Source organism: Gallinula chloropus (assembly GCF_964237585.1).
Source record: "Gallinula chloropus genome assembly, chromosome: 3".
NCBI classification, from domain to species: domain Eukaryota; kingdom Metazoa; phylum Chordata; class Aves; order Gruiformes; family Rallidae; genus Gallinula; species Gallinula chloropus.
The window spans coordinates 4,863,434-5,000,517 of NC_140087.1; the positions used below are offsets into that span (position 1 = coordinate 4,863,434).

The 137,084-nt window shown below is 42.3% G+C and overlaps 1 protein-coding gene across 1 annotated transcript; it reads right to left on the reverse strand.

The window, feature by feature from the left end:
- Nucleotides 1–25,483: 25,483 nt before the first annotated feature.
- Nucleotides 25,484–75,687, reverse strand: CLVS2 (clavesin 2; the record flags this gene model as incomplete). Its single annotated transcript, XM_084261944.1, has 5 exons — nt 25,484–25,571; nt 28,447–28,667; nt 30,702–30,812; nt 64,341–64,515; nt 75,299–75,687. 5 exons carry the CDS (start codon nt 75,685–75,687, stop codon nt 25,484–25,486), a joined length of 984 nt encoding a protein of 327 aa, XP_084118070.1.
- Between the last annotated feature and the right edge of the window lie 61,397 nt (nt 75,688–137,084).

The following is a 137,084-nucleotide window of genomic DNA, read 5'->3' on the forward strand; positions in this document are numbered from 1 at the left end:
TTCATCCACCCTGCAAGTGTGTGATCTTGCATATGCAAGGTAATATGTTTTCCCTTCTCCTTGGGCTCCTTTGCCCATCTTGAGCATACTATACTAGTTTATGTTCATTTTATAGTCATAGGTACAGATGCTTAGTATCTATAGCATACACTATATAGTATAGAAACTTTTGGTGGGCTGACAAGCTATTCCCAATTTTACTCCTAAAAATCTACCATAGTGACTTAGTGGCTGCCTTGTTGTATTTAGATCCTTGTTGCTTATATTTAGCTAGGATCTTCTCACCTCTCACTGCTGATCCAGGCTGGCAGCCATCCTTCCTAGAACAGCACAGGACCATTTTAGGATAGTCTAGCTTGGCAAAATAATTCCCCACTTTTGTGAGGAGAACTCCATTTTGACAGTGGACCTCTGAACTTCATTTCTTGTTGAAAAGACCAAAGCTCAGGCTCTTGATGGTAGTCAAAATTTGAGTTTCAGTTACAAAGAAAGCAATTACAAATGCAAATATGTCAATTACTTATGGAAATTATAGGTTACATGACTACCTGTTCATTTGCATGCACAATTACCCAAACTGAATAAGAAACCGTGACAAATTTAATGTGCCAATTGGCTGTGCAATCAGGCATTCAGCTAACTCACACCTCCTTGGGCAAACCTCATTTTGAATATTATTTTCCCAGTTTTCTGCTTGCCTTCAAGATTTTGGGTGAAGGCTCTGGAATAATTCTTTCACGGTTATGAAATTAAAGAAAGGGAAATTGCATTTGCCACTAAGAACATACACAGCAGCACTACCTCTATGCTTTATTTTTTCTGGTTCAACCTTGTCTGAAAACTATGGTAGTTGAAAACTGTAATGTCTATAATAACTTGTCTGAAAACTACAATGACAGCACCAACCTGTTGGTTAATGGCATTAATCAGTTTACAGACTCCATTCCACGGCAATTCATTCAACTTTTGAGCTGGTTTTGGCTGTGATAGACTTAGTTTTCTTCATAGTAGCTAACATGGGGCTATGTTTCAGATTCATGCTGAAAACAGTGTTGCTAACACAGAGACATATCAGTTATGGCTGAACAGTGCTTACACAGAGCCAAGGCTCTTGCTGCTTCTCACACCGCCCCACCAGTGAGTAGGCTGGGAGTGAAAAGGAAAACAGGATATAACACAGCCAGGACAGCTGACCACAGCAGACCAAAGAGATATTCTATACCATACAACATCATGCTCAGCATATAAAGCTGGGGGAATAAGAAGGGGGAAACATTCAGAGTGATGGTGTTAGTCTTTGCAAGTGACTATCGTGTGCTGGAGCCCTGCTTCCCTGGAGATGGCTGAACACGTGCCTGCCTGAGAGGAGTGGTGAATAAATTCTTTGGTTTGCTTTGCTTGCATGTGCAGCTTTTACTTTACCTGCTAAACTCTCTTTATCTCAAGCCACATCTTTGTCAGACATGGACAGTGTCAACTCAGCAAGGTGCCGCCAACACACTGGAGGGAAGGGGTGACATCCAGAGGGATCAGCAGGCTTGAGAGATGGACCTGTGTGAACCCCCATGAAGCTCAACAAGACCAAGTGCAAGGTCCTGCACATGGGTCAGTGCCATCTCCCACATATCTACAGGCTGGGCAGAGAACGGATTGAGACCAGATGTGAGGAGAAGGACTTGGGTGTGTTGATTGATGTAAAGCTCAATAGGACCTAGCAATGTGTACTTTCAGCCCAGAAAGCCAACTGTATGCTGGCTGCATTAAAAGAAGCATGACAAAGAGGTAGAGAGAGGTGATTCTACCCTTCTGCTCTGGTGTGACCCCACCTGGACTACTCTGTCCAGTTCTGAGGTCCCCAGCACAATAAAGATATTGAGCTACTGGAGCAAGTCCAGAGTGCCATAAAGATGACCAGAGAGCTGAAACACCTACAGGGACAGACTGAGAGGGTTGGGGCTGTTCAGCCTGAAGAAGAGAGGGTTCCAGGGAGACCTTGCATTAGCCTTCCAGTACCAGAAAGGGGCCTGCAGGGGAGCAGGAGAGGGACTCTTTATCAGGGAGTGTAGTGATAGAACAAGACATAATGGCTTTAAAGTAAAAGAGGGTAGATTTAGATTAGGAAGAAATTCTTCCCTGTGAGGGTGATGAGACCCTGGCACAGGCTGCCCAGAGAAGCTGTGGCTGACCCTCCTTGGCAGTGTTCAAGGCCAAGTTGGATGAGGCTTTGGGCAACCTGGTCTAGTGGATGGTGTCCTTGCCCTTGGCAGGGTGGTTGGACTTAGCTGATCTTTGAGGGGCCTTCCAACCCAAACCATTCCGTGATTCAATGATTCTCATTTTTACCCTTTCAATTCTCTCTCCCATCCTGCCAGGGTGAAGTGAGCAAGTGGCTGCATGGGGCTTAGTTGCTGGCCAGGGTTAAACCACGACAGACACCAAAAGCATCAACATGCAGAATTTATGACTGACTTTTCCTTCAGTCCTGGGACTTGTAGGTTGTACTATATACACACAGTGCTTGTGCAGCATGAAGCTATGTTTTTAACTAGGATGGCATTTAATTCACTGAAGAGCAGAGTTTTGGTGACAGGCAAATACAGATATTTGTGTATGCCTGATCTAGGTGCATAAATGTCAGCTGGGTAATCACAAATTAGGTATCTGCACACATACATACTTATAGTCTGAGTGGCTGTGCACAATAAAACATGTAAGTATACTAATCCACTTCTAAGTCAGTGATGGGCTAACACTTGGGGTGCAGTACTGACTCCCATACTCCAGTTAGTCACAGCTAAACTGGCTGAAAATAGCTGGGAAAGGATATCAGAGTAAAGCCTGAAAAGAACTCAGGAGAAATTTAGACCAAATTAATGCAAAATAAATCCCATAAGGAGAAGTAACTGTAGTTCTCTAGGTAAGGCAGCAGGCTTTCAGTAAGATTTTATGACTCAGAAATAAGACTTTGGCTACAAAGTTCTCTGAAAATATTAGCCCAATACTCAACTTCAGTCACAGAAGTGATTAAACCATTAGCAAAGGGAAAGGGAAGAAAACTGCATAAGGTCACTGAATAATACCTTTGTGCATTTGTGTCTGAAATGCTGTGTGCAATTCCAGCCACTAGATATCAGAAATCATACAGCAGGTTCAAGAAACTGGTAAAGTAGAATCAGAAGAGGCACAGAGCAATGTGACAAGTATTATTGAGGGTTGTCAGAAGTATGTGGTGGCTTCTGAGGACAAATTATATAGAGCAGACTCTTAAAATTTAGAGAGACATAATCAACTTTTATAAAATTATTTTTATAATTTAAAAAAAATGAAGTCATGGAAAACCTCAATCAGGCACAATGATAAATTATTTTTCCTAATATATAACATAAAGGGGATAAAATGAAATTATAGTCAGTGGGTTTAACACAAAGGGAAGCAAAGCTTCATGCAGCACACAAATTGTGGAACATTTTTCCACAGGATGAATTGAATAGCATGACTATGAATAGGTCCAGAGGTGTTCAATAAATCATGGAAGATCTACTAAGGTATTCTAAAATAAGACTTTGGAGATGTGACTCTGATCCAGTAAACTCCTAAATCGGAGTGCCAGAAGGCCAAAGACTACACCAGGAGAGGTGGCACTCAGCCCTTCCTGTTTATTGTAGTCTTTTTCTAATCATGAAATGTTGTTCACAGTCAGAAATAGACATTAGTCTAGATGGATCTTTGACCTTACCCCACAATGCTATATTTATATTTATATCTGTAGTATAAACCCTTTCCTTTCCTTGGGAACTTCTACCTAGTCGGTTTTTTCCTGTCTTGTCTGCTGGTCTCATTTTCATCTTATTCTTTGTTCTCACTCTTACTGAGTTTTTTCAGACCATTTCTCCAGTTTGTCAAGATCATTATATTTAAATCCATTTCCTCCCATCTCCTCTAGTAACAATGATTACCTGAAGGAATGGCTGATGACAGTAACTCTAAATCTTTCAACACCTGCACCGTTAAATTACCCGAAAGCTCATAAAACAGACTGATGCCACATAGAAAGGAATTATGGTATTTTAAAATTGTGATATAGATGTCTGGATAGATTTGGAAAGACAGAACATTACGGTTCCCAAAAGTCTACATGATTTTCCTTGCATGCTGTTTTTTGCATGTCACTGTTACTATGGAACGTCCTCAGAGCTGTTTCTGACCCATTAATATTTCTAAGATTGGTGCAGCTACTGTTCTCAGTTTATAGGCACCTTTTGAAGCAAGACAAATTAAAAAAGAAAAAAAAATATTTAATGTGATATTAGTTGGAACAATCTCATATTACACTTCCAAGGTAGATTTTCCTTCTATTACCAAGTGCTAATACTTAGAGCCACAAAAGCACTGATGTGCTGAAAGCCTGGCCTTCCTCTGAAGACCCCAGAGTTTATTATTTTCGCTTCTGGCAGTAGGGCTGGGAAGGGAAAGGGCCAGTAAGTGTAATATACTGTTGCTCCCTCTTAAGAGGAAATGTGTATCATCTCTAGCAGAGTGCCATGCTAAAATGGCACTGAAGATGCTACACCTGATACTGATTCACTTTTCATGAACTTACCTGAAAGTTGGCTGCACCTGGGTAACGTCTCAAGCTCCCAGTTCTAAATTCCCTCAGTGAAATTAGCCCTGAAGAAATATTAAAGTACTTTTCTCTTTAGAATATGTTTTGATTTGGATTCTGTAACTGAGCCCCAAAGATGGTCATATCTATGGCTTTCCTTGATGAGATTTCTAACTTGTTTGACTAAAGTAATTGATAACTTTTGCATTTTATGAGGTGCTTGATCTAGTACAACATGTGAGTCTTATTATAAAATTAGTCTCTTAGAAACCAGAGAACACATTAAATGGATTAAGAACCCACTTTGGCAGATGCCCAAACGCAGCTGTCAATGGAGTCATATTGAAGTGAGGAATATTCTAACTGGAGGCTCCCTTTGCAGGGATTAATTCAGTAATGTTTTTTTAATGCTCTCGAATAATACTCAATATCAATGCTGGTAAAATGTGTGGATGGCACCTAGATTGCCAGAATAGCAGATAATAATGATGAAGGTAACCAACTTGTCAGTCTGGTCCCACTCAAACAAATTATCTTTTTAAATGGTAAGTATCTCTAGAGCAAAACATCTGGACCATGCCTGTGAAATTAAATACTGCATATGGAGCAGGGACTCAGTGAGTCTGAGTTTCTTTTTTTGAAAGTAAGTGTGCAGATCATTCCTCTTGGGAGACAGAATATGGTGCTCAGTTTCCTAACCACTTCATGGCTGTACAGTGAGGCCAAAAAGACACTGCATTTATTCAACAGGACTTGACATGCTAATTATATGACAGGTGGAAATGCATTCTTTATTCTTATCAAAATCATACAACCATTTGCCTCACCAAGAACTAATGTAGAGCTGTGTGTTTCTGGAATTTTGGACAGACTTAAACCATTTAAATATAGTTCTTTTCAGTAAGATAAATCTTTTCAAAACCATCCCATTATTGACATCCTTAAAAGAAATTTTTATGTTTATGTAGTAAAAGAGCAGGTTAAAAAATGATTATATATCTTCAATTGAGCTTTCTAACAATTAGAACATTAGGCCCTCAAGGTTTCTTTTTGCTTACTGCTAACAGAATAAATGACACATTACAGATTTTTGCAATAAAAGTTCCTCATCCTCAACATGTTATTTTCCTTAGATTACAGGTAAAATAAGCATATATAACCTATTCTTGTTGACTAAGAATATAACATGTTATTAAATGTACATCTACTGTTAAATGTCCTTGGAGTCACATCTCTGCTGAAGATTAACCTTGCAGGCTTCTTGGAAAACACAGAAATGTCTTATAAGGTTTTTGATGTTAGAACTCTCCAATTAACTAGTTTAGACTGCTCAGACTAACATTTCAGACTCATGCATAAATACATCACAAGATAAATTAATCTTTTTACTCTATCAACAGCAATCCGTTCTCCTACTAAATTAAAACATATTTATGTTTAAGGTCTAAAATACTGTCTTGAAAACTTAGGTACTCCCCCAAAAGTATAGCTGCTTTCTGCTTGCATACACAATGTGTAAAGCAGTCTTAGTAAATATCATCATAAATATTAACATATCAAATTTTTACAAATATATTAACATGGTTGATGCTAATATACTCTCTTATGCACTTGGATCTGTTAGGAAGATTACTTCAGGTCATCTCCACATCAGAAAAAATACTGTCTCCTGACCAGCCTGAGTGTGAAAGCAGACAGAGCCATGCCTTTGCACTACACACACACTCTGTACCTCCTCCTAAAGCAGGCAGGAGAAGAGAAGGACCTGCATCAACATCCGAGGAGAAAAAGGAGTGCCTACAAGCTGTGAGCCCAGTAAAAACCCAGTTATGTCAAGACATGAAATATTTATTGTTCTTTAAACCAAATATTTAGAGTTGTCCTCTATAGTCTCCCAGTTCTTCAAGGACCCCCATGCCATCCCAACTGGAGATTCAAGCTATAACCTGCTCTTCTCACAAATCCTTTTTGGAGAGACAATACAAGTAACCAAGGGCTGAAGAGAATTCCTTCAATTTCATGGGGGAAGATAATACAGACTCTCTCAAAGGAAGGTCTGAAGCCACAAAATAACCTGAAGCTGCACTGTTATTATAAATTCTTTCTCCCCTTGTATTCACAGTTGAATTTTTACTGATGAATGATGTGCTCAGTCCTCTAGCATTAAAGCCAAGCTAGCTCCTAAACATACCAAGTTTGTTCCCTGTGTTCCCAGAGGAAAACTATGATTAATCTACAATGTCCTTATGCAAGTATTTAAGCACAGTAGGAGAATAGCTAATTAATGTCTTTTAGAGATGCCAGCCATCCTAAATCATTGGTAAATACAAATCCAGGAGATCAGATTGCTGCAACACTTATCGTGAAATGCAATAGATTGCCATGATTAACAGTTTCTCATGGATTCCCATGGAACAAATGATTGATTACTGATAAAAATGCCTTGGATTCACAATAGGGAAGCTACCACCTCCTTCTGTGTGAGAAGGTGGTCTGAAATTTATAAATTAGTTTGTGTACAGCATTTCCTTTTCCTGCTGTGAATTCTTTAAATTACCTTTTAACCACTACTGACACCATTTATTTTTTATTCATTAGCCTTAGGTGGCCCTACCACAGTGTTCCCATAACAAAACAGGAAAATATTGTTCAAACCTGTATAGTAATCATCATTGTTTCCATCCACCCCTCCACAGAAATGAGACAGGAGGTTATGGTATAAATATGTACTCTGAAGTATAGACAATTGCATGGCTGGAGCCAGGAGGCAGTGTACCAGTGTATGTGAGGCTAAGAGCTATTTCAAGTGGTCAGAGCTCAGGCAGTTCATAAAAAGACAGAGGAGGGGGTTTTAAATTGCTAAGAGGAGCAAGCTGCCATTCTCAAATAAACTGAAGCCTCAGAAAGTTCTGATTCCTAATGCAATAGGTACTTTCTGGCCTGGATCCCAAATCTTCTGATGCTACTCTCAGTCATTCTGAAAAATAGCCAAATTCAGATAGATCAGCAGTATGGAGGCTTTGGATGTGCAGCCTGTCTCTTTTGAAAGAGACTCATACGTATCGTGGTCCATCCCCAGACTCCTGTGTCTGAGGACACAACTAGCAATGGCTCTGGTTGCTTTCAACACCCCATGGCAAAGGGTGGGTATGTGCTTACAGAGGTGTTAAGTGAGAGCAGCTTCCAGCATTAGAAAGAGCTCCAACTCACACACTGAGATAAGTATCCTAATTCTTCAAATGCTTTGCTGTCATCTCTTCTCTCACTTCTCTTTTGCTTTTTTGCCTCCTTTAAAGCCCACAGGGATAGTTGCCCTTTTAAATTAGAGAACAAACAAGCATCAAAATAATTTTCTGCTGACCAGTGCAAGCAGCAAATAATAATCCTTCCTGTGCAGACTGGTGAGCCAAGAATCTCTGTTCCCTACCCATGGGTAGGATGGGTATATATATACATATACTTTCAAACTCACAAAGTCAATGCTCAGAGCAAGGGTCTAAGTTACTGACAGCATCCAACCAAATCACAATACTGCCCATTTTGAAGATTTCCTTCACTGGCTGAAAAGTAAAGGGTAATCCCTATGGGGTTTGGATATTTTTTTTTATTTATAAGGAAGAAGAAAATCTTCAAACTGTGGTGTGCACCCATCCCAAAAACTAGTTTAATATTCAGTGTATGCTGAATACAACGAGGCACTTTTTGTTAACATCCACTGCAGTGTCTTTTATTGATTGGTCACCATGCAGATCAGTTGTTCCAGAAACCTGAGCTCACATTCCTCACACTTCTGAGGACTTGAATATTCTCCATAATAAAGATCAACTTTGAAAGGCTTTATGCTGTTACACAGTACGTTCCTTTTATTTTGGCTCTGGAAAGAGTAACCTGAGCGCATTTCAATACTTAAAACATGAGTCAACATGTCTTCTGTGGAGAGGATCAGGTATGTGTGCAACAGTGCCTCTTTGAAGATTAAAGCCACAATTGAGTATATCTTATTAAACAATCATCTTCCTTTGGAGACCTTTCTTTTCATTACAAATAAAAGTTGTCAAAGGGCCTTCTCCTGCTGTTTAATAGTTTGCAATGGAAATGTTGTCTTCTCCTCTGATTTGCCTCTGTGCAGCGTGGCAGTTTCCCATTATACCTCCCATGCCAGTCATACCAACAGTTTCCCACAGCTAAGACGTCTGTTTTAGGATGTGATGAGGATAACTTGCCTTAGAAGGGACTCTTTCTCTTTAATCACTAGGGTGTATAGAGCTAGGTCACATATGGCTGAAGTTTGGTCAAATTGAAAAGAGAGCTAAATCTAATGGGGACTTACAGTCTAGGCCTTTTTAGATACTAGTAACATATTTTGCAGCAAGGGTATTGTGGTATGTGTGTACCAGCACATTGTAAGCTTTTTAGTGGGACTATCTCCAAGAAAAGAAAACTCAGGGCTACAAGGGACCCCAAGACCAGTCATGTGGCTCTGGTAAACAAGAAGAGGAAGATAAGGGCTACAGTTCATGGCAAAAACACTGTGATGAAGGCGAGTGGATGAAGTAAAAACCCACCAGACTCCTTGAGGATTACCTGAAGACTGTAGTACTCATGTAGGGAAGGGTGGAAAGCTATGATAATGAACTCTCAGAAAAGTAAAGACTATGTTAATTTCTTGGAAAGGCCATGAATACGTGTGTATAACCTGCATACAAGCTGTGCAGGTAACTCGTTTGGCACACACTTTGGGAGGAGCAATCCCCTGTGCACCCAATGCTGTGATAAAGAATGCCTGCTTAACAGTCCCCAAGGTTGTTGAGTTTTGATTCCAGTTCTTCATGTCATCAAAACGAAGCCATTTGGATGAAAATAGTAATCATCAGCTGGTTTTATTGTATGTTCTGCTTCACCTAAGTATCCAGTAGCTGTACCTTTGCATCAAAAGATCACCCTATGACAGCAAGCAGTTCCCTCCAGATTAACAATTCAAAACATAACATTTGGAGCAAGGTGGATGGGTTATCTTCAAAGCACTCTGCTACATTTCATTTCATGCTGAAGGAGGCGTGGTGAGCAATTTAAGTGTCATCATGAAAAAAAAAATTACCTGCTACAGATGTAGACAAAGAGGCAGCATAGTGAGCGATTTTCAGTTTGGAAAGAAATGATATGGATAGTTGAAGATATAGGTATAATTTTAAGTATAGATACAGACAAACTTTAGGAAACTGTTCTTCACCAGTGATAAGAATAAACATTCAGGTTACAACCAAGCTTCCCTGTGACAGAAGGCCAAATGATTTTATCTTGGAAACAGAAACAATATTGAAAATTAGCATAGAATCACAGACTGGTTTGGGTTGGATCTTTTAGTTCCAATCCCCCTGCCATGTGCAGGGACACCCTTCACCAGACCAGGTTGCTCAAAGCCCCATCCAACCTGGCCTTGAACACTTCCAAAAACTGAACATCCATAACTTCTCTAGGCAACCTGTTCCAGTACCTCATGGCCCTTACGTATGTCATTATAAATGTCACCATTATATCACAGAATCACAGAATGGTAAGAGCTGGAAGGGACTTCTGGAAATCATCTAATCACCAGATCCTCTCAGTCTTCTCCAGGCAAAACAGACCCATCTCTCTCAGCCTTTCCTCATACAGGAGAAGCTCCAACCCCCTCATCATCCTCGTAGCCCTCCACTGGATTCCACACTCACCCTTCCTGCCTCATCATGAACATTCAGGGATGCTCTCGGATGCTGGGCTATAGTAAGGAATCAAAGCAGGGTAACAGTAATCATCTGCACTCTGGAATTATTGACCTCGCTAGATGTGCCTGTCATGGAGGTAATAAAGCTGAGGGATGAGTTGCTTAAATTTATATAGCAGGTGCAAGCATTAACTAAATTTTTCAGAAGACTAGTTTTATATTTTAAGATGGGAGTTAATGATCTGATTATTTCTCTAGTTCAGTAAATCCACAAGTAAGTGACTTACAGTGTCCTCTTTTTCCCTTTAATCTTATTTGAGGGAATCAGTGAAAGGAGCCAAGGATATATTTTCTGTCTATGACTTATTTTGACAGAAGTCAAGCAACAGAGCAGCTTCAATCAAAGAGTTTCTCTTCCATGAAGAATTGTGGTAGTTTGGCATTTCAGTTTGTTCTGACACAGAACTGAACATTATCTGGGAACCAAGCATGGTCTGACACTTCCTTCAAAACATATTAATAATTCAGTCTCATAATATCACTTTTGCATTAATAATCATAGAATGCATTAGGTTGGAAGGGACCTGTAAAGGTCATCTAGTCCAACCCCCCTGCAGTAAGCAGGGACATCAGTAGATGAGGTTGCTCAGAGCTTCGTCAAGACTGGCCTTGAATATCTCCAGGGATGGAGCCAACAGCATCTCTCTGGGCAACCTGTTCCATGGTCCCACCATACACACAGTGAAGAATGTCCTCCTAATGTCTAATCTGTAAGGTCACTATAAGATGTCCCCAGAACCTTCTCTTCTCCAGGCTGAACAAGCTGAACTCTCTCAGCCTGTCTTTGCAGGAGAGGTCCTCTAGCCTTCAGATCATCCTGATGGCCCCTCCTCCTCTGGACATGCACCAAGAGGTCAATAATGAAAAGAGTGGTTTTGATTTTTTTTTAAAAAAAAAAAGAAAGAAATTGTTTTAACCATTTTAGTTCTGTGTTATAAACTCTCATAAAATCTGTTTTAAATCAAAGCCATTTTGAGAAGGAAAATCAGACAAGTCATTTTAATCAGAATGTTCTTGCAAATAAAGACTGTGAACTGTAACATTAAAATCAATACCAGCAATTGGTATTGCAAGCCTCTGGTAGTTTTCCTCACAAAATAAGAAGTTCCTTTGGGAAACTCTTTCGGCTTGGAAAAGCTGACAGCTTCATTCTCTGCCTTCCCAAAATTAGTTCTCCAGCAGCACCAATACTTTTCTCCCTAGGGTGTAGTAGTTTTGCTCAGTGAGGCTGTGTGACAAAAATCCCACTGGAACTAAAACCCGTATAAAGTACCATGTACAAAGGGGTTTGTTCATCTCAAATCCAAGCCAGCAAGCAGTGCTGTACCTGGCTTTTACAGACCTTCATTGTTTACTGACTTCAACCCGTGACACAAACTCACTTCACAAAAACCAGAATCTCAGAATCACAAGGTTGCAAAAGACCTTTAAGATAGTTGAGTCCAACCATCTCCATCCTATGCTAAACCATATCCCTAAGTACCTCATCTACCCTTTTTTTAAACACACCCAGGGAAGGTGACTCAACCCCCTCCCTGGGCAGCCTGTTCCAGCCCTGACAACTCTTTCAGTGAAGAACTTTATCCTAACACCTAATCTCAACCTGCCCTCGTGCAGCTTTGTGCCATTTCATAGAATCATAGAATCATAGAATGGTCTGGGTTGGAAGGGACCCCAAGGATCAGAGAGTTCCAACCCCCCTGCCACAGGCAGGGACACCAACCTCCAGGCCTGGAGCTACACAAGGTTGCCCAGGGCCCCATCCAACCTGGCCTTGAACACCTCCAGGGATGGGGCATCCACTACTTCTCTGGGCAGCCTGTTCCAGCACCTGACCACTCTCTCTGTAAAAAACTTCCCCCTAATATCTAATCTAAACCTTCCTTCCTTTAGCTTTAGTCCATTCCCCCTTGTCCTGCCATTATCTGCTCTTTTAAAAAGTTGAATCCCCTCCTGCCTATAAGCTCCCTTCAGGGACTGGAAGGCTGCAATGAGGTCCCCCTGCAGCCTTCTCTTCTCCAGGCTGAACAAGCCCAGCTCCCTCAGCCTCTCTTTGTAGGGCAGGTGCTCCAGCCCTCTAATCATCCTTGTGGCTCCTCTGAACCGTCTCCAACAGTTCCACATCCTTCCTGTATTGGGGGCCCCAGATCTGGACACAGGACTCCAGCTGGGACCTCATGAGGGCAGAGCAAAGAGGGACAATCACCTCCCTGTCCCTGCTGCCACCCCTCTGCTGATGGAGCCCAGGATACCATTGGCCCTACGAGCTGCAAGAGCCACTGCTGGCTCATGTCAAGCTTCTCATCCACCACAATCCCCAAGTCCTTCTCAGCAGGGCTACTCTCAAGAAGCTCTTCTCCCAGTCTGTATCTGTGTCCCCTTGTCCCATCTTCTGTCACCTGGCTGAAGAGACTTCTGCAATCTGGAGCCCACCAATGTTTCTTTGCAAACAGGCAGTGATGAAAGGCAGCAGGTAGGTGCATCTTCGTAATGTGGCATCCAACAGATACACAACTTTCCCTGATAAGCATTTGTAACAGATAAATTCATATCTGGGTTATAAAAAAAAGAAATAAATAAACAAAACCATGCCAAAACAGCAGTCATCTTATTAGTGCACATTTTTTTGCACATGGGAAAAATAATGAGATGGTAAAACTAATTATTTCCAGGGGAAAATATTCAAGCTAAACCATGCTATTTGCATTTTATTGTCTCTGCAGAGGTGTAAATTGCTGTCATCTTGGGCTTTATATTGCACTGATAAGGTGCTTCTAGGAAAGGGAAACTAGGCAGAAAATTGCCATCATTATGCATTTCTGAGATGCTTCTATTTAATCATTACAAACAGCAGATCTTTGAGTAAGAAACTGGGTGGGGGGATTAAACAGTCAAAAATAAATGTCTGCAGCTGCTGGGTTATGAAAACATCATTTGATGAATTACCTTGAAATAGAAAAAAAGCACTCATCTTCCCACCTTCCCCCCAAAAACTCCTAACACAGAAACCACCTCAGCCTCAATAAAATTAGAAGACAGAGAACTGGCAATAAACGAAGACTAAATAAATTCTTATATAGCAGATCCACCTGCTTCCTTTCATAAAGCAGGGACATTAGCAGAGAATTTTGAAGGCAATGAGCTCTAGAGAGCATAAAGACAGGAAGAAGTAAGGGTAGCAGGTCACATTCCCACTTTCCCTCAAAACCTCCATCAGATCCTCCACAAAAACAAGTGGCAGAGGGTTTTACTCAGAGGAATTATGACTTGAGGTCAATCTCAGTTGATACCTGAATTTTAACTAATCCATAAGGCACTGCAGTTGCCTCTGCATTTTACTAAAACCTTGTAACAAGGCAGTTTTCTCATAGTGAGAAATTAACAGTAGGCTAAATCCACTTTTCCACAGCACGGTCTCGTGTTAATTCAGCTGATTTACATGTATTACAAGTAGATATAGTCACTTTCTCCATTCCTTAATTCTGAAGTTTGAAGACCATCATTCCCTACAGTGGCTGCAAACTGTACCTCTTGAGGAGAACATGTACCTGACAGGTGTCTTTGTAAGGGTTTTTCTGAACACTCCCTTCAGTGCTGCAATTTCATGACCTAGAGATTACTCTGTAATTTTTTTTCAAACTACACTATATTTCAATTTGTTTTGTTTTTTTTTAATGACACTGTAATGACGTGAGAAGCTATTATGGTTTAGCACACTTGTACAGAGGTGCATCACCTGATGCACCACATGAGTTGAGACCCATGGCTACAGGGCTTTTAAACAACAAAAGAAAGTCAGGTGTATGAGGAATTAAATCAAAAAAGATGAGTTTAAAATGTGTTATGCCAGTTTCCATGTTTCTTTTCTAGTTTTAACTTCTACAAATAAGATTCTTTATTTCTCCTTAGGGTCTTTGCTGTATGAGCATTAAAAGGGTCTAATAATTATAATGTAGAGCCCTAATAGCAAGAAAAAATTCCAGCTGACAGTATCATGCACAGTTATACCTCAAACTTTATTCTGAGCACTTAAAGATTACAAGGTATTCTCTTGTTGGCTTTTGGTAGCTTGATCTGAACTGTAAAATTTTATATGCATTTTTTAAAAGATAAAGAATTTTAAAGCTTTGGAATATGTTGCCATTTTCCACCATTGTGTTGATTTAGAAACTCATTAAAGGCTTCATCTTTCATCTGCATATTAAAATTTTATAAATTTTTGGTACAGACATTGAACTAAAAGAAAAATGGGAGGTTGGGGGTGTCCCCCATTAAGACCAGCATTTTCACAGCTGCTTCATCAGGGTTAGCCTTTCTGCAGTGTTGCTAGGAACTGAAGACAGGCTGATTCTCACACTGTTGCTTCATGAGGAAGACATTGCATGGGTGTTAAAAAATGCATTCATTTCCAGAATTTGAAATGAAAAATGCTGCTATCCAGTAACAGGATTAGCTGTTTCCTCTAGCATTGCCACTGCTGCAAATACAATTTAAACAGTGATGCTTCATTAATTTATTTTTTTTTTAATAATAATTTTTTGTCTGTGAATTTGGGAAAAGGTGAGGTGTTACATTTTACACAGAAGAAAATCATTTTAACATTTTCAGCTCTGAATAGAAGAGGCTGGTGGTGTAAAAGAGCCAATTATCTCCATTTTGAACAGCAGGACATATTTGTGCTAGACATGCACTTTTCTCAGCTGCTAATCTCCAGAGATTTCAGCAGTTATGTTGATGGATGAAGGGTAGAAAGATTGCATGACAGCCTGGTAATCTATCCAGAGGGGAAGGGACACTGTCAGTCAGGGTTCAGGTTCCAGAAGGACTTTTGACCAGCCGACCATCTGTACACGTCTAGAAGGCCAAGTGCTCTTTTCCCCCACTCCTCAGCTCGTAAGAATGAAGCCAGCACTGTCAAGATGCATGCAGGCAATGAGGCAAAATACTGTATTTTCTACTGCCACAGAGAACTTTCAGCTTGTGAACATTTACTGGGTTTATAGATACTTACAGAGTTGTGTGAACTCCACCAATACTATTGAAACGAATGGCACCACTCCCAATGCCACTATCCACGCCTGTCTCCTACACCATTACACTACTACTGTAGGCTGCACCAAAGTTGTGGTGGCATGATAGGTAATTAATTCCACAGATGAATCTCCCATACTCCTGCACATCCTCCTGCCCACGCTTCCACGCTCGTGGGAGTTACACTGATGCTGTCCTTTTGGTTGAAAGTCATGTAAGACCTCCTGCCCGTACAGAAACACCCATGCCTGGCAGCAAGGGCTTGCTCTGCTTACCATCAGGGAGGGAAAAGCATATCTCTCCTCTGCCCATGTAAATATTTTTTATAGTACTACACATCTAAACTGTCTGTGTAACCCTACTGTAGGTCCCCATTTCACCCTGGTTCCCACAGACCAAGAGCAAGTCTGGTACTCCTTCCCCCACCCTCCAGCTTACAGCCTGATCTCCTCTAGTAGGAACTGAAGTTGCTAGAGTCACACACAAATTTCAGGATGCTCCAATCAGATCCCATGTCAAGGCTGGGCAACCTGAGCACGTCACACCATGCTGTGCACTCTGAGGCCTCTGTATTTTTCCCAAAGATAATTGGTGTTGCCAGAAGGGCTCCAAAGTGGGAAGCGGGGGGAGACAAGCAGACACATACACACGTATGTGCACATTGTTTTCCAGGGAAAGCAGCCTAGCAATATAAAAAGGGCTAGTGGTTTAACTCAAAGCACTGCAGTGAGGTATTGCAGTAAACCACAGCAGCTTACAGGGGCTTTAATTGTACCCAGTAAGAGGGACATGACTGAGGGATTTCAAAGGGAGCAGGGAGCTGTATTGACATCTATCTTGTTACAGCTGTAATGACAAAATGCACCCTTCTGCATTAACAGCTTATATACTGTGTACAACAGTGCAGCACCTGGGAGGTGAAGGACATTCCCACGTAGAGGAAAAAACATCAATTTATTGTTTTTTTTCAAGCAGCTAATTGGAAAATCTGTAATTCTTCTGGGGAAGTTGTATCTTACAGCATTCACATAAGGAATGCATCTGAATATCCCACTGAGATTATGTGTGAAACAGAAAAATACTGCAGGGGCTTTTGGTGGGTTTGGTTTGGTTTTTTTTTTTTTCCTGTGTAAACTAAAGATATGGAAGATGCACAGAAAATGTGAGTAAGTGTTCTTGTGCCTAAAGTAAGGAATACTACAGAAAGGACACTCAAGAAGAAAGATACGACTATCATTTACCAGGTCTCTCCCTCCCAAGAAAAATAAAACCTGGAATGAAATATGCTCGTTCTGCAGGCAGTGCTTCAACACCACATAGGCTGCTCTGTCCTACCTTGTTTACTCCCTCCCCAGAACAGCAACTTTCCCCTCTATGAGGAGCTAATACCACTTCTCCCTGACGTGGCATCAAAAGAAAAGTTAATGAACCTGAGATGATGCCAGGGAACACAGTAGAGTTGGGAAGAGGCAGGAGAGCAGGAAGTATCTTTGAGGGGAAAATGAGCTTTCCTTGTGCTGCATCTCTGTGTGATGTTCATCTGTGAGGACATTCACCACCTGCAGACTTCCAAGAAGTGACAGCTCACAATAGTACTGTAAATGTGGAATATGTGAACCCTCTAAAACTTACTGTTGTGCAGGAAGGGATGTTCAGTGTTACCAGGAAAAAAAAAATTACATGCTGATGTAACACTCAGTTATATCTCATTTCTCCTTCAAAGCCTTGACAAGAACCAAGTACATCTGATCCCATTAAAATATGTCTTCTGGATGTATTTTAGCACAAGGAAGCCAGACAAATACTCCCATGTACAAACACAAAAATATATATGTATTTTAATTTCCATTTGGTCATATTTTATTTAACAGAATGCCATTCTTCCTCAGTAACTAACAATGATTTTAAGTAGTAGTACTCTCCAAAGCAGCCCATTGATCACAGAGAATTGATGATATTTAAATATACAATATAAAGAGTGACATGTTTCACAAAGTTGCTTATCTTCAGATTTTAGGTTGAAACACGACAGACCAAAAGTAACCATCTTACTAGGTCCAAGAGAATAAAATTCAAACTGACGACAAGTTGTGAAAAGAGAATAGTTATTGAAACTATACACAGAGAGAACATGATTGATAGACTTGTCCTGGCTTTACAAATCTCAGACCCCCTGAGTCCAAACAGTACTAAACTGAGAAACAAACAAACAAATTTTATCCTGAGGATACAAGCACTGTTTGCAAGTTACTCCTGTAATTTCATTTTTGAATTTCGATATGGTGCTATAACATGTTCCATAAGGCTCCCAAGTAGCTTGTTGCATGCCAAAAAAATGTATTCAGTGGTTACTGCTGTGAAATCAATACAGATCACCAGAGCCTTAAGGCACAGATAGCCAATCTAGCAATTTTGGATGTCACCATGACTAGCTGTTAATCATTATTCTCTTAACAGAGTTGTATTAATAGATCATGGGAGTGCTTTTACATTTGCATGAGTGTAGAACCAGCAGAGTTACTATGAGTTGTACACAACTGTCCCTAGGACAGGAGTACTTTCATAATCTGTTGTTTCTTCAATGTTGGGGCAGTGGTCCCTATCTGTAGAGTGATAATTACCAGTCAGGGGAAGATAACATCCTGAATCACAAGAGGTGTCTCAGGTGAGTGTTGATCTACACCCCTGCAGACTCCTAGCCAGAGACTTTTTTGTTTTCCTCTACAAGGAGGTCAGCTGTTGCTCATATTTTCCATTTCACCCTCTTACCAGAAATTTCTATAGGGGAAATATTTAAAAATTGTGGTCCTGAAGCTCTAGTCTGCAGGGTGTTGGGTATTTTAATAAGTTTTCTCCAATTTATTCACAGAATAAGTTATGTACACATGGCAGGATGTTATTGAATGCAAGGGGGTAGGAGAAGAAGAGATGCAGAGCTGGGAAAGTTTTGTGACATATATCGCACACAACAGTCCACAGGGTGAAAGAGATAGAGAACCAAATGATTTAAAAGAGACATTATTGTCAAGTGTGACACTAGTTAACTGCAAAACAATTTTATTTCTTTTGAATAGTGTCAGGTATTCTGTATATGCCATTGCTTTAGGATCACATGTTCTACGATTTCATTCCTTCTGCCACGGATGCATGAAAGATGCACATGAACCTCAGGGAAAAACATTATTCACAGGAAAGTGAATACACACCAAGTCCCATCAAGGATACCAAGTGACCAACTGCTGAAACTCTTTAAGTTACCATAATCTTTGGCATTTCTTGCAACAATCACCAATTTACTACTTTCAGACGTTAAGCGCGATGCTTAAAGTTGTTGGTTTCCTTTAAATCATCTCTGCTCAAGTGATTAATGGTTACAATTAACACGACCAGCAGAAACATTTAAAGACATAGGATGCAGATCAACAGCTACAGCTGGAAGGCTGGATGATTAGCTCAAGACACCGAGGGGCGCAGGGGAGATTCCCACACCACCTTCTATCAGAGGAGCTGCTGATACTGATGTCCGGGCAAGACAGGCTTTAATCCAAGCAAGTGATGAATTCTCTCTGGCAATCCTTTCTGCGGCAGGGACTTGCAGAATACATCCATCCCTTCTCTTCCTGTGGACAGGCTGGCGACCATGAGCTTTCCAGCTCCTGCATGCTACATGAGACACCCCAAAAGCCCCTGCGGAAGCGGCGGCAGCAGAGGCAGTTCAGGCCTGGCATAAACATCAGGTTTAAATATATTGAAACCAAGTTTGTGTTGGAAAGAAAGATGTTCTTTCTCCTTTCTGATGACAAATGCGTGGTGGGGTTTGTTATATTAGAGAGAAAGTGAAAGCCTCCCTCACCATTACATTAAAATGATTGATCAGTTCACTCCAGTTCCCTGTTGTTTCTCTGTAGGCCTCCCACCTTTCTTTATGGGCATGCAGCTCCCTGCATGACTTCTTCAGCCAGGCAGGATGTGACATATCACATATTCCTCCATGTACCAGGTCTGAGCCAGCCCAAGGCCCATCTCCAGGTGAGGATCTGATGACAGGAGCTGATCTATTAGTCCACGTCCACAAGCTCAGCTACTGCACCTACAAGTTCACACAGTAACTCGAATGTTTTCTAAAGATTTAGGAAACTCCACCATTGTCATACAAAGTAGGCCGTGTGAAAAGTTAAAACTGTGCCCATAACGTAGATCAGGGACACAAGACAGGCTACTGATTCACTTTTTGGAAGTCTTTCTGTAAGTTCACTCTCACCATATTTGCCATTCATATGGCCTTCCACTGCAGGCTTGCTTCTGCTTTTTAATTATTGTGGTTAATCATCTTCCATTATCTTTTCCCTTGCTTTTTTTCTCCCTTTAAATTTTTATTAACCAAGAGACCTGATTTAAGATGCCTGCCTTTAGGCACTGCTGTGTGTTGCTGATGATGCGACAGCCTCTTCAAGGAACCACAGCAGCATTTCCATATCAAATACAAGTCCTAATTAACCCCCGCCACTTGGCTGCCTCAAATTGACAGATATGCCAATTCTCTGGAACTGAATTCTCTGCTAACAGCAAAAGGAAGCTTTGTCACACCTTTATTAGAGAGGACTTGTTGTGACTGATTCAGAAACAGAGCTGACTGACCACGGTCCCCAGAGGCAAAATACTTTGGCTGTGTTTTAACAAAACTGTGAACCATAAGGATGCATCAGCATCCTCCCTTGGAGGTCTCTGTTGGTGCTTCCCCTGCATTTGGATTCCACAGCCATCCCAGATTTTTACCTCACTGCAGAAGCTTCTTTTTTTTTCCTCCTCTCTTTTTAAACTCACATAAAGTGACTCTGGCATGTCTTTATCAATCAAAGCAGTTTACACATGCAAAACGCCAGAGGGAATGAGTGACAAAGAAGTGGGAGCTTGTGACCTGTGGTTCAACTTCACCCTTGCCCCAGCAAGTTATTTTTTTTACTAATAAAATTACTTTGCAAGGTGTGCAATCTAACAGGGGTCAATGCCATTTTGTGGCAACAGACCCATATGAAAGGAACAAATAAAGATAACAAAAGCTGATAGGAAAAAATTCCCACAGGACTGACAGCTGAAATGCAGACTGAAGGGTGTGTCCAAGTTAATGTGTTAAATGCAGACCCCTGATACAGGGTCATTCAAGGTTACGAGGCAATACAGGTTCTGAGGTCCTATCTACCCAGCTTTCATCTGTGGTCACTTAAGCATGCCTCTAAATAAAATGCCTTGTATAGTTAATAGGAAACAGGTATCTTTCAAAGCCCTCAAAAGGACATCCTACCTAACCAAGTTAAAATCTCTTAACTGGGCAGCCAATATTTCCTTTCAGGTATCTCCAGGGTATACTACTTTTTTTTTTCCATCATTTATATAGGGAAGAAAGGCATTTTGTTTGGGGGGGGGGACATAGTCCTCAGCAGAACTGGTGAGATGTACATTCAGATTTAACTCCACAGGAAAGCCGATGGCTCCTGGCCTGTACAGGTGTCAGGATAAAAACTCTAGGCAGGTTTCCAGGCTTCTAAAGAAACCAGGCATAACTAAATCATCAACCAGACATTCCTTCTCACATAGAACAGGGAAGCATTTTCTTTCCTGCAGTTCAAACCCCTCTGAGTGATATATATAAACACAATGTGAATGTCTTCCATGCCGCTCACGGGATGTGTTTCTGGTTTGCTACCTGAGAAATGAGATAACTTGACTTCATAGCATGCTTTGAACTTCATGGACAAAAGTGTTATTCTCAGCACCAAAAAATACTTGCAAAACACCTTTCTTTAGAAGGACATGATACAGATAGCCACCTACTTTAGTGATTTTTCAGTACAATTCTTTGAGACCATTGCTTTTGCCTTTCACACTGTTATTTACCTTCCAAATTTGTCCTGGTATTGAATGCTGTCAGCAGGTCAGTAGGACATTCCCCATAGGCAAATAAATATATAAATAAATAAATAAATAAATAAATCCAAGTGACCCTCACAAAGTCCTGTTTCAATAGCCTAAAGAAAATCCTGAAGCCTGATTTTGAATTTTTCTCTCTTCCAAACATGACTTTTTCAAAAATCTTGACATACCCTGATAATAACAGAAACAACATAATAACAGGAACATGACTGCAGCTTACTGCAGAGTGTTTCCTGGGTAATTCTAAATGGTACTTACAAGGCTTGGCAAATTTTTTAATTTCCCAAACAGGCAAATAATAAAAGACATGAACAAAATACTGTCAGGTTACAATTTTGGCAGGTAATGTGCTTAGGCTTTGCTGTGAGTGAATACAAAGAGCATTCCGTGCAATGTACTGAGCTAGAACAATTCTTTAAGGGAGAGATTAAAGCAAATCTGCTCCTTCACATGCCAGTGACCTCTTGAGGTCTCTTCTACTATTCCCTTTAGTTCTGTGTTTAGTTTATGTATGTCTCTACAAATCTTTTGTGACTAGGCATAGCATGTTGGTAGAGTAATAAACATCTTTTTAAATATGCTATACAGTAAATTTACATTTTTGTAAAGACATCTTAAAGCTATTTTACATCTAATAACTATTGGGAGCCTGTGTATTTGTTGGAGCTTAGTGGGACTGATTACCTGTCTTCATAAAACCAAGAAACTGCTGACATCTTAGATTAAAGGAGGAAGGCTTTGGGCATGGAAGTTCCCATATTTTTTCAACATTTCTTTCACTTAAGAGGCCATTTTTGAATCTTGCCAAAGGTCAGAAAGTTTAATTTTTTACATTTTTTTCCTCCCCCTTTTTTTCACCTAGTTGCTTGGACAGGTGGATCCAGTTTTCCCACTAAGTTCCTCATATTGCAGGATTTTTTTTAATATGCATATCAGCATGCATAATTACAAGAAGGTTTGTTCTACCCAATATACAACAAAAGGTAAGAAATTAAGAGGAATTCCTCCTAAGCATCTGAATTCTGTTTAGCACTTCAGTTCTGCTATAAAAATTAGACATCAATTCCTACTATAGTAAAGATTGGAAAAAGTTTTCAGTCCAAAATTAATCCATTAAAAACTGACCTATCTAGAAAGATTTTCTACAAGTAGCAAGGGAAAGGTGGAAACCCTCTATGTACCCTGATGTGTAAAGGAAATGCCTTCAAAGAACACCAAGAGCATGTAAAGGATTATTATTTCTTTTACCCATTTTCATATTCTTATCCAATGTCACAACTGCAGTTACCACTGCAAGAATTTGCTTGAGCACAATAAAAGCTGCAGCCAAGAAGACCCGTAGCCCAACTCTTCAACCGTGAAGATCTTATTGAAAAAGTAGGTTTTTTCTTGGTGAAAGATGAGGTCCCAGTTACACAAAATGATAATATATCCTACTTTCACTTTCTGGAAAGAATATATTAGTACTCATTAACTTGAAGCTGAAATCAGGCATCAGAAAACATCACATAAATTACAGCTAAGTGCATAAATAAAGGATTTGCAAACAAAACAAATTTATAAGCTTCAAAACAAATGTTAAGCTCATACAGTTAAGCAGATACACTTTCCTCTGTGGGGATGTGAGAGGCATTTGCATTTTCCAACCAGACAGCTGGTGTGCTCTAACATCAGCATTGCACTGGTTTACACCAAGGTTTGGCCCATGTACCCAGATGCATCCACAAAGAGTTTGATCACCGCTGTGGCACAGTTTGCATACATATGGAATACTGACTAAATCCTGAAGCCCTTATAAGGAGAAAATTTCTACTGATCTTTGAGTTTCATCTAGTAAGGATTTAAAAATCAGATCGATGGTAATATACCATTTCACTAACTGGGTGGGCATATATAACATACATTCAAATATGGCACTTACACGGGCCCTAGAGACACATCTCACCTACCCAGCATGATGTTACAAGGTAAGTGAAAAATAGGACAGAATGAAATAGTACATAGAATTTGTCAATCTTTCAAACCTCTCAAACAATAGAAGTAGCATCACAACAGTTTCTACTACTGGAAACTTGTAGGACAGACAGAAAAGATGTTCAGGCACCGTGTCTTGTCTCTTTGCATTTCATAACGTGTATCATGGAAATACGACTCGGAGAGCAGAAAGGCGATGGATTGTTCAGACAAGTTCCTGCAACACAATGGCATGTTGGGGCATACACTATATATCAGTGCTGCTAATGAAGTGAGAAGTAAGCAAGCCTTATCTGTGTGCTGCCTGGGCTCATCAAGGGTGATGCTGGAAGAGACAGGGTGGTCTCAGCCCTGAGAAACGCCAAAGCTGCCACCACAGGAGTCTCTGAGCAGCTAAACTCTGAGATGACATGCTTCCAGGATTGCACTCTGCTCCCTCTTAATTCGTCTCAGCCTACTAAATCATCCTGGGTGAAGTGTAGTGACCTATAACCAGTGACTTTGAAACTTCAGTGACCTCCTCCTTTTATCACTGAAGGAATTCTTTAAACTCTAGTGGTTGGGAAGGCAGGGATGCTATGAGCTATCTCCTCCTCTGTGGTCAGTGTATTCTTAACTAATCCCTGCACTGCCCAGACATGCTTTTGTGACACCTCTAACTATTCAGATGTCTTGGTGGGAACCCTGTGTCTTCTCTGATTGCAGAGTCAAGTCCTAATCAGGTATGACATTCTTGCCTCAGCATACACCAGGCTGCACACACATCAGCCAGCACACAACAAAAAAGTTATTGCCCCTGCATTTCAGCTGATCTACCCAATCCCTAGCAAAACCTGTTGCCTTTTGAGGTAAAATGTATTCATCTGTTATGGCACATGTTCAATATATACTGCTGCACTACAACCAAAACCAAGTGTCCTAAACACATAGGCTGAGATGTCTGACTACAACTTACTCATATTAATCCTTGCGTGGAGTGGGATGCTGTTGTTCTATGGAAAGTTTTACTATATTAATAATGACATTGTCTCAATATACAATCTCTAATATATCTAAGTACACTGAATAGGTATGATTTCTTGTATAAACCTTCAATTAAATATACTTGTCTAACAATGTCACCTTGTATGCTTGTCAGAAATTGGTAAAAATATATATGTGTATCCAGTCTCCCAGTGCACAGGGTTCAGTGATTAACTTTTAACCACTGCTGCCAGCCTTCACTTTCAAACACCAGTCGTTACGCTGTACTCAGAGGACTATTATCTCATCCCAAGGGAGAACCAAGTCCTGGAGAAATTCTTGACGTGCACCTAAAATGCAAGAGAAGCAACCCCAATGGTGTCCTGCATTACAGCACCCAGGTTAGGGTAACAAGTCAGGTTACTTGTTCACTGTCAAATCAAAAGTTAAGGAAGAAACCTCACAGATCCATACAGCCAAATAACAAAGCTGTCAAAGAGTTGGTTCCAGCTCATCTGTTATCTTTTTCACAATGCTACATGGTTTATGCTAAAACCCAATCCTAAACCACAACGTTATTTGGGAAATCAATTCCTGCAGTTAGGAAATATTTGACTGATTGCAGCATCTCCAAGTTCTTACCATCCCTCTTTATCTTTGCACTCTACATGTGCATTGCAGAGAGGAAACAAAACAGCAGTCAGGACGTGAGCTGCCATATGGCTTCCTATGAGAAGGACAACGTTTAATCTGCTTTGATATTTTTCCTTGTCCAGTATGTGTTTCTCTGTGTATATATGTGTGTGTGTGCACATGGGAGCACGCACAGGTTTTCTTCTCTTTTTTATGGTGCACTTCACTGACATATTTAATAGTCACTCATTTCCACAGCATTTCTTTACCGTAACTTACAAAGTCAAACTGGAGGATTATATTGTATTTACAAACAAGTTGGCACTTACAGAATAAATTATTGATTCCTCTTTTTTTTTTTTTTAATTTTTTTTATTTCATTTTATTTTCCTTTTTCCTCCTCTTCTTTTTCACCCCAGGGCATCCAGAGTTCAGGCAGAAGAGTAAAACCTGCTGCCTGCTGCCATTATGCTACATTAACATGAGTAAATAGGCTTCCAGCTGGTACACTCTTTCCCAATGGTTTGCTTGCTGCTGAGAGGCAGTGCCTTCCACCTCAGTTCATGTCCAATTCTTAGGAACTGTTAGTCAAGTGAAAGCAAAGGCTGCATGTTTTCTTCCTCATTCTTATCCATGCGTTTCAGCACCCCAGGATCCACAACCGACTGAGACCTGCAGAGGGATAATATGTTGATTTGACATTTCTAGATCAAGACAAATGAGGGTAAACCTCAGCTTTTTTTTGGTTTGTTTGTTGATTTTCATCTTTGCCAGGGCTTAAAAATAATGGTACAGCATCACCCAAGCATATGAACATTGCAAATGGTCAGAAAATACCCTCACAGAGGGATGAAACAGCTTCAAAGGGCTGGTCTGTGTACACAGGAGCAAAACACTGATAAAGCAGATCCTCTTTTCTTCAGAGAGTCAGTGAAGCAAGGTGCATCCTCAGCACACAGCAGAGGATAAACTAAGCTGTACAGACTGAAGCTCTGACCCTTTCTATCAGAAGGTTACGTGGCACCAGGCTGGTGAAGAAGGAACAGTTCAGCCACCCAGCTGGCGAATGGCATGCTGCAATTACTGGCATGCCTTAGCTACAAGCAAAAGTTGCTCCTGTTCTAAACAGCACTGAAATGCAATAGTGCAAGCTCCTAAGCCAACCCTAGGGCATCCTACCATGGCCAGTAGGACTTCTGGAGCAGTGGACACATCTATCAAACTCACTTATCAGCTAACTAAACCAAGAAAAGAAGGATGGTAAAGGTAAATTCAGTGATGATTGTAAGATTTCTCCAGGTTCTCTGATCCAGCAGAAGAGCCTAACTCTTGTACTGCTACCCTGCAACAGCCAGGTGTGAGGCAAAAAAAGAAAAAAAGAGAGGAACCCCAACTTCCAACAACAAAATGCTCCATCAGAAACAAAGTTCCAAGTGTTAAGATTGGGTCTTACATCACCTATGTCTCAGCTTGTCAAGCCTTGGGACAGGCTGATCTGGGAAGTGGTGGAGTCACTATCCCTGGAGGTGTTTAAAAAACATGTAGCCATTTCACTTCAGGACATGATTTACAGGTTGATGGTTGGACTTGATGATCCTAAAATCATCATGAAATTTTTGTCAATATCCAGTCTAACCCTCCCCTGGCACAACTTGAGACCATTTCCTCTCATTCTATCGCTACATACTTGGGAGAAAAGACCAACTCCCACCTCACTACAACCTTACTTCAGGTAGTTGTAGAGAGCAATAAGGTCTCTCCTCGGCCTCCTCTGCTCAAAAATGGAATGAAAAATTACATTAAATGTTAATTTAAAGCTGAATGAAAATGAAAGGTCTTTTCCACCCTTAATGATTTATGTTTCAGTAGCAATTCATCAATGAAGCTACACGAAAGGAAAAATACCTGTGTAAGTCTATAGGACCTTCTATCTACATCTCCCAAATAACTTTATAATCATTCCTGAACAAAATCTCAAAAACCACAGCAGGACAGAGTCGTGCTACAAAGTCCCACTGCAGAGGTGAGGAACCAAAGTCACACACATACTCTGCAAAGCTGATGAACACAGACACCTGCCCTGGGGGGTTAGCTGAATAACTAGGATGCACACCCCTGCAGCCCCAGCTGTGTGCCTCAGCCCTGAGAGATGGACACACCAGAAGTTCAAGGACAGCTGGACAAATATCACTGGTTCATATAGTGGCAAAAAGGAGTAGCAAAGAAGCGAATTCTCAGCAGGATTTTGGTTTAGGAAGAATATTCTGTCAGGGCAATAAACTAATTTTACAATGGGGTGCCAAATTAAACAAGATAATTGTTGGGGTTCTGCTAGATGCTTGTGCAATTTGTTCTGTGAAGTTAAGCTCTTTTCAGTGACCTGTGATCATAGGGTTTTGTATGTTAAAAACCTTCTGGATTAACGTACCACACTGAGTATCATTTTATTCAGAGAAACAACCCATTAGGTGCCGAATTCAAGTTAAATTTAATGTTTATGTTTATCTGTTTTACCTTAACTTTTCTATTTCTGTTTTAACACAGTCTACACACTTAATACATCAAAGTCCTGGGACTTTCCATCTTACTACCACTCCGTTCTACTTGGTCCTAGCACAGGAAGTCCACTTAGTACTTTTTATATCCAACAGCAGGAAAAGAAGATTCCAGCAGGTGCTGCAGACTTCCTAACTGAAAAAAGAATGCTCAATATGATGTAGCTACAAATCTCAACACATTTATTTTCTGCAGTATGTCTCCTACTGTGTCAGCTAACCCAGACTGAATGAATGTCAATTTGGAGTTTAAACTCAAGTTTCATTCTGCATGAAGGATGTTTCAAGCACAAGTTAAATGAGAATCAAACAGGTAAGCATGAGAAAGAATTCTTCAAGACAGAATGAAGAATCTGGTCAATCCACTGCTTTTCCACTTAACAATGTGCTTGCTCACAATAGTCAAGAGAAGTCTGCTCCAGAGGGCCTATCATTTGGTCTTCTCATGGTTTTTTGTTACATCCTTGGAGGAAGCCATTCACTCTCAAGACTTCATTTTGCAACAGGAAGTCTTCTGCATTTCAGCTCCTGAAGCCCACCCTTCTCTTCAAGACAGCTTCTCTGTTGTGTCATAATTCTTCTATTACATGCAAATCACACATAAATGTATTGCTCACTTTTCTCCTTCCCCTGGCTCTTTGCTGTCCCATTTTCTCCTTAACTTGTGCTAATCAGATCTTTGTCAGATGGCTTCAGGACCAAGGCTCGCTCCAGCTAGCACTGCCTCTTTAATACATGCTGTAGGCGGGGGTGAGATATCAGTTTATGCCAAACACAGTACTGCATACACTGCCTATATGGCACCATGGAAATAACTAGCAACACTGAGCTTGCAACTCACATGGGTTATCAACAGTTATCTTAAGAAAGGGAGAAAAAAATGGTCCTTGTATATGATGAGCTGAGGGAACTGCTTGCAGTTTCATAAAAGAGGAGAAATGCAAATGTTAACCTTAAGGCAATACTAAAGGACCACAGTTCCTTTAACCCACCTCTTCATGGATTTGGGAGAGAGGTCCTTTTCTATGTCTTTTGCAGGGGCGTTGTAGGAGTCTGCATTGCATTCACTGTCATCATCATATTCATGGTCAAGCAGTGTTCTTGCCCACGTCCCCATGTCGTAGGGTGGCAACATTCCTCCAAACTCCGAAGGCAGGATCTCAGGGTGTATTAGCTGATGCAGGCTGTTGAGATTGTTACCATGCAGGAATATCTGTATGTACACATGCAGGTAGAAACAAAGCAGCATCACAAAAATCATCAAAGCTCAAACTACATCACTGTTATTACAGAATATTGCACAGTTTCGATATTCTGGCCACGTTGGGCTAACAGAGATGGCCACCAAGGCTCACATCATCTCTGCCTTAAGCATGGTCATACTATGTTTGCAAACCTACAAAGTAATTAAAGTATAAATGGCTTAAAATGTTTGCAGGATGAGAGGCCTAAGTAGAGCAAGATCCAATGTCTGGTGAGTTAAGATTAGACAGACTGCCTATCTCTTGTTATTTGCTCTCCCTAATCCTGTGAATTAAAGTGAAAAAATTAGGAACATAAATAATAAATAAAAACATTCAGGAATACATATTGACTTTCATCAGTGCAGCATAATAAAAATTCAACTTCAAATATTTTCTGCCTTAATATGGTGGTGCTAGAAACCACCATCCATGCTTGACAGTGTATCACAGAATCACAGAGCTGCAGGGGTTAGAAGGGACCTTTAGAAACCATCTAGTCCAACCCCCCTGCTAAAAGCAGGATGCCTAGGAGCAAGTACCATGGCACAGTTCATATTCATATGGTTAAACTCCTTTGTCCAGAACAACCCCACCTCATCTGTACTGCTCGCTGGTCCATGCCATCCCCAAATTGTTCTAGGGCAATGTCTAAGAAAGCACCAGCTGGCACCAGCCAGTGGCCCTGACAGAAACTGCCCATATGGTTAAACAGTAGGGATGGCAGTGCCCAAACCCTTTTCAATTGACTAGCACAGAGACAAATAAAAAGGGTGGGACACTGCCATCCCTACCATTTAATTGCACTTGTTGGCAGGGCACTAAGTTACGGACTCTACATTGGTATTTAACCACCTGACTACTTCATACAGGTATTCAGTATTGACAAAAAACAGTTGTAAAAAGTCAGTGTTTCTGCAAATATATGACACTGACTCATGGGTGTCTAAATAAAAATGTAGATGCTAACTGATAAGCATCGATGTTCAGCTGCCTTGTCACTTCTTTTTAACGTTGCAGCACATCATGGGCGATACTTTACTCCCCAATTATGCATACACAGCACTTGACTTAAAAAGGCCTCAAACATATCTGGCACTATAATATTCTCTGTTGAAGCTGCAGTCAGTGGAGTGCAACTGAATCCTGTAAAATGGGTTTTCATTTGCATATTTATAACAGATATTACATAAAAGGCTTTATGATCTATAGTTCAAAATCTGTGAATACCAGAGACCTCTCAAGCATAATCTGTCAGTAAAAAACCAAATAAACACTGAGGATCATTGTGGCCTTGTAGACTTTGTTTGAGGAGAGAAAATACAGAGTTGCTTAGAGACCCGATCCCACTTAGGGAAAGAATAAAAAAAAAGGGAAGATCATCACATCCTTTGTAGTGGCTTTGTACGTGATGCTGATTGTGTTTTCCTGGGTGACAAATCTCCCGTTACATAAATAATACCATTCTTGGTGCTATCAGCACCACGCTCTAATTTAATTGCACTGATGCAAATGCTGCAAATTCAGCAACATCTCAGAGGCTGCTCGTGCTTATGCACAGATGCATGCACACAAATTGCCTTTCACTGGCTTTCACTCCAATCAGTATTTGCAAACTGCTGTATACCAGCTATGTATTCTAGTTCATGGTAATGTCAAGGAAGCCACACTAGCAAAGGACCATGCACCCACTTGTTCTTAAAAGCAAGACACAAGTAACTGTTACCAGAAATCGAACAGAATTGGATAGAATCTTAATAGAAACTCTAATATTGGCAATATTTTAAATATAACCAAGAAAGCACATGCTTACATTTTAAAATACACTTAAGTGCACTGCTTGACTGTGCCCTTAAAGGATAAAACTGTCAAAGTTTCTAAACCAGTTCAAGATATTCTTTACAATGCAGATTTCTCTACATACTTTCCATGAATAGAAAGCTGTATATGGTTTTTATTAGAGTATGATACAAGTGCCAGGTAACGGACAATTAACAGAAGAATACCCTTTTTCGTGTCTTCTCCTTTAAAAAGGGCCGTATGACCGTGTAGAGGGCATGGATATACCACGGCTGATTGACGAAATGTATTCCTCCAAACCGAGCTGGGAAACTGTCCTGTGTGTCACAAAGCAAACACACACAGTGTGAGTTGAGGCTTAACAGAAGTTGCACATGCATCAAACCACATTTATTTTTTTTTTTATCCTGAACGCTTTCATTTTAATAATAAACCTCAAACAAGAAGAAGCATTCTTCCAAACCATGTCCTCTCCGCTGAGCTCCAACCTTCCCCATCCAGCAGCAGCACACCCTGGACTGAGCAATGTGGAAGAGTGCTGCGACAGCTACACTATCCCAACAAAGGCACAGCATTCCAAACCTCCAGCAACGCTTAAAACATTAACGATTTGCCCACCATGCACCTGTGAAATACGTTTTTCTTTCTCTTTTCCACATTTACAGATTTTATTCATTTTTAATAGCAACCATCTCGACTCTTCCAGCGCCGCTGAAGAGCACTAGAAGCGTCCCTCTTCCTTCCACCTTAAAAAGAAAGTGTAAATCTCAACTACTACTCAAAATGTCTCCAGTATTATTCACATTTCATAAAACTGAGAATGCATGAAACATTACACATAACTGTTATGCAATATCCATGGCAGTGATTCTTGTCACATAGTCAGCAGCCTTCTGGGAGTTTAAATGTAAGGAAATGTAGCATATCTCCATTGAAGCAATTACTTTTCTTGCAGACAAACACAAGGAGCTGACAACTCACTAGGAAGGTTTCTGATCTGCATTTTCAATTCCTAAGTCAAGAGAATATGCCAGGGGATTTGGGGATTTGGCAGTTTGATGAGGGCAGTCACTCTGTCCAGAACACTACAGCCAAATTCATCACCTGCCCTCATTTGTCTTTGCCTGGTTGATCACGTGCTCAAACAGTGCAATAGGCTGATGTCACCTCTATGTTGCTGAGAGTCACAGTACTTCACAAGGAAGCAAGAGGTCTAAACAGCCTCGAAGGTGACACATGACCCCTTCTGTTTTCACAGTCAGAACTTTCTCATTGGCCAGGTATACAGGCTTCCTGAATGAATGGCTTTCATTACAACCTAATTCAGCAGCTGGTCCGCTCTAGGTAGCCATGATAGTCACTTAGATCAAAAGCAGATTCCTCACAGCAGCAGCAATGCCAATATCTGGCTTGGTGATACAGGCACAAATGAGGACATGCTGCACCTCCTCCTGCATGGATGCAGTAAAGGCAGCTTCAGCTGTGTGTCGGTGGGATAAGAGGCTCAAAAGGAGGTAATCAAATGCTTCGACGGGGCATTCTGTGCAAATGGACACATTTTGTTCCTTCTGGAGACAAGGCAGCAGTCCATACAGAAGCATCCAAGAGCCTAGATGTAATCCATAAAGCACCATTTGAAGCATACTGATTTAAGGCCATGCAGCGCAAAGTAAAAAATGACCAAGAAAAATATCATCAGCTGTATCAACCATTCAAGAACTGTCAGACAAGGCAGGCAGGAACCAAAGAAGGAAATGTTTCCAGATAGGCATATACATTGACAAAGTGCATGTGCCAAGCAGCCTCCTTAGTTCTGTGGATGGATACAAAGCTGTGAAAATAATGAAGCTCAAAGTCATCACTTGCTCTCCTCAAAAATATCATTCAAATACTGACAGGCACTCCTAACCCAAGGGATCCTTACATCAGGGTGCCACCTGCCTCCAAAATGCAACAACTTGGTGGATTGCCAGATGAAATATTGCTCATCAAGGAAGTAATGCACTAGCAGGAATCTACAGGGAGCATGGCAGCTACAACACACAGCACTAACATCTGGCTGGCCACAGCACAACAGTGCAATTAACAGTCTACTTTACAGATTTTCTCCAGAAACATTTGATTAACAGGCTTGAAATAAAACAATCCTATTGAAAGACCGTGCTACAGAAGCCTCCTCTTGCTAAACACCTAGTTGCTGTCAGCACTGACTAAATGTCGGGCAGGAGAGTTGATAATTTGACATGTAATTCACCCTGTTCAATATCGTAAATCCCCAAACACCATTTTGTGAACACAACCTCTGATGTACAAAAGGTAGTAAATTATGTCCCTATCACAGCAATCCAATGAATCCATTAGGAAGGATAAATCACTGGATGACATCTTACCCTTTGGTTGCAGGAGAAACCATTCATCTAGAGAAGGTTGTGTTTATTTGGTTTCTCATGGCTGTTGCTCCAACAAAGAAGTTCAGTGCAGCCCACACTGTACCATGCACAAAGGAGCACACACTAGAGCTGCAGAAGACATCTCTTGCTAGCTTCACCTAGATGTCTTTGAAGATATCTTCTGGAATCATAACTTTGTGTGGGTCAAACATACTGAGATCTCAACAGACAAACAGCCATGCACACACCCAGATTCAGAGAAGAGAGCCAAAGGTATTAGTATTCTACTCTAGGCTCAGAATGGCTGACTTGTCAATACTTGGTTATTTATAAAGATACTAAATTTCTAGTAGATAAAAGGACTTTCTGTAGAAAGTACCACTTTGACACTTCCCGTATCTTCTTCTGCATCTTGGAATCCATTCACATGGAGGGTCGTGAATATATGTGGAATGATCTTCAAGTAAGAGACACCACTTGATATTAAAAGCCAATTTGTTACAGTGTTTTTCGGGAAGTCTGAAGGCATTTCCCAGAACTGACTAAAGAAGTTGGGTATTCAACAATTTCTGTGAATGAACTGAGGTGCCCACATTCAGGAACACTTCCTATAGTGTAACTGGGAACCCCCAAAATTCAGGCCCAGAAAGAGAAAGTGTGATCTCAGCATGGTCCTGCACTGTACACAGTGCTGGGACTAAAATCCAAAAGCTGATGAACACAGACCCAAAACCTAATCTCAACAGCACCTGGTGAAAAAATAAAATAGCAGAGTAAGAAACTGCAGCTGCTGGAGAAACAGGTGTCAGAAGGTTGTCTGGCTCTTCTCAGATGTATCTGACTTCCACATGGGGATTTGCCAGACAGATGGCCATCCTACACAAACAGCAGGTAGGAATTTCTTCCAAATGACTGACTCTTGGGGGTTTTTTTACATAGATTAAGTCACAAGCGTGGTGGCAGTCACAACTGCCTCTCTAGACATATTGTGCTTCAACAGAAAAGCCTGTAACCCATGAATCACATGAATTCTAAGTAAAAGAAATCCTATGCCAGGAAACAGTGAGAAATGAAGATCAGCCATGAAGTGAGCTGTGCATTTGCCAGGGAAAGTAAGAAATCCATTGGGGTATTAGCAGACCACTACAAAGAACTAATTCTATATACACGGTGTGGGGTGTTCTTTAGCATCCACAATGGCCTCTCGTTACACAGCAGAACACAACCTAAGCATGCCTCTGATGAACACAGTTTGGTACACTGTGTGACACCACAGGCGTGAGCAAGCAGGTAGTTACTACTAGAGATCAAGCTACTTGCAAGTGACAATTAATAGTGGGCTGCCAAGGAAGAGGCAGACCCCTACACTGCTGCTGGCAGGACAGGACGTATACCAGTAACCAACCCCTCTTCTAACATCTATAAGCTGGTGTTGAAGAATGATCCCAAGCAAACTGGTTCACTGGGTTTCTCCCTCTGATTACATGGTTCTGCTCACACACAGCACTGAGGTTTTACCTCTGTGCCACACGTAACCTGTCTCCACAAGCTTTCTCGCCAAGGACCCAGCTGCTGTTGCCTGTTACCACACCCAGAACATGCTAAGAAGCCAGGTTTCTACTTGCTGGGCACCACATACCACCCTGTTGTGGGGCTTGGTCATCACCTGAGCCAGCTCTCAGGGTCCTGCTCTCCAATTGTGGCCAGAAGAAACTCTTACACCACATCTAACAACAGCAAAAGCAGTGTATGATATTTTTTACAGCACCTAAGAGAAGAAAGTGCCAGAGGAAATTCAGTAGGAGTTTTCTTAGTGGTGACAGAACTTTTATTATAGAGATGATATGAATGTCCCACCTTTTCCACTGTTACCAAATGTGCAAAATTAAAGATCTCCTTAAAGCCCACAGCATTCTCCACTCCTTGGGTATCATGTCTACGTTTAAACCTCTAAAGTCTACTTTTCAAGAACTAGTCCCCCAGCTGAAACCAGTACCGGAATCAAATGTGTTTGCACAGCCTTAGAAACCACAAGGACCACTGGATGTCCCTAGATGCAGGGTCAGCCCAGGCACATCTGGGCCTCACAAGTGTGCTGCACATCGTCTGCCAGTAGCCTGTCTGGCCACACCTTGCCACACACTGTCACTGTGAGAGTGCTCGGACACACATGCTCTGGGGTCATGTTTGAGGGTTTGCTGTCCTTGCAGGCAGTGAAACTCTTTTTGTGGACAGTTCAAAGGACTGTCTAGGCAAATATCATGAAGACACTCACACACGTTACTTCAGGCTGTGATTTAGTGCTGTGGTGGTGAATTCAGGCCACGGCATCTGCAGGCAACAAGAGGCTACAGAGTCTAAACCGTGAAAACTGTATCTTCATGGCAAAACTATCAAGTTCAAAGATAGCATATTAAAATATTAATATCTTAAATGTCACTTAAGAGTTATTCCTAGATGTTATAAATTCAGGTCTCCTCCAGCTATTCCAAAAAGTCAAGCACATCAGGGAGAAAAAAATTCATTCTGATGAACCAAAATAGTATCTTCATAATGGAAAGCTCCATTAGAAACACTGCAACATTCTGTCTGATGCAAGATGCAGCATGACAAAAGTTAATATTTAGCATATTAAAGAGGAAACTGTGGAAAATTACAGAAAGAAAAGGCTCTAATTAGGGGGGATACTTCACTTAGTACTTCCAGAGTTGAGTTACCAAAGGAACCCGGAGACACTGCCATCCACATCAGGAAACATAACCCAAGTCTTGCTCCCAAACTCTAACTTTCACTGAATGTATGAAGGAGTAAGGCATTCCTAATACCAAACTTTCTGCAGGCATCCATCATGAGAAGGGTGATTCCAACATCTCAAAGCAAAGTAGTTTTTGTCTCAAGACCTGTACTGGAGGCATGATCTCAGACTGGGACCCTAACCAGTGGTACAGTAGGATGATAGAGACTGAGAAGTGAAATCTGTGAGATCCAAAAGATTTTGGAATGCTTTGTTTAGGCAAAAAAATGCCGGATGGCAGATGCCATCAGCATCTGTAAACACACCATCATCTATAAACACACCAAGGAGAATAAACAACAACTGAGGAAAGGCCCTTTCAAAACAAAGGGCAATGCTGACACCCAAACAAATGAGAAAAAGCTTACCATGAACACATGGTAGAGTGGCAAGTGGTAGACAGCTTTGACTAATCAAACATCCAACAAGTCTGGAGGTAATAAGCAAACTAACTCCATTTGAGACAGATTACTAAACTAAGAAGAAGCTAAGCTTCAGGTTGTCTGTAGCAGCAGGAGACTTCAGCTCTGTCACTCTGCAAGAGAGTTCTTTAAGGTTCAGGTGTAAAAAAAAATTCAGGTTTTGGTGGTGGTGAAATTTTGCTTGTTCCCTGGAATAGGCGTGCTAGTGATTTCCCTCTGTAAGATGATGTTGACCTCTACTAGTTTGAGCTTTTCATAAAATCATAAAATGCTTTGGGTTGGAAAAGACCTCAAAAATCCTCTAATTCCAACCCCCCTGCCACAGGCAGGGACACCCTCCACCAGACCAGGGTGCCCAAAGCCCCATCTGACCTGGCCTTGAGCACTGCCAGGGAGAGGGCAGCCACAGCTGCTCTGAGCCACCTGTTCCAGAAGAAGGTCTTCATTTTCATTAAACAATGCTGAACCATTTCTAATACAAACACAAAGTGCCCAAATAAATTTTTGTTACTGTGTTCAACCAAAAGAGCACTACCTAAGGGCAAATTAACATCACTCAGTGACATTCCTACAAAATAAGATTTAATTATCTAGAACTGGATGTTGTCATTTTGCTAAGAAGCTTCCAGTAAAGCAATTTGACTTTTGGCAGTCCTCCTCTTCATTTCTATTAGTCATTTTATCTTACAGCTCATATAGAAATATGTTAAATTGGATGAGATCAGAAGAGAGAGAAAGAGATGGTATCCATCCAGTGAGAATATTGCTCTTTTTATTGAAGTATCTGTTATAATTTCAAATAATCTTCCATCTTTCATTTCAATATGCTACTCATAAAAATTATATATTTGTTAAATTAATTAGGTGGATAGGGATTTAAAAGTCAACTAACCACATGTGTCTGCATGTTTACATATAAATGTAATAAAATAAAAAGCTACACCGTTTTTGTACTTCCACTATTTGGATAAAGGGCTCTGATCTTTTTTTTTTCCTTTTTTTAAATTAATAGGCTTGATAAAGAAAATATTTTGTATAAAAACTCTCATGTTCGTTTCAAATTACTTTATATTTGCAAATTAACTTCAAGGGGTTTTGGCGTTCGGGCTTTTTTAAGTTTTAATTAGAAATTGTGTTAAATTCTTTTAGCAATTTTTGGTTGTTTTGACACTGGATTTTTTTTTCCTTGGCTCATTCATCTAGTTTCAACCTGGAAAAAATGAAAGCTCTAATTTCAAAGAGGAAATGAAAAATGCTGCTTTCCAAGGACAATTATGTCTTGAACTCCCAACACTGTCTCTTTTTTTAATTCTAACACTTCACATGGAATGTGAGAGATTAAAAAGGGAGGAAAAAACCCAAAACTTTTTGAGAGCATGAAGCTGTTTTCCAAATTGGCAAAACCAGAAAAGCAGTGAGAGAGATGGTAGAAATATGGTTCTTCTAAAGGATTTTCTTTCCCTGTGATGAAAATCATTCTTTACAATAGGCAATTATCAGATGGTGATTTCTTCCATGGAAATTCCCATAGGGAAAAAAAAATCCATTTTCCAGGCAGCTTGTGAATGTCTTATTAGATTAAGATTAGAGACAAATGGAAAAAAACACCACATTGCAAGCTGTTGTGCATAAATATAGTAACAATACTTTAACAGTGCTGATGGAATGAAAGTAATGTGGGAAATTACTGTTCATAAAAATGCCATACTCAAGTTCCTGAAGGCAGAAGGCTTCGGCCAGGGACTGTATAGGAGGAGATGAAATGCCACACCAGCATCTCACCTATGACACCCTCATCCTGAAGTCACCTTCATCCTGAAGTCACCCTCTTTTACTCAGTGAGGCTATCCTGATGCCCATACAGCCCTGATGAGACCACTGATCACAGGATTACCATCATGATGCTTTTCATCGTGCAGAAAGCCTCCCACTGCCTTGAGGCCATTTCAAAGAAAAGCATCAGTAGTTTCCAGGTTTCCTCCTCCTGCCCATCCACACACACACCACCCACACTCCCCCCTCCCTTCCCTCTCCCCCCCAATGACCACTTCCATATGTGAGTAGACTCAACAGCACCTTATCCAGGGGTAGCCTTAGGGGAGCTAAAAATCTTTGTTCTGTTTTATTCAACCAAAATGTGATCTCTTGTGCTATCCTTCATAGCCAAAGGAAAGGAAACCTTAGGATAATGTTAAGACAAGAACTGAAAGAAACAATGCAGGAAGCATTGAAGTAAAATGAAAGCGAAGGGCAAAGAAAGAAGAGAGATTAAATTAAAGTTATTTCAGAGATGAATATAGAGAAATTGCTATGATGCATAAGAGAGAAACATATTGATCATCTTCCTTTTCTAGCCCCTTTTCAAAACTCTAACAAAAAGGCAGGGAACAAGAAATGTAAAATATTGCTACATGGAGGACCCAAGATTTACAGTTACATGTGATGACTGATTTTCCAGACCTAAACTAAAACAGGGTAAGTAAATACCTAATCTTATGCCTTACATATAATTTCTACAGATAGTCCCAACTGACAATTTCCCAGAAGAAGTTAGAAGATATCACTTCTCCAAGCAAGAATATTTACTTTTTTTTCCCCTGGAAATTGAGAATTTCTAAACTGCTGCCTACAATTTTATTACCCAAAGCTCCTCCAGAAATGCAACTTTCTGTCTCAGACAGGATGCATTAAAACTGGATTACTAGTTATCAGTTTCAATTTATAATAATACAATAGACGGAAAATTGTAGTGATTCAAGGCATATTTCATGAGCCAGATGTTTCCTCATACTGTGAAGGATCAATCTCCATCACCACAGCAGGCACTAAGAGCAGTAATCGTTTTAGCCATCCAATTTTAATCCGTCACTCTATGCAAATGAGAGTCCTGAGAACTGAACTGAACTATAAAACTGGAGGAATAGTGATTGAAGAAAAATCAGCTGAGGACAGGCCCCGAGATCTAGCAAGCAGCATAATTAAGCTTTAAATTAGTGCGGAAATTGAATAACTGACTTGAGATCCATTAATAAGTATTATATTTTATTAAAAGTAGAGGTATCATGAACTATGAGGCATACAAATTTCCAAGAGGTCAGGTCCCGGTAGTGCAAAGCTATTTCCAGCTCCAAAAAGTGTTCAAATGTCTTTGTCATAGTACAGAATGGAGATTTATTTCAGCCTTTCAGCTTCAAGAAAGCTTCAAGCTGAACCACTCAGCTACACTTTATCTTTACTGCTTGAAACGGTAGTTTCCTGCAAGGTAACTCCATCTCAGCTTCCCTCTTCTTCTGCAGTCCTGAATGACTGCTGCTGGCACACACACATAAAATGCCCAGGGAATTTCAATATTGTTTGAGGCAGAACTGTCGTTCCAGTTAGTACTATGGAGGGTCGTAAATCACTGCCGTTGAATTCTAACTTCAGACAGCAATTCCCTGTCTTTTTAAAGACAAATAAGCATGGCTCTCTGTGCTAGCTGCCATGAGAAAACCCTGCCAGGAAAAAACACAGCTTCACAACAACTGGGCAAATAAGTATTTTTTATCACAGATATCTAGGACAAGGCTAATATGCTTATTGCACTATCAGCATGTGCTGGTAACGAAGAAATGTGATGGTTGAGTGTATCCCAAAAACACACTTTTGGAACTCTTGAAAATTCATATCCAAGCAGTTGGAAGATCAAAATCAGAAATACAGAGCTTTTCCTGCTAGGATGACAGTGGCACCCGTGTGAATATCTTCTTAGCAAGAACAAATAGCAGCAGCCTCAGTGTACATTACTTGGATAGCCACAGAGAAAACGAACTGAACTTTGAAAACATCTGGAGGGCCAGCGGTCCAGTGCTGGGCTCCCCAGTACAAAGCAGACAGGGACATACTGGGGAGAGTTCAGCAAAGAGCCATGAAGATTGGACTAAGGGATTGGATCATCTCTCATATGAGCAGAGGATGAGAGCTGGGACTGACCATCATGGAGGAGAGAAAGCTCAATTATATGTATAAGACCTGGAGGGACATTGTAAGAAACTGGAGCCAGACTCTTTTCAGCAATCCCCAGTGACAGGACCAGAGGCAATGGATGCAAATTTGAACAGAGGAGCATCCTTTTGACCATAAGGAAAGCAGGTAAGAGCGTACAGTTCTGAGTAAGTCAGACACTGATGAAAAATATAAAATCACTAAGTTTACATGAGGTCTTTTAGCTGCTATTTCCCAATAACACTTCACTTCCCAAAGCTGTGCTATTTTTGAAGTTCATCATCAGCCAAAGCAGCCAATGTGATGACAGGCTTCTCAAACTAAATAAAAAGCTGATTTGCAGGTAGATGTTAATATTTACCCTATGTAATGTACTCAAGCTACTTGGCTTGCTTGAGAGCACGCATCTTTTCATTACAAGTGACTGCTGGAAACATGCACACCTTAATCCACCTAAACGAAGGGTCTCCTTTCTTGAAAATACTCCAGCTTCATGCCCTATGCTCCCTGAACCGGGATTTATCACACATAGCAGCTGCCAAACTGTTTGCACCACGCTGAACAGGCTCTGTTTCCACGGGCTGGGAACAAGAGGCTGCCCCAGGTCTGGCTCAATATCCACCTAGGAGCCCAGCTTTTTGGAAATGTCACAGAGGGGGATGCAGGCAGCTCACAGCCCAGGGAAAGGGCACGACCCTCAGAGTAACTCTGACCATTAGCACAATGTCTAGAGAAGTCCCAATTTCCATTTTGAGATGGTTTATCACTATGCTCTTAGCTCTATTAGGTCAGTTGCATCTGAAACTATGTCTTTTTTCCAAACATAGCATTGTTTAACAGAAGATATTTCTGTTAAATGGTAACAATGTAACATCTTCAAATGTTTGTAACTATAGTATGCAAAATATTTATTGCTTTACTGTTAAAACGTTATTTAAATTGTAGCACCTTAAGTCCAATACAGCAGCACAAAACAGTGTAAACAATTTTTTATAGGCAGCTTAAGAATGTGCACAAAAGGATCCTGCCTCCCTCCCCTTCCTTCCTACTCTCCTGACTTCTCCACCTTCTGATAGGCAGCTCCCTTCTCCAGCATGGCTTATATTTTCTGCTTTCTTCTACTACTGTCACTCCAATGTTCGTGGTTGACACTAACAGGAGAACTAAATCCCCTGTGCAGGGACGATGACATATGGTATGCCTGAGTGAGCTTAATGGAAGGGAGAGACACCCTGTTGGCTGTTGCTTGCTTCCCATCCATTAGTACCACACACTGCACCCAGCACACAAGCGCCATCAGTCACACGACCATGCAACCACCACCCACTTGTCACTCGTGCTACAGCTGCCAGTGCCCCTGCTGTGTCCGCCCTGGACCTCAAAAGGCGCCTTTCCAGGCTCCTTTGGTGAGACGACCATTCGACATTAAACCTGAAACAAGTTCTGCCCCCGCCTAACTGAACAGTCAAGAGTCATTCCTCAGCCACTCAGCAAAGTGATGCATGCCAAGCTGAAGCGAAACCAGAGGCAGAGTTAATGTAAGCAGACATGGCCTTTTCCAACCTGTCCCTTCCCAAAGGGACGCAGCTGTTGAGGGGATCTGGAGAGCATGTCACAAAGCTCTTGCACCTCTACAAAAAGTAGTTCAAAGCAGGCAAAATGAGGTGCTAACACGTGTGGGGTCACAGCAACAGAAAAAGACAGACCCAAAGTGTGCAACGTTTGCCAAACAGAACCTGTTTCCCACTGCCAATGAACAGAAATTTATCAATATCTAAAAATAATGTGTCATATAGTGTGTGTGTGTCTCTGTGTGTATAAAAATTATTACGCCTCAAACACCAAATTAATCTCTTAAATAATTTATTTCCATGGATAATTTGTCAGTTTCCAGTAGCCTATGCACTTTAATTTGAAATAGATTTAAGAGCTCAGACTATCAGCATAGGCCAAAAAAACCAAGGAAAGCATTTCCTATCTAGGAACCAGAATCAGTTCTTTGTGTCCTACTGGTAGATCAATTATGTATTAGAGCTGCTGCTGCTTGACTTTTAATCCACATTAGTTCACAGACCTTCAGCAAATTTGATGTTGCTGTATTAGAAAGGGAAAACACTAAAATGAGCTACACAGGAAAAAAAAAAAGGAAAACAGATCAAGCAAGGGGCCAATTAATCAGCCAAATGCTTGCCATGAAGACTGCTTACTGCCAGCACATAGGGAAATAAAAATGCACAGATAATTCATTTAAATTCCCTTAAATGTAATAAATCCCACTTGCAATAACCAAAAGATCATTTTTAATATATTGCGATGTTGCCCTTCCTTTTGGCAATTCAGGCAAAGAAATCTGCTGATGTGTGTGTATATATATATATATATATGTACATTGTAGTACAACAGATCTGTAATACCTGTTCTTATCCTCAATGAGCACTTCAAGCCACACAGATACCAGACACCAGCTGTACGTTCAGCCATTTAAAGATCCTGGCTGTGTATTTACTGAAACAGCTAATTTAAAGCAATACTCCAGTCAGCTTTGCTCATTTTGGAGCCCAGCTGATAAATCTTCACACCCAGCCGAAGCATTAAAAAGTCCTCCATTTTCTGAACCCACATTCCTGCACCAGCGTATCCACTACAGCCTTTCAGAACTCAAATTAAAAGCAGCGTGAATATTTAAGTGTTTTGTGGTGAGAATGCTGCAGCTAAGCCTGCCAGTAGACAAAAAGCAAAGGCAGCATTAGAATTTGAGTTTGTTGAAATACAGCATGGAGGGGAGGACAGTAGATGTCTGAAAAGAGAAGGGGGAAGATTGTTTCTCAAAATGTTTGCTAGCTATTACTACTGCCCTAGGAGCAGTAGTTTGAGTGCTCTAAGGTTCCATTTCCTTACAAATACAACGTTATTTGGTTGAAACAATTTTTTCCTACAATGCACTCTAGTCTCTCCTGGATATAGGAACAGATAGAGCCTAGAGGTAAATGGGGACGTGAGGTGTCTGAATGCTCCACTCAGACTGGCAGCCTTCCCAATCTGAAACATTTCGGTTTTGACCCATTTTGTCTAAAGAAAGAAAAAAAAATCTCTAGAAGGAAGAGATTTAGTCTTGATGGAAAATTCGTGACTCTCCTTAAGACAGGCTGCAGTATCAAAAGTTATAATGCTTCTTTTAAAAGAACTACAACTCAGAAAGTGAATTTCATGCAGGTCTCATGTAGAGAGTTATGTGATGAAATAAATTACAGGCAAGCACTATCCACGTGTCCCAAGACACCCTTGGCATTCCAGCATTGCTTTCTTATTTAGAGCTGTCACACAGCTGGAAATTTCAACAAACACTCTCTGTGACAGACCTCACCTGCAAAGCAAGGCCATGCAGGTTAATGTCCAGGTGGAAGCCACAGTGCTGCAGGACAGTGGTTGGCACTTCAGTAACTGGTTCCTCTGCTTTGGAGTCAGTTCTGCCCCAAAGCTCCAGCACAACTGATCAGGCTTGCTGTGCTTGGTGGAGCTGCCAGCTTGCAACAAAATAATAAACCCAAAAAAACCACGACAGAGGTCTTGACCACTTCTGGTTGTATAAAGTCCCATGGTGCCATCGGAGAAGTAGAAGTATTAACCCCAATGTCTTGGTCAAATAACAGCTCAAGTAATCTCATTCTGCCTATCTAAATTCTCTCTATACTTTCAACTGACTCCAGTATTTTTAAGGCCACATTCAGCTGCCTCAGAGTCACCAAACATTGACAAACACCAGGCATGATAATTTATTCAATACCAGATGTCATCGTGTCATCACTACAACCATTTAACACTGAAAAGATCCATAAAAGTTAATAGCAAGTGGTTCTGCTCAGCTCAGCCCTGTGACATCCCAGTCCTGCCCCACCAGGCTGTGGGGCTGAGAGCAAAGATCTCTAAATAAATGTTCTTCATAGACAGCTGCTTAAGTGAGCACTTAAGCTCACTGGGGACTTGCACTGGCTTGACTGTGTCAAGTGTGCTCCCCAATGTTTATGGCGACAGGCCCTGCCCTATTAATATCTACCAGAGGAGATACCAAGATACACAAAATAATGTCTTGGAAATCCCAAGTAACACCTAGAGTGGGCATTTAACAGTACCCAGAAGCATTCATGGAGGAGAAACCCAATTATCTATACCATCAAACTGTTAGAGCAAGTCAGAATCACCTAGCAGTCTTCCCAGCATTTTAGAATGTACGACAAATCAGACATCATTTCCAAAATCCTCTTTGGATATAGTTATCTGTTTAGAGTAACAACACTTGAACAGCCAGGATGTAGCCACTCCTGCAGCAGGGAACAGCCCTGAACAGGGCATGTTCAGTTTATTGGTACAGACATGGTTACACCCTTAGAGACATTCTCCACTGGCAGCTGCCCATTATAAAACAGCAAGAAACCCATGAAAATATCAAGTCATTTAAAATTATTCTGTCTCATACAAAGCAAACATATTCACTTTCAAATGTAAGCTATAGACCTTTTAAATTCTATTGATTACACAGATTAAACCTTTTAAATACCACCAATTAAACAGAGTGGCTATTCGAGCACTATGAGGTCTATTGTGTAAACACCTATTAAGGAGTCCTCAGGGCTTTTTCTATCTGCTCTAGTGACAGCTACTGAGAAGTTCTTTGGGGTTTTTTTAAGAAAATTAGTATCACACAAATGGTTCTGCTCATTTTGTCTGTCGTTTAAGCTTCTGTTGCCCACATTCTGGATAGTATGAAATGCAGACTAGAAATGGCTACAAGATATAAACAATTCTCTAAGCAAATTACTTTATAATTACTACTCCTTATACATCAGGTCTTCACATCCCAATTCCTTTTCTACACGACTGAGCAATGTACTGTATATTTAAGTGTTAAGAACATAAGTTCTGCCCATATTCCCATTAACTCAGTACATAACTCCAGGGTTTCAACATTGGAGCCAAATCCAGCTGGAGGCCGGTCACAAGTGGCATCCCCCAGGGCTCAGTTCTGGGTCCAGTTTTGTTCAACATCTTTATCAATGACCTTGATGAAGGGATTGAAGCTCCCTCAGTAACTTTGCAGACGACACTAAACTGGAAGGAAGTGTTGATCTGCCTGAGGGTGGGGAGGCTCTTCAGAGGGATCTGAACAGACTGGACCAATTGGCTGAGACCAACGGGATGAAGTTTAACATGGCCAAGTGTAGAGTGCTGCACATGGGACATAACAACCCCCTGCAGCGCTACAGGCTGGGGGGAGACTGGCTGGACAGCAAGGTGGAGAAGGATCTGGGGGTGTTGGTTGACTGCAGGCTGAATATGAGCCAGCAGTGTGCCCAGGTGGCCAGGATAGCCAATGGCATCTTGGCTTGTATCAAAAACAGTGTGGCCAGTAGGTCTGGGGAGGTGATTGTGCCCCTGTACTGGGCATTGGTGAGGCCACACCTCGAGTGCTGGGTGCAGTTCTGGGCTCCTCACCACAAGAAGGACATTGAGGTCCTTGAGCAAGTGCAGAGAAGGGCAACCAGGCTGGGGAAGGGGCTGGAGAGCAAATCCTCTGAGGAGCGGCTGAGGGAGCTGGGGATGTTTAGTCTTGAGGAGGCTGAGGGCAGACCTTATCACCACCTACAACTGCCTGAAAGGAAGTTGTAGAGAGGTGGGCGATGGTCTCCTCAGCCAGGTGACAGGTGATAGAACAAGGGGAAATGGCCAGGGCAGGTTCAGATTAGATGCTAGTAAAAAAATTTTTACTGAAAGAGTTGTTGGGATGTGGAACAGGCTGCCCAGGGAGGGGGTGGAGTGACCATCCCTGGATGTGTTTAAAAGACGGGTAGATGAGGTACTCAGGGATATGGTTTAGCATAGGATGGGAATGGTTGGACTCGATGATCTCAAAGGTCTTTTGCAACCTTGTGATTCTGTGATTCTGTGATTAAAAGACTGGGATCAATAACAACATTGCTATCTGAGAAAGCAGAAAGAGCCCAGCTCTGGACATCAGCCACAAGTGAGGGACACCAGTGCTTACTGACCAGCGGATCTGGTGAGACCATGCTGGGGTTTGGAGAACCTCAGCGACAGCAATGTAACTAACTGCTTCTGAGAAGCTAGACTCTGTGTCAGATGAGAATCAGGCCCAGCCTGATTACACAATTAACAAATACAAAGTAAATAATAATTTACATGTAGGGTTGTAACTGTTGACACCTATAGTTATTTGTGATGGTCTTAAAGAGTAACGCATCTGGGCTGTGAGATTCTCCTTTTTCAAAGTAATGTACCTGTCTGGCAGCAGTCCTCCACTGTTGAGTATCTACCAAATGCTTTTTTCTGTATAACAGGCTTCATAAGCATAATAATAAAAACAATTTATCCCCTATCATTAGCAGGGTGAACAGCACGGCCCCAATGGGAATAGGAGCTAGGCTAACAGAGAAGCTGAATTCATAGTAAATAAATAATGTGATCAAGACCTTTTCATGGTTTTGTATATCACAGAAGAAAAAGCAATTTACAAGTATTTTATTTTTTTGGAATAAAGCTCTCCCTCATTGTGGTTTTTGACATAAAAGTAAATAGAGATGTAGACGTTTTCACAAAAAAATTAAATTATCCTTTCTAAAGTGCTGTTGTTACATGAGTGGTGACAGATTAGTATAACCCAGCAACAATGCAAAAAGCCTGCAATGTGCATTCCTCTACAGCACCAAGTTTATAAAAGAAAAGTGTTGTGCCACCATTAGCAGGCTGTATATACTTTTATATAGTCCACATAAAGTATGATTCTTCCCTGATCTGTATCCATCATATTGGGTCGTGTTTCCCAGTACCACATAAGGAAGTAAAAATAACAGATGCTGTTTACTGTCAAAGCATGTGGACAAGCAAGAGCATCATCTACCACTGCTGCAGAGGAAAAGTATTCCCAGTGAAGATCACACTGCATTGCCCAGGACATGGCTCCTAGTGAGGGAGAGAAGATATTTTTTTAGTTCAGATGTGGGATCTGAAATGATGCCTGAAGCAAGAATCAAACCAGAAGCAGAAATTTTGAAATTCAAGCAAGTAACTCTCTGTCCAACCTGGGATGCCTTGCTTTGCTTAAAATCCTCATCAAATTGACACCAGCTCTGGTGATCTCTGGGGACAGGAGACCGCTGTCAGCTCTCCAAAGCTGTAGAGCTTCAGGGAGGCAGGAGGCTGCACCAGAGCTCGCAGGAGCCTGTGGGTGCACACAAGGGGAAGACAAAGTGTAAAGACACATACAGACACCACGATTACAGATGGGAAAGTTTGCACTCCCTGCACTGGAGCACCTTACCTGGCTCAAGAGGATGGAAAAGGCTGGCAGAGGTCTCTATCAGTTGTGGTGAAAGGCACCTGCACGCTCACTGTAGGTAACCTTTGAGCCTTTTCAGCAAGGGTGGAGAGCAGCACTCACTGCATTAGATGTGCAAACTAGAAGGGTGATTGTTAAAACTAATTAAGAGATGTTTAAAAGATGGGTTTGACTAGCTGTTATGCAACACTAAGGGAAGCGAAATCTATTTTAGGACTCTGGAAATGAGGGCAAAACAAACAGCACACACAAATGTGAACCCCAACCCCTGAGTCACACTCCACAGCCTGGGCCTCACCTGCCCCTCTGATACACTCACCTATTAGAATCATAGAATGGTCTGGGTTGGAAGGGACTCCAAGGATCACAGAGCTCCAACCCCCCTGCCACAGGCAGGGACACCAACCTCCAGGCCTGGAGCTACACAAGGCTGACCAGGGCCCCATCCAACCTGGCCTTGAACACCCCCAGCGACGGGGCACCCACCCCCTCTCTGGGCAGCCTGTTCCAGCACCTCACCACTCTTTCTGTAAAAAACTTCCCCCTAATATCTAATCTAAACCTTCCCTCCTTTAGCTTTAGTCCACTCCCCCTTGTCCTGCCATTATCTGCTCTTTTAAACAGTAGAATCCCCTCCTGTTTATAAGCTCCCTTCAGGGACTGGAAGGCTGCAATGAGGTCCCCCCGCAGCCTTCTCTTCTCCAGGCTGAACAAGCCCAGCTCTCTCAGCCTCTCTTTGTAGGGCAGGTGCTCCAGCCCTCTAATCATCCTTGTGGCTCCTCTGAACCCTCTCCAACAGTTCCACATCCTTTTTGTATTGGGGGCCCCAGATCTGGACACAGGACTCCAGATGGGGCCTCACGAGGGCAGAGTAGAGAGGAACAATCCCCTCCCTGTCCCTGCTGGCCACCCCTCTTCTGATGGAGCCCTGGGAAGCAAACCAGAGATTTGACTTTTCAGCACCAGCTCCTCTAATGGTACTCCTGATGACATTTTCTTGCAGTGACCGACTTCTATCTTCACCCCTCCTTCTCCTTTTATTTAGCATATAAGCACACTACAGTATCTTTCACTCTTTCGCTGTTCATCCCACCTGCATTCTGCTGTTAAGGCTCAAGAAATGGGATGCCCTCAGTTGCTGCATTACTGTTGTGGCTTAACCCCAGGCAGTAACAGCCCAAGGCAGCCGCTAACTCACCCTTACCCACTCCCTCAGTGGGATGGGGAGAATGGGAAAAAAAATCTTGTGGTGTTGAAATAAAGGCAGTTTAGCAGGATAAAAAAGGATAATAATAATAATGTGATGCACAAATGTGATTGCTCACTAAATGCTGGAGAAAACAAAATCCCCAATGCTCAGTGTGTTTCCAAGCAGCAATCCCATCTCTCAGCCAGCTTCCCCATTTGCACCCAAATCCTGATGTTCTGTGGCAGGGAATGTCCCTTTGGCCAGCCTGGGCCAGCTGTCCTGGCTGGGATCTCTGTACCTGGCAGGGCCTGGGAACCTGAAAAGTCCCTGACTTGGTGTGGACGCCACAACTACGTAACAACAACCGAACACATCAGGACATTAGCAACATAACTAAAACCAAAACACAGCACTGTACAAGCTACTAGAAAATTAGCTCTATCCCAGCTGAAACTGGGACAAGCACCCATTTTCTCTGCCTCCTCCCCAGTCTTTCCGTTCTATGCAAAATGTCCTCCACAGCTTTCAAATGCTGCAGGTCACCTTTCACAGTCCCAAAGACTTCAGCCTTTATGTCCCCTGTTCTCTTCCCACTGAAGGTCATCCACGGAAAGCTCCTTCCACTTACATGCATTTCACTGTCATCCCTGTGCTGAAACACACATCTCTCCACTTGTTCTGTCTGCCAGAGCCAAGTCTCACCCATCACATTACTTGGCTGAAAGTTCACTAACAGCACTCAGCTCAAATTCTGTTTTTTTCCTGATTGAACCCCCTTTTGGTTTTTATTGCTTTAAAATACATATATATATATATTTATTGCTTTAAATACATATATATATATATATCAGAGAGAAGGGGTGAGAAGCACCAAGCAACACCTAGCCCAATGTGATGTACTGGTACGAAAACCACTAACTTTGAAACTGCCTGCTTTGCAGCAGAACATGTCTCCTGCAATACAGTATGTGAATCAAAGAAGATTATGCCTGGGGTTTGCTGCAGAACATGGAACAAAACAAGTTTTCCTAAAGTAACCTCCCCATCAGCCCGCCACTGCCAAATACAAAGCTGAACAGCATGCCAGGGCTCCACTTGCTCCATCCAGCCTTACCTCAGGAAGAGACACAGATGGTGCCAGTGACTCAGAACAACTCCAAAAGGCTCCCATCTCACAGCAGTAACCTATGTCCTAGCCCTCTGGCAGTCTGTCATCCATGCAAATGGCATTTTTCAAGGACATAAGCATGAACTTGGTGCTGGTAGCAAAACACGACAGAGTCTTCTCTCAGGCTTCTCATTTTGTGACCTGGGCAGGGGTAATTCTATTCTGCACTTTCACCAGTGTGCTCCTATGCATGAGGTGGCAGAGCCTTGGAAATAATGCCTGGCAACACAAATTACAGCTCAGTGTGGTAATTTTGACTAAGTTAAAATTGTAAAAAAATTTCCAGGAAGGAAAAGCCTCAGGGAAAGCATAAAAGCTTTGTGAGCAAGACTTCATGACTTTAAAGGAGGAGATCAAGCCCAACTTTTAAATCTTTTTAAAAAAAAATAATCAAACCCTCCAGACTCTGCTTTTCTATTTTCTGTTTTTTCAATTAATGCATTTGCAAAATAAACCGAATCAGTTGTTGTAGCTCTGTTCCCTACTGCCTCTTTAGAATCTTTCCCATTTCCACAGTGTAAAATTACAGCTTCCCCATTTCTTGTGTAGAAAAACAAATAGGAAATCGCAACTGTGTATTATGAAATCACAAAAGTAGCCACACCACAGAGGGGAAAAAACACAGGGAAGCACTGGCTCAACCTCTAGTCCCAGTTAGGGGCCAGGACTGACTGAGGACAAGGAAACAGAATTTATAAAGATTTGCATTGATCAAGCAAGACCTGGGCAGAAACAAACTGTTGAGAGGACCTATGCCAGTGACAGCTACAGTGATGGCATTCTTAGACTCATAATGCTGTAATGGCATAAGCATGTTAAGGTTCAAGAGGAAGAAGAATTTTCTCTTAGTAGAGCAAACAACACAGTGTGAAACAGTCACATATTGATCTGAACTGCTATTCTGGGGGGTTGTTCCAAAATGAAATCTTCAGATGGCCCCTTTATGCCCTAAATAGTGACACAGATGATACTTCCACTCTTCCAATCTCAGCTGAGTGCATCAAATGCCTGGAGGCTTTTCAGTCCCAACCCATTTTCTAGTTGCCCTCCCAACTCTGAACTGTTTCTTAAAAGACTCCCTTAACTCACCCAGATTCACATGGGCCTCAAAGCATTCTGCCCTCTATCCCTTTACCTTCTCCCCAGGTGTCAGCTTGGGCACCCACCACTACAAGTGTGAGATCAAACATCATCTCTCTGTTGGTAGCTCACACGGAGACTTCTCCAGCCCCCTTCTATACAATAACTTAAAATCACAGTTTCTTCTCTGAAAAACATCTGTCATTTAAGCCAAATGTAGTGAGAAAAAAGACTTGCTAAACTTGGCACCCTTACCTTCATTCTCAAGTACTGTGCATAACAGCACCCAGCCATTCATCATATTCAGGCCCATGTCTCATATTTGATTTTCATCGAATCACAAACTGGTTTGGGTCAGAAAGGACCTCAAAGATCTCGTTCCAACCCCTTCTGCCATGGGCAGAGACACCCTACACCAGAACAGCGTGCCCAAAGGCTCACCCAACCTGGCCTTAAAACACTGCCAGGGATCCAGGGGCAGCCACAGCTTCTCTGGGCAGCCTGTGCCAGGGTCTCACAGCCCTGACAGCGAAGGATTTCTTAATATCTTATAAAAATCCTCCCTCCTTTGGTTTAAAGCCTTTACCTCTGATCTTATTACTCTGTGCCCTTGCAAACAGCCCCTCTCCAGCTTTCCTTTAGGCCACCTTTAGGTACTGGAAGACTACTATAAGGCTGCTGTATTTTGACCTCTCTCAAATCCCACACACCTCACCTCTGTTTGCAACCTGAAAATTCTTCTTTCGTGGTGCTGCTTAGATGATATACATGGCTGAGAGTGTGTGCTCACCAATGCAGGACTTTTCTTAATCCCAAACCACAGAAGCATGCTACTCCTTTTTTCCCAGAGAAAACATCGATGCTGCAAATGCATGGGACTCTCTTTTAATCTCAGTCCTCACACTTGCTTTCCTAGCCTGTGATTTAACAAAAGATTCAAGACTGGCTTATGAAAGTTCACCACAGCAACTGCTTATGTCATTGGCAACTGGATTCCAATTGGGGTTTAATGAAAGATGAAGACCATATTTCTTATGTTATTCATCTAGTTAATTTACACTCAAAACTGAATGAATGGAAAACTCAGCACCATTAATAAAACTGAACTATTGGTCTTATATAAATTTACCCCATAGAAATTAACTCTTAATGGAAAGTACAGATTATTTACTCCTTTTCCATTCAGCTGAAGAAATATGGAATTATCTATGCAGATACTTCATTATGTCATGCCATTGATTATCTTACTGGAAAAAAAGCCCCAATGTGCATTCTTCCTCTGAAAATGAACCTGAGTGCTGTATCCCACAGGTCACAAAATGAAGCGTGGTTTTTAGCCATTTAATTGTAAGCACAATTCAGCATTGAAGGAAAGCAGATGCACATTACTGGCTTGGACAGCTTTGCATATAAGATACAAGTAGTGATTGTCCCACTCGCTGTGTTTGCCACCTTTTTTAGAGGAGGTAAAAGTTTTGTGTATGTACAAACACAAGGACAAAAAGCACATTTAAAGTCACCAAAGTGTATGTGTGCTCCCATTTTGGCTCTTTCTGAGGAAAGTTACTCCTAAAATGCTCTTATGGGAGCTTGGTGCTTGCTCCATCCTCCTACAGCCACCTAAAAGCAGTGTACTGAAAGGCAGGCAGCCCTATGGCATGGAGAAACATCCAGTAAAGGAGAATACCTGCCACAAAACCCACATTCTTAGAGAGGGAGCATAGGCTTCAGGACTTTCAGCAGGTATCACAAGTTAAATATGCAGTTAGAGGAGGGAGAGATCTGTTCCACAGCTTTAAGAAACACTAGTAATGAGTACAGGCTTTGTGTATCTACTATGATCACAAGTATTTGGAGGCCAAGAATGAGAACAGAGGTAGATGAACCACCTTCTCCCTCCATTTAAGTGAGAGCTCTGAGATCTGGGACCATGTCTGAGTGCTGAACACAGAGACAAATGGCTGGGTAGTTGTGCCACTCTGTGTAGCTGGCATCCTCAGGGAGGATGATCAGTGCTCATTACAAAAAAGCATAAGGCTGTCAAAGGGGAGCTTCTAAAAGAAATTTACAGTCACCATATGAACACAAAAAAATTCATCAAGATGTAATGGGACAGAATATCAGGAGGATGAAGGAGAAAATAGGGAGTAAGGCTCAACTTGCAAGTTAAGATGCTGCTTAGTGTAACTTCATTCCTACAACCTGAACCAAGAACACACATGGTCCAAGTTGTTCCTATGGATCATCAAATGGATTAATTCTTAATTGGCTTTCCATGCAGCTCTCTTTAAAGGCTTGAATGCTACTTTCATTTGATACTGCATTGATTTTCTCTGAAGTTTCCTCCTATCATGGCTACCCTGATCAATGGGTGTGCTAAAAATAGAGCAGTCAGATTCCTCTCCCTGGTCTCATTAAATCGCACTCCTGCTGAATTTCTGTGGAGAACAGAATTCGATCATACTGATAGCAATAGGATGAAGATGCCCCTCAGGTTTTCCAGTGAAAATCAATTGCTCAATATTTCTAACAAAAAGCTTTGAAAAGCATGATCCAATGGAGCCCAGCTAGCGCCCAAAACATAAGTCAAGCCTTGCTTGCAATTCAGCATCTCTAAAGCCCCCAAAGATACAGGATGGGAAAACAAGTAACCACAAGGGGCTCAGGCAGTTCCTCACTGATAGATAATCCCTCACCAACCCTAAATATTTAACTGCATCCCCTCATAATGGAAATATGTTGCAGGAGGTATGCTGTTAACCATATAATTCTTCTGGAAAGTGGAATAAGGATTCAAGGAGGAACAGAGTTGCAAGGCACGTTTGGACTGTCAAAGTCACCATGTAAGGGTGTTGAGCTTGCCAACTGAAACTAGAGGAGACTGCTAATATTTGGTGGTATGATAGAGGCCAATTATCACAAGTGCATGTCAGCTATGACTTTAAAAATATTCACCTTGGCAATTTTGTAATGCTCTGGCAGTATGGCTTTTAAAATTGTTTCAGAAATGACATTTTACTCAACGTGATTTGAAACAGACATAAAACAGGAAATGGAATTGTCTACTTTGAAACATTTCAAGATCTAATCTAAAGGGCAGCTTTGAGGTGTCCACTCTGCTCTAGACCCTGCCCTGTCCTTTCATAAGTACCTTGTCTTCCCCTAGCATTCTTTCTGTCCTCTTTTCTCCTCTGCTAAGCTCTATCTTTCAAAACCTTTTCCATCTTCCTCCCAAAATGAAGACACATATTCACCATAGACTCTCCTGCAAGTTGAAAATACCTACTGCAGAAGCTGGGGTTTTAATTACTGCACCTGAATTACTGAATATACCCATTCTTTCTGTACACACTCACTGGTGTCTTCAGTATACTCTATAGGTTTTTTGTATGCAGGGCTGAAGAATCCATTGTACATCTCAGAGGACTGGCTGTGCCTTGTGAGGAATTTGTGAGAACAAGGCTGGAGAACTACCAGTACTTGATTTATCCTGTATCCTCCAAAGTTAGCATGGTGGCTTTCAGCCAGAAGATGCACTGCTCAAAATGATACTTTCAATTAATTAGCTTCCTGAGGGATGAAGGCACCTCCCAACAAGCTCAGGTGATCTTGTGGGTAATATGGAACATCCAGTGCAGTATCAGGTAAGAATTAATGATAACTGCAGTTTAAACATACTTTTAGGGAGACCCTCTCCTGAACCACAGCACAACCACTTTCTCCTTCCAGAAAATTATTTCAGGAGGGGAAAGTGCAAAGGGTTGAAATCCAGTTCTTCTCAGACAGCCCTACCCAAAATCATTCTACCAGACAGAACAGATTCATAAGAACCAACTTACAAGAGCAAGAAATTAACAAATACCACTGATTAAAGACTGCATTTTCCAGTGCCACTGTGTGGTACTGGACTCAGTCCCATAAAATAAGAGCACTGAATACACGTTATAGTCAGAACTCAAGCCCATAATGTAAGGTACAACATAAAATGTAACCCACGAGAACCAACAAGCACAGAGATGTAGCCAGAAACATTCCAGGCAAGATGCTGACATGAGACTTTCTCAGAGTTATACTCAGGGTTTTTGGTTTGAATGTGTACCCAAATTTCTACCAGTAGGATGGTATGTGCAGCCTCCTCAGATTTCAACCCGTGTCCGGGTTTGGATACTCATTACGTACAGACAAAACGTATGTATTCAATCCTTTTGATTAGAGAAGACACTGGAAAAGTTTGCAAGCACTATTTTCCCACTCCACATAACCAGAAGTTTGAAATATTTTTAAGAACTTATTCTGATCTTTGGAAAATATGAAGGGAATGGCTGGACAATTGCATTTTTCCTGGGGGTTTGGGATGAGTTATTTTTTGGGGGGAAAAAAAATATGAAGTATTATCCAAGTTGGAGTATGGTGCTTTATAAAGGGTTTGTATTTAATTTTTCCTCAAGAAATATAATTTTCCTTATGTATTATAAATGAAAAATTTCAGTCCTGAAACTGCTTTAAATTACCAGAGTAGGACTTATTTAAACAGTTATGCCTATTAAAACAGGAGAATTTAATTGTCTTAATTTTTTTATGGTTATGAAATACGAGATGAAATAAACCATCTCCAGTGATATAATTTCATGTTTTTATGGTGCTTTCCCCTAGAGAAGTTTCCCATGGTTGTTTTTCAACCTTCACGAAATATCACAGCAGTATTTTTCCTGTATGGCAAAGACTTATAACCAAAGTCAAAATTTGGCTTATAACCAAAGTCAAGTTGCACTCATAACAATAATTATCCTAGGAGCTGAACGCTCACTAAGGAATATAAACAAAAAATCACACAAAATTACAGCATATTGCTTTCAGAACAGGCACTGAAGACTTAGCTGGTATCACAGGGATGATGGGTAAAGGCAGTATGTACTGAAGAGAATAACATAAAGCCAACTGTGTACAATACCAAGACCACAGGGGGTTTATGACCATCACAGAATACAAAGAAAAATCATTCCAAACATGATCGAGTGTATCCTTATGAGGTAAACCTCAGATGTGTATATAAAATGGACTGATAACACAGACGATTTGGACAGTATCAAAAAAAGTAAATTTAAGCTCCCCAATTAAAGAGGATGCCACTGATTTTCACATCTCACCATGTCCAGCAGCAAACAAGACAGGAAGAACATCTCCAGGTCCTGATTCCAGATCATGGCTGTTGCAGATACATACTCCATCAAACAATTCCAGTCTTTTTGGGTTACTGAGAGTAACACAGAAATTCTTGTGTTGGACCTAACAGCACGTGATGAAACAGCAAAGGCTTTTATAGGAGATGACATTTTGAAATAGGAACGTTAGGATTGATGCTGAGAGGAAATCTGAAGAGCAAGCAGGCATAGAAAGATTTCCAAAGAACATGCCAGACCTGGCTTTGAGACTTCCAGTAAAGTACCAGAGAATATAATACATAAGATAATCTTGACTTAGCAAGAAGTTGAACTATGATCTTAAAGCATGCCTTCTGTCTCTGACATTACAATTTAGAACAAATTAGTTTTATTTCTCAGTGACCTTACAAGGAAGACTACTATTTATTCCCTTCATAGCCTTCAGGTACTGAAGCAAAGAGAAATATTTAGACCTTGACTGAGAAAAATCACTTCCAGAAATAACTGTATATTTTGAAGCTGAGGAATGGTCACAACCATATAGCTGTTGAACTGTGGCCTATCAGAGACAAGAGGAAGTCAATCACAGTGCCAAGAGTTAATTGCCTACACCGAGTTTGTGCTACAAGCCCTTCTTTTCTCATGCTTGTGTCACTCAGCATACTAGTTTTTCAACTTAATCAAAGCAATTTTATCCCTACCTTTATTTATGACAGATTGATTCATTTTCCTGATACAAAGAAATTTAAAAAGCAGTTAGCATTTAGTATAAGTTAATGAAAGAGACAGTCTGCACATACAAGAACCTGTTCTCTTTGTCTCATTTAAGTGAATGTTTTTCTCTGTCAACCAAACTGATGGAAAAATATCAACTTTGAGCATTTTCATTGACTTCTACACTAACCATGACTACTTTGTAGAAGAAAACCTCAGATACAGTAAGTCTTCTTTTCCCAGATGATGCCATGTCATTCCACTACGTCCTCAGAAGCTCTCAACATCTCCTGCTCAGCCCTGTAAGCACAGAGTCATACATACTAAGCAGACTAGTTCTAGCCTGAGGAACTACAAGGACTGTTTCCTCAACAGCCTGGTGGCTAGAGAACTTATCTGATACATGACATGATACATGGCACATGCTCTGCTGTTGCTTTCCAAAGTGGTATGAAGAGCAGTGGGAGCACTGGTTAAGAGATTTGAAGTTGGGAGATTTGAAGCTTAGATGCCAGATACGGACAACATTTGGACAGTGAGACCACAAAAGGCTGAGATCTTCTAAGGAGTTTAAGATGAACTTACGTCCTGGTTTTGGCCAGGCCAGAGTCAAGCTCCCCAAGCAGTCATCACAGGTGAGCTGAGTTACCCTGGGCTGTCTTCCACACTACCTGACATTACTACCCCATAAAAGGGTCTGGTTGGGGAAGGGCAGGGGCTTGGTGTCTCCAGGGCAGTCTGAGTGCAGCTGGGCACTGGGTCAGTCCGTCCTTGCATCATGCAGCACTCTGCAATTGTCAGGTCAATAAGGTACTCGGTGTTATCACCAGGCATGAGTGTAATTTGCCATTATTGTTCTATATTCATGGTGACTTTTGTCAGTAAACTGTCCTTATCCCTACCCATGGAGGCCCTGTCTCTTTCTCCTCCAGAAGCGAGTGGGCAGTGTGTAGTGCTCAGCCACTGCTTGGGGCTGAACCACCACAACTTAATATGCCATGCAATCACCCACAGTGACAGAGGTTTTGAAGCATGACATCAGAACACTGAGACACACATAAAAAAAAAAGCCAAAAACATCAGTGAAAATTAATACAAAGAAAAGTAATGTCAACAGGAGTGTGATGAAGAACTGGGGAAGCGATAGGACTGGGGCAAAGACTGCTCAGAGAGAAAAGGGCAGGAGGTATGGGCAGAAGAGTCTGTGCCAGTTAGATCAAGGCACCTGAACAAAAGCCAAGATCCCCACAACTAATCAGGGCTTGCTTACAGCAGATATCTGCAAAACACTGGCAAAGTGCCCACTCCCTTCTTCACACGGGTTCACATGGAGGATGACAACCTACTGCAGGCAGTTACTCCACTGGCTCCTGTGGCAGTGTGTGAGTGGTGGATATTTAACTCCATTAAGCAACCTTGCAGTTTTCAACAAGGTGCCACATGGCAGAGTTCCTGGGGGTCAAAGAGGTGGCAGCCCACGCAGCATTCCATGCCTTCAAACAGCATCTAACGAGGAGCTCTAAATTCATCCCACACTAGAATTCAGGATATATTGGCTTGGGGGTTCAGGATCAAGACTTTAGAAGTCTTGAACCAAAAATAAATGGCAGCTGGACTCTGAACATATAAAAGGTGACTAAAAATCAGACCATGGCCTGTCTCTGTGGGCACACCAAATTAGCAGATACTTTTAAGAGTAATCTGACAGAATAGCTCTTGGCTTGAAAACAAGAAGAGATGATATTACCCTCTCATCTTAGAAGTGTGTTTGTGAGAATAAATAAATTACCATTTGAAAGGCATTCTACAATTTTTATTGATGAGCATCATAAAAGAATCTGGCAAGGAAATTAATTATTCTGCCTTCAGATAGCAAGTTAACAGCTTGGATCACGCTGAATAATTGCCATGTCTGCACAGACATGACTGTCAGCAACTGAATCCAACCATCTTCTCCTTTCTCACCTGGCAGGTTAAGACCATCCAGACCTTAGGAGAAGAGCTAGAATGAACAAGCACTTCCAGTCCACCCTGTTTCCACAGTAAATTGCTGGCAAGCCTTTTTGATGGCCTTTTTACAAGTAGAGAAGAACAAATATATGGAAACTCTTGTTAAATAGCAAATCAAGTATCCCATTCTGCTACTGATACAGAACAAGTTGAACTGGTACAAAACTGTGCTATTGACAAGCACATTCTTCCAGTCTCTGGGCTGGTCCTGGGCTCAAGGGACTCCAGTATTTACTAACAGCTTAATCCTTTAATAAAAAACTGAATGAAAGCAGCTGCATGATTTCCCTCTGGAAAGCAGAAAATACTCCCATTAAAAGTTTGAACCTGCCATTTCAGGACCCTATTCTCAAAAACTGGCAGAAATACAGTGATAGGCGCTTTATATATATATATATATATATAAAAATAAAAAAATATATATAAAGTACTGACTAAGTGGGTTTATGGTTTTAAGTTTGGATGCAAGGACATTTAAAGCTTTTTTTTGTGGTCACTGCTAGCACTGAGTAAGCATTCCTTAAACTCACTATTAACAATCTTACACACTGCAAAGACCATGTAACCTTGTGATCACATGAAGTGAAAATACTGTTTTCAGAGGCATCCACACTTCTGCAAGTTCCCAACTTAGAAATTCTGGGCTCTGCAACCTGCTGGTTGTTTAGATGTAGTCCAGAACTAGGTGGTGACATTTGAGCAGTCTGTGGATAACTAAATAGAAAGGTGAAGCAGCCATGATGTTCAGATAAGATTTACTGATTTTCCTAATGAAGTTCGTGCTTAGAAGACAATGGGAATAGGAAGTCCTGCCCCTTTCATCTCCAGACTGTACGTGGTCTGGTCTCTTTGTTTCTTCCATTCTGTACTGCTGCAGCAAATCTGATTAAGGATATTGTCCTTACAACTCACAAGAACAGCTGTTTGAAAGATGCTTCAGATACTGATAGTAGCTGCAAGCATGCTGTCTTCGTGTTCTTTCTGTTCTGCTTTCATGATCACAGTAACAAGTTTGTTTTAGCTCATGTAGCCTGCCTTTGTTAGGCAAAAAATCAGTTGAAAGGCCTGCCTTGTCCCCCACAACAGTGTTGCTCTCTCTGCCTGTAAACATCCTCAACCCGAAAGCAAGAGTCTTCTGTCTTCTGCAACAATGCTGACTGTACGCATATGTTCAGCTCCCACTTTAAATGTGCATCATCCCTTTTTCCCCAGCTTTTTACCTAGAGGAAAAGCATTAATATTCAGCCACCAATAACTGCACAGTTTTGCAAGGCATTTGGAAGTGCAGCCTGCCTGAGTGACAACACGCAAAACAAATCTGTCATGTATGCAGCTGCTACTATGAGCTAAATAGAAATCAAGTATTTAAGAAGGATTTGGCAGTCCAGGTTTTACAATCCTAAACATCAGTTAATCAAGTTAAAGTGTCTTATGCATACCCACAAAGCCATTTTGCAAAGCTCACTTGTAATTACTCCCAAATCTGTCTGTCAGAGTTAATAAGAATAAACCCCAACTTTCGGTGTAGTTTTCAAATTGAATTTGCGGTCTTTGACGCTGTTTCTACCTGTTTTGTGAAAACAATGCTCTCTTGATACTTAGTAAAAAGCCCAATAAAGGTAGCTATAAAAGGACTATCTCAAAGAAACCAGAACCTCCTCCCTCCTTCCACCTAAGTGTTCCCAGCTCAGTGTTCAGGCAGAAGGAGCCATGGGAGACCCAGCAGCAGTAAAATGAAATAACGGTTAATAAAAAAGAGGAAGGGGGCATGGAATATACACCTAATTCTGTCCAACCAGAGGTCCATCAGACTCCATATCCTGGCTTTAACAGAGGCCAAAAATGAGACCACAGAGGAGATAAGAGTATGGACAGCATATCTGATATTTCCACTCAACAGTCACCCCATCTCCAACTATGTGCAGCCCAAGGAATTCTGACAGCACATCTTTTGCAGTGACTTCACCATGTTCCCTGCTGTCCATTCCTTTCCCAACAATTCCTTACGTGTGATCTGCTTTTTTGACCAACATTATATATTGATTTATCAGACCGTAACATCAAGGTGTCACTCAAGTGGTAAGAGCTTAGAGTGCATCACTGTCTGTGGAAATTTAGGAGTGGTTGTTTTCTGAGCTCTCAGGAGTTCTCCTTTCTATGTAATCCCTTGATGGTGAAAGAGGCAGTATTTTTGTCAAGTTTTCCAAAGTTTTTGAAATGGATTTATTCAAGGCACTCAGTCATACTCCCTGCTTCCAGGAACTCAGCTGCTGAGTAACACGAGCTTCTTCAGAAGATCAAAATCAGTGTTTGGCTAAAGAAACCAATTAATAAAGAGAAGTGGTTTGCTGTTTCTTGTTGAGATAGCATTAATTGTCTTCATAATGGATAGTATGGGTCTGTGTTTTGGATTTGTGCTGAAAACAGTGTTGACAATAGAGACATTTTTGTTACACAGAGATATTTCTGTTACTGCTGAGCAGTGCTTACACAGAGCTGAGGCCTTTGCTACTTCTCACCCCACCACACCAGCAAGTAGGCTGGGGTGCACGTGGGGCTAGGGAGGGACAGAACCAGGCCAGTTTATCCCAGGGGGTGTGAATGAATGAGTGGCTGCATGATGCTTAGCTGCAGGCTGGGGCAAAACCACGACAAATGGGCACCTAGCAATGGATACACAAATACTCATGCATTTAATATGTTGGGGAAGAATTGACATGAGGTGCTAAAGTCAGGGCATGGGTTTTGGCTTCACATCTCAAAGAATGTTTTCCTTCTGCTCCAGTTTCACAGCTCCGAGCTCTTAGGCACTCTGAGGCACCCAATACAGACAGATCATGTTTACAGATAATCACTGTCCTTTAAGATTAAAAATTCCACAGCCAATAGGCACTTTTCCTGAAAACAACTATCTAGGAGGGTTTTTTTTCTAATTTATACAAGTCAGCTAGGAGGATGATTATTTTCATACTCCCATTTAACACAGATATGCAGACAAAGTGTATATATGCAGAACTTGTCTTCAGTAGAAAACTGTATATATTTACCTACTTTCAAAAGCAATTTTCTAATAAATAAGCAGTTGTGAAGAGCCCAGAAATGTCAGAGTTTGTAATCAACTCTCATCGGTTTGCACCATATTGAATATTCTGCTCACCGTGGTAGCTAAACAAATATAATGCAAATTCAGTGTATTTCATTCAAAAGGCAAAGGGATTTGGTTAACATCAAATTCAGTGGTCACTAATCCCACTTTCCCTGTCCCTTTCCACCCAAGTAACACAAATATTAAAATCCCCCAAATGGTAAAGTTCAGCATCTTGAGCCCTGTTAAATCTTATAAACCAAAGTAAATTCCATTTTTCTGATTAAATAGAGAGTATTTACAAAGATCATAAATAAACAGTGTGTGAGAGTTGTTCTTGTTCTTTTTTCCTACCACCTGACTAAGCACTTTTTACTTTGACATCATTCAGAACAATGTTTCTACTGCACATTTTTTGTCCAAAATAAAAGCCAGTCACAGGTGAGTTTAAGTGAACACAGCACTTCAAGGGCATTAAATCTTGTGAGAAGGTGCAAATAAACCTGTGCCTTGCCCAGGGTCTCTCTGTACCACCCTTCCACCATGGTTTCCTCTTATTTCTTTCCTGTTCACAACTGGGTTTGAAGTGAGGTTGTCCCTCCAAGCTGCTCAGTACAATTGTCTTTCGTCCTTTCCATTGATTCTAATGTATCTTTACAGAGAAAAATGTCTAAGTAAAACAAAAAAAAAAGAAAAAAAAAGAAATTAAACCCTCCTCAAGTAGTAGAATTACTGGGAAAATATCACTAGAGAGTCAGTCAATTTTGCTAGTATAAGAATGTTAGCCCTTCTTGCCTCAGTGGTTCTCCACAGAAGATTAAATGGTATAATACAAGAGCTCAACTAATGTATTTCTTCAGAAGATTTGTGGTAAAAGGCCTTGTAAAAGTTGCTGCTTACAGATAATTGTAACTGTCCCAGATTAGGACAGATTCCTCAACCATTGGGAGTTTTATCTCACACTTGCCATTTCCCTCCTCTGGAGCATTTAATCCCCAGTTTTACATCTGTGGAGTCAGTAGGGCTGAAGACAGTGGCCAGAGAATGATGCCCTGGGTGCTGGCCACTACCAGAGTTGAGATATTCAAACACACAATGCTGGGCACATGGGTAAATTAAGCCAATGGACTTCATCTCAACTCAGTAATGAACCAGTCACTGGCAAGAGAAGACAGAGTCTCTGAGCCCACCTGAATTCTAGTAGATAATCCACTGTATTTTCAGGTGCAATTATCCCCTTCAGCTCTCCTCAAAATAACCATCTCTGAATTGTAAGAACACCACTATTAAGAAACAGAGACTACTAAGGCATTTACTCATGTTCCAGACAAGAAAACAATGGCTAACTTTAAGAAACAGCACAAAAAATAAACCCACCTTGAAAGCAATAAAAGGAAAGGGAGCTTTATTAGAGCACAAATCTCACTGCTGCCTTCTAATGTAGTTTTCAAGACCATGGAATCACACAGCAAAATGATAGTCTTTGTCTCATGACTGTCACTACCCTTCTGCGTGCAAGAGCAGGCTGAATACTGGTGAAACCATTTCAAGGTTTAGATCAAAACTCATAACTATTGCTCTATTGCTATACAAGCTTCTTCAAAAATAGCAGTATCAAGGTGAAGAAAGTTCAAAGATAGAGCTGTTACTTTGTTTTATGAGTAATAAAAATGTATAAATGATAAAAACATCACAGAAAAGGAATATATGTCCTCATAAAACCAAGGCATACTGCCACAGGGGTGAATTACTGGTATTTTTAAGACAGCGACCCAAGTTCACACAGCAAACAACTACTTTACAGATTCTAGTTTTTCATTTTAATAAGCATTAAAGACCACAGGAGACAGACAAGAGATATGTAGTATCCTTTCCACCAATATGCCTGTGCCATGTGAAGTGCATTTACAATGAGCAGAAAGAAATGTAAATCACCCTATACTCAGTCCCAGAAGCTGCTGCTCAAATTAATCCTGGCCCATCAAAAAAGCCAAGCACATGCTGAACTTTGAGTCAGTAAATAGTCCCAGCTAACTGTCTAATCACAGTGCTCCACACTTTTCAGGACAAATGATGTAGAGCCTGTTTCCAACGGCATCAACGAAAACAACCAACCTGGTGCAGCAGCAGCAACCCATATTTCACTAGCCCTGGGCAAAATGACAAGATAAACTGATTACTCCTAACTTGAAGCTGCAGAAGCTATGGTATGAATTTACAGGAAGCCAGCCACTTCAGAATAAAGATGGAAAAGTCACCTCTTATTTATGGCAAAGAAGGAGCCTGCACACCAGGAGTTACTGCGCTTAGTTGACTGAGCTCAGGCTTTGGCTTGTGCCACTGTAGCTTGGGCACAGTGTGGATCCACACCTTAAGGTATTAACAGCCTTGCTATCAAAACTTCTTTCATTTTTGTTTTCTTTGGAATTTTTTGAGCCACCTAGATTTGTAATTAACTGCAAAACGAAGAACTATGAAAAGAAAGAAGACCATTACCTGAAGGCCCTCTATGGCTAATCTAAGCATGCTTGGTGTGAGCTTGGAGGCCTGCTTGAAGGTGAAGTTGCTCCAGTCTATAATCAAAACAAATCCATTCACTTGAAGCTCAGGGTCTTCTATCATGGCTTCTAAAGAAAGAAGAATGGCACGCAAAATATCCACCAGTGTGTACCTGTGAACATCAAGGGGAGATTTGGTTAGGAAAGGAGCAATGACCACAGATGTAGAGAAGTTCTGGCAAGCAGTGTAAAGGAGGAACGCCCAGAACTTTAAATCAAAGGAGTGCAAACATATCCTTGGGAGTCATGGGTATGTAAATCTGGGAAAGTCTCAAAAGCTCGGTTAGTTGAAACGCTCTGAAGTGGGATTGTGCACATCTAGACCAAGAGCCAGCCTGGACAAACTACAAGAACATAACACACCAAAATCAAATTTCTGTAGACTCCTAAGCATATCTATGCATTCTGGTAAATGTCTGTAGAAACATATCTATGCAAATTCTATTTTTCTAAAATTACAGCAAAAATTGTTGTACCAAAACCAGAGTCTAACATTGGAAGCCTAGACCCAAAGTTCCTGCCTGGTTTTTTTTTTTCCAAGGGATTGAAATAACAGTTTCTACAAAATTATCAGTTCAAAAAAAATTATTTTCACATATTCCCCTTGTCCCTCTCTCTGGGTAATGTTTTCTCTTAAAACTCCACAGGGTATTACAGAAGGCTGATTACTCAAGGATCTTGAAAGCAGAAAGTAACATACATTAGAACTTCGAGGTATTTCTGGTTAAGAGCAATAGCAACCTTTTAAGAGTTACTTAACTGCCTTCTGAGTACTCTCTATAACCAAATTAACGTGGTTTCAGGAGTAGGTTTGGAACATGGCATTCATTGGTCCTAGAATTTCCTACATTAAATTTGGGGTTACAAAGATGTCATCTACAGTATGTAATTATGTGGTTTACATACATGTACATGATCTTCTCTGAGACTGATGATCTTGTAAAAGAAGATACAATTCCATATTGCCAAACCCTGTTGAGCATAATCTGTCTTTTTTTTTGAAGATAAAGCACCTAATACTGCAGCAGAATAGCTTAAATACATACAGAAATGTCATCTTTAGACTGCCATATAATAGAGTTATTAATCAACTTGCAGTTTAGTGCCTGTATTATCTCGGCTTTTTTAAGAGATATAATAGTAGTAGTTTAAGCTTATACTTTTTTCCAGGCTATGTTTTTTGTATCTAAAACTCTTTTTTAAAGGTAAGATAAATAGTTACTGAAACAGATCTAAATTGCCAGCCCACACCACAGCTCCAAGTGTTGCATTAGAAAGAGAAACCAGAATATTGCAGAAACAAAAGAAAGAGTTAAATCTTCGGTGTCTGTGCAGATATTTTCAATAACACCCTTTAAAAGTGTCCCATGATGGCATCAAACATATAAGTTCTCAAAATTATAAGTCCCCAGAGAAATCTTCACCATACCACATATGTAGCAAAGAGCATGTATGCCTATTTAGAAATTACATTAAATTACACTGAATTCTACTTGCTTTAATACAATACACACTGTTCCAATGAATACATAACTATGTTTTGAAAGTATCTGGTAAAGGAAATAACAGAAATTAAATTAATCTGCTCTGACTCCTTGCATCATCACCTTTTTTTAAGGCAACTAAATCTCATCAAACTTCCCAGCAATGTATTCATACGAAAGGGACTAGAAAAATCACTCAATGTCAGCCTAACACAAGTGAATAAGAGAAAGCTTCCCCCCAAAAAGAAACATTAGGGATAGCATTGTTTTACACAATTCTTCTCTTCATTTTGGAAAATCTTACTTTATTTTCAAATTGGTTTTGTTGAGTACAGGAAAAGTTTTCATATTCACTCCTCACTTTTCTGAGATTTAACTTTTTTCTCTAAGGCTTTACTTTTCTGAGATCTAAGGTTTACAGAAATTTAGCATGCTCAGCCCTTGTTCAGTTATTTTCAACTGGGAGAAGAAATAGCACAAGAAAAATTCTTTTGTAATTTCCTTATGGAAATCCTTCAAACACTAAAATTCTGTATTTTCCTTCTGTCAGGGAAAAAAGAAAAAGGAAAAAAAAAAAAGACCTTTTCTGTAAATGGAATTTTGTCCTTGGGAGAGAAAAGGACATGCCTTAAAACTTGTTTTTAAGGAAAAAACTCAAAACCCAGATCTTAAAATTTGATTTAAAGAACTGTGAAGCCAGGACCCCATTTTTGCAGCAGGCACAGTGAAGTGAACCTGAGCCAACCTGTCCGGCATCACATCAGGGGCTGGCGTGGCAGAGTCAACACCTTGGGCACAGCACGGCTGACACTCCCCCTTTCCTCAAGCAGACCAGCTCCCCCAAGCCCAACTGCTGGAAAAGTGGAGAAAAATGCTACCATCACTGCTGAGGCCTCTAAATAAGCAAACACCCCCCAGCATCACAGTGCTAAGAGCGACCCGAGATAAAATGAAATCATTCATCAGCTCTTTCCCACATGAGCCCATGCAAGTAAAATGGGACATGGCACTAAAAATGTCTTAGTTTGCCTAGCACATCTGCAGACCAGTCTACCTGTCCAATAAAGTGCTGGGGCATGGACAGTGGAGGGTACCTCATCAACACAGGCATGAAAAATCCCCTGGACGACATGCATTTTATACAACTGCCAGCATCAGGATTAAAACACGCGCTTAGACTGAGGGAAGGAGCCAGGGTTGAGGCTAGGCTCAGAGCATGGCCAGCTGCCTTCAAAGCCCTGGTTACCTCCTCAACGTGGTAGAGGTCTCTGAAATGGTTTGGGGTTTTGGCATTGCCTCAAGGAATGAGATTGAGATGCACCCTGTAAGAGGCCTTACAAGGAGAAGTGGTGCACATCGGGCGAGACGTAGAGCAGCTGCTGTCTCAGTCTGAGGAAGATCATCTAGCACAGTTCACAGAAGAAACAGACATGAGAAATACTCAAATCCTAAAATTAGCCTCAACCCCCATTTGAAGTTTGTGCTGCCTCGTTCAGAGGATCTCATTCCCCAGAAGAGCTTCACAAAGCAGACACCTGCTGCAAGCACCCTACACCCAGTCCAAGAAGATGGGTCCCAAGCTCCTGATGTGGATGATCTCTAAGGTCCTCCCTGCAGATTTCAAGCAGGCACCACATGTCTTGGGGTTAACGGCTCCTTCGTGGCACCAGGCTGCTAGAAAGCAGCTGCATTAGACATAAAGATTATTTGTTTATGAGGCCAACTGGGTCTCTAAGACAGGTAAATATAAACTGATTTTATGGCCAAGGTGACAAATACACAGATGCATGCTTGGAAGCACAAATACACCTAGTTTTGTCCTGAATTCATTCAAGTCAACAGGAAAACTGTCAGGCATGAATGAAACCAGGACTTCAGCCACCACAGAGAGTAACCAATGGTCACAGGGTTGTGCCTCCACAAATGGATGGAACGCTCACCATCATCACAAACCTACTGAGGGTTTCCTTAGTGTAAGAAATACAGTCCACAAAAACAATGACGACATTGTATGTTTAACCACTGAAAAGAACAACAGCTTGTCCTCAGTGAAAACAAATCCTTAAGAACACAAGCCCCACATGGAGTGTTGTGTCCAGTTCTGGGCTCACTGGTATAAAAAGGACAGGGATCTCCTGGAGAGATTCCAAAGAAGGGCTACAAAAATTATTAAGGGCCTGAAGCATCTCCCCTATAAGGAGAGGCTGAATAAGCTGGGGCTGTTCAGACTTGAGAAGACTAAGGGGGGATCTAATTAATGTCTATAAGTATCTTAAGCATGGAATGCAGGGGGAATCAGCCAGCCCCTTTTCAGTGTCTGTGGGGACAGGACAAGGGGCAATGGCTGCAAGTTGGAGCACAGAAGTTCCACACCAACACGGGGAAGAACTTTTCCCCAGTGAGGGTGAGGGAGCCCTGGGACAGGCTGCCCAGGGGGTGTGGAGTCTCCATCTCTGGAGAGATTCCAGCCCCGTCTGGACGCCGCCCTGTGCAATATGAGCTGGAGAGCTGCTCTGGCAGGGGGGTTGGACCTGATGATCTCTCGAGGTCCCTTCCAACCCCTGTGATTCTGTGATTCTGTGATTCTGCCAAAGGAAGGTATCTGAAATGCTCTTAAAGTCTAAAAAGCTACATCAGCAGTATACCGGGACATACCGATCTTCCCACCTCAAATACCCTTCAGGACAACTAGCTGAAGATAGGAGCTCTCCTTCATTCTGTCATGGACCTCTTCTCTTGGTTTTGATACCTTACTTAAGTACAGTAGAGAAAACAAGACAGGAAACACAAATCCATTAGTGGACATTTAAAGCAGCTTTTACTCTGGACACATGCTGAGGCAAGCCAGAAATGTAAACCTGGCGTGACGGATGGAATCTGAGGTGGTGCAAATGGCAAGCTGAGTACTGAAAGTACCAGCTGAACAGTACAAGCAAATGAAACATTATTAAAGAAATTATACTGATGCTTTCACACAGCACAGATTTATTTGCATAAAGACTTGTCTCTAATCCACTCTAGCCCCATGTTGTCCAACATTTCACCTCACTGCTGCTACTGTTCGTATCAGTACCATCCATCTTTGGCTGGGCTTGAGGGAAATTAAATTGCTATATAAAAAGAAGGTGGGAAAAATTACTCTAGACTGTGTTGCTGAGACTTTTATTCCATGCTGAAATTACTTTCTGTAGAGATGCAGAAATATAACCAATGAAAAGTGAGAAAAATGGGTAAACTACTGAGTGTGAAATAAACTTGGTCCAAGGTGGCTTTGGCTGCCTTTCTACTTTAAAGAGAAAAAAAAAAAAAAAAGAAGTGTTCAGTCTGTTTTATTCTTACCCATCTGTGTTCAGTAACAGTGTGTATTTAGGGATCAGCAAGCCCCTCATTATGCCCTGGTCCCAGTTTTACAATGGCAGCTCCAGTGCCGTCAAGTACATCGGGTGTACTGGGCCCAATTTGCTGCAGTAAATGGTCTGTAGTAGCCTGGAGTTAGGCTGTGTGGAAATAAATCCTTATTTACTTACGGCTAAATTCAGTTGTTTAAACACACTCTTATGGGACATATTGTAGGCAGCAAGGTACTGCTAATTGCTAGGATAATCAAGAACTCACAGTTAATTTCAATGTATTTAATGCCCTCTATTTATAGAGCCATGCTTAATTCAATAGAGGGCTTAAACAACTTTTTTAGTCCAGTTGTGAATAACAAATGCCAGAAATATGTTATCACATGTATAATGCACTCCTAATGTTCCTTTTCTGTGTGAGTCACAGCTTGAGTTCAGGCGAGGTGGGGGACTGGGGTGCTGACACACTCTGCTACCTCTTGAAATTTTTCACTCAGGTTGACTTCATAGCAACGAGCCTCGAAAGGCTCGACAAGTTAATAGCCACACTGACAGTGAATCGCTCTAATGCTTCGGGATGGCTACCATTACTACCATGACAGCAACAGAGCTTTCTAGAATAACACTTCGCTGAGGTCTTGATTTCTGAAGACTAAAATAACTTGAACAATTAACTAGGTATCCTACTCTCTCATCATTTAACAGTGACAGCAATTTTCCCTTTAAAGAAATTGAAAGTTCTCTGAGCATTTTTTTATAGGACAAGAAAATTTTCACAGTGTTTCCAAGGATTTCTGGGAAAAACAGGCCAGCAGACACTGCTATCAACTCTTTGTAGTACTTCGCTGTGATCTGTCAGCTTTACCTCTTGGTTATGTGCTCTAGGCATCCTTTTCACTCCCCGAGGCCACTGTGATTTCCACCAGGCCAAGAGAAAGAGACAGGGAGAATGCAATGTACATGTGCCCCATGTCAAATCCAGCTGTGCCAGGTGTTTCCAGTATTTTATGTTCTAGGTGATGGGTGGTATCTACCATACCATCTGTTTAACCAGATTCTGGGTAGAGTCGATTCACATTTCCACAGAACAACAGGTAATCTGATTTGGCAGTATTGCCCTACTATCTCTCTTGCTATTTGTCATCTTCTCCCCGATATGAAGAAATTTCAAATTACTCCAAGAATTAAAAGGGGATGGCATGAACCTGCCTCTCAGGATGCAAACTGTTAACTGGAAGAAACAAACGGTAAGCCTTGCTCGAATTTAAGCAGCCTGTCACCCAAAGGCCCCAAACAAGGAAGGAAAGCACAATCTATATATATTTTAAGCTGCAGTGGTTCAGCTCCAGGTGCAGCAGAGCCCCCCTTGCCGCTCACTGTCCCCCCATCCTCTGGTGGGACAGGGAGGAGACACGGGCAGAGAAAGGCACCCGTGGGTGGGCCCAGGGCAGGTCGCCGGCACAGGCCCAGGAGCGGGAACAGCAGCGTTGGGGACAGGCCGCACACACAGAGACAGCACAGAGCTCACACCGACCCCACGGCCGGACAGACCCTCTGCCCAGCCTGGAGCCACAGGGACCCCTCTTATGGGGGTGTGACATCATGCAAGACGGAAACACCCTTGGCCAGCTCAGCTCACCTGTGCTGGCTTCCTGGGAAAGGGAACTCTGGCCTCGCCCATACCAGGACACAAGCTCATCACCATTTTGACACGGAAAAGTTCATATCCAGTGAGCTCTTGTGCCATTGTGGTTTAGAAGAGAAAGCTGGCCAAGCCTCTGAGCCATCATCCCATTTCTAACCTACTGCTCTGGCTTCATATTTTTCGAATTTCAGTGAAATAAGAGCCCTCGAGATACACAAAGGAGTACCTAGAAATGATGCCTCAGATCTCCTTGGTTTGTCAGTCTGGGTACAGATTTGAATGCTGAAAAGATGAAGGATTAAAACTTCTCTCATAGCTATTCTGTTTAAATAGTGGCAGCACACCCGCGGGATCCTTATTCTAAAACCAAAAAGCACACCAGTGTTACAAAAACGCATAGAAAAAGGGAAACTGCTTCAAATATATTTACCAGATTGGCCTTTAGATTCAGATTTAATACAATTTGTTACTCCTTACATAGCCCAGTGTCTAACAGACACAGCCAGGGATAAAGATTCAGCTGACCTAAATTTTACATCAGCACTGATCAAAAGATCCCAAGCCAAAACACTCACAGTCTAAATACAAGTGATAATAGACAGGTACGGACAGATACCTGAGGGAAAAGTAGGAAACAGTAAGACAGCACCAGTCATAGGAGACACTGCAGAAAAAATGACAGTGTTTGCACAAGTTAATAATTATTATTTGAAAGATATTACTTCCAAGCAAAAATTGACTCTATTAACCAGATATTTCGTTGCTGTTGATATGTTATTATTGTTAGCATTGCCTCCACCAGACCTTGAAAAATACCCTGCCAACTCGCCTGTGGTTAATAGCGAGCTGAGGAGCAGACCAGCCTCCTAATAGCTACAGAATTTAAATTTTCATTTAATGGCAGGGGAAAAAAAAATCTAGCACTTCTGCACACGAAGGCATAGTTCTGAAAGCAAACCAAAGGAGTCTGTCTTTGCCCTGCTGTAAATGATGTGATGCAACAGCAGAGCAAACGGTACTGAGTGCAGTGGATTTCTCTATTCACTGAGGATGGTGTGAGCTGACTAGGTCACTGTGACACGGACATTAACTAGCTATCACTCCCCTCTTCTACTGCACTTTCTTCTAGGAAAACAATCTGAGGCAATACCCAGAAATATTTCAAATAAATAGCATCAAAATGCACTGATTTTCCAAGGGAATTTGTGTACAGGTGCCAGGTACCATACAGAAGCACACAAAAGACAACAGATCCCTTGTTGCTGAGAGTTAAAGTTAATTGTACCATTAACTGGAAAAAAAACCAACTTCACCAGCTGGACACATTAAGAAAAAGGGAGTCTTCAAATGCACGTACACACCTACAAGCCAAATGTAGTTAAGAATCAACAATCTGGAAGCTAATAGGGAAGGCTGATGTCTCTCAAGTGCTACCCAGCCTCCTGGCAGGAATGCCACCAGTCTTCCCTCTCCCCATAGCAGAGTCAGGATGGAGAGTTAGGCAGGGTCCCATTGAAAAGCTCCTGGGCTACCTAACGCATTATCCTTCACCTTTCCTTTATTTGTTTGTTTGTTTTAAATACTTGTCTGATTTAGTTGTTCAGATGGTAGGACATCTGGTACAGTTTTCAGGCCCTGCTTTAATTTAATGATTTAACATCTAGCACACAGGCTTGTTTTACCATAGGAATTTTCTGCCTCCCACGCTTTTCTTTCTAATTGGAACTATGTAAATCATAGGCTGCTGGTGCTATATAAATCATCTATAGTATGTCTGCTATTCATTTAAATAACAAATTGGAACTTTTTATTTCTAATTGTTACATGCTGGCCACAATAAGTCGTACACACATGATGAATTTGGAGGCTTGCTGTGCTCTATTAACTTAGTTTATGAAGCATAAGAAGAAGCCCTAACAAGACAGGCTTCAAAAAGTAATCCTCACAGTGCTGCTGTAAGAGCAGCGCTGGTTAACACACTGTAAGGCTGCAAGTCAGTTAAGGCACAAGCTTGAGACATACAGCATAGCAGCTCTAGTATACGTTCCACACAAAGTAATCATCAGGTTCGGTTGCTGAACATCAGATAATGGAAGACACTAACTTAATTAGAAAAGAGAGTGACCTAGCTCCATTCCCACATCTGTCACAGACTTGTCATGTGCCTTGGAGAAAGCCACTCCCCGCAGCTGGGCTTCAGCTCTCTCCCCTTTGTCTGAGGGGTCTATCTGAAAGCATATCCCATGCTCCAGAGGAGAGGCGTACCATGGGCAGGCAGTGTTGAAGAGCAATAGGACCCCAACTACAAACACGGCCATTAGGTACTCCCTTGTACCTCAGTCACTTCCCTATTGTATCATAAACAACAATTTTACCAATAGGACTTCATGAAAAAAGATCATAATAAATTTCCTGTTGTGCCAGCTGTAAATATCAGCATATCCAAAATTAAGAAGAAAATAAACCCATTCTCTTCACATGGTGATTAATTTTCAGTGCTGGTTTATCTCTGAACTCAAATTCTCAGTGTTCTTCTGACTAGGAAGTAATGATCTGAAAAGCATCACATAAACCCTTGGGGCTTTTTTCATCAGTGAGAAGTAACAGTGTAGAGTAGCTCACACTGCCTTCAACACAGGAACTTCTTCATGGCTGACGTCTGACTTAATAAAAGGCCTAAACATCCATTTCTCTGTTAAGTCTTCATTTGGGTTTTTTTTAAGCTTTTGTGGAGCCATTTTTATAATTAAAAAAAGTTGACTGGGTCCTTACGTGGGAGAAATAAAGCCCACTCAGAGCCTCCTTTACCTCATCGCCACTGCTTCCTCACTCAGCTGCTTTGGCTCCATCTGCCAGAAAACTGAGGCAGGAAAAGGAAGCTGGCCCCAGCTCTGCATATGTTCATCCACCCTTTCTATTTTTTAGCCTGGTCACAGGCAGTTTTGATTTGTGCCAGGCAGATTTCTCCCAGTCCTTGGGCATAATTCATGGGTTAGCAAGGGCCAGGAAACTCAGCCCATAGGCAGTGTGGATATGACCACCCTGTCTGGAGAGGATGAAATCCACACTGGGCCAGCAGCCCTTTGGGCAGAGACCCATCCCTACCTGCAACACCAACTGCTGCAGGGAGCTGCAGGATGACTCCCTGCAATGACTACTGACACAGCAGACAAGAGGACAGCTACGCTTAAAGGGCAGCCTTAAGACGATTCCCCCAAATTTTGTCATTTCTATGCATGTTGCCAGCTGTTTGTGCCCTACTTGTGTTTCAAAGTAGCTGAGTTTGGGGGATCTGCACTGAGCATGCAGCACTACCTGTGTCCAGCGCATGTTGACTTGACAAAAGATGGTTTGGGATCATGTGAAGGCAACTAGCAAGATTTTAAGTTTTCTCACTAAGATGTGCTTCAGGATCCTAAACCTGCTTTCAGCTTGGGAGCCTAGGGAAGCCACGCAGTGCTCACAGGAGCAGGCTTTAGAGTTCACTCTTAATGGATTCATTCATTTACGTGTACTCAAAAGCAAGCAATTTTTGTAGATGCAGTTTTAGACTGCAGGAGAAACTGGGCATGACACCCCAAGAGATACACACAATAACCAAACAGTTTCAGACAGTATGAAACCGACTGCAAAAACAAAGGGTCTTAATGGGAGACAGCTCTTGGGTCAGCCTGCTAAGTCATCTTCAGGCTAAAGAAGACCTAAAAAGGATCAGAAATTGTTCTGGGGACTGCACTGGCCTCCTTCAATTTGCTACCAGAGCTCTGTGTGCTTGGATCTTATTACGCATGGCATTCGCACTTGGAGCAGCAGGAGTGGGGATAAGATGTGGTCACTTTGACTTCCATCCTGGCATTTCCAGGTGGCTTAGGAAGCGCTTGCTTCAGCTGAGGGAAAGGATTCATAGTCTCAGTTTCCTGCACAGGCAAACTTTTCAGCTCAAAAGCCATGACGGGTACTCCTGTCTTACACACAGTATCTCCCACTTTCTCCTATGGCACCTGAGCAGCTTTGTGTGCGCTGAAGCAGAAAGACCAGCACAGAGAACGCAACCAGCCTTTGTCAGGAGGATAAGCACATCATCTATCGTGCCAACTCGCTCTGGCTAAGGGGAGGCAGAAGGGTGTAAACCTCACACCAGCCCCTTGAGAAGAGCACCCAAGCAGTTCGTTCCTCCCTCCCTCCCTCCCAAAATTCAGAGCCCAAAGGATGGTAAGGTTGAAAAGGCCCTAAGCCAGAAAAATACATTTCTCCTTTCCCTTCTCCCTCAGCCATCCTGGCTGCTGCCCAGCCCCCTGTGGGCAGAGCCGGGTGTGTCCCTGCTGCCCACCCATCCTCGCCCTCATCCGCCACGGCTTTTCCCACACACTGCCCAGGGAAAGAAAGGGTTAAGGCAGGCGTGTGGCTCCGCATTTACCTGCTCTGGTCCCAGTTAGCAGCGAAAAGGACCAGGATCTTCCTGCCGTAGTGGTCCAGGTTGGCCAGCCCTCCGGGAAAGCCATCCTTCAGCGCCTGCTTGATGCCCGGGTCTGTGGCCTTGAAGCTCTTGAACATGTCCAGGTTCTGCTGGCGATATTCAAAGTACTGGGCCAGGAGGCGAAACGCCTCGAAGTGCTGAAACTTCCTGGCCCGTAGGAACCGCAGGATGAAGGCATCGTCGGTGCGGAGAAAGCCGATGTCCGGCCGGGTGATGACCATGTCCCGCACCTCCTGAATGTCCTGGTGCAAGGTGTCCGGGTTCTCGTTCAGCTCCAGCCGCGCTTTCTCCAGAGTCTCCGGAGAGAGACCTGCCTGCAAATGAGTCATGGCGCTGCCCTCCTCCTCCTCCTCCTCCTCCCCGCCTCTGCTGCCTGCGCTCCTCAGCCTCCCGGGCGCTTGCTCCCCGGAGGCGGGGTGCCCCGGCACGACCGGCCACCGCTCCCCCGCCCCGCCGGGCCTCGCCCCGCCGCTCCCCGGCACCGCCGCCGCTGCCAGTCCGGCCACCGAGAAGCAGGCGGCTCCCAGGCAGCCAGGTCCCGGGGGTGGGGGGGGGGCTGGCACCGAGACTGCCCCCGGGCTGCTGGCGGAGGCGCGTTATCTCTCTGACATAGCGCCCTCCCCGCCGCGGGGTCCGACGCGCCGCATCATCCCCGCAGCCGGTCCGAGGAAGCGCCGAAACCCGCCGGGGAAGGGGATGGGGGCTCCCGGCTGCCGCTCGCCGCCCGCCTCCGCCGGTGCCGGTGCGGATCTGAGGCCGGGCTGCAGCGGCAGCGAGGGGCCCGGCCGCTAGGCAGGGCGAGCGGCGCCCGAGGGCGCTCCCCCGGCCCGGGGCTGGCAGGGGGGCTGCCCGCCCTGGAGCAGCACCATTTACGTAAGATCAGCTCTCGCCCCGCTTCAGAAGCGTCTCCCCGGATTTGAGGGAGGGCTAATTGGAAAAAAAAAAACCCAAAAAACCCCAAACCCCAAACAACAAAACACGAAACAATAACAAAAAAAAAAGAGAGAGGCGGTGGGAGGAGGTGGGAAGCCGATCCGTTGATACTTCGCCGGTACCGGTGCCGAAGATCCTGCCGGGGAGGAGCTCGGAAAGACAAACGGAGCCTCGGCCTTGAGGATGCTCGTCCCCCTCCTGCGCCCTCCTCCGCTCCACGCCCCGGCTCCCAGATGGCACCAGCCGGCGCGGGGCTGCCTGCTGTGCTGTGCTGCGCTGCGCCGCGCCGCCCCGCCTTGCGCGCACACGCGGGCGCGCAGCCGCCCGAGGCGCGCAGCGGCACCTGCCCTGTGCCGCGGAGCACCGGCCGCCGACAGCGCCAAGCGACCGCCGCCCCCGCGGGAGAACGGGGAGAGGCGGCGCGGAGGCAGCGCACCGGAGGCAGCGCACGGGCTGCTCCGCTTCCCTCCCCCCCACACACACACACCCTCCGCGCAGCGCCGGAGGCCGGCCCGCCGCGGAGGGGACTGCGGCCGCGGAGAAGCGTTGCGCAGAGCCGCCCCGCGGCCGCTTGCGCCTGGGCTGCGCGGAACAAGATGGTGGTTGCCCTGCGGCGGGGGCGGGCGAGGAGAGAGGAGGAAGGCGGTGGCTGGGGGGCTAGGGGGGCACTCGCACTGCCGGGCCTCACGCAGGACCCCCGCAGAGCATCCCGCGGAGCCAAGCCGAGAGCCCTCATAAATCTCAGGGTCGTGCCAGCGGCGAGTCGTTGTTCATCGAGCGTTGCCTTTACTCGCACGCCTCTCTTGGGACCAAATGTCTTAACGGGGAAGACTGCGAGCTTGAAAACCTGGGAGTAAAATAAAGCGACCTTCATTTTTGGCCTCGTATAGGAGGCAGCATGTCTTAACTTGATTTGTATTGCAAAGGGCAAAAATATCCGGCTTATTGAACATTTCGGTGAGGAAAGATGCTGGTTTTCCTGCGGGAAAGTTTTGATTCTGCAGCCAGCTTTCAGGAGGAGTTCCCACTGAACAACGTTTGACCTTTGTCTGAGAGATCCGACCTTTCCGATGCAAGTACGCCTGTAAATCAAGTTTACACAAAGGAGAGGACAAATATGGGAAAGCCCGCAACACGTTCCTCCTCCTCCTCCTTCCTATAGGAAGAGCGGTTCTTCGCACTGGGTATCTTTCCTATGATGACATAGCCAGAGCACACAGGCTGAATTATTGAAGAGGCACTGAGATCACTGATCCGTGCAGAGAGTAGGCGTGGGGAGCACGCCAGTGGCGAGTATAGTGTGTGTTCTCAGGCTAATAAAGTTGCTAATAAAAACATTTAAATGATAACTTGCGCTTTCTGCAGACCATCATCAGATGAAACATGCCCTCAGCAGCAGGAGGGAGCCCTCAGCAATGAGAATGAGACTGTGTGGCCATCAGTTGGACAGCAAAATTGTCGTTATTCTGGGTGTTAAAGGGAGGTTTTGTTTTTATAGGACTTTGTGGGGTTTTGCAGTTCTGCACCAGGTACCTTCTTTGTGCCAAGCAACAGTGAAATTTTACCCATTTCTTCCCAGCTGCGTGATCTGGGTGGCCGGAAAGGCAGACAGGAGCACCCGCCCTTACTGGGCTGGGTACCAGATCTCCAGTGGCCTAGCTGAAGGCAGAAGCTATCAGAAGGACCAGTCTGTTAGCGCCCAGTCACCGTGGCCCAGTTTTCTCCCATCTGGATTTCACTTTTTGCTTTGAGGTGCCTCACAAGAGGGAGAAATGCAGTCTACCCAAGGACTGAATCACTCTCTGGAAATGCTTATTTCTCTTTGTCTGATAAAATGCCTGTAAATTAGCCCCCTTACTTAGATGTGATTCATCTGAGTTGATAACTTTTCCTTAGAGCAGTTATTTCTCCAGAAAAAGTTTGTGCTTTTTTTTTTAAATGCTTTTTATTATTCTTAAATCTTTTTTTTCTCTTTGCTCTTGCTATCTTCCTCTGTACCCCTTCTCCATTCCTCAGCAGAGACCTTCTGAGAACAGCTGTTTCCGTCACCCCTAAGGAACCAACAACCAGACTCTTCCTGCCATCGTTTTCCATTTCTGATGCTGATCCATTTCTGCCTTTCCTGTTGCAACTAAGCTAATAAGAGAGGAGGTCATGTGACAAGTGCCTTAAATTCAGTCAGTGCAAGGCGAGCTGCAGGCATTGTTTTGCAAAATCAAGTCCATAATATATCCTGTCTGTGACCTCCAGGAACACATTCCTTGATTTGCTTCATTTTCCTTTTGCAAATGGAAACTCATACATGTCTTAGACGTCTTCATAGATTTCAGCACATAGATGCACAGAAGAGAGGAAAGAAGAGAGCTGGCCAAAATTAAAATAATAACAATTTTGAACCTCCAAAAGAGGTTCATTCCAAAGATTCTTAATTTTTAAAAAAATATGTGTGAAGAGAATACATGGAATTTTATCTGAAAAACTTACTGTATTGTTCCATTTTGTTGTTTTCCCCCATTTTTGACTGTATTTAATCCATGCTGCTTCTTAGTCTTTTTAAAATTAAAAAAGCACAAAAAAAAAAACCCCACAGGGAAAAATGTGTAGGAAGAGGATTTTAAAAAGAAACTGGAAACCAAATGTATTAATTAATTTTATCAAAAGCAATGCAATTCCTGTGCGCTTCCTTTTCAGAGCAAGGTTCAGTCTCCACAAAAACGGACTTAATCATTTAACAATTTCCAGCCAGTATTTAGCCACATTAAAAATAAATCCACTGAATATTAATAGCACTTCAAGAAAACCGTTTTGCAATGAAGTGTGGAAACACTGATCAAAATGCCCTCATCATGAAGGCGATGGTTTACCTTCTTCCTGAGAACACGTAGATTTAGAAGGTGGGTGCTGTGAAAAGCACACACAGCAAGGGAGCCTGAAGGTAGAGTGGGTCAAAGAACAAGATTTTGGTCATTTTCTACCCTCATATCGGTGGAAACTTGTTGTGACAATTGCATTTTTTCAGTATTTTGAGATCTTGCCTGTAAACACATGTGAGATTTGGTTGAAATATAAATAACTTGGTAGGTGCAATAAAAAAATGTTTCTGTCATCTATAAGCAGATTTATCAAACCATTTAAACAGTGTAATGAAGAAATATGTGTTTTCCAATATGTCATCCTACCTAAGCCATGAGGGGAAAAATGGAGCCACTAATGCAGTTAGATGCAATGTACTGATGGCACGGTGTAATTTATTTATTGTGCACATGCACTTTTCCCTCTGTAAAACAGTAGGGGTGTCTGACTAAATCCATTATGTAAATCCCAGCATCTTTTCACTTGCACTTACCAACTATTATTTTATTTCTTTGATGCTTTTATAGTCACTTTTGCCTGAAGTTCATACAATTAAAACCCAAGCGCCCTGCGATCCTACAAGCACTACAATTAGGCGCCTGATTTCAAATGAGGAGAAAGCACAAATAAGGCACAAAGGTGCTTATTTGGGTAGATGTTTGATATCAGAGATGATGCTCCACATTCAGAATGAAACTGTTTAAAATCAGCAATAGACCAGGGCGTTCAGGAAGAAAAATGGAGCACGGGAATTAATATATGCTGGATGGTAGATGAGCAAATGACTGTATTAAGCCAATGTTGGTACCTCACTTTCTGGGGAATGGTTTAAGACTCTAGATGGGTCTTGCTGTCGTCTTCAGTTACATCAGTTACGTTGTCCTCAGCATCGTGCTCTGGGTATTCCTTCAGGACATCTGTGCATATAACATCAAATTTCCCAGACAGTTTGTCTGATTTAACTGTGATACAGCTAAAGAGATGAGAAATACATTTACAAGTACACATAACCAGGAATATACACTGGCATCCATTCCACTTCAGTGGTGTTTAGGTAGATGAGCATTGTTAGGTGTGTCCGTGAAGAGTTTTGAAAAGGGCTAACTATAACTTAAATATAACCTAAGGGACACCCAAATGACAAGCAGCTGAATTCAAAATCTAGGGCCCATTTTCAAAATCAATTTAGAAACTACATGCAAACATTTTAAGAGCAGAAGAACAACTGCAGGTCATCAGAACAAGCATCTTTATAGCTTTGTAGTGTGCTTCTACAGTGCCTTAACGGGGATGATAAAGGTGCAGTATCACTTTACTGTTAGGCTCCCAGAGTCCTGAAATATTTTCTTCAATGTGAGTTAATCTTTGAAGTCATTCATTCACCCCAGTGCTGCCACATGACAGGTTTCTGTATGACAGCGACTTTAGCAACTGATCTCATGCATGATCTTGTCTCACTGCACGTGGCTGGTGAAACTCAGTTTAAACATCAGTGGAAGGCACGAGAGGTTGTGGATTCAGCTCAGATGTCCTTCTGTAACTAGGTGGGTTATGGGAATGCAGTCATACATCTGAGCATTATGGTGATGTTTACTTAAGTGTATTTGTAGAAAATCTCAGGATGCTTGACCTAGAAAGTCCCATTCTGACTGAAACAAGGGAACCTGTAGAACTGTGTGCTCTGTTGGTGCTGACCAGCTAAAAAAATTGGCTTCTGAAAGCAAACTAGTCATCTAGCTCTTATTCATCATCATATGTCCCTAACAACATAAGGGTAAGTAGCCAAAGGTAGGCAAAGGAATAGCATCTAACTCTTACCAGAGAAAATTTTCGGAATGACAAACCTACTCACAAAATCATAAAAAATAAAACTGGGAAGGATTTTAAGAGGTTGCCTCGTTTATCAGATCCCCCCATGCTGATAAATGTTTGTTTCAGTGGAATTTAAAAACTCCCAGCAGCAGATACTCACAGTTTCTCTAGACAGTCTGTCCCAGAGCTTCAGTATCCATGCAGAACATTTTTCCCAATATCTGGCCTAGCTATGACTTCCTGCAATTTAACACACTAGGTTTTTATCTTCTCTGCTGTAGACTGACAGAATAGTTTATTTTTTTATTTAGATGCTGGTGTAAAGCCTCAGGTAAAACCTCACTTCTGGTTTTTTTTTTTACTTCTTCCAATCTCTGGCATTTAAACCCCTTCAGATGTCTTGTATGAAGGGATGGGTGTCAGCTGAGCATTAGCTATTTTGGTGGGCTATCCTCTTCTATATACATGAGGTCTTTCCATGCTATTTTTGCTGTTGGAATAGAAAGTCTTCCAGAGCTGAAATTCTAGGTTCAGGTAATTATTAAACCATTATTTTAAAAAAGTCAGCATCTAACAAACAGATTATGCACAAAATGAAGAAGTTTTACTTGGCTTTAGTGCCACCACAAAATATCTTAACAGCTGTACTAATTTGGAAAAAGTAAAGCCAACCCAAAATGGAACTTAAGCAACTGCAGGACTCCATCAAGCAAGTTCAAACATTAATTTACTGTAAGTAAAAGGTATCTGGAAATGTAATGAAGTTCGTTGTTATATTAATACTGCATTAACTGGGAGCAAAGCAGTCAGACATATTTCACTGCTATAAAAATTTGCATATCAGAGATATGCAGGAAATAAAAGATAATGAATTCATAACTGAGGCAATAGTTTCAGTAAGCTTAGTCAAATGATGAGTTAGGACATTAAACATTCCAAAGATTCAGTGCAGAATTAACACGGGATGCTGAAGAATGCTAAGTTTGGAATAAATGCTCATTTTTATTAAAAATGGATGAATGCAGTCATGGAACAAAATTATTCATTAAATCATTTTTAATGCAAGTATGAGAAAGACATGTGAGTCTGAAAAGCTCACAGTGATGATGATCTGTGCCTTGGTCTTCCGTCAATATCCAAACTTGTGTGTATAAGTAGAAGGTGATCAGTTGTGTCCTTGAGCGCATCCCAGCACACAAAGCAGATGGATGAAAGCAACATTTGTGTACAATGTAGAATGATAAATTTCAGCTGGTTTACAGTACCATCATTACCTATGCTGTAATACCTGCCAAATTCTGGGCATTGGAAACCAGGTAATGTTTAGTTTGGCTGCACAAGTAAAGGTGTTTGTGACTTCATTCATGTAAGCTTCATTCAACTTACAATTCAGGAACTTGGGCACCATCCAAGATAGTGCCAGCTATTTTCTTTAAACGGTGATGGGAGAGATGGTGTGGAATGGGTGCCCTGCTGTGAAGACTCTTCTGACACTCCTTTGCCAAATCCGGGCACGTCTTCATGTTTTTAGTAGTGATTTTTGGGAACATCAGTAACTCCAGTTTTAAAATCTCTTGGTGGATTAACTTTTAGAAAAAGCTGCAGCTTTCATCTGACTGGACAGACTGCAGTGCTTTGTTTCATGAAGAATGGTCTTCTGTTGCAGGAAACCCAGCCTTTGCAAAGTTTTCTGTGGCTTATTACTCTCCCTGAGTTATCTTTCTGTCAGTCTTTGTGCCTTTCTAACTATTTATCATGTTTAGAGCTCATTTTGTACGAAGCAAGTAAACATTTCCTATTTGAAGTATTATATTCTGTCTTCAAGCTCTTTATACAGTATTTCTTTACAGTATTTTTTAACTCCTGCTTTGTCTTCATGGTCAGGTAACTCCATACGTCTTCACTGGAAGTCTCTTTCCCTCGCTGGGTGACATGGATGCCTCCTGGCACACACAGAATCACACGTTTTCTCTCTAGATGTGGCACTTTGTACCATATCACATTTCTTAACACACACAGGAATTTTTTCTCTTTAGCATAGCATCACCTTTAGGATACATTTTCCCATGATATGTGGTTTCATAAGCAGTTCCATATGTTGGGTTTAGTACAATATTATTCTCTTCTCTGGAGCAGCTTAACTCAGCAGTAATGATTTACATGACTCTGCCAATTGCAAGCTAGATGCAATGCCTGATATTAATCCTACAATATCACCACACTGTTTCTGACAGTGTTTGATTCCCACATCTAAACACAGTAACAAGTATTTCGGCATTGGCTTGGTTGCAGCCACTGATGAGCAGATCACTTGGTACAACCTACAGGTGAAGTCTTCATGAACATCCATGTCCCCTGCCACAGGTGGCAGCCGTAACACCACCTGCTGTCTATGAAAGAAGATTATTTTCAGCTATCATAACTACATATTACTTCCCTGAAATTTTCTCAGAAATAGCCATCCTGATCTGAAAGGTCATAATTTATATCATTTTGAATGAATGAGTCTGTGAATCTGGCTTGATTCTGTCAGTCACTTTGAAGTACCAGAAATCGCCCGAAAGCAAAGCAATTGAATAGAGCTGAAGCCAGCCTGTTGTCCTAAGGCAGCATTTCCAGCTTGTTCAGCAAAACGTGCTCCATCACATCAAAAATACTTCGGTGGCAAGATAATGTAACCATCATGGGCTGTGTTTAGTGATATAATTTCATGAGGGTTTTCCACTTTTCTCCTTTCTTTGAAAACCTGGCACATCGTACATAGATTTTGTGATTTTCTTTTTTGGTGAATATCATGAAGCATGAGGCAGCTTGCTCTGCCTCTTAAGTTTGTCTTTAGCCTTTTCCTCTTTCTTTCTTTCTTTTTTTCTTCAGTTAAAGAATTCAGGCTGTTGGAGAGCTTCAGCTATTTACTAAGTCAAAAAACAGATTGCACCCAAAAGCTATCAAGTAGCAAAATTGCCCTATACTGTAACTTGTTTCAAAATAAATGGAGCCATTGAAAGTCATTAAAGCAGGATGAGTAGAAAGGTAGCCTTATTTTCTAAACCTACACACATGGAGAGCTTGTTGTCACGGCGTTTCACAGACAGTAATGGTAGCAGGCAACAGAAATTCAGTTTTCGTTGAAAGCAAAGATGGATAGCAGCTCAGTGCTGACAAATGTAGGCACATTTGGGTTTGGAAATGAAGTTAATTCCGCCACTGCTTCAGGTGATTTGATTTTAGCACCTTTGAAAATGGTAAGTTTAAACCTCACTCAGTCACTTAGGATCAAATTCAGTTGCCAAAGAACGAGCATTTAGAGTCTTTTGAGGTGCTTTCAGCAATCCTACCCCATCGTCAGCTGCTGCTCTGGAAGGCAGGGGCTGCAGGTAGCTCTTGTGTTCCACCTGCCAACCCTATGCAGGTGCCATTGGTATAACCTCACATGGTGCCAGACTCCCAGCTTTTGACAACCAAATCAAGCCCTATTAGACGTCAACAGCATGGGATTACATGTTTGTTTGCAGTCCAGGTTAAACATTTATCTGTCTTTTGGTTGTTCCACTGTTTGTGAAGCTATGATGTGGTAGGATCACAGAATCACAGAATCATAGGGGTTGGAAGGGACCTTGAGAGCTCATGGGGTCCAACCCCCCTGCCAAAGCAGCTCCCCAGCTCATATTGCACAGGGCGGCGTCCAGACGGGGCTGGAATCTCTCCAGAGATGGAGACTCCACACCCCCTGGGCAGCCTGTCCCAGGGCTCCCTCACCCTCACTGGTTCTTCCCCATGTTGGTGTGAAACTTCCTGTGCTCCAACTTGCAGCCATTGCCCCTTGTCCTGTCCCCACAGACACTGAAAAGGGGCTGGCTAATTCCCCCTGCATCCCCTGCTTAAGATAATTATAGACATGAATTAGATCCCCCCTTAGTCTTCTCAAGACTGAACAGCCCCAGCTTATTCAGCCTCTCCTCATAGGGGAGATGTTCCAGGCCCCTAATCATCTTCGTAGCCCTTCTTTGGAATCTCTCCAGGAGATCCCTGTCCTTTTTATCCCAGGGAGCCCAGAACTGGGCACAATACTCCATGTGGGGCCTGACCAGGGCAGAGCAGAGGGGGAGGATCACCTCCTTCGACCTGCTGGCCACACTCCTCCTGATGCCCCCCAGGATCCTGTTGGCTCTCTTAGCCCCCAGGGCACACTGCTGGCTCATGGCCAACCTGTCATCCACCAGGACCACCAGGTCCTTCTCCACTGAGCTCTTCTCCAGCAGGTCATCCCCCAGCCTGTACTAATTCAAGTGGTTATTTCTTCCCAGGTGCCAGACTCTATACTTGCTCTTGTTGAATCTCATCTGGTTTCTCCCTGCCCAGCTCTCCAGCCTGTCCAGGTCTCTCTGGATGGCAGCGCAGTGTCCTGCGTGTCAGCCACTCCTCCCAGCTTTGTATCATCAGGTACTTGCTGAGGGTGGATGCTATTCCCTCATCAAGGTCGTCAGTGAAGATATTAAACAGGACTGGACCCAACACCGAGTCCTGGGGAACACAGCTAGTCACAGGTCTCCTCTGACTTTGCTCAATGGCTTCATAGTTGATGGCACAGCAGCACATTTTAGCTCAGCAGAGAAGGATTCTAACTACAACAAATGTTAATGAGAAACTTTTGGCTAAAACTCTTCCCACAAATTTGAAAGTTTATATTTAAAGGTCAGGAGGTTCCCATGGCATTTGAAGACAATGAAATATATTCTCAGGGCACTATTTATTCTGCCACAGAAAATCTAGTTGTTAAGACTCAAAAGTCCCTCTAGTTACATTTATTATGATTTACAAAGAGCAGAAAACTACACTGGCTGTTAAATTAGCAAGAAGCCAGCCAGATCTCCCGCACTTTACACTGGAAATAACCACAAAAGCAAACTGAGACTGTATCAAAAATAACTGATTCAGAAGTATTTCTAAGCTTCCAAGTTTGGGTAGGATACAGATGTGGTTCCTACATGCCTAGTTTGTTTCTACTGTGAAACAATGGGGAAAAAAAACCCAACACAAAAAGCCAAGAAACTCTTGCACATCCCAATGCTGTTTGATCCATACAAGCAAAAACTAAAACCACCTGAGAAAGTTAGAGATTTTGGGTGTGTTTTTGTCAAAAACATTGGTTTATCATCAAAATCAGGCTGAGATACACTGTTGTAGAGAAAAGGCTCTTCTGTAATTTGAAACTCTGTGGCCAGTTGTCTGGTTTTGAAGGATTTTTGAAAACTGAGTTCCGAAGAGTCGTGAAAGGCATATGCAATAGTTTACTCTTCAGAGAAACAATTACTTTTATGACAGGTAGCTCCCATCTGGTGGCATTCAATTCACAGCAACCCTCCTAAAATGAGCTGGCTGGTCCAAAAGGACTGGAATGAGAAATGCAATAGCATATTTTCTATGACTTTCTCACAACGTGATGCTACCAAGTCTGTCTAGGCACAGATTTGATGCTCTTTCCTTCAGATAGCTGCAGCAGCAAATTGGTTCTGTCTTTCACAACTGTTATGAGAGTTGCAAAAATATAATTGTCTTAAAGACACCCTACCAACATCTGTATTGTGTGGCCAGATGCCATATTAAAACTGGAAACATTTCCTGAAGAAGCAAGAAAGAAAAGTAGATAATTGGATTTTAATCTGCTTGTCAGGAACATACCAGTCAACACCAGGCACTGAATGGAAGAGATACCGCTGCTTAGTAAGTCATGGTAATTCGACAGCTGACCTAAAAGGCCATTTGACTGTGAACAATAGGTATCTGTTAAGGATTTATCGCTGCTCCTGATGATATTGCCAAAGCCTTCCTTAGAAAAAGTCACACATGCTTAACAGGAGCAAGCAGCACCTCCTCTCATTATCTGGATTTACATCCATGTAACTCCACTAACCTGAGAAGAATTATCCCTGATTTATAGTAGTGAGAGATAAGAATCAAGCTTAAGATTTCTTCTTTAAGTTAGATATTTGCCTGATCTACTTCACGGGGGTTAATTCAAATTGAATATAAGAAAAACCTGTATGTTTTGTCTGTGAATAAATACAGGTTATAGATAATCCATCACATGTCATGTTGAAAACTGACACAAGGGAAGAGGAGCTGCATTAACTGAAGGGCTACAATAATAAATGGTGGACAGTGCTGAAAATGACTCCTTCATTAGCCAGACAAAACACAAGTGGAAGAAATCTTGTTCTGTCTACTAGCATTCCTGTTCTAAAGGAAGAGATCTTTTTTGTTAAATTTTGCATATCTAGACAAATTTCCTGGTCAAAAAGCAACACCCATTCTCAAGTAAACTTGTACTAAAGATGGAGATGAGGAACTTACTTAAAAATGACATTTTTTTTTCTGCTATTTGCATTCTGATGATATTAAAATAGGCAAATACTGTATTTCTTTGCAATAGATTCTGTGCTTTTTATCAGAGAGGGTTGATTTTGAAATGTGATGCTTTCTTGTTTCGTATATCCTTTTATTCTTTCCCATACTTTTATGCCATAATTCTTTCTTTTCTGTGTCTCTGTCTCACCCTATTAGTTCCTCCCCCCCTTTTGTTTTCTTTTTGCAAGCTAAACTGACAGCTGGCACAGGAAAAGAAGGAATGAAGGTGAAGGAAAATGAAAAGAATAAGAAAAGGAAAATGGAAAACATGAAGAAAAATCTAATGTGTGAGACAATACTATAGTATACAGTAAGTTAGAGGGAAGAAAGATCATTTTAAAAAATGCCTATTCTTCTGAAAAGCTTGTGCAGCTGTATTTTCTGAGGTTATTTAACACTGGTTTCTTTGCTCCATATGTCACTAGAATAAGTGCTGTTACTATCAACTGCAAAGGGCAGTAGATGCTTGATTAAGAAAACGGGGAAGACCTGGCATTTGCTGGCAGCTGGCGGGGCTACAGGTCCCGTTCCCTCCTTGGCAGCGAATCCCACACCAAGCCCATAGCACTGTGCAGGACGACTGGCATCTTATGCAGCTGTCACGCCCGTGGTAACTATACCAAAGTCAGCAGCTGTGAAGAACTCAGCTGGAGGTAACTGGAGGCACCAGCCTCAAGGAAGTGTCACCAGCCTGAGTGGGTTGTGCCGTTTACACTCACACTGCACCAAAGCGAAGAGCTCCAAACCTCTTCTTTCCAAGGGGACAAGTTACTGCCAAGGCTTTTGCAGGGAATCAGATTCACTGCACCCTTTGTGTGTTTAAATATTAAAGCATTGAATAAGTTTATCACATTATTCCCAAGGAAAATGTGAGCCTGCTGTGGCCTCTCCAGCCAACTGCTTCTGACTGCCAGGGAATGTCAGCTCTTTTTACCCAGTAGGAGGGACTATGTTTTCCCCAATTTTACTCTGAATTCACATCTCCAGTACCACGAGTTATTTATATGACAAGTTTGTTCGAGTGAATTTTATTTGCCATTGATGTGTTGAAAACAAACTTACAGATGTTTGGAAAATGTAACTTGACCTTTCAAACCTGTGGAATATCATCCTGCTTCCTACTGTAACTCCTTCCCATGCAAGAGCCAGATACTGATGATGTGTAAGCAGAAATAACATTAACTGATTTAACACAAGGCTCACATTAAAAAGTGAGTATTTATCATCAGTTTGTTTATTTGCATCTACCATTATTTCACTTGGTTTTTCCCTATGACTTATCTGCACAGACAGCTGACATATTCACATCAGCATTTGTGGGGAATGGCAGTGAAGGCAACCATGGTAGGAGCATCCAACTGAGTGGATACAGATGCAGAATGTCATCTCTCCGTTTCTGAAGTGGAGTCTCTGTTTTAAAACAAGAGCCGCTCCGAAAGGCAAAATTTCAAAGGAACGTATTAACTAAATGCCTCAATTTCATTTAATTTTTATCAAAGTCAGTGGTTTGTCTTTGCAAAGTGTCGTGGTTTTACCCCAGCTGAGAGCTGAGATCCACGCAGCTGCCTGCTCCTTAAAGGAAAAGAGCAGGGGAAGGTGGGGGGGTGTGGGGCAAGGGAATGGAAAAGGAAGGGGCAAATAACAACCCCAAAACCAAGAAACTAAAAGGCCCGTGGGTTGGGATAAGGATAGTTCACTAAAATAGCAGAAAGATAAAATATAACAATGCTAACAGGACTTTAGAGCAAAAAATGCATGAAACTGTTGCTACACAATGCAGTGTCTCACCGAACCCACAGCTCAGGCCATGCCACCCAGAGCCGTCCCAGAACCCGACCGTCCCCCCAAGAACCACACATCCTGGAGCCACCCCACTCCTCCTCCCATCAGCCCCCCGTTATACTGAGCAGGACATAATTGGCATGGAATACTCTCTTTGAACAGTTTGGGTCACCTGTCCTGGCTTCGCCCCTCCTTTCTCATGAATAGAGAGATATGAAGAGCTGAGAAAGTCCTTGACTGCTTGACCACAACTAAAACCATCAGGGTGCTATCAGCACTGCTCCCATTTTAACTCTCAAACACAGCATTCCATCTGCTGCTACAAAAGAAGTTAACTCCATCCTGACCAAAACCAGGACACATAGTTACAGGTTTGGGGTTTTTTTTTCACGGTGGGCTTATCTGTATTTCTTTTGATCATCACTGCTTGGACTTAACTGGCAGTATAACTGAATGATCAGGGTTAGTGATGCCAGCGACCGTTTTCTTCAGAGGAACTACCTACATCAAGCAGTACTGCAGATCAGCAACAGCAGAAATGACACCAGCGGTAGCTGCCAAAGGCCTCCTTTACTGCTATATAACAGCACGTATATGAGCTCACACACTTCTAACCAGCCATACTGAACTTGTGCTCCTAACACAGAACTTCAGAATGTCCCTTGTTGCCTCATTTTTCCACGTGAATGGGACAAGGGGTGTTTGTATCGATCCTTTACAACCCCGCATCAGTGGGCTGGTTTTATATGCAGCTCTCACAACGGGGGGCAGGGTCAACCTTTAGCCTTCTGAAGTCAGCATAAAGCATCTAACTGATTTCAGTGGACACCGCCTCATATCCTAAAACCAGATGTCTCCCCAACGTAGTTATCAAAACACTTGGAAACCAGTTAAACCTATCAAGACTTAAGGAGCTAACAGGCCGCTTTCCCAGGGTTCCTGTTCTCAGTTTATAAAGTAGTGGGAGGTTGTGGGATAGACTTGACACTTGGCATTTTCTTTGCCTTCTCCATGTCTCTGCAGAATTATGCCCGACACCCTCAGGCTGTTGCTGGAGTGTGTGCAGAGGGCAGAGCAGAAGAAACACACGCGGGGAAAATGAAAGGTGATTCCAGCAGACGACAGACTCCTGTTAGGCTGTCAAAAGAATTTGTGCTCTAGGTATTTTTTGCCACCATTCTTGTCAGCTTCAGGTTGGCATCTTGGGAGTTTACAGAAGTCCTTGTCAGAATAATACAAGCGGGATTATAGAAAGAGAAATGAAGGAGACAACGCAAAAAGACTTCAGCTTAATTGCGAAACTGCGCTTTTCTGTTTAGATGTTTTTTCTGCTAGCCGGTCTCAAGCTGACACTTGACTCTTGTAGGTGTCCTTTAGCACAGCTAGATTACAGAAGTAGATGGAAAACTGAGGGAGGAGAATTTCAAAGGCATGTTTAGTAGTTAGGCTCTTTCTCTGTGCAGGAAAATTAACCTTTCCTTGGACAATTATTCCCCAAAAGGCTATAGGCTAGTTAGGACATATTTTTTAATTCTTCTTTTTCTTCACAGTTCTCTGAACAAGTTTGGGAAAGAGCCTTCCCCAGCCACCAAGAGTGCTTTTCTGTTCATACCTTTAAACCTACAACTTACAGGCATATGTTGATCAGAGTTAGTAATCATTTGAAGGAAGCTGAAGAGTGTAAGAACCCTTGAGGAGAAAGGCATGAAAGGGCCATAAAAAAAGAGCTGAAGAGGTTTTTAGAACATGGACTGAGAGCCCAAGAAATGCTTCCTGACACACAGTGATATGGCAAGTTTCCTGAATATCTACAGTCTTGGACAATATGAAGAAAAGCAGCAAAAGCAGATTTCTCAAGTATATCAGTTTCTAGGATGCATTTTAAAGGTGAACTGTTTTGCTATAAGTAACTGCCAGTCATTAATTCCTGCACTCTCACATGTGAAAACACTGTCTTCTCGTCTCTGTACTTAGAGAGCAACCACATACTAATAAAAATGAGCTGTATGAAAAAATATTACTACAAAATTCATACTTGGAATTTTCACCTATCTGCAATTATTCCATTAATCATCAATAGTCCTTGGACTATCTTTTTAAGATCATCAAGGTCTATGCTTCATTTGCCTTTTGTTTATCTAGTTGTTGAGTAAAAAATTACCTGCTTGACTCCTGGCAGTGGTATATAATCAGAGAATCAGAGAACGGGCCTTGGACACCTGAGAGATTATCTAATTCCAATCCCCCTGACATGGGTCAGACACCCTCCACTAGACCAGGGTGCCCAAAGTCCCATCCAACCTGGCCTTGAACACTGCCAGGGAGGGGGCAGCCACAGCTTCTCTGAGCATGATTTGATACACTATGATTAGAAAGATCACTAATGAAAGCAATTGACCCTCACAACTTATTTTAAAGAGTATGTTTCCACATCTAATGACAATATCCAGTTTATTGCAAATTTAAGCCTCGGGCACATTTGCAAGTCTTGCAAACAATAATTGATATTAACCACATCAAGTTGAGATTTCAATCTCAGTCTGTTAAATAGGAAGAAGAAAGCTAAAATATTAGGAAGAAGAAAATTTTGTTCACATTCCCACTTCCTCAAGTAGAAAAGAAAGTGTTTAGAAATTGGGCTTTTAGATTATCTATTTGGCTCATGTTGTCCTACAAGACACATGAAATCTTTCTCTCTTTTCATATTCATGCAGGTAATTGCTTTACAAATCCCAGTAGGCAAACTGTAGGTTCTTCCAAGCTCCAGAACATTTGGCAGGGACCAACTGTAATATCCTCCATTTGTATAGGGTCCTTAGGATATTTTCAGCATACACTATTGTAAAGGCAGTACACATTGCAAGGGTAAGAGGCAGATGCAGTCCATATTCAAGATTCTTAACTGTGTATTCAAGGTAAAACAGAAAACAACAAACTCATTTACCCAGAGGAGGATGAACACAGAGTATAAAAGTGATTGGAGCAACACTTCCCCACATTCTTCCAAATTTTCTTTCTCAAACTAGTCACTGGAGCTTAAAGTTGAGTTTATTTCAATCTTTTGCCATCAATATTCAAAAACGTTCTGGTTTTGATCAATCTGGGACATGTTTATCTCATTGTGGGTGTAACACCTGAGGATATGTACCATAATATATAACACTTTGTATGTTCAAAGTGACTCAAGAATACCATACTAGACTGTATTGCAGTGCAAGAAGAAGAAAATAAGCTGTATGCAAGAATTTCTAGTTGTTTTTTTTTTTTTATCAGGGCACATTAGTAGCATTTCATCTGGAATCAAATCCTTCTGGTGGTAGTGGCTTGAGGTCCCCTTTCCCTTAATTCTTGTCAATGTCTGTTTGCCAACATCAGGATATTAGCATCTCTGAAACACCACTGTATGGCCTGAATTTATTAAACTTCTAGTTACTAGAAATGAAATGGTAAACAATGCCTACATTCCCATTTCAAATGCCTGTGACTCGTTAGGAAGGGAGGTGCACACAGGCCATTAGCTATCTTTTCCTCCAGAAAGGGCAGGAAAGGTTACAGCACACCATATGACAAGTAACCAACATTTGGGTGAGTTTTACTGTATCTACCAGAAAAGGGGTCTGGCAGACATTAGAGGGCTGCTACAAGAAGCCTTGTGGTTTGTAAAAAGAGGCAGGGTAGGTCACTTCAGCTATGCAATATGGAAATAAATGGTAATACAGTCAGGAAGGATAAAGTGGAATGAGCAAGTGTATAAAACAGAGTTGACAAAGATGACATTAAAAGCTCTTCAAGAGGGGTTGAGGGCTTCTCATTTTGCAGTCAATTGTATAGCACAGTGGTATAGCCAATAGTGATACTCAATGAGACAAAGAATAGGCCACCAAGATCTCTTCATTAACATGAATAAACATACTTATATGACAAACACCAACCCATCCAGAAATGTTTACATAATTGTTCGGGAAGAAAAACTGACCTCACGGCATCACACTCATATTCAGTTCAAATTTATTCATTCTGCTCAGATGTCTCTGAAACCAAATGCCTCATCACCCTGTCATTTAACTTGCTGCATCTAGCTGGGACTGTAACCTTGACTTTTTCTCAAACTAAGCTTGTTTCATACAGCTTTTTGGCCATTTAGTTTATCAAATGTTAGATGTAGCTTAGTTGTAATATATCTTATTAAACCAAGATAAAGTTATTTTTCCTGGTCATAAGTGGCCAAACTGTAATTACAGTATGTTTCAGTTTATCCAGCACTCTGGTCTACATAAGTGACACAAAGATGCATGTAATATTCAACTCATGCCAGCCTGCAGGCTGAAGAGCAGGGTTAGAATGGGTTAATGCACATGCTATTGCGCTAAGAGTTATTGATGTGTAAGAAAAGCAAATCTCTGATACAGCTGAACAGTGCTAGAGTCAGAACTGTTTTCTTCCTCAGGGTAAAAGGTGAGCTAAAGCATCCAGGTCTATCATACAATCATAGAATCACAGAATGGTTGGGGCTGGAAGGGATCTTAAAGGTCATCAAGTTCCAAACCCCCTGCCATGGGCAGGGACACCTCTCATTAGACCAGGCTGCTACATCCAACCTGGCCTTGAACATTGTCAGGGAGGGTGGCAGCCACCACTTCTCTGGGCATCCTGTTCCAGTGCCTCACTACCTTTACAGTGAAAAATTTCTTCCTAATATCCAATTTGAATCTACCCCCTTCCAATTTAAAACCATTCCCCCTCGTCCTATCACTACAAGCCCTTCTAAAATGTCCCTTCCCAGCTCCCTTGTAGGCCCCTTCAGGCACTGGAAAGCTGTTATAAGGCCTCCCCTGAGCCTTCTTTTCTCCAAGCTGAACAACTGCAACTCCCTCAGCCCGTCTTCAGAGAGATGCTTCAGCCCTCCAGTCATCTTCATGGCCTCCTCTGGACCCGTTCCAACAGTTCCATGTACTTATGTTGGGGACTCCAGAACTGGACACAGCACTCCAGATGGGGTCTCATGAAAGCAGAGTAGAGGGGCAGAATCACCTCCCTCAACCTGCTGGCCATGCTCCTTTTGATGCAGCCCAGGATAGGATTGGCCTGGGCTGCAAGTGGGTATTGTTGGCTCATGTTGAGCTTTTTACACTGAGGGTAATCAAAAACAGCAACAGTTTGTCCAGAGAGGTTGTGGATCCTCCACCCTTAGAGGTAGTCCAAACCCAGGTAGCTGGACATGGCCCTAGTGGTCTATCTGTCTCTGAGCTGAGGGGTTGGGGTAGGGGACACTCAGACCCTTTCAATTATTTTGTGATTCTGTGATCTTTGGCCTTAGGATAATATTACTTCCTACCAGTTCCCTTTCCTAAAGAGAAACAGGGCATTCACTGTTCCAGTCTTGTCTTGAAAATTGAAGGGGTTATTTCACTTGGTAAACTTTAGTTTAGTCTTTCAATGAAAGTGTACCTCATAGCTCTGTCAGAAGAGCTGTATTCAGCTGTATTGTTTTAACCACTCCAATACAGAACCTACACAAAACCAAATATGGACAGGGAAGAAAATCAGACAGTAATCAGCAGTTCTACAGGATTCAAGGAAATAAAGACATCCTCTAACCCAGTTGAAAATCTCATTATGTCAGGAAATCTCAGAAGATATTCAAATGCCATTAAGAGTGAGACAGCTTGCTGAAATCTACAGATCATGTTCTCTCAGACACAGTTTTTATTCTTCTTCATGTGATTCTAGGAGGGAAGTGTAATTTCTACCTATGATTATTCTCACATTGCCCAGAGACACTATTTTAGTGAACACAATATTGGAGACATTCTTTACATACTACTGAGAGAGCAGACTTTCATTAGTTCAATCTTATTTCCCTCTAGGTTGCCCTCAGTCTGCATCCATCTCTCCACCCAGTGTGATTTAATATTCCAGCTTTTTCAACAATGTCTGGAATTACATGGTGATGACCCCACGCTCTTACAGAAACCTGGTTCATTCTTTTATTTCTTCTCCTGCTCCTCTGAGTTGATATTTGTCTCCAGAGGAAATGAAACTCAAACATAAACTTTACTGAAGGCAAGTGTTATCTAATACATTTTATAACTGACCGTAACGGTTGTTTTGTTGCCTACACATTCCAAGAATGTAATCACTATCCCCCTCTGAGAGTCATAGCTGCTGTTTCAATGAGAAAACCACATTTTTGCAGTGGTGCCCTTTCAGTACTGGTGCCCCTTCTGCCCCTTCTCTCCCAAGTCTTCCTGTTATCAAGGAAAAGACACAGGCAGGTACTCCAGGCAGTTTAAGTCAATGGAACTTGTTTTGGATCAGTTGGATGCTTATAAAAACCAATGTATGTGAGAGCTGAGCATGAGACTGGAAAGTCATGTGCTCTGGTCACAGCCCTCAAACTGGAAGCTCAGAAGTCCATGTGACAAGACAAAGTAAATTTAATTTCATAAGATTGGCTCCTGCCTTGGGCTGCTTGCAACAAGACACCTGTTTCCATACAAACTCCCACTGCTGCTTATCTAGAATTGCATCCTATTGCAGTTAATGGCAACACCCACTCTGGCTGCAACAGTCAACCTGAAGGACGATCACACCTATTTAAAAAAAGGAACAGATGCACTTTTTTGAGAAAAGACCCAAAAAATAGGAATACTATTGCTGTAATGCTTTGCACTCTTTATATTGTTCTGGGCTCCCTGGGATAAAAAGGACAGGGACCTCCCTGAGAGAGTCCAGAGACGGGCTACGAAGATGAATAAGGACCTGGAGCATCTCCCCTATGAGGAAAGGCTGAGTGAGCTGGGGATGTTCAGCCTGGAGAAAATAAGACTAAGTTGGGATCTAATTAATGTTTATAAATATCTTAAGCATGGGATGCAGGAGGAATCAGCCAGCCCCTTTTCAGTGTCTGTGGGGACAGGACAAGGGGCAATGGCTGCAAGTTGGAGCACAGGAAGTTCCACACCAACATGGGGAAGAACTTTTCCCCAGTGAGGGTGAGGGAGCCCTGGGACAGGCTGCCCAGGGGGTGTGGAGTCTCCATCTCTGGAGAGATTCCAGCCCCGTCTGGACGCCGCCCTGTGCAATATGAGCTGGGGAGCTGCTTTGGCAGGGGGGTTGGACCTGATGGGCTCTCGAGGTCCCTTCCAACCCCTGTGATTCTGTGATTCTGTGATCCTGTGATTCTATGATTACTTTCAAAATCCCTGAAAACTTCCAGAGTCTTTGAAATTGTTGGAGAATCGGTCAGGAAATAAGAATATGTTGGTTGGAAAGTGCAATGTTTTCTTTATCTTTATAAATTAACTTTTTGTACCTTTTGACACCTGCAAGCATCATTTGTTTGGCTCCACACATTGCAATATTTCCTGCTCCCTGTTAAGCTTTGATCTGCATGAAAACACACTACATAAGCAACCTAAGAAGGTAAATACATCCAGCAATCAGTATTATTATTTTATTCTCTCTAATTTTAATTTGAAGAATTGACAAAGTGTAAGAATAGTTTTTAAATATTGTGTAAGTAATAATATTACAAAAATGCAGGGTACAAGACATTATTAGGCGTGCAGAACTAGGAACCACAACAAGATGTGTTCTGTTTTGACAGGTAACACAGGGCCTGATTTGCCTGACTTTAGCCAAACAAAAATTAAACATCATGCCTTTAATAACAGGCTAATCACCAGTGAAAAAAAAACAAGAGACACCTTCAGGTCAATTCACCTCCTAGGCCCTGAGATGGATGTCTAAAGTATGTATGATAGATCACCTTTTAGAGAATGTTCTTTCTCTCACTACTGTTTCTGCTGATAACAAGGAGCTGAGACAACGAGCTAGGGTCAGATGCTGACCTTTTAGATTAGCTGGCATTACCCCCTCCACAAGGTCTTACTTTTCCCAAGGTTTTCACTTTGTTTCATTTGATAGCCATTGTGCCTCTAAGTACAACATGAAGGCCAAATGTAAACATCTTTTTACCTAAGAGTCATCCCAGACATTGGCTTGGATTTCCAGCAAAGTCAGTGGAAAGCAGAGAAGCCACTGCCTCTGAAGTCATGCTAACTCTCGTCCAATTCAGTACTCAGTTCCCCCAAGAGCAACAGCCTCAGGCTCTGAACCTTACCCCTGTACATCCATCCAGGTTCACTTTGTGTCCTTTGTCTTCCACAAGTATCAAAATAGCTGTCAGGGTCTTTCACTCCAGGTTAGGAATACTGAACACTGCCTCAATAGCAGCCAGCCAAAAATACTCTGAAATCCAAATCCTTATTGATTCTTGCAGGTGTTGTAAATGGTAATTTGTCCTCCTAGCAAGTCTTTCTAGAAAAAGATATGGTACATGCAAACATGGACATGTCCCCTTTACTTGAGAATATCTGCTTATCTGTGTCTCTGAAAAGGGGGCTGATTGAGCTCCTTTTGTGGTGGCAAAACTAATTACTGTTCCCTGGGACTTCAGACAAAATAACACACATTAAGCCAAAGTGGATCTGCCCAGCCTTGCTCAGGGTAAAGCTGCACCCTGCAAACAGTGCTCAGTCCTTAAATGCTGGTCTTTAAGTACAAGAAGGTTCTGGAAAGAACAGGCGTGATTTATTAGACATGTGCTGTTTGTCACAGCTACTGTTCCTTAGTCCTGAGAGCTATTAAGCAAGGCCCTCTGAGCTCAAGGGTGATTTGGCTCAGCCAGCCCGGAGGTCAGTATGCCAGCAGCACGTTCTGCTTTGGATTTCCCAGATTTCACTGAAAGCTTAACACATCCAACAGCCTGGATTTAAAAGCAGTGCTCTGAGGCACTACCCCTTGGCTCTTTCAGTCTGATCCAATACATTCACCAACGTTTGCTTTTACTGCCATTTTGTGTTTCATCCGTAAAGAAAGGGAGTTGCTTCACTCTGGCACTGATTTTTGCTTGTCATCACCAGCCACGCTGATGTTCTGAGTTTCTCAGAAGGGTTCAACCCTTAAATAAGTTGATGGAGAAAGCAGGCTCCTCAGACTGACAGCAGCTTAACCATTTTTGGAGGCTTTGGTGGAGCCCTCCTTGCAAAGGAGACCCTGGAGGAGAACAGTGAAGATGCTCTGCAGGCATATCAGGAAAAAGCAATTTTTAAAAATCCCCATACATTCTAAATACCCCCAAGTTGTATCATTCCAAGAAAAAGAGCAACAAAAGATATTTGTGGGTAAATATTTAAAAAAACAAGTTATTGAGGCTGTAACTGTGCGCTCAGAGGAAGCAGGTTTTGACATTGTCAATCCAAACTGTAAGGGATTGTCTGTAAAATAAGTAATGAGAACCTAATGCACAAGGAAAAAAGTAATATCACAGCATCACAGAATTGTAGGGGTTGGAAGGGACCTCCAGAGATCATCGGGTCCAACCCCCTGCCAAAGCAGGGTCCCTAGGACAGGTCACACAGGTCAGCATCCAGATGGGTCTTGAATATCTCCAGAGAAGGAGGCTCCATACCCCCACCCAGGCAGCCTGTTCCAGGGCTCTGATAGTACAGCACATGATTTTGTCTGAAGCAAAAATTAAATATACAAAATATTGTGGTGATGTGGTGGAGAATTGATTCCTTCTACCTCATTCCATCATACAGAAAAGAATTAGCAAGAACTTGAAAAATAACAGACAAGTTGAAACATTAAGCCATTCATGGATATGGCATGCACAAATGTATCCCAATATCACTTGCATTTCATCATTTCCTGTAGTTTCCTTAAATATACAAAATACACTAATTAGAAGGCTGCTTCACGGCTTGTGCTTCTGGAGCATTGTATAAAAATACAAGTGGTTTTAAAATGGAAGTTACAAATTAATATTTAGCTTTTTTCCTTTTATCAAAAAGTCCACAAATCCTAAAAAAGAGGAATGCCTAAAATAATACAGAACAAAAGGAAGGCATTTGCATGCCACAGTTGAATTGTCTTTTTTTTCACAATGCTGAACATGAACCAGGAAAACTTGGAATTGCTCCCATAGAGCAAAACAGCAAAATAGCTCCTGAATTCATCTTTATGAACAGTTTTCCTGTTCATCAGTGTCTTAATTCAGTGTTGCAAATCAAAATCACAATACTAAAGACATCCAGGTCTGTAGAGATAAATTTCTTTCTAAAACAAAATATAAATCTGGAAATAATGGAATCGATGCTACACTTGTCGTCTTCCCTATTAGGCCAGATAGAAAGCACAGAATTTAAGAGCATATCAAATTATGGTAGATCTCTTTGTCTGAAGCCAGTGACATTCATTTAAAAAAACCAAACCCATTCCACATGTAATTTGATTACAGGAAAACAGAGACTTAAAGAAAGCAGTTTGTTAGAAGTGGTAGCTGATGCTCTACAACTGAGCGGTCGGTAGGTTGCCGTTTCCTCAGGTTAGAAATGTCTCTTTTACACTCCTTGGGGGTTTTTTTTCCATTAAAAATGGAAGGCAAAATAATTAGACCAAATCCATATTTATAATTTATTTCATTAATGTTAAGGTGCATTTCTATTAGAAAAAGTATTTTACTGGATTACTCAGAGTAGTTTAGCAGTACCTTTGAAAACATTACACACACTATCTGCTGTAACACTGTCAATTGAAGTGCATTATTTTGTCTGTGTGAGTGCTTATATATATATATATCATGATTTTGTTGAAAATCATAATTCATCTTTAGGATTTAATCTGAAATGTGCTTTTCCTGAACAATTTTCCATAGCATTGCACTAGGCAGTGTTTGGTTTTTATGAGGGGAACCCTTTCTCATGCAGCTGTGGTTTTGCAGCTCGCAAGGGTAACAATGGGAGATGTTCTTTTACATGCATGAGGACCAAAATACAGGCATTTGAGGGTTTTTTTCTGGAAAACCTGTGGAAGATTATAAAGTGAAATGAGCACTGTGACATGTTCAAGCTGCACCCCCCCTTTTTGCGTTGCCTGAAGAACAGTGAGTGCTTGACATTTTCTTATCTTTATTGTGTCTCAGCTGTAAAGCTTCAGTTAAATTATAGTTTGAGATGTTAGCATTAATATGTTAATTGCTTGAACATCAGTTTTTAAATGTAATATGACAGCTACTGAATAGCATAAACTATGTATGTGTACTAATGCACTTTTTCTGAGAGTCCTGGATTCTTCTAATCTTGCCAATATCTTTGAACAAAAAAGGATTTATTTTTAGAGAGAACATGTTCTTCTACATGTACTGCTTATTTAGGAAGGTATCGACCTAAGTGGAACTTGGAGTCCTTTCTGATTCACAGAGGCTTTATCAGAGAGATTTTACAAATCACAGTGGCTATTTTGTACATTAAAGATGTGTTCATTACAGAATCCATGTGTTTATTGACAAAGCTGTCTCTTAGCAAACCCCAGGCAACCTGTCCACAGGTTTAACTGAACTTTGCTTTTTTGTCTGTGCTAAATAGCTTCTAACACTATCAATGCTCTGTGTGTTCTACACAGTCTGTATAACCGGTGTTTTACCAAAAGCATTACAGCAGTGAGCTGCCTTGTCTTGCCCCTGTTGTCGCCTTCCTCTCTGTAAACCTACTACTTCTCTCCCTCTCTTCTATCTGTATAAATCCTCTGCTCTTCATCTTTCCCACGTTGCAACAGCTTCTGAAAGCAGCAAGCAAGAAAATAAGAATTCTTGCCCATCCAGCAGTCTCATGGCTTTGGCTCTTGGACCAAGGCAATAATTACCCTTTTGAAGCCAACCATCTGCATGTAATGACTTTGGAGGAGGAAAGAAAAATTTTTTTCATTCTACTTGGTGGGAAAGACGTAAAAGACTTATCTCTCCTTGCTGCACATCTACAAATACTAGACTGGAACCTATTTTCAACATCCAGTGCTTCAAAGTACTGGGGACAAACCACAATGGTTCAAACACATGATTTACTACCACTATGTAGGGAAGAGATCCTGGGTCACAGTATAGCACTATAAATATGTCATCACTGCTCAGCAGTAGTCAAAAAATCCACAAACAAAAGGATCACAGTCCATGACACCTTCACACTTGGCTATAATGTCTTAAAAATGCATAGCTAACTTGAAAAAGAGGACAAAGAGAGACAACAAAGGTAACAGAACGTGTGGAATGCCTATTTAGGCATTTTAAGGCAGTTTAAGAGAAGAGGCACACAGACCTTGACTATTCAGCGTGGAAAAGAGGGAACTGAAATAAAGCCTAAATTTGAGGTCTGTACAACGTGAACAACAACTATTGTATCTTTCAACATGACAGCCAAGAACACACAATCTACTCATTAAACAGTTGCACTCCACACCTAACTAAACTGAGACAATCACTCCTGATGCCAAAATTATTAACGGGCTTACAAACAGATGAATAATGGAGGGTTAATTTAATGTCCAGTTATTGAACACAATGATCCCTAATAAAACCTCAAGAGAAACCTATGCTCCAAGCTGCTGAGAACTGGGAGAAGACCAAGGGAAGGAACACCACCCGTTTGCTCAGCTCCACAGCGTCTGCTTGCCAGCCTTGCAGGAGGCAGGATTCACAGCTGGGTAGAGCTTTGCTCTGAAGGAGCAGGACAAATATTGCACTCTTATGATAACCAATAACTGACAAAGTGCTTCTGTTGAGACTTGTTTAAATTCAGAACAGTATGTAAAGCAGCCACCTGCTTCCCTTTTCACCATAATGGTTCTGGTGACAATTGGAAGACTCCAAATGAGCCAGATTATGTTTTATGCCTTTCCCCGGAGGCTCTTCCTTCTCAGTGCAATAGGACTCTGCAGCCTATTATGATGTTCCCATCTGTCTCAGTCATCGTGCAGCCAAGCCATTTGTATTTAGCTCCTTAACCTTTCTTCATGAATCAATTTCTCTAACTTAGTAATCGAGACTGTCTGACAGGGAGGGAAAGTAAATCTTGGGTTTGGAAATAGCAGCAACTCCTGCAATAAGAGATGTTTGGACACATGTGTGGACATACAGGGGGGAAACAGTGAAGTAAAAGGGATTGACCGTGTTTGGGGAAAAAAGTGAGATCTGGATAGTAAAGATCATTGAAAAAATTAAGAACAACAAGCAGCATTAAGATGATTAAAACGTGTTTTGTTCTTTCCTGGTGAATTATAAAAAAGATAGCTTGCTTGCTTGCTTGGTTCCTTCCCTCCCTCCTCTTCATTTGGTGTCTGGCTAGTCCACGGCTTCAAGAACTTTTAGGAGCGTTTTGAACCTCTAGAGATTCGTGACCTTATAGGCAAATGAGGTAGAAACAGTACAAACCTGTGGATATTCAAAAGAAACTACCTATATTCCAGAATGTTTATTTCAAGACAGTCTTGTACATCTTTCTTGACTGTTCCTTTGAAGTTGTATTTTAGTACAAATTACTAGAAGAAATAAGTAAAACTACTGCATGTAGCTGGGAGGAATGTAATTCAGTCAGCACCTCATCTTTGGAAATTTTCTTCTTTGTGGTCAGTGAAATGGATTTTTTCATTTCTGATTCAAATGAGTCTTTCATGGCTGCTGAGACAGAGAATTCCCATGGAGCAGAGCCCACATAAACTGCACGTTGTGATGTACAGGAACCTCTCTGCACTGCATTTTCTGCATTTGAAGGGAATTTACAGGCACCTTTGTTACCACTCATTTTTGTGCTCTGTAGATTACTGACTGCTTAATGATTTTGAACTAGAAAGCGTATCAATAGTTGGTATGGATGTGCTAATTCTTATACACATTTTTTAGAAAGATGCATATTATGTACCTGGTATTATATTTCACCAATTAATTTTGTCTTTCTAATTCATCTGTTAAATATGACTTACTGTATCCAAGGAAGCTTTCAGCTACAGAACACCACAAATCCTGATTTGAACCCATAAATTTTATGAGGCTAAATTGAAACAAAAACTTTTTAATTAGGAAAGACATGCTGTTACTAACTTTGATTTTGACTTTGATCTAACCAAAAACATACTCGGGATATTCAACTTAATGTTCACTCAGTGACCACGCAGTCTAGGCAGGTATGAAGGTTGTACAGGCTCTTGTTTAGCACCATGCTGCCTAAAAACAGGAGTGGCAGCTTTCAAGAAAACTTTGGATTAAAGTTTGGAGCCATGGACTTTTCACACAAACGAGCTAACAAGTATCTGTTACTGCCCAGTAGTGAGAGTAGTCATTAATGAAGCATTAATGAAACTCAGTAACTCTTATAGTTCCTCCAACTTTGCTGAGTTTTAAGCCTCCACATTCATTTTCTGAGCACTCCTCTGCTCAAGGATCACTTTTATAAAACCTATATAAACACCCACACCTTACTCAGTTCCAAAACCAAAGATTAATGGAAAGAGATAAAATCACTCTGAAATGATTCCTTGAATTTCAAGCAAGGTCACATGGCTTCCTCTCCATGGACTGTTTGCCTAGGTTATGTTCATGATTATCTCAACAGCCCTGTTTCAGAGCAATTATAGATGCCTTGGAGAACAGGGTTACTGAGCTCCCCCTAGGACCAACAGCTAGGCAGAGATTAATGAGTAGGAAATTAATGTAACAAGACTCAGGGTGAGATCTTATGGAAGGAGAGGTGGTACCATCTCACAGATTGCACTTACTTGTCTTCTCCCAGACAGCAACCTTACCTGTATATCACAGAATCACAGAATCACAGGGGTTGGAAGGGACCTGGAGAGCTCATGGGGTCCAACCCCCCTGCCAAAGCAGCTCCCCAGCTCATATTGCACAGGGCGGCGTCCAGACGGGGCTGGAATCTCTCCAGAGATGGAGACTCCACACCCCCTGGGCAGCCTGTCCCAGGGCTCCCTCACCCTCACTGGGGAAAAGTTCTTCCCCATGTTGGTGTGGAACTCCCTGTGCTCCAACTTGCAGCCATTGCCCCTTGTCCTGTCCCCACAGACACTGAAAAGGGGCTGGCCATTTCCCCCTGCATCCCATACTTCAGATACTTACAGACATTAATTAGGTCCCCCCTTAGTCTTCTCTTCTCAAGACTGAACAGCCCCAGCTTATTCAGCCTTTCCTCATAGGGGAGATGCTCCAGGCCCTTAATCATCTTCGTAGCCCTTCTCTGGACTCTCTCCAGGAGATCCCTGTCCTTTTTATCCCAGGGAGCCCAGAACTGGACACAATACTCCAGGTGGGGCCTGACCAGGGCAGAGTAGAGGGGGAGGATCACCTCCTGTGACCTGCTGGCCACACTCCGCCTGATGACCCCAGGATCCCATTGGCTCTCTCAGCCCCCAGGGCACACTGCTGGCTCATGGCCAACCTGTCATCAACCAGGACCCTCAGGTCCTTCTCCACAGAGCTCTTCTCCAGCAGGTCATCCCCCAAAATATTACTGGAATAATTAGTTCTTCTTTAATGCAGAGAATGGATTTGGAAATGAGGAACTCTTAGTAGGAAGCATACTGCAGGGTGAGCTGACTTAATTTCACGCAGCCTTCCTGAATGCTATTTTCCGCGCATTTCATCTGCCACAACAGCTGAAAATCCCTTTATTTTAATATTAGGAAATTTTCCCATTAATAATGGGTAAATCTGATGAGATGAAGGCTATATGAAAGCCAGAAGTGAATCAGAGTAATATTTTCTTGATGATAAAACCAAAATTTAAATAGTAATAAACCCTGATGACGTTTTGTGCGTAACAAAGAAGGGGAAAATGTGTATTGTAGCCCTGTATATAAGGAGGTTGAGGGAATTATAATAAATAAGGCTTTATAAAATAACATTTTTGTGATTCAATTTGTGACAAATTACAGCTTTAAAAGTCCCTTAGTATTCTGGCACAGTTGCATTATTTAAACTTCACCTTTGCCACCAGGCAAACAATGCTGTACTAATGGACACATAAATCTTTTTTTTTCAGAAGTATTTCAAGACACAGGGATTGGAAAAAATCATTAAATATTTGATGACAGCTGCAATATCTGCCTGATTTAGAAGCAGATTTATTCCCAGGAATATACAGAGAGAATGATAAAAAGGAGATCAATAAAACTCTGCTTATATGTATCATATGAAGGAAATAAAATGAAGATACAGTAGATGCCATGGATTCATAAATGAAACTGCAGAGGAATACAATTTGTTTGTTTCCCTCATATTTTTGTTCCATTGAAAGATCAAAACCAATATGAATTCATTAAAAGCACTGTAAGTTAAAAGTTTTACCCCACTGAAATCAAAGGGCATTTTATCACTGCCTTCAGCTGGGATGGATCATCAGTTATGTTTAGCTCTTGCAGTAATTGGGTCTTTATCTTTGCAGATGTAAAAACACTGTTGGCATATAATTCATCTACAGATCTCTCAATGCAGTTTTCAATCATGTAGCCCACGCTCAGAATAGAAAGTGCTGTAGCATATTTCACCTGCTTTGCAGTGGCATAGCTGGAAACAATGAAAACTGTACTATGGATTGGATAAAGGCACATCTGTTGTTTCATGTCATTCTACTGATGCAGCTAGATGAAATTAAAACTATTTCAGTCAGAGATGCTTATGCCTCAAATATGTTAACATTAAGCCTTGCATGTTATTTATTTAGGTTGTACTGATAGTAAAACCTGAAGTAGGAAAACAGAGAACCACAGAGCAAATTAGAGCTGAGAAAGACCCAGAATTGGCTTCATGCTTCAATAGTAAACCCAAACTGCCCATCTTTTTCATACCTAAAGGACCCAAGATACCATTTTTCGGAGTGGTGCTGGTTTCTTGGAGGGTTTTTTTTTTGCATAAGGAAACATGGCTACATAATGTTACTCAATAATTGGCCTACAAAAAGTTTTAATTGCATATTTTCTGCCTCTGTTTCCATTTCTCTTAATCTGACTGACCCATCTTCAACAGAATATCTGAGCATCTTCTCACAAACAATGAGAAAAACAAAATAAATCTGTTTCCTACCTCTTATAAATAGCAAGATTGTCTTCTATCTTAAGTATATGAGCAATTTAATATCTTTTTCCAAGTTCAGAACAATTTCATTTGGTCGCTCTGGTTTTCAGATAATTCATAATTGACTTGGAAAAAAATCAAACTCAGCTTGGATCTAATCCATATCACAAGAACGAAAATCACAGCTGACACTCTTGTTAGCACAGTCAGCAGAGAAATCCAGAGTCAGCTCCTATAAATGTTACTCAGGCAGAACTCCTATTCTGAAGAATTGATTGGTAAGAATTTTGGAGAGCACTAGAAATTGAGACATCCCTCCCTTGAATGAGATCCTATCTATTCCCAAAATTACACCAGTTTAACCAAAGGAATGCTATCTTAACAGTTTTTCTTCAGTGATCACGTAGGAGGTGGGTTTTTCTTGGTTGAAATATGACTTCTTATTTGGAAATAAACCATTAAAAATATGAAATAATTAGAAAGGAAAATTAACTGTTTCTCAGCTGAAACCAGGGCAACTGTTTCCATCTGAGCAAGAATATTCACAGTGTTTTTTGTACTAATTTTATAGCAGTTACAATAAAGCAACCCACTCGGGTGAGGTAAGGCAGGACCCCTTCCTCATAGAAAGGTTAATTCTGCCAGGAAAAGTAAGGTGCTTGGCCTTGTAGCTAATCAAGGTACCAATAAGCTCTCATTAATTTTACTTAACCTGTAGAACAAAGTGGGAAACCACAGTTTGTGGTGCACCCAGCTGATGAATTGGTTGCTTTCCTCTCCCTCTCTGGTGCCTGGGTGTGCTGTGCAGTTGCAGTTCAGCTTCATCAGATGTCACAGGACTGTATGTGCAGTGCCAGTTGGTGCTAATGCAACGGGCTTAAGCTCCTTATCTCCCTGAGATCTCTACCCTCAGATGAGATGCTGGATTTTACATCATTCATGTTCACCAGTTTTAAAAAGTAAAAAAAAGTGTGGGTTTTTTTTCCCCAGTAAAATTTCTTGTTCCCTCCCTCCCCTTGTATTTAGTACAGTGTCCCTTAATTGCTGTCTTTCATTGAAGTTTTCCATACTTCATCATGCCAGTAAACAAATTATTTTCATGTATAACTGCTCATATTCTGTTCATAGCCATCAATAGCTGATGTATTCGTTTGAATCCTGGAAGGGCCCCAGACTGCAAAACCTAATTCGTATTCACTAAGCAGCAGAAAATTGTGTGGAAGAAAACTTTTCTCTCTAGCATGTCTAATGTATACTTGTTTATTCTGCTTTTCCTTTTTCTCTGTCCTTTACCCATGTTTGAGTGGATTTCTCATGACTCCCTTTTCATTAGGCATGGCACATACAGACCCCTAATCCCCTGTGGATGCCAGAGAAGGCATCTTCAGGAGAGCCATGAGTGTAGTGGTGGCATGGTTAGACTTACCATGGGTCTTAAAAGTTCCCTGTGAGCAGACATGAAGACCCATGTCCCAAGCTACATCCTTGTACTGCTCCTGCAGGTCCCATGGTCTTTTTGTGTGAAGGGGCTCATTTAATAGACTAAATTTAGTAGTTCAAATTAAGTTCTTGTTCAGTAGAAGAGGAAACTGTTCTCCAGTGGTTCAGACCATTTGAAACTGTGTTAATTCCATTCTGGGGGGCACCCCTCTAGCTCAGTGCAACAAGCTAGTTTTCTCCCTGGCATCCTAACCTAAACACCACAGAGATACAAGTTAACCACAGAGACACAAATTAAGTGGATTGCATCCCATGGGGTACATGCATCCATCATAGATCAACATCCCCCCTTACCATTCATCTGAGCCCCATCCCATCTGCACAGTTTCTCTGCTGGGGCCCTAGCAGCTGGAAATTCAGTCTATCCTCACTCCCAGCTCCCTAAAGCTAATCCTAATAGGACAAATTCTCTTAGCATTCAATATAGGAACAATTCAGATGGGCCTCAATAATTTGGCCCTAATTTAATACTGTCTCTCTTTGTTGGAGGTGCCCAGAATTCCTGTTGTCATAAAAGATTTCCCACGCCTTGAACTCTGTTCTCCTGCCAGCTTTTTTTGTTTGGTTTCCCCTTTCAGGAGTGGATTAGCCAGAAGAATTGGTGTGTACACACACCTACTCTGCTCTTTCACAGGCAGAATTTGCCCACTTGAATGTGAGAATATGGAGTGATCTCTGCTCATTCCCCAGCAGCAGTGCTACCTCAGCTGAGCATCGTGGAGGCACAGCCTACAGGAGAACCTGACATCAGCTTAAAAATAGACAAAATAAATATATTTTTCCTTTTTTTTTAATTAAATTATACAAAAGCTTCCTTTTTACAGCATGGTCTAGTATAATGGTTTTGCAAAGACATAACTCTCTAAGGGGGAATGGATTACAACTAAAGGAAGGAAGGTTTAGATTAGATATTAGGGGGAAGCTTTTTACAGAAAGAGTGGTGAGGGGCTGGAACAGGCTGCCCAGAGAGGTAGTGGATTCCCCATCCCTGGAGGTGTTCAAGGCCAGGTTGGATGGGGCCCTGGGCAGCCTTGTGTAGCTCCAGGCCTGGAGGTTGGTGTCCCTGCCTGTGGCAGGGGGGTTGGAGCTCTGTGATCCTTGGGGTCCCTTCCAACCCAGACCATTCTATGATTCTAAGTGCGAAATGTAAGTAACTGCCTTCCTAGGTCCAGGCCCTGGGGACCTATCCCTTGTTACTTGTTATCTGTTTGGGACACTGTGATGGCAGGGCAGGTAATAAGGTAGAGGTCTATTAAGTTGAGGTAGGGAACTTATAAGCACTTTCTGAAGAAATTAAGTGCTTTCTGTGAGTTTCAAAGCTGCATTTTATATGCACAAGCAAAAGGAAACGTTTTTACTGGAGTGAGTTATTGTCCTTGTCCATTCAAATAAGATAATGATGAAATATTTTTAATTCTGGAAAGAGAACTTATATTAACAAATTATCAATTCTTTTAGCATTTAAATATTTCATCATCTTGCCTTGCTTAAGGTGAAAATTCACAACCCATTAGACAGCAATCCACAGCTGAAAGGTCCTTCCTTGCTTTGCAGAGAGACTGATCACTGAGTTACCATAAATCTGTGAAGTGCAGCTCTAATTTCTTTATGAACCTGGGACAAAAGTTCCAATGGCACATTTATGATTTAGTTCTTTATTTTGACATGACAAAAAATAATTTAAAATATACTTGCATCTGAATTTTGTCTCTCAAATATCTAATCCCAGAGTGGCTCTCTTTGTAGATGTTTAATTAATTGGTTGGTTATTTTTAGGTTACAGGATTAAAGAAACTACCATTTATATCCACTTAAAATATTTTGTCGGATGTTTTGTTCTAAAATAATAGAAAACCCAATGTTACAGGCCACTTTTTGATTACTGATTTTACTACTGTAATCTAGTGAAAGGGATCCATTGCAATGGATCACTTAAAAAACATAATTCTTGTGCTGCATCTAAATAACTCATGGCCACTTCAGGCCTGTATCATCAATCTACATACCACAGGGCTGGCCATCAGGTGCACCCTGTCTCTGTGGGGCTGCTCTGACAGGTGTAATTCAGGTTTATGTTGGAAATTGTTGGCTTAATTCATAAACTTGAATGCTCTTGCCTTAATAATCCCTGCATTTAACATAAACAGAAAAGCACACTCTCAGAGCAATATGGCAATACCCTAGAAAGAAAAATTCAGTGTGTGAAGCACTAAGTACAAAAAAAAACCCCAAACAAACCCAAAACCTTCTTCTAAAATTAATTTCATTTTTAGGTGGGGTTTACAATAATCTTTTACATGTTTTCTTGAAGCCCTAACTTTTCATAACACCCTTGCATAGAGAAAATAATGGATTCCAGGAGGGAGGATAAGGTACAGAGAAAGAAGCTGCTGGGGGATATGGCACTTGGGAAACCTCTGGGCAAACTGATTACAACTGGGATTAATTTCACCTCTTTCACAAGGCGCTAGCCAAACTAGTTTTCTAGACTCCTTGTGTGCAGAAGGAACACCCAAAGGGCAATTCCTCTCAGTTAACTTAGATACCTGTCTTAGATGGGCTGAAGTAAGTGTGCTCTGAGGGTATCTGTTCTCTACACTAACTCCCAGGCAACTAGAGAGCCTGGTGCAGGCTAGACATTTAGCTCTTAGGCAGCAGAGTTAGGTGAGGCATCTGGATATTCAAAGTGAAAATGGGAGTGATGTCAGTGGCTGAGAAATAAAAGGCAGGTGAAGTGCAAAAGGCCTTGGGTGTAACAGGAAAGAATACGGAAGACGGGAAATAACGTAATTAGGTGATCAAGTGGGGCCACACAAAAGAGTTTGAAGAGCAGGACAAAATGATTTTGCAGCAGCCAGGTAAATCTGACTGGCTGTCAGACAGCGGAGGAGAAAGTAGAAAAGGTGGTGAGGGGAAAGGTTTGCAGTAATCAGTGTGGAAGTTGCGGGGTGGGTGAATACAAGAGACTCCTGTAGGGATGCAAAAGAATTGCCAATCTTTGGGAGATTGTGAAAATACAAAGGGTATTCAATTACAGTATCTTCAAAAGATGGGAAAGGCCTGAAGGTGAAAATGGGTTGTATTTTTACTGTAGTGGAGACAAAATAGATGATACGCAAAATGCAGTGAGAAAAGGGGTTTTTTTTTCCCTCTTTGAGCTGGATCTAAACCTCACAATAAGAAAGTTTATCACATGTGAGTATGGATTTCTTCTGGTTGCCTGTTACTGCAGAATGGCTGATGGAGATACTTGCAACATTTAAGCTGGAACTCTTTAATCATACACTGTCAAAGGGCATCTATTTTACTGAATAAATACAATTTACATGATCAAATAAAGAAATCTCCTCCTGATTATGCATTATATCACCTAGCCTTAACAGTGTGACCACACATTCAATACTATCAACCTGCACTATAACAATAAATATTACATCATCTAGACTAAGAAAGTGCAGAGGACTTGATTCAACCAAATCTTAATTATGAGCTGATAAATATTGAGTGGCTGCAATGGCTTCCAAGGCTGCCTCATTTGGATGTTTTGGAATATTGTGCTAAAGTACTATAAAAGCCTGTTGTGATCATCAATATCGGCGTTATTTGAAACCAACCACAGGGTAATTGAAGGCACTATTAAAGCAAATTGCTGGTTTGTGACTCTTTTAATTTAACTAAAACATTGGTATATTTTTCTTTCCCATCCTCCCAGCTCAAAACCTGAGCTGTACTTCTTGTGCTTCTCCAGGAATTCGTGTAGGATTGCCATTTCTCTCTGTCATGTTTTGACTATATTCTAAACATAAATATTATTAATCTCTTTCCTGTCAACTTTTGATTTACCAAGCATTTGGCCAAGTCAGTGAACAGATTAAGCTCGCTACATAATACCAGATGGCTTTATGGTTTTGTGTCCTCTCCTGGGCATGTCCTGCTGTCATCTCGGAGCATCTGCACGGAGCCACGAGGGATGTGTGCACTTTTCATTCATTCAGCTGGGTCACTCATCATTAATATTCGGAGAAGGGAAGGAGGTGTCAGACAAGAGAATTGGTTCTGGCTTCTGTTAGCACATTGACATGTCAATCATTCACCCCAGAGGCTGCCAGGCCCAATTTAGAACAAAAGTAACTGCTGGGCTGAGCACATCAGAGAAGGAGATGAGATTTCTTTGTGTTAACCAGTCCCTTCACGGGGTGGAAACGTAATTAGAGTCTTCCTCACAACCAGTACCACATGAAACCCAGTGATTAGCGGGACCTGCTTTGAGATAAAATCGCTGACCTCAATCACGTTATGAAGGATTCTGCTCCAATGGCAGGGTGTTCTCAAAAGGAAATTGTATTTAAAGCACCTGTCTTAGGAAAGCGGCCCCGTCCCGCCCGGCCATAGCTTGGATACCTTAAGTTCCCTGCAATTTCTTACACGACAGCTTTGATCATTCATAAAAGGTACTGTTGTTTTCCAAATTAATACAGTCACCTTTAAAAGAGAAAAGCGTCGGAAACAAATTAATCCCGAAGCCGTTTGATGTCAGTGCGATTTCCCAGCAGCTGCATGTGTAATAGCCTCTTAGTGCTCCCTGCTGGAGTCCCCAAAGAATGCCTCCTGCTTCCAAGGGAGCAGCTTTAATGGGGAAAAAAAAATAAAAGGTGGGAACTCCGGAAGCAAAGCCCACATGGGCTGAGCTGCTCAGACTAGGAATCAGGAATTCCTGCTACATCAACGGTCCAACCTTTTCTTGCATCATTGTGATCATTTTTGGCACCCCGAGTTAACCAAAACAAATGTGAGCGTTGGCCAGGAGAGCATTTGCTGTCACAGTTCATATCAGTTCAGCATCAAGGGATGGGAGTTTCATTTTGCTCTGCTGGGCAGCTTCTTTTTCAGCAGATAGGCTGACACAGGACAGATTTCTGCCCTTAGAGTAGCAGCCTCAAACGTCTCAGGCACCTGGATCTGAAGGTTAAACCTAGCTTCTTCCCTGGCATAACCAACATCCAGGCTGCAAATACTCCAAAGAAGGTTGCATATTTATTCTATTGATCAGCTCCACCTCTGTGTTTAAAATCTCCTACCACCCAGAGATAATCAAAGAAACATTTTCTCAGGATATGTGAACTAGTCAATCTCTATCAGAACCAATAGATGGGCACCTTTCCACACTAGCTGAAGAACTGGTCTATTTAGTTTTAATATAAGATTGTCAAATATATGTTTTCTAACATTATGCTTGCAGTTATCTGCTGTGACACAAGCAATCCACCCTAAACTTCTGCTGGTCAGAAGGTTGGAAACCTTTCACCTCCAGCATTTCTTGTAACAGATAGAGATTGTTTCATACAGTTATTTCCTCAAAAAAAGAAAAAAAAATGGTATTTCAATGTCCTTAATTCATTTATCCCCCTTAGTCCCACTGTCTGTATCTGACTGCATCAGGAAAGGTGTATTCTCACTCTGGCATGGTTTTGTAATGAAGTTTTATGGCCAGTTAAATTTAACACAAAGTATGAACCCTTCATCTCTGTTTCAGACCCTGCAGAACACATAACATCACCAGCCAAAGGCTGCTGCTAAACTACAGGAGTACAAAACAATGTCAATGGGAAATAATAAACCACTTGTCCTTTAGCTCTCACAGGTATATATTACTAATGCTGTACAGTGATAAATTTATTTCAACAGCTGCAACTCACAGGCAGGTGAGAGGAAAGCTAGATATTCCCAGTCACAGAGTCATCCTGGGTACCATGAGTGAAACACCATGAAACACCTGAGATTGACTGAGTTACATATACAGCTGCTTCATTAATATAATTATCTTAGTATTCAAGTACCTAAAGATCGATTGTATGGCTCACTGCATCAACTATTCTGCATCTCAAAAGTCTGGCACGATGCCCACAAAAACCAGTACAGAGACAGGAGTGTGGTGGACCTTTCAGAGTGTGCTTTGCTGACTGGCACAAACCATTTCCCTTTCACTCTAAGAGACCAAACAGGCAACACAGAGTAGTTTTACGTGCCTTAGTGAGTGTCACTATTACCTAACTTACATTGTTCCTAGTAACAATGCCACCCTCAAATAACATCTTTTTTTATTCTATGTAGGGCTCTAAGTTTAATGAAAGGATACAGCACACAAACTCTGGGCTAAATACACAGCAACACCAGTGGAGCATATGTCATAACTAACAAAATAGATGCAGAGGAGCTTCAGTGCTCTCTCACAGATGACCAGAAGTCACTGTGTGTCAATCCACAGCGACTGGCTCCTCTAAATTATATGAGGGGCCAATGGAGCTGATGCTCACCTTTTTTGTTGTTGTTTTTTCAAAGGTACTTCATCAGCAAAATGCCAATCCTTCAATATTACAGACAAAAATGTTGAGCAAAGAGCCTGTGTACAGCTTAAGCCCAATTTCCCCACCACCTGTCACAGCATGAAGAAAGGGAGGCTAAGTACAGGACAAGGCTGGACAGGTGCCATGGCTGATAATGCAATCCCTTTGCATGGTAAGTAACACCAAGAGCAGTTATGTCAATATATGTCAATACTCTACAACAAATACATGCATATGTAGACAGCATACCAGAGAGGAAGAGCAAATTGGCAGTAACCTGTCCAAAAAGACAGGATCCAAAGATCCTGTTAGTCCTCTTCAGTTCCTCATCTCTAAAATCAGGATGAGTTAATTCTTTTTTACATGTCATGGGGATATGTGAGGTTCTTAGAAACCAGATTAAGGAGTATTGGTGTAAATAACTTTGAGAAATTGATATTTGGGCATTGTAATTGAAATTGGTTTTCCACAAGGAATGATGTTGTTTCACTATAAAGATGCACCAATTTTCGGCATGCCTACTGTATTTTGATTAGTAGAATTGTATTTTCTCTTCTTTGTTTCCTTCAGCATGATTTTTACATAAGATACAACTGGTGCCTCAGTAATTTGTCTCCATACTTTGCATTTTTATAAATAATTTTATGAATTCAGAGGCAAATCGTTTGAGAAGGTCGTCTGCTTTCATTTGCATCATTCTCCATGTGCGCTCTGCTCTGAGGTATGTTATGTTTAGCAGCTGCTTAAATACTAATCCCAAAACTGAATTATATCTGTCACTTTAAAGGGAGATAAGAACTCTTTTTTGTTACAAAACATTCTGTTGCAATAAAGGAGAGCAGCAGCGACACACAAGATGTGGGGATGAGCTTGCGTTGTTATTCATTCAAATACTGTTCTCATATTTAAAGAAACTGCAAAGTGACTGTATCAGAGTACTGGAATAAGCAAGGCTTCTGCCTCAGATTTTAAAGAATGGAGTATTACCTAAGAAAACTCAGAGCACAACTTCAAAGAGAGCATGCAGCATTTATTTAGTGTTGAATACATGCTTGAGAAAACGTCTGACTGAGACATCTCAGCCACCAAACTTACAGTTTTCAGCTGACGTTGAAAAGGCAAGAAGGTAGAGCTAATAAATGGAAGGAAACTTACACAATACACTGATTGTCAGGGGACAACAAAATTACTAAAAACCCTACATTACAATAATACTGAAATAGATCTAAAGCATTTGCTGTTGCTAAAATGAGTTAAAAGTCATTTGTGGGGCTGGCAAAGCCACAATTCCTTTCAGTGGGGGGTGCTCTGGTTTCAGCTGGGAGACTTTGGAGTGATGGCATTTCTCTTCCCAAGTGAGCCCTGCTTTCCTGGGGATGGCTGATCACCTGCCTGCCCATGGGAAGCAGTGAATGAAACCCTTGTCTTGCTTTGCTTGTGCATGAGGCTTTTGCTTCCCTTGTTAAACTGTCTGTGTCTCAACCCACGAGTTTTCTCACTTCCACTCTTCTGATTCTCTCCCCCATCCCACCATGGGGGGAGTGAGGGAGCAGCTGCATAGAGCCCAGTTGCCAACTGGAGTTGAACCATGACAGAGGGGTTAAGAGAAAATTCTCTCTCAGAAGGCTGTACCTCCTAATTTTTGATTAAAGACATAGTCCCAGAAATCCACATCTTTGTGACATCCAGGGTGGATTAATACTCCTCACTGTACTGCCTAATGCACATCCTGAGATTAAAAAGAGCTTTAGCTGCTGTAAATCCCAGCAATGGCTTTTAACAGCACTAGCCACGTGACCCCTAGCACTCTGCTCTGTAGCACGACTCAAAAATGAACAAAGAACCCAAGTGGCCTTCTGGCTGAGCTATCTGGTGAGCTTTCTCAGCAGACGGTCCATGAGCTCCTTGTTGGAAGACATGTTCATCACACTGGCAGAATTAGGCACAAACTGATTTAGTATCAGAATTTGTCCTTAACTCATTGGATTTAATCACCAGCAGCACTCACACCCTTGATGAACACTAGTTCCAAGCTCACAAACCCCCACAAGAAGATTCTCCTGAAACACTGTGGAGGGACTGCTGGGGTGGTTGCTGGAAAACAAACCTCACTTCAGGTGGCATCTCTAAAAGAAACACAACTTTTTAGGATTGTCCTTAGTCCCAGCTATGCTTACTACATGATGGTCCTCACTGATCACAGGATCACAGAATCACAGAATCACAGAATCACAAGGTTGGAAGAGACCTTTGAAGATCATGAAGTCCAACCATCCCCATCCTATGCTAAACCATATCCCTAAATACCTCATCAACCCTTGTTCTGAACACATCCAGGGAAGGTGCCCCTCCCTGGGCAGCCCATTCCAGCCCTGACAACTCTTTCAGGAACAATTCTTTTTCTAATATCCACTCTAACCCTGCCCTGGCACAGCTTCATGCCATTTCCCCTTGTCCTATCTCCTGTCCCCTGGCTGAAGAGACCATCGCCCACCTCTCTACAACCTCCCTTCAGGTAGTTGTAGGTGGTGAGAAGGTCTCCCCTCAGCCTCCTCTTCTCCAGGCTGAACATCCCCAGCTCCCTCAGCCGTTCCTCATAGGATTTGCCCTCCAGCCCCTTCCCCAGCCTGGTTGCCCTTCTCTGCACTTGCTCAAGGACCTCAATGTCCTTGTCATGGTGGGGAGCCCAGAACTGCACCCAGCACTCGAGCTGTGGCCTCACCAATGCCCAGTACAGGGGCACAGTCACCTCCCCAGACCTACTGGCCACACTGTTTTTGATACAAATACAACCTAAACAACTTGTTTTCCTGAATTCCACTCTTTCCTTTTTAAATGGGGAGGTGCAGGGGATGGGTTGTAGCACTAGTAGAATCCTATAGGCTGAATGAGGGTGGGCCTTTGAAAATGCCAACAGCATGATACCACCTGCAACACACAACCCTAAGCTGTTTGGCAGTCCCGGTTCATCCGTCCCATCCACACAGCAAGGTGCATCCCAGAGATCTGGTGACAAGCTTAGGCAGCATTGGCCTCCTCACAAGATGGGGCAAAGGGAAGAATGGGATGCTCCCTCAAATCTACCACAGCAAGGGCTGCCAGTGCTCCTCCCCAGTGGGAATCTTCCCACCCACCTGACTAGGGCCCCAGCTCCAGGTGACACTCTCATCATCCTTCCCACAGAGGTTGCATCTACAGGCCTGGGGTCTGGGATGAGGCAAGGCAGGATATTAAACTCAAATCCCAAGTGCAGAAAGAAAGATGGTCTCTCTCTGTCCTTATCTCAACCCTCAAGCCTTTTGTTATATTTTCTTCACCCTGGCCAGCTGAGGATGGGAATAATTGAGTGGCTCTGGTGGGCAGCTGGCTTCCAGCCAGGATCAACCCACCACAGACAGGCTGAAAGGAATGGTGTTGCCAGAGAAAAGATAGCAGAGGAGGAAGAAACCAAGTTGCAAGGCAGAACTTGAAAAATCAAAACTCTTGGGTGAGTACAGGAAACGTGTTTGTGAAAAGCAGCTGAGAGAAAGCAGATCGTGGAGAAGGATACTAGAGATTTGAATCATAACCTGCTCAGAGACAACGCTACATGGGCTTTTGAGAAGAAATTGAAGGAAAGAAGAAGAGACAAGAATTGATCCAAGACAAAAAGACAAGATAGAGACACCTGAAGTGAGTTAATCATCAGGTCAAAGTTGTTGAGCTTTACAAAGACACTTGCTGTGAAACAAAAAACTTCATAGATCTCAAGAAATCCTTGATCACTGATGGAGGAGAGGATTAGGGAAGCAAAAGAAAAAGCTGTAAAGGAAGAAGAATGAAGTTTTATGGCCAAATTTAGAGCAAAAGTGAAAGAGGAAAAGAAGACATAAAAGTTGCTAAATATAGCTGAGAGGAAAATTCAGCAAGCCACAGAAATGCTGGGCAAAACTATCCAACAGGAAGCAAAACACATCAAGGAAATCAACTGCTTGAAAGAAAGAAATCACCGTTCTCAAAGACAAGACTTGGTGATGGTGGAAAAACGTCCACTACAGGAAAGAGAAGAAGCAATCAGGAGAAGAGATCAGAGAAGTGATTTTTGTTAAAAGATGAGGAATTTGTTGGAGAAAAGGTTAGAAAAAAATAGCCAGAGCATCTTATGGCCTGAGGCAAAAAGAGAGCTGATTAATAGCTAAGCAAATGACTAGATGGCTTCAGATGCCTTGTACAGTTCAGATATTCTTTAGACTTAAAGATCACAGCCACTTTTGTGCCAAAAAGGTAGTTTGCAATTTATTATTCTTGTGATTTGGCAAGAGCTCTGGGTTGTGTCACACCGAAGTGGTTTCATTTTAACCTTGCTGCATCCAGTGAATATGCCAAATCACCACCTGAGCCACCTCAGTCCTGGCAGCCTGGTCTTCCTGCTTGTTCCTCTGACATCCTTTGGTGTCAGGACACTTGGGCATGTGAGCATCTATATGCCATACCTTTCCAGGAGTGTTCTCTACCCAAGGAGCAATGTTTTGCCACAATGCAGCAGCCCAGGTGAGGTTACTTCTGTGCTGCCAATTGGTCCATTTCCATCACCTCCGCAGGGCATTTGCCTTGTGACCCATCCTGTGAGACTCCACATAACAGCTTCTTTCCACTTCGGATGGTTCCCCACAACACAACAGGATCCATTGGTAAATACAGCATGTTGCTTCTCACGTTGTGGGGCCTCAGCTCAAGTTGCTTCCAAATTCTCTGCTTTCTGGCCAGCCTACGATCTTTTCCAGGATTCCTGGGTAGTTGAGGTTCCCCATTTGGGCCAGTTGCATGATCACCACTACCCTTTTACTCCATGTAGCTTCTGTTGCATGATAGGTAGAGAGATCTACTCAGCACAGGCAATCACAATGCCAAGAGGAAATCTGCTTCTGTGCCATCGACTTCCAAAGATGCTCAAACATCCTCATATGCTGCTATTATCTCCTTTTCCAACAAGGTGTATTTTGACTGACATACAACCTGATTTATAAATAATTCATTATGAAATAAATGTTAAATAAATTTCAAATATATTTAGTGAAATTTGATTGGATTTTACTAGAAATTATACTAGAAATTTTACTAGAAATTTTTTCTACGTATGTAATAAAGAGATTTCTCTTCACAAGTACTTCTTACTGCTCATTAACTTTTGCAACCTTGAGGAGAATGAGATGCTTCTATTTGTCATGTAGGTGGACAGGGTTTGCCTCAATAATGCAACATATACTACTAATGCAGCATTGACATAATCCAGAAATATCTTCAAGTTCTTTCTCAAACCAGAAGAATTAATGGTCCTGAAATGAAAATGCAATTATATTTAATCTAACATGTAGCTAGCTAATACAGAATCTGAAGTGAAATTCAGTTTTTTAAACTGTTGGGTCACTGAATTAGATGACTCATTGCGACAGTATTTTCGTGTTATATGATTTATATTGAATTTCAGTAAATTCTTTTTCTCAGTATGCTTAATTTTCATTTCAAAAAGTTGAATTATTATATCATTCATGGCATGCCAGATATGAAATCTAGCTTTTAGTTCTTGAGGAAAAAGCAATCCCTGTGATATGAGACTTTAAATAATTAAGAATAAATACTTTGGAAGGGGGAAATTCTGTGCATACCACTTGGTAAAATATACTTCAGTTCAAAGGCTCCAACACAGACCCATTTGCTTGAATTCTTTTCTTAATCTATATTTATGGTGTTAGATATATGTAACATCAATAGCTCAGGACAAGCAGCAGTGCTTGAGCAGCAGACCAAGCTTTCCTAAGAAAGGAAGACTGGAACAAAGTTAGTGGCATGAGGCTCCACACCTTTGTGAGGAAGAGCTGCTGAGCATCCCAAAGAGCTGGCAGTTACAGCTGATGTTCAACCACATGCATAACAAGTGATGAATGGGAAACGGACCAAATTTGAGGACAAGATTTGATCTGAATGTCATCAGAGATCTTTGGGGGCATCTGCCTTGTGAGACCAAGATTGTTTTTCCCAAGCACGTGGTTCAAAAATAACGCCTCTTTTCATAGAATCATCAAATCACAGAATGGTCTGGGTTGGAAGGGACCCCAGGGATGACAGAGCTCCAACCCCCCTGCCACAGGCAGGGACACCAACCTCCAGGCCTGGAGCTACACAAGGCTGCCCAGGGCCCCATCCAACCTGGCCTTGAACACCTCCAGGGATGGGGCATCCACCACCTCTCTGGGCAGCCTGTTCCAGCACCTCACCACTCTCTCTGTAAAAAACTTCCCCTTAATATCTAATCTAAACCTTCCTTCCTTTAGTTTGAATCCATTCCCCCTTGTCCTGCCAGTGTCTATCCTTTTAAAAAGTTGAATCCTCTCCTGCTTATAAGCTCCCTTCAGGGACTGGAAGGCTGCAATGAGGTCCCCCCACAGCCTTCTCTTCTCCAGGCTGAACAAGCCCAGCTCCCTCAGCCTCTCTTTTCTAGGAAAGCAAAAAATCTGAGCAAAGCAGAGGAAGTTAGCAATTGATAGAGCCTTGCCCTTTCACAGCCAGCACTGGAACATCATTAAATAAGAGTAGTTTAAGAGCCTGTGTGAAATTTCTTAGCTTCAGGCTACAGTACAACAAGCCAAAAGGAAGAAAAACTTTATTTTGCCAACATAAATCCACTGCAATGTGAAAACCTGTTCCTGCTAAAAATTCAACAAGATTGTAGGAGTGAGGTAACCTGTCTAGGAACCGTGTGGTTAGACACAGTCCTGCTCCCAGCAGAGCTGAGCAATCTTGTCTGTAAACCACGACAGCGAGATACTCACACACTTAGAAATCTACAGTATTTTCTACACTGCTCTAGAATACCTTGTAGTGGTCTTCTGGGAGGCTTTGGTTAATCTTCCCCACTTCCAGCTGGAATCAGGAAGGATTCTGATTGCCATGGGCTGTCTTCAGTGAGGCACAGGCTGGTTTGCTGCTCGCCACCCATTTAGTGTGTGGTACAGAAACTCATCACTACATCTCTCTTTCAAAGAAAACATGGTGTTACCTCTTTCTGACCTGAGCAGGTAGCCAAGAGTCTGGGGTCTCATAAGTTGCTTCAGTTGGAGGTAAGCTGTCAGAGGCCAGCACATCTGAGATACAAATTAGTTTACTACAAAAAGTCTTCAGAGTCACCATTTCCGAACGTGAGAGAAATTAAAGAGCAAGGGCAGGTTTCTCAGCACACAGGTCAATGCCCCATTCAGAACAACACTTAGACCAAAAATCCTCTCTCTGCTTTCACCCATGCCAGTTCCTAATTGCCTCTTCCAGACTTTTCTCTTGGCTTTCTGCATCCCACAGACCTGAAAAACCATCATCTAGCGAAAACCATTTGTGCTGTGTCTTTATTTTAGCTAGAAGCTGTTTTGATTTCAGCCCTCTCAATACTTACAGAAGCATAATCATTTCCTACCTTTATCCCTCACAAAGACCTATTGTTAAACCCAGAAGCTTTTAATGACATTTAGCCAACTATAGCAGCATCTTGATTTTCAACACTTAGCAACAGCTAGAGAATTTCTCATTGCTGCAACCAGCAGCCATACACAGCCCTGTGTCCCAACATTTATCTTCAGCAAAAGGCTGATAAAGATAAATTATCCTGGTCTTTGGAGATAAAGAAACAGCAGCATAATAGTTTTTGTATGTTTTAGTGCTTCAGCGTCACTGTGGTGTGGTGATAAAACAGGAATTGACTCCAAGTGGCTGCAGACAGGCAGCAGTGCTGATGCTGGAGGAAAGCTTGCTCACTAGTAGTGTTTTCTTTGGAAAGCCTGTCAGGGGATGACTGTTCCAGAATATGCAACAAATAATAGTTTAGATTCATGCTTAGCAAAGCCTTGAAATATGGTATTACATGTCTTTCTCTGGTCATTGTTGGAGTACTGTTTTCTTTGTTCTGAAGTGAAAAAAACCCCTCCTTCTCCTAGTCTGCCTTATCCGAGAAGGGAACCTGCTACTCCTTCTAGTTTAGAACTACTATGGGCAGGCATCTATCTACATGTCTGCGAGTCCAGTGCATGTAGAAGTCCTGAAGTCCTGACCCTAAAGTGAACTTTGCAGATTCCCCTGTAGAGTTGTACAGGATATAGTCCTGTATATAAATTAGCTCCTGCTTGTTTTGGATGTTTTGACAAATGCTGTGAATCTTCAGTTCAGGCTTGGCACAGTCAATCCACATACTTGGAAACAGATCATTTGCAAATCACCATTTAAAAACATTCACTTTCAGTAGCCAACAAACCACCTATGTATTTTTTTGGAGGGGGTGGTGTTGTGGTTGGTGGGGTTTTTTTAACTGAGATATGTAATATTTACAGAAAACCATTTTGAAATAGAAAATAAAATCCATGAGGTATTTTGAAGCAATGTTTATAATTGATTTGGATAAGCTCAGCTTTTAGGATTACTTTCTGCTTTTTTTTAAGATAACTGGATTATCTGAAGGATGAAGAAATCTTTGACCTATATATACTAGTTACTATCTTTCTTTCTTCCATTTACTTGTCTTTACACAGTATTAAAACAAGCTGAATGTCTTGCGGGATCTAAGATCCAATTTTAGTCATGAAAAAATGTACCTGTGTACCAAAGGAAGACAGATGGACAGGTTCTTATTTTAGAACACATTGCCTGGCAGAAGGAAACCAGCAGAAAGCAGGACTTAAATTTCTCCCTACCCCAGAAAAAGACAATCACAGGATTATCCCAGAAAATTATATTGGAATAAGGAAGGGACATACACACACACACACAAACCCAAACCAAAGCAAACAAAAAAAGGCCACCAAAACAAAATCACAAGGTCACAAGATCACAAGAATCACAAGGTTGGAAGAGACCTTTGAAGATCATCAAGTCCAACCATCCCCATCCTATGCTAAACCATATCCCTAAGTACCTCATCTACCCTTTCTTTGAACACACCCAGGGAAGGTGACTCAACCCCCTCCCCGGGCAGCCTGTTCCAGCCCTGACAACTCTTTCAGTAACAATTTTTTTTCTAATATTCAATCTAACCCTGCCCTGGCACAGCTTCATGCCATTGCCCCTTGTCCCATCTCCTGTCACCTGGCTGAAGAGACCATCGCCCACCTCTCTACAACCTCCCTTCAGGTAGTTGTAGGTGGTGAGAAGGTCTCCCCTCAGCCTCCTCTTCTCCAGGCTGAACATCCCCAGCTCCCTCAGCTGCTTATGCTGATACCTCTCCGATCTGCATTGGTTACAATGCTCATCAAAGCTATGAACATATTATCAATGAGAGAGGGAAGACCAGGATACGGCAGCTTAATTAACCAGTGAATTCCCCTCCCTGTAGGGAGGATGTGGCAGGCAGATGAGAGAGTAGCACAGGGGGAAACTGTTCTTTACTAGAGGGAAGTCATCTAAGTAAATATTACTGAAGCACTTGTGGAGTGATAAGCCTTTTGTAACCAAGGGCTGCAGCTGGCTCGGGCAACCTCTCCCACAAGTCTTCAGAAATCCAGAGCTGGTGACTGTGCTCCAGACCTTCTGGCCCTTGGGTGGTGGGGCTGGCATGGCAGTGGCAGGCAAGGACACGCTGCAGGGACGTACTCTGTCCCCTCTCTCACCCACGTCAAATGCACAGTATGTTCAATGCTAATTGAGCTGGTGGGTGTGTGTGGGGGGGAGAATTTCTGACTTGCCACCTTCTGACATACCCCACTGAGAAGTCAGTGTCACTGGGAGCACTGGGGGGGAAGAAACGGGCAGCACACCCACCCTCCTTCAGCGCTCTTGGGTTTCTCTCCCTCCTAACAAATGAAATGCCCCGCTCCCCATTTCTGAAACAGGAATACAATGAATTTTGGGGGGAAAGCGAAAACAGGCAACGGTACTGTTTCGTTTTAAGAATAAAGCGGCGATTTTATTTTCTTAACCACAGTTTCTCTACCAGGCGGAGGCATTCCCAGGCTGCGACAGGGGAGGGCACTAAAGAGTTACACATGGAGCTAAAAACTGAACAACTGCTTCGTCCGACATGTAAATTGGCTCTAAAACGCTCTCAGGCCCATCGTGTGCACTTCTTGAAGGAAAAAGAGGCTTTGATCCAGCCTTTTTTAGTTGATTGAGGCACTTCCTTAACCTTTGGGAAAAGCTGCTGAAGCCAAGCCTTGCGTTTGTGTTTTATCTCCTTTCAGCCAAGGAAGGAAAAATACATCCCTGGCAATAGTTTTCTAAGACCTGGTCTCTGGGAGGAGTAAAGACCTGGTGTGAACCAGGCTGTTGTGTCTTTAGGCATTACTTTTATTTGTCTCGAGTTTGGTCAAATTAAGTTTTAGTGTTAAAAAACATAAATAAAAATAAAAGATGTTTCCAAGGTCCTTGCTCTACCTGGGCTAAATACCACCCAAGAACTGACATGTTCAGCTAACAGACTGCAACCCTCTTTGCACTTCCAATGAATCTGCTGTGCAAGGTTATGTGCAAATTTACTACACGTGCTCAGGGCTTGGCTTCTTATGGGAACCAATATTCATCTTCATGTGCAAAAGGGGTGTGTTTTGTCAACAGAAATCACCAGCACACATCTATTTGCATCATTAATTACCATCTAGCTCACAATAGCTGAGGAGCTGAGACAATTCTTCCCATTTTCTGCCTGTCAGAGTGTACTATCACAACCAGGAATGTGCACTGAGGTCCTTTGTAGAAGCACATCTGACTGAGACTCTGTTTTAATTATAGCCACTTATTTTTTTTAAGTAGTGAATAATTCTGTAACCAGTGGTAACATTTGTAATGATGCAGGCTATAATCAGATCTCATGCATTAGTAGAAAAATGTGTTGCTGCAGAGATCAGGAAGGCTTTATGACTAGATATTCAATGTATGTGCAAAGTTCTGTATTTCTCTGGCGACCTTTTGCACTGTCTTTCATACCACACATCACGTACTGAAGATGGAGTAAAAGACTGATGAAAAAGGCAATGTGGCTGCAAATTAGGAGTCAGTTTCTGATACTTCTCAGAGGTGTGCAGCATGAGATTTCCATTCCCAAATAAATGTCACTGTCACAAAGCACAACTGCATGACCGCAAAAACAGATACTCTAGGGTAGATGGGGTTCCTCCTAGCCACCCAGGTGACATTTTCCTTATGGACGTTCTAGAAGGAATATCACATGCAGCAGAAATGGAGATAGGGAATAAAGTGAGGCGTGGGGCAACGTGGCTGCCCGGGGAGTCCTAGAAGATCCTAGCCCTTGCAAAGATGTGGTGGGAGATTCCAGAAGCAGAAGCCAACAGCTCACCCACCCACAGCCAAGTTCTGCTCTGGTTTTCAGGGGAGGACAAATGCCTTCATGGTACAGACAGACAAGTCCCTTAATGGTTCACAAAACTTCTTTCTCTCCATGATCACAGTTTCCCATGACAACCGTGCTTCTCCGTAGGGACACTATGCCTGCTGCCAAGAGATGGCTGTTTCTGACTGCAGAAATTTCACAGGAGCTGGACCTGCAACCAGCAGATGGGAATGGTTGCTCATGGTGTCCAAAGTACATACAAAGCCTTCACTTCCCCTGGTTCATTTTTCTACTTTTGAAAGAAGAAAAAAAAAAACCCCAAGACTCATTGCAAACAGAAAAATGAAACTTCTTCTGAATTTCAGAGCAAACAAGGCATCGACGCCTCGTAAGAGAAATGAGGAGCTTACAAACCCAAGGATGAGCTGTGTGTCTGTACCCATCTTGACTTTGTGGGTGGAACAGAAAACTGGGATCACAGCATCACTCAGAATGGTGAGGGCTGGCCGCGCGCTCTGTGTCTCAATAATATTGTTGTAGAAAGCGATCTGGCTGCTGTGCTACTGCATCCACACAGACTCTCCAAATCAATTTGTAAGGACTTCACTGGGAGAGACAAGAATGAGGGAAGCGCTCCGGCTGCTCGGCCTTCCCAGCGGGTTCTGTGGACAAGGTGCACACACACACACACACACAAACACACCCCCACACCCCAGTGCTGGGGCTGCAGGTTATTTCCTCACCACACTGCTCTGCCCTTGCCCACTCCTTCCGATTTTCCCCCCTGCTTTTGTGCGTCCCGGCTCGCGGGGGGTGAGGGACCCTGCGCGTGTTTTGTGGTGGCGGGGTGTTCCCTTCATTACCATGCAGACAATATTCGGCTGTTCTCAAGGAAGGCCTGGGATCCCTGCTCTTTTTCCCAGGCTTTCTTCTTCTCCGTGAAAGGAAGAGAAACAACGAAGAGCCTGTTCGGCTCCGTCTGGCCAAGCCATGGGCTGACGGTGATGTAACGCCGAGCCCGGCCCTGACTGGCTGCAGCCAAACTGGTCATGCTCTGTCCACGCATGGCGCGGCCCGTCGGCTGCCGACCGCCTCACACCTCGGGCCCCCGCCGCCCGCACAAAGGCTCGGGAGGGGAGAGCATTCAACAGCGAACAAAGCGGCAGCCAAGCGTGAAGCTGAAGGGGATGTCCCCCTGGGCACAGAGATGGCTCCCAGCCCTCACGCCAAGGCCTGCCCCGGAGCTCGCGCGCTTCCTGCCTCACGCAGGGACAGCCGCCCAGGGCCGTGGAGATGATGGGGGTGATTATTGTTGTTACTATTAGCTGGTGGAACAGGGTTTTGTGAAGTTGGGGCTGGCAGGGAAAGTAAGCTGGGAAGGAAGAAAACCCAGTTGGTTTTGTTTGGCCGGGTATGAGGCCTGGTCTCAACTGATGGAAATCAGGAAAGTCTCCTTGCCTTCAGTGGCAGATACAGCCAAATATAAAGTGGCCTGTGATGCTGGGTAACTGAAAGCAGTTTACCCCTGCAGCTGCTGCACAGTTCCTTATTGGACAATTAGTAAACTAAATGCCTACTAACATCTGTTTAAACAGAAACATTTAGGCAGTAGCTTTACAACTAGTTTTCGGGGGGTTGTCATCTTATGGCATTTCATTTTGCCTAAGATGTAATTTGTTATTCTCCAATTTAAATAAAGGAATCCTTACCCCATCCTTTGGTGATTGCTTACCATCAACTTTTCAGCTTTATTTTTGAAAACAATTTACATTCTTACAGCTAGAGGTAGGTAACCACAGAAAGACACTCATTTTTGCACTTCTTGTGTGTTCTTGCCAGACACATGGCATAGGAAAGTCCTACTAAATACATGAGGTTCTTTCACAGTAGCAGGTAGTAAATGGGGGATTTATGTTTGGTAACTAACTTGCTAACTCACTTTACTCTCTGTCTTCATTCTGCCTTCACTCAGCCCGTGAAAGACAGACTCCTGCGGTGCCACATCCAAACATTTTGCTGCTGACAATAGTTACAGCCTCTTGACAGAGAGAGTGAAAAGCAATGGAAGCTTGCAGCTTGCTGTCAGAGGGGAGGGATGCTGAAAGCCTTTGACCAGATTTTTTCCAAGAAAATATTAGAGCTTACATGAAAGGGGAGGAGGATGAGCAGAAAGGATTAAGCACTCCGTGTTATCTGAAACATCTCTCACCTTTAAACTGGAACGACTTCCAAAGTACCAGCCAAGTTACCTTGCAGATGCAGCTTCCCAAGACACCTATCATTTAAACTTGCACAATAGGTGTCTGACAGCACGCTGTTTCATCTTTTCAGATGCCTTCCAGAGTCTTGAGTTTGAAACGTGCTGTGTTGAAATTCAATCTAATTAAAGGTTGGAAATTAATTCATTAATTGTTAATTATAATGGAAATAAGTGCCCAGATACTTGATCTGCATGCATTAAACAGAGAGTCGAAGTGCAAGTAAACAGTAAACCCCTACGAAGTGAACCCATGCTTATCACCCAGCAACACAAATATTCATTTAAAAAAACCCCAAATCTTCTCATAAAATTTTTCATCAACCTTTTTAAGTGCTTCCAAATATATTTGTAAGATATTTGTGAGCTTCTTTCCACTACAGGCCATTTCTGAAGTGTATGCAGGTGCTGCAGATCCGCAGCTCAACAACATAAAGTGCATGCACATGAAGTGCAATGAGTATTTTCCTTCAGGAGATCAGAAGTCGCCTTCTGGGCAGCTTGGTATCTCATTCTCAGGTATTGGCACTTGGAGATTGACACAGGAAAAACAATGATGAAGCCAAACTAAGATATTACAGCAAACCCATGCATCCCCTGGTACATTCAGGGCCTGTCTCTCTATACCTTGCTACGTCTCACACAGGCACATACACATTTATGAGAGCAGGAAACATGCAGCAGAGGAGCTACAGTCACGCTGGTAAAACTGGAAATTAGAAGTGTTTGCAAAAGGAAAGGATTTCTCTTTTAATAGTAAAACTAAAACTGAGGTAGCTGGGGAATTCCCTGAGCCCATGGCTGTTATCTTCTTATGCAAAATGGAGCTGGGGAGATGGATGTTTGTGATTATTTGTTATTGGAAAGAAATTTATTTAAAAAAAAAATCTTGGAGAATTAGAAAGTGTTTCCTCAAGCAGTTTCCTTTGGTGGTTAATTTGTCACCATCATCCGACTTTTCTTTTCCTATAATAACAAACTGTGTTATACCACCTCTCCCTTTTTCTTCATGGGACTTTTTCATCTTGGGGCCTTGCTCTTTGCTGCTTCTACCTGATAAAGACTACAAAATTAGTGCAAGGTGTTACCTGCCACCCTGTGCCATTATGATTCTTACTGAGACTCAGCAATTCACACTTCAACCCAATTGTACCTTACTGGTCAATGTCACTTTCCATCCATGAGATCTAAAAACGTGACAGTGACTTCTTCAGCACTTGGCTCTCTAGCCCTGTTCTGGGAGTTGTCCAAAGCACTGGTATCTCTTACATCTCTTCCACTGCCTCCAGCTTTTTACTGGGTCCCCTAGTTACAAAGCCAAGAATTGCTTGAGCTGTAGTTTTTAACAGCTAAACCCTTCAAGCATCATAGAGAAGGTGTGTCCAGAGAGGAGGATGATGAGGCCTGTGAGCTGCCACATGGTGTTATCATGCTTTAAGTTGTCGCCTGTAATGTGACAATATTTCTTACACAAAAAACTACCCTGTTTTGATTCTGGTAGTGAGTGAAGAGCAGCAGAACAAGCAGAAGATCTTTAAAAGCGATTACATCCAGACAAACCGCAGAAGACTTCAAGAGGGCATGATGCCAGTTGTGAATCCTGTTTGTTCTGGTAAAATTTGCCAACAATACTATTTAAAAAAAAAAAACAAACCAATAAAACCTTCCCAGGCCTCCAGAGAAAACAAGGCAGCATCTCTCTGTACTTATGTGAATATATATTTGGCTGTTCTTGACAGCAGTGTGCTCTACTGGTTGATGACAGGTTGGCCATGAGCCAGCAGTGTGCCCTGGGGGCTGAGAGAGCCAATGGGATCCTGGGGTGCATCAGGAGGAGTGTGGCCAGCAGGTCACAGGAGGTGATCCTCCCCCTCTGCTCTGCTCTGGTCAGGCCCCACCTGGAGTGTTGTGTCCAGTTCTGGGCTCCCTGGGATAAAAAAGACAGGGATCTCCTGGAGAGAGTCCAAAGAAGGGCTACGAAGATGATTAGGGGCCTGGAACATCTCCCCTATGAGGAAAGGCTGAATAAGCTGGGGCTGTTCAGTCTTGAGAAGAGAAGACTGAGGGGGGGATCTAATTAATGTCTATAAGTATCTTAAGATTGGAATGCAGGGGGCATTAGCCAGCCCCTTTTCAGTGTCTGTGGGGACAGGACAAGGGGCAATGGCTGCAAGTTGGAGCACAGGGAGTTCCACACCAACATGGGGAAGAACTTTTCCCCAGTGAGGGTGAGGGAGCCCTGGGACAGGCTGCCCAGGGAGGTGGTGGAGTCTCCATCTCTGGAGATATTCAAGACTTGTCTGGACGCCTATCTGAGTGATATGTCCTAGGGGGCTGCTTTGGCAGGGGGGTTGGACCCGATGATCTCTCGAGGTCCCTTCCAACCCCTACAATTCTATGATTCTACAATTCTATGATTCTACTGCCAGGGGACAAACATTTCCAGTTCCAGAAGGGAAACCTTCACGCAGCAGAAAGGCAGAAGGAAGGAGAGGGCTTTTCATTCTGCCACCAGATGCTGGGTTTTGTACTTGGTTTGGTGGGGAGAGAGGGAGGGATGGGGACAAGCTTTCATGCTGATGAGGAAGTAAACCAGTTCTTTATGGAGTATTTTATAAAGGACTATCAATCATTCCAGCATGAGCCCGGAGCAGAAGGGGAGCAAAGGGGAGGTCACACACAAATAAAGGTTGTGTTTCCAGCCACGTCGTTGAGCGGAGATTTGACTGTGGGAAAGCAGATTGGCATTCACACAGACCCTGAACTTGGGGGGGGGGGAAGAGGTAAGTGCTGCCTCCACCCACAGCGTCCTCTGGCTGAGGTCTACCACCGATAAAACAAACCCTGTAATGAAAGCAGATCACCTCATAATGCAGTCCTGGAAGGGGCTGATCCATCTAATATCTCTTGCTTCCAAATGCACCCGCGGGGTTACCACAGTTCAGGCAGCCTCATTAAAAGCAGTGCACAACACGCAGGGCCTGAATGGAGGTGAAATAAAAGCCCTATAGATGGCTGTTACACATAATCCGTTTGTTACTATGCTCAGGGAGAACAAAGGAGCGCATTGTTGGCAGAGCTGCTTCCTGCCAGCCACAGGACAAATTCCTATATGCTTCTAGTGAATATTTTACAACATTCAGCAAAACAGAGGGTGTGCCTTCTCCATACCGCCAGCAATTCGTGTCCTGGAGAGGGATGAAGGCAGAGCAGAGAGGGAGAGAGTGAAAAAGTGAGGTCCAGTGATTAGAAACATCTGTACAGGGAACCTGAAATCCTTACTGGTTCTGAGGAGCTGGAGACCTGCAATGGGAAAGAGAAGGGGTTCTACATGTGTGAATTTTACATGCATCTCATGCACTGTATATAGCTAAGGGCAAGGATCTAGTCCCTAACCACTAAATTCAAGTGGTTCATAACTTTGCATACCAGTGGGGTGACAAAGTCTCTCTGAGTTTGGGTAGATAAAAATAAGAGGATATTATTAAAATAAAAGTTGGCCAGACACTGAAAACCACAACGGCAGGCACTGGATGAAGCAATGAATGTAACGAGTATAGGACCTGTCTAGTTACACAATGAAAAAGGTTTGAAATAAAAGTGCCATTTCTAGTTCTACGTTTGGCATCTACGTGAAGGCTTTCTTGCACCCTAACAAAGGAATGGAAAACATCATTTGCAGCCCAAGAATGATTTGCTTTTTCATACCCTGGGTTAAATGATGTAGATGAAGACTTCATGCTGACCTCCACTGGAGTTGCACCAAGTTCTAAGCACACCAGCCCAGGTGCCAAGCTAGCCAGTTAGCACTGGTTAATTCACTTTTTTCACCACACCTTGCTTTCTTTTCTAGGAACTATGTCTTCATGAGTACAGTCTCACCACCCATACATGTGAACAAAATAAAATCCCTGAAGCTGGATTTCTAAAAGGACACTAAACATTCCTTATGCTGGCAGAAGCAGGGAAGTGGTTTTTATGCCTAAACGAAGGAAACTCATGGAGATTATTCTTCAAGCTGAACATGCAATACACTACACAGGGCTAAAACCTCTGCAGTTTAAGGACAGGACACTAGTCCATCACCCCACCTACAGTCAATACAAGGTGTTAAGAGAAATGTATCACTTGGAAACAAAATTAAGAGGAGGTTGTTCAGAGGCACAGTCCAAAAAAACCCTATCATGAGGCTTTGTTTAACAGCAGTGTAGTAAGGGTCATCTAACTGCAGCTGAAGAATGAGGTTTTCACCTCCCCCAGTGATGATATGACTTACCCCAGCTCAGAGGTGAAGGGGCAGGGTCTCTTTCAAATAGCTTCCAGGGGGAGAAAGCAAAGCAAGGAGACCCACCCTGATTGTAGTCGGGGGCCTCAGAAGGGAAGGAATAGGTGTATCTGCAAAGGACATGGCAAGCTGGGAGGCCAGGACTGTTAATACTTTGTCCCAGGAAGGGAAGTGTCCGCAAACACCGCCTGGTGTAAAGATGTGAAGTAGGTTAGATATGCAAATCTCTGTGGGAAAACATCCTCTCAGAGGCATTGAGCAGCACTGACATGTTTTCACATAAAGTGTTAGGTACAATGAGATCCTATTTTCTATCCAAACAGCACTCCAGAAGATGGGGGAGGTGAGGGCACCCCTCTTCCAAGGGCCACCTCTCTTCCATGCACAGACAGCCACTTCTGCCTTTACCCACATGATCACACAGCTTAAAGCAGCAAACATTACTAGGCTACAGAAAGACTTTCTGTTCTAAGGTGTTGGCTGTGTATCTGGGGTAAATACTGGCAGTAGACAGGCTGAGCCATGCTCAGATTTCTGAATTATTAATTTTGCTGGTCTCAGTTCCCCAAATTATCTGAGGCTCTGTTTGTGTCATGGCCAGCTGGTATAATCAAGAATACAAACTTCAGTGGGCTGGATGTGTGCAGCAGCTGGGAGGTCTGACAGATTAAGTGGGTAAGTAAATGCAAGTGGGAACTTTTTGGCTGTTCTGGTGGGGGAGAGCTTAACTGCTGGCATATTCTGAACAGCAGACTCCACTGAAAACTTGAACTGACACTACACAAAAGCCAACAAGTAATAGCTGACATTTAGCTGTTAAATAAAAGAGGAAATATGGTTCTGTGGCAGGGAGAACACTGGGCCTTAGAGGAGTAACATAAAAATCCTGAGTGGATTTTTAAGAGCTGGGCAGAGGAGTGGGGTGGTGGCTGCCCATCCAGCTGCTGAGAGCAGGGAGCTGGTGTTGCTGGATTGAGCAGAGGCACCTACTGAGCAAACTATCAGGTCTCCAGCACCCACACCTGATGGAAACCCATCGGGATGCAACCCTAATGAGCCCACTAAAGGTGTTCCTAACAGCCTGCCACCCACCTGCACCCTTCACAAACCATTCTCCTACTTCCCCTGACAGGACTGAAGAGAAAACTCTCCGTCTCCTGGTAAGAGGAATCCCTCCATCCACCCCTAGAGCCTCCCACAGCCACACACACTATGAAGAACACACCCCTCTTCCCCCATGGGTCGGTCCAAGGGGAGTGCTTCACCCATACAAATATTTAGCAACAGTTTTCAGCAGAAAATTCCCAGAATCGTATTGGATGGGACTGTGGGCTGGGAGCAGTACAAGTGATTAATGAGTCCTCTGCAGAACAAAACCTCCTGGGTGCTGTCACAAGATAGTTGCTATGGTTTTCTGACACCGCTTGGCAGAAATTTGCTTTGGTCTGGGGGATTGTAGGAGGGGAGAAACACAAAAAATAACTATAGAGAAGCCCTCCATTGTACACTGGCAATTATTCTGAGCAAAATCCTGTGCCTGTCTAGAATTTCAAGCACTGTATAAATACTTCCAATTAGATTTAAAAAAAACCCACCACACACACACACCCCAAAAAAAAAAACCCAAATGAGGAGACTTTGTTAAGAACATACAGCTTGAAACATGTCTTGTTAGCTATCAACAAAGTCTGTTAGAAATGTTGGAAGGTTTCAGCTAGGTTGATGAAAAAACACCAAATATCCCCTCCTGTGAGAGTAAGTTCAATGCTCTTTGCAGTGACTCAGTTAAGTCTAGGTAAAATGCACGCCTCATTGCCATCAGCTGCAACAACACCAGCATCTTTTAGCAGGATATTTTACCAAAGTCTCAAGTTTCAACTGGTTTAAAACCACTTTGTGGCAGATGGCAGTTTTCATAGGTGCAAAATATTCTAATATATGGGACAAGTTCTGCCTGAAATGTTCAACCAAAGAGGAATGAGAAGCTGGCCAAGGAAGGCTTTTCAAAATGTCTAAAAACGGATGCTTCCCACTTCACAAGGCATGAAAAACTACAGCAGCATGCAAGATCTGTAAGGTACCCTACCCATCTGGAAGAAGAGTCTCTGCCTGTATTTTGAGTGACACTACAGGCTTTTATCACCACCCGCACTTGAAGGAAGATCTGCTAGACTGAACACTGGAGATGTTGGGTTCAGCACTTATACAAGAGCCCAGGGAAGCTGACATCCTTTAGAAGACAGGCATTTCTAAACTGTCTTGTAAGCAAAATCCCCAAGATGCAGAGAGAGGGCCCCACCTCCTTAGAAACACCGTATGAGGGTTGCCCACCTGTGGTCAACAAACATCCAACCAGAAGACCTGGGAGCACAATCCATGTGCCTTTGTACACTTCAGTCTGCTGGTGTGTATTTGCAAGCCATAAATCAACCCTAGACAGGCAGACATCCAGGGTAGCTTTGAAGGGGAAGCAGGATGGCTATATTATCACGTCTCTCTAGGCTACAGGGGAAATTATTCCAGGAAAACCAGTATACTGGTACATTATTAGCCCTGCTGAGAAGGACTTGGGGATTGTGGTGGATGAGAAACTTAACATGAGCCAGCAGTGTGCTCTTGCAGCTCGAAGGGCCAATGGTATCCTGGGCTCCATCAGCAGAGGGGTGGCAGCAGGGACAGGGAGGTGACTGTCCCTCTTTACTCTGCCCTCATGAGGCCCCATCTGGAGTCCTGTGTCCAGAGCTGGGGCCCTCAATACAAGAAGGATGTGGAACTGTTGGAGAGGGTTCAGAGGAGCCACAAGGATAATTAGAGGGCTGGAGCACCTGCCCTACAAAGAGAGGCTGAGGGAGCTGGGCTTGTTCAGCCTGGAGAAGAGAAGGCTGCGGGGGGACCTCGTTGCAGCCTTCCAGTCCCTGAAGGGAGCTTATAGGCAGGAGGGGATTCGACTTTTTAAAAGAGCAGATAATGGCAGGACAAGGGGGAATGGACTAAAGCTAAAGGAGGGAAAGTTTAGATTAGATATTAGGGGAAGTTTTTTACAGAAAGAGTGGTGAGGGAGAACAGGCTGCCCAGAGAGGTGGTGGATGCCCCGTCCCTGGAGGTGTTCAAGGCCAGGTTGGATGGGGCCCTGGGCAGCCTTGTGTAGCTCCAGGCCTGGAGGTTGGTGTCCCTGCCTGTGGCAGGGGGGTTGGAGCTCTATGATCCTTGGGGTCCCTTCCAACCCAGACCAGTCTATGATTCTATGATTCTATGATTCTATAATTACCACTACCCAAGTCTGCTTTTCCACTTCCAGGTGGGACTGCACTATGTCACATAGAAATATTTTCTTAGATATTTTTTGAAAAGCCATTCCTGAATTTCAAGCAGGGTTATTCATTAGTTTATTAATGAATTCATCACCGATTTCAGTGCTCCAAAGTCAGTTTTTACAGGCAGATCATCTGGTCCACATGAACTATTGAAAATCATAGATCGTACAGGACATAAAAACAAGCTGCTGCAGTGTGTACTGTGTTGGACAGGCAAGGTGTCAATCTTTATAGCATGTGGGAGAAGTTCATGAGAATTGCTGAACAGTTTTCAGTGGAAAATGCTGTGTCAATATCAAATTTTTTATAGAACTGCAACTGTTCCAATAAAAATTTTAATTTAGAAAGTTGTTCAGCTCCAGTGTAGATGGAGAAAGAATAGTCAAAACCATGACAGCTGCACAGCAAGTGCTGGAGGGTGGTAGGCTCAGGTGCAAATCCCCACTTTGCATAGCTCCCTGCCTAAAACCTCAGCAAGGTCTTGGTTTTACTCCAGTGGGAAATACTGAAATCTCAGGATGCTTTTCAGGACAGGAAAAACTTCTTTGGCCCAGCTCCTCCACACCCAAAACTTCTCCAGCTTAATTATTCCTGGTGTCTGAATGGTTGTTTTAAAATCCAACTAACAGTTTTTAGGGTACAAAAACGGAGTGCCAAATTTTCTTACCCAATGCAAGCTGGAAGATGTGGTGGAGGAGTATTTCAGCACTTAGCTGTAATGGACTTGAGAGGTAGATTCAGATCACAACTTGATAGAAATGCAGATAATAGAAGGAATTTTCCAGCCAGTCTAAGTGCTTGGGGCTGGGGTTTGCCACATTCCCAGTGGTTTTGCTTTCAAGATTTTGGGTTTTCAGTGATGTGCTTGTAACGATGTCAGTCATCCCCCTACTGCATGTTCCGTCCTACTTGTGACCACTCTTCCTGACACCTACTTCCACAGGAATTGTTGTACACTGTTCAGTAGCACACTGACAGTGTTAATTTGGTACAGTGCCTTTGCCATAGAACTCATAGATCACCTGGGTTGGAAGAGACCCTTTAGGTCATTCAGTCCCACCACAGACTAAGCCTGACTAGTCCACCTCTAGATCATGTCCTTAAGTAATGTACAGACTTTTTAAATACCTCCAGGGATGGTGACTCCACCACCTCCCTGGGTAGCCTGTTCCAATGCCTGACAACCTTTTCAGTACAGAAATTTTTCCTGATTTCTTAGATAAATCTTCCTAGTGCAATTTAAAGCCATTTCCTCTCATTCTATCGCTTTTCACGATAGTAGGTAGTTGTAGAGAGTGATAAGGTCTCCCCTCAGCCTCCTTTTCTTAGGACCAAAAAGCCCCAGCTCCCTCAGCCCTTCTTCATAGGACTTGTGCTCCAGACCCTTCCCCAGCTCCATCACCCTCCTCTGGATGTGCTCCAGCATCTCAACATCCTTCCTGTAGCGAGGGACCCAAAAATGAATGCAGTACTTGAGGTGCAGCCTCAAATGCCCACAACCTTCAGAAAATAATTAAGCATACATGCGGTGGTTATTTTTTTTTCTCTGTTTGTTTTCATTTCTGTAGCCATGCTATTTCACACACTGTAGGAAAACAGCATTCATTTTACAGTAGGCTTCTTTGCAGACCAGCAAATAACAAAACAAAACTGGTGGAGTTCCTAGGGAGGATGCTGGGGCTGACAGGTGACAAGTGAATGATCTAAAGCAGTATTTTCTTGTTGAAAGCTGTAGCAGTAAGTAGATCAAGGGTATTCTTCAGCTTTTGGAAAATAAGGAAAGCAATTAATCTTGTTTAGACAGTTACAGTTTCTTTCTTCACTGACATCATCATAGTTCCTCTTGACTGGGCATGAGAGAGACTTTCAAGAGGTTTAATTCTTAGACTGATGTGACAACTCACCTTCTTGAGACTGTTGTTTCCACAGAGGGACCAGTGTTAAACTAGACACTTACCCTCGGAGCCCCGGGCTCATCATTTCTCCACACGGGAAATGGGCCACATCAGAGTGCGTACACTTTG